The 144,179-nt window shown below is 37.6% G+C and overlaps 9 protein-coding genes across 9 annotated transcripts in view; 2 read left to right on the forward strand and 7 right to left on the reverse strand.

Annotated features, from left to right (window-relative positions):
• supv3l1 (SUV3-like helicase) overlaps positions 1-6,095 on the reverse strand; it is an 8,952-nt gene extending 2,857 nt beyond the window's left edge. The window contains exons 1-13 of the mRNA XM_079239872.1: positions 5,700-6,095; positions 5,467-5,544; positions 4,994-5,101; positions 4,783-4,897; positions 4,485-4,653; positions 3,770-3,881; positions 3,404-3,481; positions 2,887-2,978; positions 2,599-2,779; positions 1,159-1,252; positions 916-1,035; positions 688-787; positions 519-599 (exon numbers count right to left, since the gene is read on the reverse strand). Coding sequence (XP_079095998.1) covers positions 519-599; positions 688-787; positions 916-1,035; positions 1,159-1,252; positions 2,599-2,779; positions 2,887-2,978; positions 3,404-3,481; positions 3,770-3,881; positions 4,485-4,653; positions 4,783-4,897; positions 4,994-5,101; positions 5,467-5,544; positions 5,700-5,979 — 1,608 coding nt within the window. The 5' untranslated portion in view covers positions 5,980-6,095. The remainder of the gene's footprint in view (positions 1-518; positions 600-687; positions 788-915; positions 1,036-1,158; positions 1,253-2,598; positions 2,780-2,886; positions 2,979-3,403; positions 3,482-3,769; positions 3,882-4,484; positions 4,654-4,782; positions 4,898-4,993; positions 5,102-5,466; positions 5,545-5,699) is intronic.
• Positions 6,096-7,008: 913 nt separating this feature from the next.
• vps26a (VPS26, retromer complex component A) lies at positions 7,009-14,944 on the reverse strand. Its single transcript, XM_079238410.1, has 9 exons — positions 14,866-14,944; positions 12,617-12,766; positions 11,910-11,985; positions 11,385-11,541; positions 11,082-11,246; positions 10,871-10,977; positions 10,590-10,691; positions 10,315-10,424; positions 7,009-9,613 (listed from the first exon to the last, which is right to left on the reverse strand). The coding sequence occupies exons 1-9, from the start codon at positions 14,866-14,868 to the stop codon at positions 9,497-9,499; spliced, it is 987 nt and encodes a 328-aa protein (XP_079094536.1). The 5' UTR covers positions 14,869-14,944; the 3' UTR covers positions 7,009-9,496.
• Positions 14,945-16,149: 1,205 nt separating this feature from the next.
• srgn (serglycin) lies at positions 16,150-23,458 on the reverse strand. The gene is made up of 4 exons (XM_079241612.1): positions 23,250-23,458; positions 21,509-21,650; positions 17,072-17,286; positions 16,150-16,943 (listed from the first exon to the last, which is right to left on the reverse strand). The coding sequence occupies exons 1-4, from the start codon at positions 23,299-23,301 to the stop codon at positions 16,840-16,842; spliced, it is 513 nt and encodes a 170-aa protein (XP_079097738.1). The 5' UTR covers positions 23,302-23,458; the 3' UTR covers positions 16,150-16,839.
• A 5,060-nt stretch (positions 23,459-28,518) lies between these two features.
• On the reverse strand, positions 28,519-34,995 carry kifbp (kinesin family binding protein). Its single transcript, XM_079243730.1, has 13 exons — positions 34,540-34,995; positions 34,164-34,262; positions 33,652-33,731; positions 33,482-33,540; positions 33,214-33,338; positions 32,880-32,973; positions 32,588-32,700; positions 32,237-32,386; positions 31,028-31,102; positions 30,550-30,712; positions 30,218-30,392; positions 29,944-30,129; positions 28,519-29,757 (listed from the first exon to the last, which is right to left on the reverse strand). Exons 1-13 carry the CDS (start codon positions 34,990-34,992, stop codon positions 29,619-29,621), a joined length of 1,911 nt encoding a protein of 636 aa, XP_079099856.1. The 5' UTR covers positions 34,993-34,995; the 3' UTR covers positions 28,519-29,618.
• A 373-nt stretch (positions 34,996-35,368) lies between these two features.
• mpc1 (mitochondrial pyruvate carrier 1) lies at positions 35,369-38,996 on the reverse strand. The gene is made up of 4 exons (XM_079243028.1): positions 38,795-38,996; positions 37,577-37,673; positions 36,602-36,734; positions 35,369-36,254 (listed from the first exon to the last, which is right to left on the reverse strand). Exons 1-4 carry the CDS (start codon positions 38,867-38,869, stop codon positions 36,230-36,232), a joined length of 330 nt encoding a protein of 109 aa, XP_079099154.1. The 5' UTR covers positions 38,870-38,996; the 3' UTR covers positions 35,369-36,229.
• A 3,913-nt stretch (positions 38,997-42,909) lies between these two features.
• Positions 42,910-53,279, reverse strand: LOC306759032 (globoside alpha-1,3-N-acetylgalactosaminyltransferase 1-like). Its single transcript, XM_079244514.1, has 11 exons — positions 53,149-53,279; positions 50,342-50,383; positions 50,084-50,206; positions 48,957-48,989; positions 45,493-45,627; positions 45,237-45,345; positions 44,198-44,311; positions 43,790-43,906; positions 43,402-43,535; positions 43,194-43,271; positions 42,910-43,098 (listed from the first exon to the last, which is right to left on the reverse strand). Exons 1-11 carry the CDS (start codon positions 53,211-53,213, stop codon positions 42,951-42,953), a joined length of 1,098 nt encoding a protein of 365 aa, XP_079100640.1. The 5' UTR covers positions 53,214-53,279; the 3' UTR covers positions 42,910-42,950.
• A 7,643-nt stretch (positions 53,280-60,922) lies between these two features.
• ddx21 (DEAD (Asp-Glu-Ala-Asp) box helicase 21) lies at positions 60,923-72,295 on the forward strand. Its single transcript, XM_079246339.1, has 16 exons — positions 60,923-61,059; positions 61,856-62,074; positions 62,271-62,411; positions 62,915-62,990; positions 65,509-65,687; positions 65,782-65,899; positions 66,061-66,246; positions 67,193-67,338; positions 67,585-67,734; positions 67,960-68,121; positions 68,387-68,506; positions 68,729-68,802; positions 69,039-69,198; positions 70,804-70,938; positions 71,158-71,202; positions 71,311-72,295. Exons 1-16 carry the CDS (start codon positions 60,976-60,978, stop codon positions 71,584-71,586), a joined length of 2,271 nt encoding a protein of 756 aa, XP_079102465.1. The 5' UTR covers positions 60,923-60,975; the 3' UTR covers positions 71,587-72,295.
• A 180-nt stretch (positions 72,296-72,475) lies between these two features.
• Positions 72,476-96,567, reverse strand: chs1 (chitin synthase 1; the record flags this gene model as incomplete). The annotated part of the gene is made up of 34 exons (XM_079241370.1): positions 72,476-73,633; positions 76,368-76,434; positions 76,792-76,871; positions 77,029-77,166; positions 77,648-77,758; positions 77,978-78,082; positions 78,262-78,415; positions 78,771-78,852; positions 79,010-79,131; positions 79,330-79,562; positions 79,658-79,739; positions 80,473-80,590; positions 80,756-80,860; positions 80,948-81,127; positions 83,066-83,181; positions 83,709-83,877; positions 83,969-84,169; positions 84,887-84,945; positions 85,081-85,253; positions 85,389-85,454; positions 86,199-86,346; positions 86,442-86,606; positions 86,890-86,985; positions 87,567-87,688; positions 87,890-87,986; positions 88,176-88,272; positions 88,474-88,651; positions 88,910-89,031; positions 89,215-89,290; positions 89,464-89,624; positions 90,585-90,786; positions 90,983-91,168; positions 92,839-92,974; positions 96,521-96,567. 34 exons carry the CDS (start codon positions 96,565-96,567, stop codon positions 73,565-73,567), a joined length of 4,263 nt encoding a protein of 1,420 aa, XP_079097496.1. The 3' UTR covers positions 72,476-73,564.
• A 45,714-nt stretch (positions 96,568-142,281) lies between these two features.
• The window catches only part of LOC306760319 (CUB and sushi domain-containing protein 1-like), a gene marked incomplete at both ends in the record, with an annotated part of 457,273 nt that continues 455,375 nt past the window's right edge, over positions 142,282-144,179 (forward strand). The window contains one exon of the mRNA XM_079246123.1: positions 142,282-142,414. Within this exon, the coding sequence (XP_079102249.1) occupies positions 142,282-142,414 (133 nt within the window). The remainder of the gene's footprint in view (positions 142,415-144,179) is intronic.

Below are 144,179 nucleotides of genomic sequence, written 5' to 3' on the forward strand. Positions count from 1 at the left end.
GTGAAATAAGACATTTTATGCTGTGTTGTCAACCTAAAGATTCTTTAGAATTTAGTCAGACATAAACTAAGATGGACTCAAGTAAAAAAAAAAAAAAAACAACTTCCAATTAAATATCAGATTGTTGTGATAAACACAGCTAGATAGTGGATTTTGGTGTCTTTTATAAACAAATATAGTTAATACTTTTAACAAACTTTAAATAATAATCAATTGTTGTTGTTCCTAAGTGAATTCTAATGCGTTGCTGAAACCAACCCATATTGTGTGTTAGTTCGGGTGAGCTGCTCCACTTTTGCTCCACAAAACTATCTAATTATGACTGTAGTTATTTTTTTAGTTAATTTATTTTGAAAATATTGAAAATCTTACATACTCCACCTTTAAAGAATGTAAATTTTAGTTTACGATGGAAAAACAATTTGAAGGGAACTCATTACTACCTTGTTGCTTTTTACATCTTTATAAAAAAAGTTCTGTCCCACTATGCCGTGATAGAACAGGTAGCTTTCACTTACTACAAGGTTGGAGAGTGTAGCATCAGGCAGATGATAAGCAAACATCTCTATCTGCTCTGCAGTTGGATGGAGACCTGCAGTCTGACACAAACAATGAGGGAAATGATGTGCCGTGTTGGAGGAATCTGCACTTTTAGGTCTCATCTAAGATTCCTTGTGCTGTGATTACCTCTATGGGATCTACAGCGTGACTCAGGATTTCCTTGAGGACAGGCAGGTCATCACGGTACATGGTTGTGACCTCTCCCTCTTTAAATTTGGAGGAAAATCTGCAACAGAGAATGACGGTTTGAAACATCATTCTGGTTGATCCGAAAGTGTCTTGTCTGTACGGTCTCTTTTCTTCCACTATTCGTTTTTCAGTATCAGGAGAAACTGAAACACAAATGAGACTGACCTCCCAGCTCGACCTGCTATCTGTAGAGCCTGTGATGTGCTGATGGTGTCCATCTGCTTCTCCCCTTTTTCATTAACATTAGGCTTTACTAGAGTGTTGAAGATTATTCGTTTTATACTCCTGGAGAAGTGGGCAAGCACAGAAAGTCAAATTCATATATGAGTTAGGCCGAAGAAGACAACATTAGATAAACACAAACAAACTCTGACACAGATTCTTCACGATGGTCATGACAGTACTTACAGGTTTAGGCCCATGCCAATGGCATCTGTAGCGACCAGGATCTTACAGGGGTCATCAGGGTCATTAAACTTTTTGGCCTGTGACAGCTTAGTGCCTGTAAATCACATGAACAGGTAAGGACCCAAACATTTGCTTGAGACAGTAAACATGAATACTGGCATATCAAATATATTCAATGAGTTTAGAACAGGACTTGAATCTAAGTTTAACATTTTTTCTTAAAAGGAAACAACATCCTGCTAACATTTTGTCCAGCTGTGATTGCCTTCATGGTTGCAGTTTCATTAAATCTCTAGGGCTAGTTTCAGAGACAGGGCGTGAGGTTAAGCCCAGACTAAAAAGGGAACCTACCACTAAAATACAGGTACATCACAGAAAATTAAAATATTATGGAATAGTTCAATATTTTTTGTCACTAATTTCAAAATGTGAAACCTATATATTTTATGGATTCAGTACACATAGAGTGAAACATTTCAAATATTCAATCCTTGAAATTTTGATAATTGTGGCTTATAGATAATGAAAACCCAAAATATAAATGGTTTGTTTTGATTGATTTCTGCTTGAATATTTAAATTTTATTTTTTTAAATAATATAATGTCTACCAATATGATGTATCATAGTTGTCTTATAACTATTTATGTTCCACTTTGCAGCCAAATGTTCAAACTTTATTTTCAGTTCAATATTACTGAATCTGTCATGTCATCATAGAAATATGAGAAGTGGGGAACAGATATTTCTGACCAAATCAAAGTTGTTGTGGTTAAATTGTCACTTGTGTTGTATTTATGGAAAATGTAAAGCTTCTCAGTTGGCATTTTAAGGCTTGGCACAAGTTGTTTGAAGAACACATTTTTTTTTTAATTATTTTTTGATTGACTTATCTTTTTACTTCTGCCATTTATTTTGATTATTTTTATTTTATTTTATTTTTTGTTTGATTCTATTTTATGCCATTTTATTTTTAGGTTCACCCTAGTGAATCGTGTTTTAGACACCATTCTCAGTTTTTACTGTCACCAGGTTTACTTCACTTAACCTGGGACTATGTAGTCTCAGAATAACTTAAACAACCTTGAATTAAGATTGGGAAAGTGACTTAAAAGTGCCGGGTTAACAAGCACAGATTAAGGCCTACATTTTTATTCTAAACCCTGGGTTTGGGTACAACATTTATGGGCAACATATTAGCAGAATTCTTTATAACATCATACCAGCGTGTCCTCCTGCTATGTCACTTTACTACATTTCCACAGTTATTCAGGACCAACACGAAATCAGTCACTTCAAGCAGTTCTAAGCACTGTGTCTAAGATCTAAGTCCTCTGTAGAAGTCCTAACTCAAAATTACATTACAATTCAAACATTTCTGAACATATTTGGTGCTTTTACAAACCATGGATAAATCTGCCTGAAAACGTCAACACACTCACCTGGAGGTAAACTACCATAAATCACAGCACATTCTAGTCCTCGGACTTCAATCTGTCTGCTTATAGAGTAGATGTCATTTTTGCTGAAGCACACAATACAGTCTCCTGGTCTCAGGTTGTCTAAGGACTCCACAGCCTGATCCAGGACTGAGAATGGAGTCAAGCGCTGATAGGTGTGGACCTGAGGACAGAGGAGACTAAGTTAGGATATGCCATGGTGATTCAGACAGAAAGGTTAACGGCTTGATTTTTTTTTTTTTTTTGGGGGGTGGTTGCAGAATGCCTTACCTCCACTTCCTCTCCAGTGGTGTACATCAACTCTCTGATAAAGTCAATGGCTGCAGATTCCCCACATACATGGATCTCTTCGGCACACAGACCTGCACAACATAAAGGATGCTAATGAAAGGTTTTTAGGACAACAGTTTCAGATCTGGTAGAAGGAGGGGGCAGAGGAGAAGTGGACGTCAGACCACCAGTCAGAGGAAAAGTCATGATGGAGCTTCTCTGGCTGAAATACGAGCAGACTGATGATTATGAGTATTACTAGGCTTATTACTATCATTTTTATTTCACTTACGTTTTAATCTATTTATTTCTTGATTTTAGTCATTCATTTATTTATTTATTTTCTGATTTAGTTAGTATGAAAGTTTTTATGGGTGAATGAGCAGCCGGTGTTTACAATTTCCTTTGGGATTAATAAAGTCTGTCTGTCTATCTATCTTTAGATTAGCTTTAAGTGAGATTATTCAGTGTAAAAGTGAGCAACAAGTCTTTGCGAGTCTAAAAATGTAGTACAAACCTAGTATTGCTCGAGTCCATGCCCAGCCTCTGGAAAGATCTCTGATCATTTGAATCTCATCGATTACAGCCACCTCATCTACAGACACATGATTGGGATAAAAAAATTATTCAGTAAATAAAATAAAAAAAAAATAAATAAAAATAAAAATAGTTACATAATGTACAATCTTTTCCCTCTAGACCAAGCCTTCACTATGAAAAAAAATAACTTGATTACATCTGATAGACTTTAATTCCATTGATCAGATGTTTGTATTTGTTGTGTTTTTAGTAATTTCTTTGACACTAGATTAAGAAAATAGTAAAACAACACCACCACCACCACCAATCAATGTCAAACTCAGCTCATGTTAGATCTACTCACATGGTGTTGTGACACTACACATCTCAATAGTACATGCCACGTGCCCGGCTGGTCGACCCTCTGGATCTACAAAGGTCCTTTCCTCACCAGTAACCAAGTCACATGGTACACCCTGTGAGCATACATACAGACAAAGAAAACCAGTCATCAGCATCATAACAGAAACAAGGGACGACACATTGACAATACAGACACAGATAGGAGAGATAGCAAAAACACAGACAGAGATGTGATACAAACATTACCAAGAAAAAACAAGTACTTACAACAGGAGGAAAGGGGCAAATGGTTGGCTTTGCACTTCTACAATATTTGACTTGAACTTACAATATAAAGTTATAAAAAAAAACATCAAAACTGATAAATTCTTTGTCACCACAGTGACTTTTTTCATGTATGTGTTGAGCTGCTGTATCAATGTATCATCATGTTTAAATGGGTTTTTAGTCTGGATGCTATCAAAGTGATAACATGCTGATTTGGATCTAAAATCTCTATTAAATTTTCTTGGTTTTCCACTTCAGCAGTAATGCGTATATGATCCAGTTATCTTTAACCAGATTTGTTTTTCTTCAGTTTAATCCAGGAAAAAGCAGCAGTATTTTTCATTGTTCACAACTTGACTCTCAGATCTTTTATATTATTTTCCTCAGAATTTAATTTTCCAATCCCATGCTCTTTTGAGCAGCTAAAATGATTAAAAACAAGAACTCACAGCATTGTTGCTCTTCTCAAAGATCTCATGGGCCAACAGTTTCAGAGGGCCACAGTAGACTCCAGACTTTGCAGCCAGGTAGCGCTGGATAGCATGGTAGGTTTTCCCACTGTTAGTGGGCCCAGCATGGAAGATCACCTTCCGCTGGATTGCTCGAGCCTCAGGGTACCTGATACACAAATTCAAGGTATGCAAACACAAATGCGCATGCAGGTTAAGAAACATACAAAGATGGTGAAAGCTGCAAGGATTACACTTTATTTAAATATGGTACAAAGTTTGACCAAGGAAAAATTACCAGTTGGCAGGAACTCTAAGATCTGAAATCTTTCTTAGGTCATCCATACAGTCCAACATAGGAAAAATTAGTTTGGCATGACGCATAAAGTATGGGTAAATATCATCAATATGACCTAAAGTAAAAAAAAAAAAGACAATAATTAAAACGATTCCATTAATAAAAGTAAAGAAACTTCAGAGATTAATTCAGAAGTCATTGAGTGACACACCTGCACCACAGCATATGTCATTGAGGATGATATGCAGATCAGCAGGGAGGGACATCACCTCCAAGACATACTTCCTGAAGCTAACAAAAGCTTGATGGAACAGACGACCTGTTTACACACAGAAATAAAACACTGTTAAAGGCATTTATATAAAAACCAGTCAGCAGAGATCACTGTAGGAGGCAAGTCAGGAAGACTTCTAACAAACAAACCAACAACAGTATCATTTAACATGAGAAGTTTGCAGTTTTCAGATGTAGACCCTGAAATAGTTGTCTTTGTAGATATTAAAATTTCAAGACGAGATTGGAAAATAGTTATCTTTTTAATGGCAAATCCTATGTAATAACATGATGAACACCTTACAGCGCTACCGTTTGTCAGTGAGCACCAATCTGAAAATTACTATAAATTCAGTGACATTTTAGCATAAACTATAATTACGTGAATCTCATCAACAGCTCGTTTCTCACCATCCAGGCCGTGGTCTGCAGCCAGCTTCTGCATTTCCTTTCTTTTATAAAACCGGTTCAAAACTTTAAGCAGTTCATCTGAATTGCAAATACAAAGCAGATACAAAAGCATTAGATGGAACACACAATAAAATCACTTCAAAGTTGATATAACACTAATAAAAAGTTATTAGATGTTTCAAACCCTCACAACTACAGTGTTTGTCACTCAGAGGGTAAACTGAGGGACTCACTTTTATCAAGCGGCTGGGTCAGCTCGGCTCCCACACTCCCATCAGCCGGGGCGTCAGTCTTTAGGGAAACAGGGACAAATAGCGAGGTGTCTGGAAGCTTAGGGCTTGAACTTTTAGAAGAAGCATCTCTGCAATAAACTCCTGAATTACCCTGATGCTGTTTGAGCAACAAATTAGACCCAGAAGTCACACGGCAAGCACCAGCAGTGACGAGAGTAGCCCGGGTATTAATGTGGCGTTGAAGCCGAGAAAATACGTGCACGCAACGGTTTACAGACATTGCAGCGTGTTTTATAGTCCCAGTAATGGAACCTTATGTGGACATTGTGAAGAAATTATTATTTCCACTCGATATTGTTGATTAGATGAAAATATAAAGACTATACGCCACAAACTTCAGCAGAGGACGGTCAACAATTTTTTTTCCCTGCTGCAACAACGTGCCAAAGGACCGATCTGGCCAAAAATGTGCCTTCGTAAAAACAGAGAAAGAACTTAAATTTATCGACGTATATCGTAAAACTACACGATTAAACTCTCCATGTTTTGGAATTTTAATCGCTTTTATTGAATATACTCCTCTAATAAATGCTGCGTGACAAATGACGGAAATCTTTATACAGGCACAATTACGAACACCTACAACAAAGACTTCAAAGATCGTATGTTGAACAATCATGCATTCCTCTGAGTTTTCTTGCATTCCTTAAAACATGTGGACACGGCAACAACAAACTATCTTTGAAGTTTGCCTACATAAATAATGTATGAAGTTAAATTACGAACTCAAGAAAAGGAAATGATATATCAGTCATCCTTATTAAATTTTAGATTTATTTTAAATGTTAATAAAAATAACTTTTCCATTTTAAAAATCAATTTAAAATTAAGATTTTCATTTTTATGAACATTTGAAAATACATATATATATATATATCTATATCTATCTATATCTAGCTATCTATCTATATCTATCTCTATATATCTATATCTATCTCTATATATCTATATATCTATCTCATATATATATATATATATATATATATATATATATATATATATATATATATATAATATATATATATATATATACACACACACACACACATATATATGTATGTATGTTTTTTTTTTCACATTGACATTTTTTTAAATACCTTCCTATGTAAATATTAGCCTTCCGTAAGCCAACGATAAAGAATAGTCACAATGTTTAAACAGAACATTATTTATAAGCCAAATATAGAGAAAGTCTTTTTCAAAACAGGTTCAGTATAAATCTGCTTTATTCATGACTCATTTTCGCTATATATTTGGGTTTGGTGTATACAGTATATACACATTATCACTCACTCTCTCTCTCTCTCTCTCTCACACACACACACACACACAGTCACACAAACAGACAATGGCATGTGTAGACAAACATGCAATAGATAAGACAAGGCCAGAAAGTGTTGGCTTGAAAGTGTTTCTTTACAACTTATGACAGCACTTCAAGATAACCCAACAAATCTACCTGAAAAGTGTTCAGAAAAGACAAAATGCATGTTATGCAAAGGGAAATAAGAACAATTTGCAAATAAATTATATACCATTCAAATTATAGAAATCCAGTCTACAAGATCAAAACTAAAGTGAATGAAAAAAAAAATGAAATGCAGATCACCATGTTCAAATATGCCAGTAATGAAATGCAATAAGGGACAATCACTCACATACAAAAAAGACAAAAAGCATAAATATTGTACACTGAAGTTGAATCAAAATATGTAGTGATATAAACAACAGTATTATGTTCACTGCCAACTCAGAGCTCTGAGGTGAAGTTGTCCTTGAGTAATGTTCAGTTTCAGCATCCATGCTCCTTTAATACAAAGTTAAGCATTGGAGAGGAAAGTTCAAACTGGCCATAGATCAGAGCTGGAGGCAAAAAAAAAAAAATCCACACAGAACTGACAACAGTGTCTTAAAGCAGGACCTAAACTGCAGGTCTTAGCATCACAGTGGAACATTGTTGGATTTTACAGTATGTGGGAAGTGAGTCCCTTCCAGTGCTTACAAAGGAAGTCATGAACCATTTTTTACATCAGTATTCTGCATGTATGAAACCAGAACACTCAAAAAGCTATTACCCATTAAGAAAAAAGGAATTTGAAACTGACAAGAACTACAAATTCATAGTTAGATGATCTTTGCTGACAACTTCTTTTATAACTAGGATCTTCAGGTAAAGTTGGCTGCAAGATCCTTTCTTTTATTTTCCTTTTTAAAAAGCATTGAACTGCAGAAACTGGACAAAACTTTCTCAGAAATCAGCTGACAACCACTTACAGGTTCACAGCACTGATATTTTTTGTAATATGGGCAAACCAACCATTAAAACAGCAGCAGGTCAGATATAAGCAGACAGGATCAACAGCGTGCCTTTTTGCCAGAGCAGCTGCAGATTTAAGCACAGACATCACAGCTTTCAAATACATCTTGTAACCTCACGCACACCTGCTGTATCAAATATCATCTTAACAGTATGCTGAAATTTTATGTCTGTGCATGGCTTTTGGAACGACACTCACTCCTCAATTAATTGACCAGTTAACCAAAACAATACTAACTAGCTGACAATCTGATGATCAATCAACAAATTTTTAATTATCTTTAAAAAAACAGTACTAAGCATTGTTTTTGTCTTTTCCAGTCTAACTTTTTGCCGTTTCTCTCCAACATATAGTTGTATATTAAATATAGAAAGGTAGGCAGGAAGAGATCTGCATATGCCTAAGCTCTGACAATTAGTGATGGTCACATTTGTTTCCATTATTGACTTGGTGATAAATTGACAGTTATTGTTCGAAATTATATCAAATAATTTAAATGATCTTATGATATAAATGATGCTGAAATGTTTATGCCCATCTTGAATCAATTTTCCTGAATGAGATGAGTAGTGGATATTAGTTTTTAGCTGAATATTAACGGGTATTTGTAGGATTGTTTCTCTATAAAGATGGCTGCACTTTATTCCCTAATTAAAGCACAAATTTGTTCAGGAAGAGTCTGTAAACTGTTGTAACATACTTACAGTAATTAAAGTGGTTAACTAAAACTTGTGATTTCCCAGCTCAATGGAAGCACAACAGCCCAACGTCTGATGTTGTGGATAAATACAGAGCATGTGTGTTGCCTCCTTTGTTCAAGGTAATCCCTCTCATCCGGTAGCTCATCCAGACGCTATGAAGCTTCACTTGGTCGGGGTTGATGGAGGAAAGATGTGATATAAAGTCCATGATTGGTGCTATTCAGAAGGCAAACCACAGAAACTCCTTATGCAAAAGACAACTGATGTGGTGGTCTGTAACATTGTCCTTTTTCTTTTCGCCTTTGCTCCTATTTGATATGCATTTAGCAAACAAACTGTATGGCTTCACATGTGTGCTTGAGAGTGTGTTTAGTCCAAGGAGCCAGGATCAAATGGGCTGTCTCACTGCTTATTACTTGTTATGAGAGCTATTTTGCATTGTTTCCTGACATTTTAGCATTCAGCAGACTTGTATCATGACCCTTGGGTGCATCTGTATGCAGGTGTGTTTCAGTCCTTAGGGGAGGGTGATGGTGGGCAGCTCACATTCAAAGTTGTGAAATGGTGATGAGGACTTTTGAGGGTAAGTTATGTGTATTAATGTTTACAGACTTTTCTCAGTCCATGGAGACAGTGGTGCAGCCCTCACACCTCTGGCTGTTCAGCAGTGAAGAGCTGCAATGTGTTTGTGTGTATTTCTCAGTTCATAGCGTGGCCTTCACATCTCTGGCTGCTCTGCGTTTACTGGCTGGCTTCGGGGCTCAGGTGACTCATACCGCTGGTGGAAGTTTCTTTTCCTCAGCTTCTCTGGAGCTTTTCTCCACAAAACAATCTCCTAAAGAGAAGAATAACGAAAGCACAGTTATTCACAATATAGTGATAAGCACATTTAAAATATTTTAAATCTAGTTGACTATAAGGAATGCACAAAGTATCTGATAAGGTAACTGTATACAGGTTTTAGTACATGTATACTGCAACTTCTTCAGAAGAGGAAGTTCCAAAATGAAAGATTTCTGATATTGCTATTCTACTGGATGGTAGGTGTTACAGTCCCTGAGATCTCTCCTGCAAATTCAGGCAAATGTCATCAGCAAGAGCAACACCTCAATTTAACTAAAATTAGATTTCAACTATTTGTTGTTTGTAATTCAACATTTTCCACGATGATGATGATTTTTTGATCTTGAAAGGTCAAACCTATACAGCTGGTGCCGTACACTTTAAGCTTCAGTTAAAAGGTTTGCTTCATTTTGCGTACTTACCAAATGCAAACAAACCTTGGACTTATAAAAAACTATAACTTTCTGTTTAAATCAGAATGATAAAAAAGTGCTGTCTTGTGGCTTAAAAAAAATATTCACGTAAAACAAACAAAAACAAAATGAATGAATGAATGAATGAATGAAAAGAAACAAAAGCTAAAAAAAAATTAAAATATTTCACTTCACTGCAAACGTCAGCCTTTGGTCCTCATTTAAAACCTGCTCAAAACTTGGATTTAAGTAATTAGCTCTCTTATGCTGAGTGTTTTACCTGTTGTTTGAAGTATCTTCTGTCCTCCTCATCCACCAGCACCAGATTGAGAAAGTAGCGTACAGAAAACTTCTTGTTGACGTCCCTCATGGTAGGTGTCAAGTCATATCCTGTAAAAAATAAAACACAGGTTGGGGTAAGTTATTTTTCACAAGTCAAGACAGATTCTACTACTGAAATTATTAAAGAAAAAAACATTGTGATAATGTGAGGTCAAACTTTTGCAACCAGTGTGGACCATCTGTCCAAATGCTAAAGACACAACAAAGTCTCACCTGCTAGGAAGAGTCTTATTGGAATTGATTCTCCTTTTACAGGAGCACCATCCATGATCTCATACTTCGCGACAGTCTCTGTCTCTGTGGTAGTACTGGGGCCTAAAAGACAAGAAAAGTGGACAATAGTTTAATTACAGGGGTAGGATAAATATAAAGCACGATAAAGTGGATAGAGGCTTGAGAGCCCATAAATAGAAGTACACTGCAGCTACATACATACATACACACACACACACACACACATATATATAAAATATTGTATCATATCATAATCTTACCTATGCCTGTTATCTCCTTCTTGATAAGCTGTAGCTCCATGTGTTGGATCTTGATCCTGACCAGCAGGAAGTAAATCTTCCCAACAATTACATCCTTCAGGTGGTATCTGATAGACAGATCAACATCAGAAAAATGTCCAGGTCTTGCTTGGATTCAGGTTTTCAACACTGGTCACTCTAATTTAGATAAAGTAACTAATGTTTATCTTACTTGGATTTATTATATTCAAACTCAATATGAAGACAGTCTTCTATGCCGACCTCCATCTTGATTGAGTTGTTAACATCTGGGTAGGTGGCTAACTGGTGGACAATTAACTCATATTCTTTCACCAAGTCTGACAGACGGCGAACTATTGTCACTCTGAGGAAATATCTGAAAGAAGAGCAAACCATTGGTCCCACATCTACAAAAAAACAAGGCCACATCACAAATGGACACAATCTGTGTATCCAAGGCATGCAAACCAGCTGTTTGCTTTTTAATTTGCGTCAAAACATGTTGTTAGCGTACCTTAGCCTGACATTCGCTCCGGTGTAGGACTCATAAGGCTTCTCCACCTGCATGAACTCAAAGTCGTAGCTTCTGTTCTGGGTGAGTTCTCCTGGTAAAGCCAGCTCTTTCACCAAGTCCACAAACTCATGGGTGTTGCTCTTATCAGAGAACAGCTCTGAATAACAACACAGAGGATTTAGAGTGATTAGTGTTCTAAGTGGTGAAAACATTCAAGACAGTTTTACCACCAAACAAGGTTGAATATAAACATATTTTTTAACTCAATTTCAGACCATTGAACTCCATAACCTTTTTCTGTTGAAAATACTGCATGGGGAGGAGTTAGCACTACTGTGACAGACTGCAGATAGTGACCACATGCCTAATTAAACCTTTAAGCCACACGAGAAAGTAATGATATATCGTTGTGGCAAAGAAATAGTTCTGTAGCTACAAAAGCCAAGATGTAGCACTCTACAAACATTGTATATTTAGCAGGAAATCAGAGATTAAAGAAAAAAAAAAAGAAAAAAAAACACTCACCAATCTGTCCCACAAATTCAATGCGGATGCCCTGATGCTCCAGCCGCTTTCCTCCCTGCTTCACATTTAGATTTACCTGCAGAGGAAGCATTTGTTGCGACACCAACAAATGTAAAATCCAACAATACTGACAATTCAGTGGACTTTGATACTCTATCACCAGAAATTGAAGAACATATAAAAAAATCTTTCAGGTTAACCTGCCCTTCGTCAACATTCATTTATGTCTTTGCAAATTGATCACATTTATTTTCATGATCACACAAAGGGATTTTCTAAGAATCTCAAATAAACATGATAATCCACCTGAAGATAACATTTTCCATAACAACAGCTTGATTAATTTTAAAATGACAAAAGTCATTCACGCAAATAACATCTTAAAAACACAACTGAACAGATAATTATTTAATGACACAGATGTACTAAATGCTGCGTTTGTTGCACCTAAATATACAATCTTAACTCCTTCTGAAGCCAAATAAATCTTGCACTCTCCATTCAAAACAGTTTTAATTTCCCACCAGACTCAGTTAGGGAGACACACACCTAAGATGGACCTTTCTATAGCAGAGAAATACATTTTACCTTGGGTGAATGTTCACTGCTAATAAGATTAAGAACATATCAAAACATGCCGTGTGTACGATCTTTTACACTCAACTTTGTGGAGTTCTGCTTCATAACCAATGCAATTTGGAGTTTACCTTGCCAGACACAGATTCTCCATCATAGAAAAGGTAGTGTTTCTCAACTTTACCATCTTCTGTCTTCAGCTCAGCTGTCTTTCTGTTCTCTGCATCATTCAGCAGTATATCTATCTCACATACCGGCCCAAACAAACCACCCAGGAAACTCTGGAAAGACAGAAAACATCATAGAAAACAGTATGTCACTGACTTCGTCAGGGCCAGCATTAAGACCATATAAGATGTGCAAAACTGCTCATTAGTTTATCAAGTCAACATTCTTGAGACTCTTTCAGGTTAAGGTTCAATATTATGTCAGTTTGTAAATGACTGAAATAAAACTAAACATAACTAAACATGACTGGGCTGAACAATTGATGTCATAGCTTGGTCTGCATTGCTGGCAATAGGTCAGATTTGTTTCCAGAGAGGGTTGGACTCTAAAGTTGCCCTTCGACACTAATTCTGTTCATGACTTTTATGAACAGATTTTCTAGGCCCAGCTGAGGTGTTGAGGGGATCCAGTTTGGTGGCCTGAGGACTGGATCTCTGCTTTTTGCAGATGACGTGGTTGTGTTGTCTTCATCTGGTCGTGATCTCGCTTGATTATTTTGCAGCCGAATGTGAAGCGGCTGGGATGAGGATCGGCCCCTTCACATCCGAGACCATAGTCCTCGCCCAGAAAATGAGGTCCTGCCCCATGTGGAGGAGTTCAACTATCTTGGGGTCTCATTCATAAGTGAAGAAAGGATGTAGCGTGAGATTGACAGGCGGATCAATGCAGTGTCTGCAGTATGGCAGACTCTGCAGTGGCCTTTTGTGGTGAAGAAGGACCTGAGCCAGAAGGCGAAGCTCTTTATCAACCAGTCAATCTATGTTCCTGCCGTCACCTATGGTCACAAGATGTGAGTAGTGACCGTATCAACAAGATTGCAAATAAAAGCAACTGAAATGAGTTTCCTCTGCAGGGTGGCCGAGCTCTCCGTTAGAGACAGGGTGAGACACTCAGTCAGTTGGGAGAGCCTCAGAGTAGAGCCGCTGCACATCCACATTGAGAGGAGCCAGTTAAAGTGGCTTGGGCATCTGGTGAGGAAGCCTCCTGAACACCTGCTTGGTTTTCTCCTGCGAGAGGAGACCGAGGGAAAAACCAGGACAGGCTGGAGGAATTGTGCATCTCAAATGGGCTGGAAATACCAGCTGAGAAATCCACCACCACACCCTCCTTGAGCTGGTAAATGTGACTGGGAAGAGGGAGGCATGGCCGTAGGCTGCTTCCCTGTGACCTGCCCCCAGATTAGCAACAGAAAATGAATGGATGAATGGATGGTGTACTTTTTCCAGCCACAAAAGTTTGCACTTTGGGCAGACAAATTGTTTACACAGTAAATCCTGGGATTGCATGTGCACACAGTGGGGTGTGGTAAAAACAAACAAAAAAAAAAAACTAACAACCTGAGCTTCACAGTGAAGAAAAAAAAAAAATCTGTTTTGATGTGCACATAGCTAACATTCATGGGTGTCCTCTGACACAAAGCAGACCGAGCTGGAACCTATCAAATCTCCATGTTCAGGAAAAATGACAATGTTCCTCGTTTCCACAACCACCTAATTAATTACCCACAGCACGGCGACACATTTTTCCCCATTAGTTGGTATAAAGTAATTAATTCGTGTTTCAGCATGCAGGGGTGGAAAACATTGGAGGAATCAGCCCAGTCATCAAGATGTCAAAAGAAAATCAACTCAAGCAATCGGTGTGTTACATAAGAAATCCTTAACTAACAATACATTTATTGTTCGCTAACCCATACTATAGGCAAACTTATCCTTAAACCAATAAGCGAACAACGTCTTGATTTAAGGAGAGCTGCTGCTAGTTTTCACCGAGCATGTGACGGTACAACTTTGCATTTCATTCAGCTAACAAGCAACGCTAGCTAAAGTCAACTTCTTCATCATTTTAGCCCCCCTGAGGCTCCAATTGAGAATTAGATTGAATTAGCTTAGCTATTCATAATCACTAAAAACAGGCAGAACTGTTTAACAAAGCTGCTAGATTATCAGAAAGTCAAAACATCTGAGGAACACGGCCTCATGCTAACCCTCCCAACCCAGCTAGCTCATTTCTGTTCCATTTAAATATTAAATATCTGCTGCTACACAAAACTAGGCGCTGCTGTAAACGACGACTTTATAGGGGGGTTATGAATAAACGCTGCAACCACTTCTTTGTTGTCGGGGTATTTTGTGTATGCTTTTCCACTTACCATCTCGCCGTCTTGACAGTTAAAGCTAACAGCTAGCCTCGCTCTGTTCAGCCAGTCAGTCTAAACGGGGGGAGGGAACACAGCCCAGCGTCATGTGACTCGGGTCACGTGTGCACGTAGGACAGACGGGGCTGAAATCGCCCACAGCACTCATAGTAAAAGCAGAAATAAACCAGTCACATTTATTTATTTATTTATTTATTTATTTATGTTTCTAAAGTGAATGAAAAAGTCTGGATCTGCTTTAGTCCAATGCACCAATTTTAACTTAAAAGCCGACTTGATTTATTAACGACCTTAGTTGTTATGTAAACATTAAAGATTTTATGCAAATATTAACCAGATGATGATATTCGCACATGAATATGATGCAAATGTCTAAGGCAGTTCATCAGTGCTCCCTGCTGGACAACATCAGCAAGGGGAGGCAAATTTATTTTATTTCATGCTTACGGCAATCCAGTGCTGTACATCATCAAAAGAAACATTCAGATGGACGTAAACACACAGAGTTACATATTTAAAACACATGTATTGTACATATGTGAGAGAACAGATGTAAAAAGAAAAACTGTATTTCTATAAAACAGTGGCTATATCTAAAAATATATATAAAAATTAAAAAATTAAAATTAAAATTAAAAAATCAACTCTATATATAAAATTTGTACTCACACAAAGCCATTTTGAAGATATAAGAACCAGATGGATGCGTTCCCTGTCTTTGGTAGCAGCTTTCTGGATCAGTAGTAGTTGTTTTATCTATGATTTATAAATCAATGAATTCTAATTTTGGTATATAGTATTGTTCTTAGTATTTCAGTTTTGCAGCATGGTTGGATATCTTTAATAAACTAGAAATAGCCATAAAGTTTTTTTTAAATTGGTCCTCAGTGAGGTTGTTCTTGGTTGGATCTTGTGATACTTTCCCACGTGAGGGAGCATCCTCAAAAGGATTGCACCAACAACACAAAAATCCAACTGGGACGTGATGAAAAAGAGCCTAACAAAACATAGGTATAAATATTGACAACTTACTTATTTGTCCACTAATTTAGTTTTAATTTGACAGAAATACTGAGTCTGAAAGTCTAAAGGCTTTCATTAACCTTTAAAATCCCACTCTGCTTCAACCAACAAAAGAAATCGTCAAATACAAACTATTGCATAAAGAATTATTTGTGTGGGAGTGCTTTTATTTAACGACCAATCCATTCAGAAATCCTGCTAATTCAAAGATTAGTTATGATGAAATGCACAGTGAACACTTTATTGTTGTTATAAATCCTTTATTGATAAGTATTTCAAACACACATCAAGGCAATGAGGAGTAAATTAAAATCATATACAGTTTATGGTTGATGCATCTATATGTATTGTATATAATTTGTCTCATATTAATACAATGTGAACCCATTTCTAAAGGGGTTTTTTTTATTATCCGGTCTTGTAACCAGAATATGTTGCACTTTCCTGCTTAAGTGCAAAGTGTCAAACATATAATTTATATTATGTGATCAAATGTGAAAGAGGTTGATCAAATAACATAAACAGAATTTTGTGTAGTCTGTAAATAACTCCAAAAAATGGTTCGTGCTGCACAAAGTGAACAATGCATAGACAAAGGCATTATCTTATTGCACTGGTATTGCCATGATTTAAAGCATCTCTTATATAAATTACAAAGCATTAATTTTTAAACCTTGTTTTCCACAAGGAAGCACAATTTCTGGACATTGGCAGCATAGGCAAAAATTCATTTTAGGCTAACTAGTTATGTACTTCAGTATCTGATTTTACAGTGTCACCGGTGTAATTTGAAACCTGAAAAAAATCATTTCTGACAATCACATCAAAAATAAAAAATAATTTGACTCATTGTGACCATATGTTTCCACAAGGTGGTGATGTAATATCAGCTTTGTTATTTGACTAGATGGGGAGTGAAAATAGACGTTAGCCTTGCATATTTATCTACAGCTTTAGAAGGTGGTCTTCTTTGAGGTCCTGCTCTGTGGGTTTCGCCTCACCAGTGACAGAACTTGAGAGCCATTTCCTCATCCTTCTCAGCACATCATCTATAAACAAAAAAAAGGATAGCAAAAGATGAAATGGTATCAGGCAGAAAAAAAGGAAACAATGGAATTCATGCCAATATTTTGTTCACCAATACATTTGTATGAAACAGTGTCTGTCAAAGACTCACCAGAGCCTGCGTCACTTTCAGCTGTTTTAGCCTCATTTGCCCTGTACCAATCTTCTGTCCCAGAACCTTCGTATTCACCAGAGCCTTGCTCATTCTGGTACCTGTCAAGTGACAGGCCATCATCACTGGGTGTTTTCTTTTCATCCAGGTCTTCTTTTCCCTCGTCTTCTTCCCAGAGTGGACTCTCTTCCACATCTTCCACAGGTTCTGCCTCTCTGGAAAAAAAAAATTAAAGTCTGACATTAGATAATGGTATTGGGGTCGAGCTTTTGAGTTGCAAGGATTTGCTCTCCATTCTTTTCTCCAAAATTCTCCTTTGATAATTTTGTAATGCAAACCCAGTTTGAATTTACCTGCTGAGATGTGGCAAAATACATTAATTTAAACAATTTCAGATATATTTGATAAGTCTTTCATTAAAGTGTTAATTCTATCAACACAGTAATAATGAGCGTTGCAGAGAAAAGGGAATGGTGCTCGGCTGCAGTAAGCGTAACGACTGTGACGAAGGTTTTTTCAGACGTTTAGTTTATAGCAATGTTGACAGCTCACAAACCACACTGACTCCACTACTCTCACCCATGCTATTTCCTGTCCTCCCCTGCCTCCAGCCGCACCACCCAAGTGCATTTTTTGCCTTGATTGCACCACTTAAACTGTGTAGGGGTGTACAGACTGTGCTTGACTGGCATCTATCTGATTCTCCTGTTGGTTTGTGTTCTGCTCATGTTGTTTTGTAGAAATCTGGTGACCTCACATTGCTTCAATGAGTGGACGATTTAAAGGTTGCAATAAGGGCAAATATCTGTGTTCGTGGCAGATAAACAGAAAAAACCACGTACTATAAACAATAAAACTAGCTCCTCCTCATGACAGATTTTAAGTAAAACTAGAGCTTAAAAGGATATTACATCTGTATTTTTTTTTTAAAATAACTAATCTCCTTAAGTTTCAAGTAAATTTTAGGTTTTAAAAGACAGTGAAGATCTGCAGAATCACAGATTGACCAATGTGACACTTAATTTCATGGGTCACGGCCGAGTTATCATGCACAATAAATCTAGTTCTTGGAAATGTGTGTGATAAATTAGTTTTGTTTTGCTTTTAGCTTATACTTTAGTTCCTCTATATCAACTTTTGATGGTATCTTGTATGCTGCTTCCCATATTAGCTCAATATCAAAGTTAAACATCTACCACAAGGCACAGCAGGAAATATTGACACTCAGAGTAAATATTCTAAATCAGTGGATCACACATGGTGCCTTAAAGCAGATTAATTCTCTGATTCTTAATTATTCCTGATCATTTTCCTTAATCTAAAACTGAATATGAAGAAAATGAAAACATGTCAATGTTTGGGGGACCAACTCATCTTTGTCAATTCATCACTCATTAGACACAGTAAAACGAGGAGATGCAGCCACTTTATTTTTATCATATGTGGAATTGGCCAGCAGTCATTGCCTCAGATGATAAATCTAATATATATTACATCTCATTGACTATTAAATTAATTAACATTAGTATTAAATTGAATTAAAATAATATTTGATATGAATTAACTCATACAAATTCTTTAATAAATGTGTCTGATAATAAGAACAAATAGCACTGTAACTTAAATACATACTCTTGACTTGTCTTCTTGAAAATGGTCACATGCCATATATGAAATAAGTCATCTTTATCTAAAGTAAATCTCAAATACAAATGTTTGAACTTTACTGGAGTGAACCAGGTTGATTTTCCTGTCAACTTTGTTTCCGTATTAATCCAATCCCTTTTAAAATTCCAAAGGTTTTTCCTCAATTATTAGTGTCTGACCACCATTGCACATATGGAGACATAAAACAATAGACCAGAAGTAGCAGCCCACCAGGCATCACAGCCTACTTCCTATCAACACTTCCCCCTGACTTCCTGTTCAGAGCAGACTGAAAAAAGGGAGAGCTACTGCCGACACTCTGACGAGCTCTAATCATTATGGAGTCCTGAAAACTCACTCATTAAAACATTTACATTGTTGGCAACAAACTATTTCTTTCACCCATTTTTACTTCTGACTTTTCTTTGAGAATCTGTCATTTAAACAGTTATATACAAGTTATATATAAGATTCAAATTCGGACAAACTGTTGTAGTAAAACATGTTTTGGTTCATGTATTTGGGCCTTTGGAAACTATGGTTAAATCCATTCACTGTTTTATCAGTAAAATGTACTGTTGATGGACATGATAAGTTGAAATTGTTCTATTTTTTAAATTTTGACAGCTTTTCTTTCTCAGAACATAGCTAAAAAGATTGATGGTAAAGAGGAACTCTAAAAGAGGAAATTGAGGGTTAAGATCAAGATTGTAGTAGTATATTTTCCTTTTCTTTTTTTGCAGTAACAAAAATATGAATATAAATTATTTCACATTTATATTGTGAGCTAACCACAAACCCCCACACACACTTATAAAGTTCTATACTGCCTCATTACTTCCAGCTGACTCCATTTTTAAGTTTACCTGAGTTAAACTAAATGGAGCGATCTGGAGAGTATGAAGTAAAAGGATGGCTGAAATGTTCTCTTCAAACAAGGAAATGTAATCGCCTTACAAGTTTTTCCTCTAAAATAATTGGGGATTTTTCTATACAGTTGTGTGTGAGGAACAGATTTGTACACATCCTCTTAGAAAACAGTATAACCTTGGTGTAAGTTGTGAGCACAACAGTTACTGGCTGTATGATGGCACTGACCTAACTGCAAAGCCATATTTACAGAAATGCCAAAATGATTTAGCAGCCTTGTATTCATTTAGGCCCCCTTGTGCCACTGAAAAAGACCTGAATCTCTGGTACATGAATGTACGAGTATCCAGTGATTTCTGGGATGTGAAATTAAATATAAATACTTTGAGGCCTGTAGATTTAATGTACAGAGCCTCTGTAAATCTTCATCTGAATTTGTTAGTTTTTAAGATGCATAATGAAAGCTAAATTGGGAGAGTTTGGAGGCCCAAGCCTCACCGTGAACTGTGCAATGTTCCACGAACCACTACTGACGAGTATTAACTGATTGGTGTATGTTAAAATAAGGTCAGCTAAGTCAGTTTCTATGACTTCTGTAAATCTTCCCTTTAAAAATGTGCCCTCACATTACATCTGAATTATTAAATTGTTTTTAAAGTTCAAATCAACAGCAACCTTTTTATGAAATAAAATCTGCAATTCCCAACAAAAGCATATCAGAGTTTTGATAACTCGATGGCTTAATATTCAAAGCTTCCAACTGAGTTTAAGATTAGATACAATAATTGCAAAAGACCGACGCTATAGTCTATGTAGACCACAGACTATTTAGAAAATAAAATCTGCTTAATTATTTGTTGTTCGTAAAAAAGATTTCATGCAACTCAGTTGAAATGTGGTAATATTTAACCAATTAAAGCTAATCATTATATTAATTTCTCACAAGTCATCCTAGAGATTATATAACCTGAGCTGTGTACAAGTGTTATAATGTTCACCATGTAGAATGGAAAGAGGAAAAGCTGCAAATATGACAGAAACATAAAAGTAAGTCATGCAATGAGTAGACTTTCACCCACATCATTCTTGATATACTGTTCCAACAAAGGCTGACAAAACTTCCTCTGAGCTAGTTTTCATAGAAATAGCAGTCCAAAGCATTTTAGCAAAGCAGCCCCAACACCACCCACACTCACACACACATACACTTCTCTAACAATACAGCATATTTAAGTGTCTTGTTTGAGCTATTCTGGTGCCTGATAAACTATTTGACTAATAAAATATATAAACTTAATAACAAGGCAAATCAAACAATTTTTTTTTTTACAAATCTTTGGTTTAAGTTTAGATAATGTAAATTAAATAACTCTTCAGAGTAGAGAACAGAACAGAAACCCCCACATTCATCCAAGACAGATCAGGAAATGCCCCAGTTTGGTGCTTTGTGACACCTGGAAATGAACTGTAAGTTCTTATGGTATTTCTAACTGGAGCTTTACTGTCTTTGTCATTCTTTTTATTCTTCTTTTTGCCTCCACGCTGTTCTCTATTTTTGCCTCTCTTGGCCACCTACCTCACACTTAAATTCTCTCTCCTGCACACAACACATAAACATACAAAGGAATGGACACAAAAAGATAGCTGTTGCTGAAGGGTTGTGCTAACCAACGTAAAAGATCCAATGCAACATCAGCACTTCTTCATCTAACGGCTGTATTTGTCTCAGAGCTGCATTGTATGATGATGCAGTTTAGTTTTTCCAGGCTCATCTTTACACAGAGGTGAATCTTTCAAAATAGTCCTACTTCTGAGTAACTTTCAGGTCGAATAACTCTATGTGTCCCAAGTCTGAATAATCTTACAGCAACAGAACATATTTTATGGTTACAAGCAAGTGTGTAAGATTGGAATACTCACAGGTACTCTGCAGTAGAGGCAGGAAGTCTAGCCGGTAGATCTGGACTCCATGGCATCTCGGGACTTTGTTGGGTCACGCAGTTGGCCTGGTCACCTTCCGGGTTACATCTAACAAACTTATACACAGCCTTCCTTGGCGCCCCTTACGAGAGAAATAATTCACTGATGTTAAAAATTTTCTGTTTTTCCATTTGCAACGGTAAATACAATCATGCAGTTTTCAGTTTGATCAGAGCATTTTAAGGCAATGTCAATCAGATCTTTTCAGTTGACCTTTTTTTTCTTCTTCTATTTTTTTTTTTTTTTGGGTATTTCAACATTGTGGAGCAACGGAGTAAAAAGAAAAAACGCTGGTTTATTGGGTTGCTTTGTTTTCTTCACTGATGGTTTAGAACAAGGAAGTAGTGCCATTTTAGCCTTTTTTCTCAACACATTACCACACAGTGGTTACGGGGCTCATCTGCTGTTAAACACATGTCTGAAGTGTTTCTTCACAACTGTTTGCAAAATTGTTGTGTAAAATTTATGATCATGGCCCGATGGCTGGATGTTGAATCTTTGAAAGATCATTCTGCTGTATACACTGATGAAGATGTTAAAATTGTTCTAAAAAGATGAATTCCCATACAAAAATACTTCTACACCATATTGCTGCAGCCAAAGTTAATAATTGTGTAAATGAAACGTGTATGTACCATTGACCAATGTATGTAATATTGTTGCCTCTGGCCCAGGTTGTCATTGTGAATGAGAACTAGTTCTAAATCTATATATAGTGATAGTATTCCTGTGTAGTTTTTGGTTGTACATATTTAGAAACAATAAAATAAGGTGTAATTGTATCTCATAATTGTAATCATTCTGCTGAATAACACCTTAATTTAGTTTTCACATCAACCTTGTAACTGCTACAACAAATGAACATGGATAAACAATGAGGCATTAAATAAAAGATGATGTAATATGGTGTATTGTTCTACAAAATAGACATAGAAAATGTATGAACAGAAAATATATGTACATAAATACTTACATGAATGAATAGTCAATTAATAAATACTTTAAAGCAGATCCTTTCAATGGTCACGTTTTAATGCACACCATAAATTCGGAAAAAAAACTATGTAGTCATAGAGGTTTATAAATCTAAAAGTTTCCCACTTAGTTCCCATTTTGTGTATAAAAAACAAAACAGAGAATCTTTAAAGAAGAAAAAGTCCCCTAATATTAGCTCATCAGGCATTGCTGAATGTTGATTCAGAAACTGAAAAGCCGTTGCTCTTTGTTTAAATGTGAGAAGATCCACCAGTGGATCATAATTTTACCAGGACATCATGGTATTTCAGCAACATAGAAGAACTATGGTATTTAGTTTTAAAGAGTTTAAAAGTTTCTTTGTGTTTTTATCTTTTAAAACCTATCACAGATTTCTGTTTTAAAAAGATGGCCAATAATGGCTTATAGTAGGATCATCACATTATGCTGTCACAAAGTCAGTAAGCAGAACAGTGAAATAGTTGCTTGTTTTTGCTTTTCTAGACCATTTGTAACGTGGTCTCATGGACTCCACTGCACTGTGAGATGTTCCTAGTAGGCAATAACAAAGGCAATTGTAAAGAGCATAGTTCTTAACAAGTGAAATTTATTGCTTTGGTGTTTCTTAAATATAATTTTAGGCTACACTGCGATATCCCCACCACTGCATAAAGAGTCATAAAATTCATTTAAGTGGTCGACTTACCCATTCCGTTATGTAAGGCGAGGCAGGAGATAAGAAGCAGAATCAGTTTCATCCTGAAGTTGTTTTCTTCCTCTTTAGTTTTTAAACAGAATAACACAATGTAAAGGGACTTCTGTCCAAAATGATGCTTCTTCGCGTAATGAGGAGTAAGTGCAAACTGTCTCAGACAGTTAAATTCCCCTCAGAGGAGCTCAGCCCTTTCAGTGCGTCATAGTTTCCTGAGGTGTTGTGTAGAAAACGACTGAACATCCTCACTGGAAACTTATGCGTTTCTGCGCTGCTTCAGTATCAGATATCAAGCTGGAGTTTGCGCAACAGCTCACTTAAACTGAGGAAATAACGATAAAGTGCCAAGATTAAGGCTATGTTTTGGATGATAACGACAGAGGAAGCGATCAAGAAAGCAAAAAGCCCGGTTTAGACTAAGAGTTTTTACTTTCAGATAAACTCTGCCTGTTTTCGTCTGTTTCAGTTTTTACAAAAAAGCTATTTGGCGCCGTCTTCCTTTACTTTATTGCGATTTGTCCAGCTTGATGAAACTGTTTTTGTAGTTTAACAGGGCTTAATAAAAATTTAAAAAAAGTTGTAAGGAGAGTAAAGAAAGTGTTTCTGTATCTGTAATTCACCATGACATGATACGTTTGATTTAGGCAAAAACAGGAAAAAAGGGCACAGTTTGTAAATGATTCCTTTCAAAGCAGTCCACGTGCGCTTAAACTCCGCAGCATCGCCAGTTCTCTGTATGACTTTAACATATCTATCATGACCCCCCCCACCCAGACTTTTTGTGCCTTCAGGCCTGCCATGACTACAAAAACTGGTAAAACCATAAGTGGTTAAAAAAAAATCAAGTTACTCTCGTACTCAGCTAGTTTTGAAGTAAGATTTAGATCTATTTAGCTTGAATTAAATAACTACATTTTCTGTGAACCTTTAGGTCGTCCTGGGCAAAGAGCTAAACAATTTCAGTGTAGCATTTTCTATGAAATTACAAAGAGTTTGAAAGTTTAACAAACTGTGGTTCATAACATCAATAAAATAAATGAAGAATGTGGAGAAATGTCTGTATGTGAGGGACAAGATCCTACCTCATCTGGTCCAAACTAATTTCAGATTGACAAAGTTTGAGCACTTGTAATTAAGAAATTTCCTGAGTGACTGTGAATGAAGAGAACAGCTAAATTGTCTTCTATTTGTTTATTTATTTAATAAGAATCATTTCCCAATCATATCGTATCCATGGTAGTTTGCAGAGAGATGAAAAGTGCAGCGAGTATCTCTGAGTACCTCTGACTGAGTATCTCAGTTTTGTTCTGGTGCAAAAAGAAAACAATTTTTCTTCAAAATTACAAAGCAAAAAAGGTTTGACTGTTGTGTAAAACAGTAGCCTTGATAAAAAACAAATGCTGCAATTTGCAAATCTCATAAACCATTATATCAACAACATAATACAATAAACACTAAATGTTGAGAGTGAAAGATTTAGCTATTTCATTTGAAATAATTTAAAAATAATTTCATTAGAATAATTAATCATTAAATTTACACGTCTCAAAATGTTCCTGATCAGCATCAGATGCATTATTAACGGGCAGAATGTCCGTCATAAACTTGCTGCATGGCCTCAGGAATATTTCATTTTACCTGTTAACATAAATTACAGAAATATATTGTGATACCATCCACAAATAAAGGTATAAGCTCTATAATGCATAGACAAAACCGTGTGTGAACATAATCCACAGAGTCCAAAATCTTTTTCAAGACAAAGTTCATCTGTAAAGTACTAAGATGGAGTGAAACTGTTCTGTGGTCACATGAACCAAAATCACCAAACTGAAGGCAAAATTTAACATTTTTTGATTTCTTGATATTCTGACCCAAAATGTAGGGAGCATCTCGCTTGTTATTAGCACTCAGTTTGAAAGCAATCAAATTTATTTCTGACGTTATTGGGGTAGGTTACTGCTTATGGAACAAGGACATTCACATTTAGAAAAGGCTGCATTGATTCTGAAAGGTATATACTGCTTTGACATATTCAAGGAATGCATTACATGTGGAGGGAGTGATTTTGTTGGGGAAGAGAAAAATAAACAAAAAGAGACAAGAGTGGGGCAACATTCCTCTCCCAAACTGAAAGTCCAGACGCTGAATTCCTCAGTTTGCAAACGAATACAGAATATTACAGAAAGTGAGTCAACAAAGTGATAAATATGACCTTCCACCAGCTTTTAAAAAAAAAAAAAAAAAAAAATTGCAGCTGGCATTATATTAAGTATGGGCCATTTTACAGAAAATAAGTTCTAAACAACTGGGATGCTTGTGTTGAAATATATTCTTTGACTGACAATGATGACTTATCATGCTGGGCTGTTGGGAACTGGGAGAGGGAATGCTATGCAGCCTATACGGTTGTATCAAAGTTGTGTTTGGGACACCAAACAGAGGTGTGTGACACCACCATTTCATTGCTGAAACAAGGGAAGAAATTTGGCATGAATCTGTTTGCTGTCTGTGCATTTTAAATTATAAGAATTACAAATATTCAAGCATAGTTTTACAGATTAACCACACCATTTAGAGAAATCTTTTAATATTTCCCACAATTTTTGATAGCGGCTTGTTGATTTATTTTTAAATTATTGGATTTTTCCAAACTATATTTTTTAAAAACCTTAACTGTCTTAGTTTTACTTTACCCTAAAAATTGCATTCTTCCTCGCTCCACTTTTGCCTTCTCTTTCTCCTCTGTGGCTGCAACGCTTGTTTCTAGCCTGTATCAGACTAGAAGTGAAGAAGGCCCAGGAAGAGATGCTTTTTTTCTCAGCTGACACATCAGTGCGATGCTGAAGGAAGTGGTAACATCAGTCGCTATCATTTTCCTTCAGGAAATGACACACTAGCCTGCCCAGCCTCGCCTCTCTGCACAACCACACACTCATGCAGACACAAGACACAAATAGTGTAAGTGACGGATATAGGAGGCTCTTCAATGCACACAAGTTGTGCTTACTGTTTAGAGATGGTTCTTCTGTTTTACTTGATTTATATTTCAGCTTTTCTTTCATACAAAACTCAATACTTTATCTTTTATAAACACTGTGATGATAGCACTCTGCTACTGGATAAATTACATTTGAAATATATATGTTTTTCTTTTTTCTGCAGCAGCCAGCACGTCACTGTATCTATAAAAGTGATCTTTTATTGTCATCCTGGTTTCCATTCCCACCCCTGTCACATTATGTGGGATCAAGCCTATTGTCTGAGAAACCAGAGTTCATCACAGTACAGTTTTTTTTTCACAGAGAGGCACGATGAAAGCAAACGCAGCGGGGTCTTTTCACTTGTCTGCAGCCCAGAGGTATCTAAAAAAAACAAGGCTTGTTAAGATTCTGCAACCATTTAGAGGCAGAAATGGTCTGATAACTGCACAAAGCTCATCTCATCCATTCTTCTCACTCTCACCAAGTGTCATTACAGTTACTGTGACACAGTGTGTCCATCATCACAAACACCAATGATACTTTGCCTTTCACTCGACTTTCCACTGTTGTATCTTTCCTTTCTATTGTTCTTATGAGTGTGAGTAAAGGTCTACTTTTTTGGAAAGTTTCTAGTATTAGAGTGAGATAAAATAAAATACTGCGTTACTGAGATCAATATCTTCTCTGCCAAAATAGTAAGCAAAAGAAAATGTGTGAATACAGACATGTTTCAAAAGAAATCAGACAACTTAAGAAAAAATTACCTAAATAATACTTAAAAAAAAAAAAAAAATCAGAAAACAAAAACTTCACATCACTTTTATCTTTTAGAAATCTCCCTTGTCTGAGTTAACACTTCTAAACTGAGCTAATCTAACAATTTAAACATGAGTACAGTCCTAACCACAAGCTTTCAGGAATAATACGTGTGTGTTTTCAGGTTGCCTGCAGCAGCAGCAGAAAAACAAGCGGGTTTATCTAGGGCGAGTATGACTAAAATATTTTGATGCACGGAAATAGTTTCCATCCCATGACAGAAATGAAAACATTGCTTTCTTGCAACCCGTAATCTTCTTCGACGGTAAATATTTTGACATGTGTGTTGTTTATCATCTTCTTTTTCTTCTCATTTAAAGTCTATTAATCACCCTATAAACTCACAGATGACAATAGACTATCTTACGCGCTGAGTTGGCTTTTTCTTTTACAGCAACAGTAAAATAATCGTGTAGCTCCGCCAACAGCTCGTTTATAATCGATTCTGACAACATAAAGAAAACATACTTCCTGTATAACTACGGAAGCCTGACTGCAAAGTCAAAGTCTGGTCGGATAACTATTATTTACCTGGATATTATTTCAATCATCCATAACAAAAATTAAAATAATCCCAAAATTGGGACTTAAACGTGTTTGTAAGTGAAAGTGTTGGTCTTTACTGCTTTGTTATATAATTTGAGAATATTTATTGCCCTTCTCTGAAACTCTTGGAGTGAACATGCTCCAGTCCACAAACACTGTAGCAAAGCCTTCAGTTTGTCATGTTTTGTAGAAGTTACCTGAAAGCAGGATGTTCGTGGCCTCAGTTTAAACTAGGATGGATAATTTAACCTAGGATGTAAACATCAACACCACCATCTTAACATCATCTGACTGAGGGGTATCACATCTGTTGTGTTTTGTATTCTTACAAACATTACCAAATGATCACACTTTCAATTCCTAGGAAACCTCACAGAGTAAAGCTGCATGTTCTCATGACTGCCTGCAAATTAGTCATTGGTCAGCCCACATGTATGATCTCTTTTGCAATTAGGCTATTTCCCTTTACAAGACACATTATAGAATCTGAGCTTTCAGCAGTTTTTCCCATTTTGCAGACCCAACTAAATCTGGATTTAAAAATTTAGCAATCATTTGAAATGTCATTTCAGCCAGCTGCAGCTATAATGTCAACTCAGCTCTATAATAATGTTATGTAAAATTGTATCAATGTGTGCTGCTTTTATTTCCTCATCTTCTCATACAGGTGAGTTCCACTGAGATGTGATATTTTCTTCAAGATGATAGCATAAAACCAAATATCACAAAAAGTATATATGTCAATGGTTGTTAAACATGTTGTAATGAAAATAGTAATAGGATCACACTTCAGGTTTCTCAAGACAACAATGAGGCAAATTCATGACAGAGATAAACAGGAGAATGTAAACATGACAAAAAAGGATTAAAGTTGATATAAACTTTGATGAACACATCTCACGCTTGACTGTTTCAGACATAACATGTTTTAATAGCCACAGTTTTAGTAAGTAGTTTAGTAGTGCGTAGAAAAAAAAAGTCATTTGTCGCCACACTGAGATTAAGCCAATAATGGCCCTGAGGGTCATCAAACAATGCTATACTGCAGTTAGATGGGGATGTACCACAAAAATGACTTTAATCCCACTTTATACTTTGATTCTTATTTCACCTCTAACACATATTTGTATGACATATGTATTAAATACAGTATTTGAATTAAATCAGTGTGCACAATAAACTGTTGAGGCTGACGCAGTGAGTCTTCAGACTAGTAGAAAACACACAGGTAGAAGAGGATGGAGCTTGCATGATTCCAACTAAACAGACACCATTGTGGTCAAATTCATATAATGACTATTGACCTACTTATTTGCAGAAGCATCTAATTTTGGAGTGCTTTATGAAAAAGTAAGTCACATTAAATAAAGGCCAAGATGAGTTTCACGAGAAAACATATATTAATAAAACTACAGGAGACACTTGGTGAAACTAAATCACTATAATTGACCTAATTAAATGAAAATCGATTGAACATGCCACCTACAACGGTGCTGAGGCAAATTCATCTATGTTGTCTTGTAATAGCAACTTTGTAGTGACAAACCTTAAAACATTGGTACTTCAGAGAGGTTTTAATCAGTTTTTAGGAAGAACTGATCTGAAGAGGGGATCAGTCCTGGATCAGTCACTCTCCGTTTAAAGTGGTGAAAAAACATAATCAAGCTCTAACAATGCGTCCAAACATTCTCAATTTCTGTTTTTTTTGGTACAACAAGAAAGACATCAACATTAACTAGATATAGTATTAGGAGTGTAGCTTCTGAATTTGAATTAAAAGCAAAATTGAACACAAAATTTATTACATGTATGAGAGCACAAACAGTATGTACAGCCTGTAATGTGTCTGCCAGTCTTGTGAAAGCAGCATGCTGACTGAACAGAAAAAAATAAGCCATAATGAACAGAGTATATAGTAATGACAGGAGTTTGCTAATTTCTTCAACTGCTCAGTATCGTCCATGGTAGATAAGCACATTTAGACAAGTTAAACAAGATCCGTTTGTCAGTGCATCTTTCAGTTGTTTACCGCCATCCTCGCTTTGAGGCGATTGATCTTGAGAGGGAGGAGGCCAACCATTTCCTTGCTCAGCTCCAGTTCTGTCTCCACTGCGGCTGCTTCGTCAGGGTAGGCCTCACAATACTGCACCACGTACCTACAGAGCAGTTTCAAGATAAAAGATAAACAACATAAAAACTCTCAGACGAGACACAGTCACATATCCCGTTATCATAATTATTCTCCATGTTACTTTCTATTTGACCTGTGCCATCTCTTTAATTAATTCCCTATAGTCAATTCAACTCATTCATGAACTACTACAACAAATGCAGCACTATACTTGTAGTTTTCCAGAGCTCTATTGAGGTTTTCCAGTTGAACAGTTGGTGAAGAGCTGATAAGTTTGCTGTGAAGACGGGCAACTCTGAATCGAGCCACCAGAGCTGGCCTGAGCACCTCTTCCTCCAGGTGCTCAGGAAACTTCCCCTCAGGAGAACACATAGAGTCCAAGAACATCTGGTAGTATCTGGAGAGGAGAGGATTGCAAAACTGTTCAACATGAGTGGAAAGATGTACAGAGACTAAATGTTCTTCAAATGTAAATGAATGCTTACTTGGCAGAGGAAGAACAGAGATGGTTCAATTTCTTAATAGTGTGGTTATCTAGAGATTGTGTATCTGCTTGTTTGTTGGCCAGAGTCAGTTTCAAATCCATCATTTCATTGTAGGTCTCTGCCAACTCAAACATCAGCTGTCTGCGGATCAATAGGTAGTACTGGGCATTCAAGTCTACCGATGGAGTTAGAAAAACATAGAAAGGAAATAAAAAAAACTCATGTTACTCTGGTCATCTTCTCAGTGTGCCTCTATGACTAGAAAATATCAAAAGATAAAACTGAATTCAGAGGAAAATTTAAAATGTAATTGAAATTCCAGAGTTTAGTACCATTACAGATTGGCTCCAACATGTCCACTCTTCTTTTGTGCATTTTGCAGCGTCGCTCCAGGTCCTCCTCAAAGAAAGCCAGGGCCCGAAACAAATTACTGTGATCCTGCAAAATCTCTATGTGATCCGTCACATATCCATCCATCTGAAAGTACTCCTTCGCCTTGAAATTAGTGAAAATGACAAATTTGAACATGTGGATATGATGGGCTATTAGTGCCATGCTATACATGAATAACTTTCATGGAAAGGTACTAAGCCCACAGAAAATACTTTCATAAATATTTAAACTTTTACTTTCGACAACATCTTCCCGGCTTTTGCAGCATTAAGAAAAGCCACATTTGCAAAAAATAATAAAGCATCAGCTTTACAATATGCTTAAATGCAGAACTTTTCTACTTGAATTAGAGTTAATGCATTGAAAGTATTGTGCCATCATCCTAATACAGTGTCAGAGTGTCACTGTTGTGCATACCTGTGTGACATAGTTCTGCCCCACCAGAAAAACAGCTCTGGCCTCCATGAAGTCCAAAGGGAACAAACACAACACCTGTACAGCAGAATACCAGATGGCTTTCATGTCATCAACCAAGGTGAGTTGAGGCGAAACTTGGAGAATAGCGCCCTCTACTGTTCTGCTATCATTATTTCTGCACTGAACATTAAACTTAAACACATTCTCAGACATAAAGAAAAATAAAATCACATTTAAGCAAACATGGGAATCTTCTGTACTGCTTTCATTACCAAACAGCTGAAAACATGCTTGTGGACAACCCAGTGTTCAAGGAATCAATGTGATGTACATTATAATAATATATAAGGGTTGTTTTATGCCAAAAAATACAGACTTAAAATAAAAGCCTAAAAATTTTAACTTGAAAGGTCTAAATAAAACAGAATCAACAATACTTTTTGAGTTCGTCAAATGACAAAAAAGGGTGATCAGCTCTCAAAACTACATTTCAAAACTTTGTTCACAGTATGTAAAGTGTGTGAAAGGGAAGTTGGTAAATATAAACTATACCTGCATGTTGAACTAACGCTATGGCTAGGTCTTGGCTAATGGCTTCCCCCCTCCAGCTGAGTGGGTGAGTTATTGAGTGCTGGTGTGTTCAAGCCAGTTCCCTGCTACTGTTGACTGTTTAGCCTCATTAGGGGGAATGGTGGCCAACAGCTAGCGCTTGCTTATTTGGCCTGGGAAGTGGCTAGTGTCGACCTGGACAGGGCTGAGTGGGGACCAGCGGATGGCGGCTGGGAGACTGCCTAAATGTCATGGGTTGCAGTGTAGGATGACTGAGGTGAATGGCTAGTCCCGCTTGTTCATTCTTGGAAACAACTGCTGGCTGCTGTTGGCTCATGGCTGCCTTCATTTCATGGTTTGTGCTAATGTCATTTCATCCTGTCCTCACAACACATGGTAAATTAAATAAAACCTGGGAACTATGATATTATAGTGTTCAGCTTGCTGGAAAGTCTCCCAAACCAGTGTTTGGAACAAAATAAGCTGAGTTCCTTTCAGCATGAAAATACTAAAACATGTGTAACCTAATCTTTCTTTTGCCTTTGGCGATGTTTAAAGCAATAATACTGCAGATCATACAGTAAACATGGAAAACTATTACATGGGTCATTTAAACAATGGCATGGTTGATGGCAGCAGCATTGTACATAACATACACACCTTTTCTTCCACACTAGCGATAGAGTCAAAGGTGTCTTCAGAGCCAAACAATAGAGCACTTTTCCTTTCCTTCTCTTCCTCCTCCTCCTCTTGTCTTCTTGCTCTTTTCAGCTCATCTTGATGATCAGTATCCAGCTCACCAATGTTGTCCTGCATACACACCCGAGTTTATTTTAATATACAGCATGTAGTACTGAGGTACAGGACTCGCAGTAAAAACAATTGACTTAAAGCAGCTTAAAAAAGCCTTTAACCAGTTTACTTGTGCTTTCCATCAATGTTTCAGTAATGTACAAAACTAACAAGCCTACAGTTTTAAAAAACCCACATACATGTGCAGCCATGCAATACCTCTAGCAATTTCTTGGCATCCTGCAGTAGATTAAGACAGTATTTTATCCAACATCTTGCAATCTCTGCTCTCTTCTGTCGGAGATGTTCCCTACGCTCGCTTTCTGTCTCACCTGGGTCGAAGAGGAGAAGAAAGAGATGTTACGATGTGCCAGAAGACAAAATGCTAACTAGATTAAAGTTTGTTGGAAAAGGTGAAAATGTGGAGAACGAATTCAAAGACAAAGACTTTCTCTTGCTGACATACAGTATATTTACACTATTATGTTTAGGAATATGGAGAGGTACTTACTTTCTTGTGCTGCTGCCTCAGAGGGGACTTCTCCTGCCAAACCTGATATGACAGTAGCTGCTGAAAGGCAATGTCTGCCTTCCATGTAACGACCCTGAAAAAAAAAAAACATATCAACAATATAAAAGAATAAACCAGTAATAATTTATTTGAAAAAGAGAAAAACAATTTTAAAAGCAAAAGTAAACACTTAGGCCTAACTCCTAGCCTTCCCCCAAATAACTCCATAAGCAAACCTTATAAAGAAAAATGTAAACCAGATTTATGCAGGTCCATCAACTTTTGAGCCATGATTGAATTTTTTTCCCCAGTTTTCTATCTGTGTATCTCCTACCTTTGTGATGTAATATTGGGAAAGTGTAGCAGCATTCAGAGCCCACTCCATTGGGATAAACTGATTTAATTGTAACTGTCTCTGCAGGGTACTGTGGCAATATGTGGCAGCACGTTCAGTTTGACCTAAGAGATAAAACATTAGTTATCACAGCTATTATCAAATATTACATTTATTCAAAAATTAAACTGTATTAGCACAGAATTTAATTTTAATTAAACCCATGCCCCAAATAAAAATGACAATTCCGCCCTAATCACATACTCACCAAGGTTTTTATAAACTTGAGCAAGGTAGTACATGGTATGGGTATAAGCCAACTCAAACCTGGATGTGAGGGTGATAAATTTAGGAAAAAGATTGTGAATAAGTAAAAGAAAGGAAAAATAACGAAACTGCAGATGTATGCATTTGTGTATGTTGAAGCGTAAAAGTTACTTCTTGTTCCTTTCCTGATGGGTCAGCAAGTTCTCCTCAGCACAGAAGTACTCTGTCATATCAGTCGGGGGAGTTCCATCCTAGAAAAGATACAGAAATACATCACACATTGAAAAGGAGAATACTGCCACACGTAGTCACAACCATGTTGGCTCTTGCAGGCCGCCAGTCTGTCGAACCCTTTAATAGATTCTTGAAAAACTGCTTTTAATTTTTTATTTTTCATTCATGTGTAAAGTCTATTCCACTGCAGCACGCTGTAAGCTGTGCAGTATGCCTAAAACCTAAATCTATTATGGAACTAATTATCAAGGTGTTAGTACAAATGAGCTACTAAGTCATTGATGTTCCTACAATCATTTACAGAGATGAAGAAAGACGCTCAAATGGTATTGCAGGTATAACAAATGTATGGCACTGCAACTTTCATGAGTTGATAGATAAATACATAAACATAACTAGTCTTTGTGACTCAGGACCAAATGAAAAGCCTTTCATGAAACCAACCTCACCTCCTGCATGTAACGCTGGTAAATGGATTCTGCTGTTTCAAGGAAGCCTTGAGCAATCTCTGTCTCATCCCGACCTGCCCAAAGGATGCCCAGCTGGTTCTGAAAACACAAGGAGTCGACACATTAACATCAGTTTATCTATAATAAGGATGTTTTTAGATGAAAGACTGGTATTTGTACAAATGTAATAGTGTGATGGATGTGAACATTAAGCAGAAGCTGTCATGTTTAGCAGTAAGCATAGAAGGGGAGTAACACTAATGCCAATATGCTCTGCTTTTCGCAGTCTAGTGATGTTTTAATCAGGCTTATATAGTGTAAAATAGCTAAATGTGCTATAGCTATGACTGTGAATCCAAAGAATTGCCAACAGTACCCTGACATGAATGAACAGCGACACATTCTCTGGCGACACTCTACATTTCTCCAGTAGTTTTATGCAATTCATCAGATGCTCCTGCCCGGCTGACAGCTCCTCCGTGTCAACATGGTTGACCCCGAGGTAATACTCCACAGCCCCGAGTTGAGCTGCCCGCTGTCCAGCCGGGGAGTCGCCGCTGAAACCCCGACTGAACGCCTCCTCTGTCAGGCCGTCCACCGGCTGCTCTGGCGGGCGCTGGTCGCCGCTCTCCCCGGTGTCCCCCTCACCGTCGCCAGATTCCAAACTCTTCAGCGAACAGTAAATTTCTCGGAGAAGTTCCCTGGCTTTGTACTTTGAGCGGAACGGGTCGTTTTCTGGGTCTTTTCGTGATTCTATCTCGGTAAGATTTTGGGCGTTGGTGAATTTGTCGCAGATAGCTCTCCACTCATCACTGTTGATGGAAGCCATGTTTGTTTTCCTCTGCGTCACGTGACTGAGCTTGGTTTTCCTTCCCATTACTGTCCTCTGCTGGTAGAGCCAAGTCATACTTGGAATTTATACACTGCAAACATGTTTAGCATTTAACATGGAAATATATTAGCTTTTGTTGAGAAATTTCTAGCTGTGGCACTTATGAGATGCAAATAAAAAACATTCACGCTACATTACAAATGTGCCTTCGTCACAGTTGCCATGGAAAATTCATCCGACACCAAGTAGGTTCACACCGAACTCGTAGATTCAATGTTTCATGAGAAACAAAAACTGTCTTTGAGCACAAATAATTAGACTTCTATCCACTTTATTTAAACAAACCTACATAATCCACAAATTAATCAGAGAAAGTTAAATGAATCGCACAATGACCATAAATGAACGTGGATGGTACATTATTTAAAGCAATACAACATGTTTGGTCAACATATACTGAAGCAGCTTCTCCTACTCAGTCTTCTGGGTGAATAATCTAGTCCCAGCTTCCAGCCTGATTCAAGTGACATATGCAGTTGTTTGTTTCAATATGAATTTAAATATTTCATTTAATTTAAAAAAAAAAAAAAAAAAAAAAAAAATGATGGAACTGTCTGCCTCTCATACTGGCTAAAAATATACTAAACTGGAAATACAGTTGTACATCACACTAGGCATACAATTTATATCATATCTTCCCTTAGGGACCATCAGGAGAGGCTCCACTACGTGTTCTGTGCATTTAAAAGCTAAATTGATGAAAATCTACATGCTTAACCAGTATTACACTGACATAAAGTGGACATATTTGTACTGACTTCAGCCTCAATTCTCTGTGAATATCAGTCTCTTACTAGGATGAAATGTATTATTATTCAAAAAACATGATTGTTTGGGCATAACTCAATGGCCTGTGTGCAAGGCATACAACTGTCAGGCTGGTTAGCATGGTGTACATTCTTTCACATTAAAACTTGGTGTGTCATGATGAAGAAATAGAAAAAGAAATCACAGCAGTTGACCTTCTTTTTTTGCAAAATAAAATGCCTAATAATTTTATTTCATTGTAGTAAAGTGACAAATTTTGCAACAGTAGTTAATCTTGGTAACATCAGATTTAAAAAAATGGCATTAGTGCAGTAGTTTCACTGATCAGATAAGATGTTTAGATGAATAAGTTCTGATGAGTTGAAGCAGCATTCTGCAGTCGTCCTGTATTCGCTTCACTCTGCCACTAAGATCCAATCTTCTTCTCCATGCTAAAGCAACACAAAAAATAAACAAATTATGCTTTATTCTGTGACTGTAATAGCTCTCACCATAAATATAAAATAATTTGTAGAAGATTCATTATAGTTTCACTTTTCATTTCAGATAATCAGTGATGTGTGACTGGGTGATGCAGATCAATATTAGAGGACAATGACTTTTAGTACATAACATTCATGCCTAACAGATAGGTTTCTATGAACAGGTGACAATAACAACTACCCTGAATTTTAAGAGGAGCTTTGATGATAAACTATGGTTTTCGCACCAAATTCAGATTTATCTGCTGATATGTGTGTAGTGATAACACAATGCTGAATTAAAATGTTTGTCTCACTTGTATTTGATGAGACGTCCTCCCTGGATTAGTTGTGCTGTCTCGTTGGTCAAATGACAAGCAAACAGCAACCAGTTGCGTGGCTGCACCTTGTAAGCGAACCTCATAAAGAGCAGCGAATAACAACACAAAGCTGAGAGAAGGAAGAAAAATGCAAACATTAGTTTGTTAAAATACTGTAGAGACTTTATAATAAAGCTCTTACATGTGCTATTCATATTTCAACTAGCTTTACTAACACCGCTCCTAAATTCAGAAGTTGTTAAGGGTACCTAGTTTTAAAATCTAAAATAAAAATGTTGACATATTTTGTAAAATGCTGCGGTTTTACAATGCAACATAAGCTTCCATTGAAACTTCTTTCTCAGGAAAGACCATGTATAAATCATAAGCAAAAGCTAAACCACATATGGTAGAACAGTGCTGCTTCATAAAGAAGTATCTGAGTTCTGGACTAGCCTGCCAACAATCCAGATCTTTCACTATCTAAAAACATTTAACAGATTGAAAAATGTAAAATGAAACAATGAGGATCCAGGACAGTAGAACAGCTAGACTACTGTATCAGAGAGGAACAGAAAAATATCCTTACATCTGTTTTTAAAGCAGCAGATACCCTGCAAAGTAGTAAAAACAACTCTTTCCCAACTTTCAACTATGTTGTACTCATGAAATTCTATATTTTCTATATTTGCTGTTTGCTAAGTTCCATTATAAATCAAATTTAGTTTTATTTGATTTGAAGATAATTGCATCCTGTTTTTATGTAATGTTCACAGTATTTACAATTTTTGGTAATATGCTTTCAATAAATCGATATGCCATTTACCTTCTAATCAGGATAAATTACAACTGAGTAGATGCAAATATGAATTAACTGAGATTTTCAAACTAGCCCTTAGATAGGTGCTCATCAGCAATGTTAACAAGAATAAAACAAGCATGTTTACATCTGATTTTATTGCCATGTCTTACCAAAAGTCATCCTGCCACTGATAATTTCAGGGCTCTTCTTCATATCTGTGATGGCCGCTATAGGAAGACCCCAGTTTGCTACAGGACCCCAGAAATGCTGCAAAAGTTAAAAAGAAATGATCAGGCTTTCTGTACTGTAGATAGAACTGCTCAGTTAAAAAACATCAGCAGCGATTATAGCAGTGTTTCACATATTGGAAATCAATAAACCAATTAAATTAATATAAAGGATTAGGTCTTACCGTACTGTTTAATTTTTTCCCCCCATTTTTGTTCACACATACAAGAGAAGAAAACACAACAATGAAAATTCAGACATAATGCAAGTAAGTTCATGCAAGAGAAAAAAAACAGGTTCTCATCACTTGATCACATTACTAAATACTGGATGATAGAACTTTAGTCCCCAAATAAATGACTGGAGGTCACAACATGTACTGTACAAGCTGCACCACATTTTGATTGCAAAAACTATGTTACTGGTCTTTTAAGATGTCAAGGATAAATCTCTTCAAAAGACAGAGAAAAAACATGGTTGTATATGTGTGACAAATACAAACAAAGACAGTCTCTTGCGTCATGATGTCAAAATGTAACCTTTACCCCAAAATGTAGACATGTAGCTAACCTGAAGCTAGCAAGACAACAGTTTGTGCACAGTAGCAGATGTCGCAACAATGTGTCAAAGACGAAAGTTTCTGTCAATAAAATTTCTCGAAACTCACATTTGTGTATGGTCATTTTATTCTTTAAGAGCATGATCCACTTTACTACAGTTTAAGGATGCGGAGAATTTGCGTCGCCGGACAAGTTAAGACCCTTTTATGGGGAAATGGACTTTCAGGATTTTATAGTAACAAAAAAAATAAATAAATAAATAAATACACATATAACATAAATATAATATACCAATGCATTCAATTAAAAAAAAAAATCTCCCCATTTAAATGAATACAAACAGGAAAATCACGATGATGATGATGTCTAAGCAGAGAGAGCACAATCGTCCTTGAAAACCGGGAACCCAAAGCTTCTGAGACTATTTAGCGAAAACCAAACATAAAATATATCCACAAAGTCATGACTTTTTGTAGCATTTGTTAGATAAGGGCATTGAATTTGGATTTTGTTCTGCTTCAGGCAGGTTATTTACCTGGTAGCTTAACAGTGAACTAGCTGCGTTAGCATTCGTGCTAGCAGAGAAATAGCTTCTATTACATACCTCATCAGATAATCCCTGAACTCTTTGCTCTTGAGGTGGTCAATAGCTTTGCGTGCAATTGTCCCTGCCATGTTTTAACGTTGAGGTAATGTCTGCTTTACCCGAAAGGAATACTATTTCTAAACAGACTGAAGGACGACCGACGAGACCTGTCACCTCAGAGGACGAGTGGTCAAATTCCCAACCACAACATTGGTGGTACTTTACGGCACTGTCGTAAACAATCTAAATGGTAAATGGTCGCTCCAGCACAGTTTCATTATACTGCAACCTTATGGATTTTTACATGTATTTAAGGAAGGTCTATTTAAGAAGCGGGGCGACATGGATGTTTCACTCAGATGTGATTTTAAAGTAACCAATAAAACTGTCTTCTTTTTATTAACATGCCATGTTGAGTTTGTTGCTCATACACGATTTCACACCTCACAAAACCTCCATCTGAAGTAACAGCTTTGTATTAAAAATGGACAATCTTTCTTGTTTCAGCATTGGATGGATAAAGGCGTGTGGTCTGCAACATACTTAATGAATGAACAGGGATACTGGCTTCCTATTATCACTTAATGAACAAATATGGCATCCTGTGTTACCTCCCATGCAATCTAATCGAAACCCCATCATTCAATTATTTCCAACTGAAAAAGTTAATAAATGAAGAATGAAATGCTTAATTTACCCTGTATGTCCCAAGACAATAGAAGTTAATTAAAAAACCTAAACAATTTCATCTAATGAACTGCTTAGTCTGATTTAACATTGACCACAATGGCAGTTTCTGGGACACCAAGATTAAAACGGCTGAACACATATTTTCCCACTGTATTCATTCAAAGATATTGTGGGACGATTTACAGGAATGGTTATCACCCAGTATTACATCTCAGATCCCCATCAATGGAGATAACATTGTGTTTGGCGTTAGTATGCATGGTGTGCAACTTGGTATTGAATTCCCTAATACTCTTGGCCAAATTCTTCATCCCATCAGCTAAATGGAGGAAAATCAAACCTTATTTCTCTGTGTTTAAAAAAAAGCCCATGGACAAATATTTTAAATTTCTGAAATATTAAATTAGAAAACGGCTGCATTCCTGCTTATGTCTTTCAGAGATCTGAGCATTTTAAAGACTCTAGAAGTATTTAAGGCCAAAGATACACAAATGATTCTGTACTTTACAGGGCATAATTTTTTATATGTGTAATAAATTTCTTTCTTGTAGTTTTTTGTTTGTTCTTTCTGATTGTGTACCATATTTTAAGCATTGTATTCTCTTGATTTGCCAAATGGTCATATTATATATTTTATATATTATGTATAATATATAATATATTATGTATATTATATATATATATATATATATATATATATATAGAGAGAGAGAGAGAGAGAGAGAGAGCTAGTCAAAATTTGGACACACTCTCCCATTAAATCCAATGTGAAAGTGTGTCCAAAATTTTGAGTGGTAGTGTTTGTATATATATATATATATATACATATATATATTTGTATATATATATATATATATATATATATATATATAGAGAGAGAGAGAGAGAGAGAGAGAGAGAGAGAGAGAGAGATGTATAGCACTATGCCCAGATCTATCATATCTATCATACCAGGCAGAATCACATTCACAACTGGTATGTTTGATTTTAAGTCTAACAACTCTGGCAAAGGTTGAAATTTTGATGTTTTTGACATGTAAGTTTTAACAATCATTAATTCCCACACTCGATGACTTCAGCCCTCTCCAGCTGTCGTGGGGTTTGGATAAATAAAAATAGGTGTCTACTAATACAATTTACTTTTGAGCCCACCAGTGTATCAAACTAACAGGTTGCTTGCAGCCTGTGAGGTACTAAACTGCTAACGAGATAAGTAGCCTATCTCGTTATCTTCAGAAAACAAGATATAACGACATCAATTATCCCGTTTTCAGGAGTCAACAAAATATCGTTACCTCGTGATGACGACTGAAAAACATACATAGTAGACCACGAATTTCTCTGCTTCCGTAATTTTTCAGCATGCAACAGAGAAAAGCGTAGGTACAATCTGCACTTTCCATGTAATACCGCTTTGTTCCACTAGACTGTGCCGGGGTTGCACCTCTTGCCATTTTTAATATAAAAATGTCCCCAAATTTAGCCTTTGTGCAGATTGTTTCCATACATTTTCAAAGTAAATTTTTATTTGATTTTTTTTCTCTCACTCTTTAAAAAATTATTGTGTTCCATCCTAACATTTTGGCATGAACGGGTGGGCTATCACAGAGTCGCCGAAGTCTTCTTTATATTTCTGATCTTACAGACTTGACTGACCTGTTGAGGAATACTTTGAAATGAGTGTTTGGTTCCTCTGGTGTTTAGATGCAAGCCTGTCTAATATAAGGAAAGCTTTAGTAGAAACATTCTCCCAGACACAATAATTCCTCCATGTGTGAGAGGTGGTCTGTCTCTGTCCTGTTTTACCATGCTGCATTAGACCTCTTCAAATTTGACCTTTTTCATCAAACATATACAAACTGATATTATTCCCATTCTCCAAGGTGAAAAAAGTCAAATTTGAAGAGGTCTAATGCTGCATCTACATAACATTTTTTAGTCTTCCTGTGAATTTAGCTATTTATTTGTGTGTGTATATGTTCTTCTTACTTGGGCTCATTTTTTCCTTATATACTTATTTAATCTTTGATTTATTTCACCTTTGATGGCTGCTATATGCAACAAAGAAGTTTTTCACAGAAAAAATAGTTTCTTTTTTAAAAAAAAAAAAAAAAAAAAAAAAATCCTTTCATGGTTTGCATAAATGCATTTGTTTCTGTCTTGGAGACACTTTGTTTCCTGTACACCACAAATGAAAAGGAGCAAGACCAGCTGGTAGGCAGATCTTTTACAAGTTTAGATTTCAGGTTAGATTTCCATCATAGGTTGCCATAGTGATTCATGCCATTCAGGATCAACCAGCTTTGTGATACTGAAAACCCCAAACTGAAACCTCTACCTTAGTGAGACATTTGTCCTGCTTTTTAGTAGTCAATGACATACCACATTACTGATAATTCATTAATAAATACCCTGCAACACATCCAGTGTGTTTGTAGTAGTTAAAATGATATCAAGCAAAAGTGTTTCATTGTAGTGCCTCAATGTTTTCCTGCTTAACAAGATAACTTTTGTTAGTCAAGAATTTATCCCCCTATGACATTGATGAAAAAATATTTTTCATACTAGAGAAATTTGACATGATCTGAAGTATGTGCAAGTTAAACATCTAATGGCATATGATCAACAGTGCTTTAAAGATTATTTATATAATATGTCAAAACAAAAGTCCAGCATGCAATATTTCTCCATAGTTTTGGAAAGAAAAAAAATTTCCAGATCAGACCAACAAAGCATGATGTGATGCATTTGTATAACAAATAAGCTATTGAGTCACTAGACATTGTAAATGATATCATGCCTAGCTAGTCTGAAACCTTTACACAAATGCATTATCACCACTGTGATTATGATCTTTCCTCCTCTAGAAGGGTGGATACCAGTAATGGTGCTGATTTCCAAAGATAAGGCATCATATGGAAGCACGAATTATAGGAATACCATTCTGTAATCCATGCGATGCTTTCATTAAACATTTAGTCTCAACTCAGACTTTTTGAGTGCATGTAATTAAAACAGTGCGTCTACATGTGCACTGTCGCAGAATATAACCATCAATCAAATGCAAATAAAGCTCCAATAAAGAGGTGCTGTGTTTGTGGGAGAGGTAAAAGATACAGATTAAAACACGTGTTTTAGTGTGCGTGAATGTGTTTTGCATAATCAATTCAACATTAATTTCTGTAATAGGGGCAACGATCTGGGTACAAGAGTTTCTTGAAGTGTGATTTGTAGAGTCTTTGCAGTTACAAATTTGAGATGGAAGTGTTCCTGTTTCTCAGTGGTTTTATACAAAGAAATGCATATACACATCAGTTTAATTCTTTGTGCAATATGTGTTTCCAGTGAAAGTTTTTATTGGAATTTTTTTTTGTTTTTCCAGGAAGAATTTCTTTTAAAACCAAAATATACAAAGTATTTTAAACAGTTCAGTAAAAAAGTTACCAGGTTTTTATGGCTTGAATATCATTCAATGGAATATTATTGCCCACCATTAGGCCGCACTTCTTTATAGTTCTTGACCAACTGGGAGATCCTGACGACTCTAATGTCTGATGGTACTGTATCATAGTCGGACCACAGATATTCTGGAGACAGAACCTTGGCTGGTTTGTTGTATAACAGGTACCTGCATCACAGAAAGATAGATTTGGTTTCTGTTTACATATTTACTGGACATGAAGACTATGCTTCAAGTAATATGCAACTTATGAAATGCTGTACTTGTTGAGATGACTCTCCTCCTGCCATACAGCCTCAATGTTTTTCTTGGCATCTGCTTCTGACTGCTCATAGCAGTATCTGATGAAAGAAAAATGAGGAACACAAGTCAGTCGCTAAAGTCAGACTTCATTGGCCTTCAAAGTGCTATTATGTTTGAACATAACACAACACAGCGTTAATGGCACATTGTCAAAATTGTTCTGATTACTTGACAAGGTTGAACATGTCTTCCAGGTATCCGCCCCACACAGCTGCAGTGTAATAGTAGTCTCCTGCACCAGCAGGGATATAAGCTGTTGACTCTTGCCGTCGCTCATAGGGAAATTTATCCCTATGTGTGCTCTGAATGGAAAAAGGCTAAATAATTATTTAGAATAATTAGAAACTTAGATGTTCTTAATGGGGGGGGGGGGGGGTGGGGGGGGGGGGGGGGGGGGGGTGGGGGTGGGGGGTTTGGCAAGGAAAGACCAGCAATAAATACATAACCTGAAAAGTATAGACATTAAACAGCTTATTATATCATGACTTAGATACAATTTATATATAAAGACTTTAATTTACTCAAAGGGAACATGATGTAGGAAAAGGGGTGAAACCTTATAGTAGCCACGGTGAAGTACAGCAGATAGCCGACTGAGAGACTCTGCTCCAAAACGGTTGTGGAAAACACTGTCGATGTCCATCATAAAAAGATAATCTGCTTCATTACGGATCTGTAACCATGGCAGACATGAGATTAAATACAATGAAAGAGTCCTAATCAATGTTTCTAAAAGTTTCATGGCTCTGTGTTTTGTTAATTCTCTTCACTTAAAATATTGATGACATATCAGTTAACAGGGTCCAGCTTTTTATTTGTAATGCAGCTCAATATGTTGTATAAAAACTAGACTGAGGAGCTTTTAAAATGTATGTTTCTATAACTAGATGGGGAGAAAAGAACAAAACAAAAACAAACAAATCTGCAAGCAAAAGCTTTTATTTTGTTTAGTTCACTTTTTTACCTGTTTATCAATGGCGATTGTGGCCCATTTCATTCTGCCAAGTACGACTTCCTGCCAACGTTTGGCACTAGGGACATCGAGTACTGATATAGCACGGCCTTTACCAAGCTGAACCTGAATAATATAATAATTTGATTACAAATTACTTCCTCAAGATACACTCAGAAAAAGACTATGCATCGGAAAGTGTCAATTCTGAAAGCTCTCTCTCTTTCTCTATTTTTTTCTTTCTTTCTCTAATTCTTTCTGTTTTTCTTTCAGCTCCAGTTTAGTTTGTATTAGTTTAAATTCAAGACTGCTGCTGAGTTCGAAGCTTTCTGTGATTGCATGAATTTTGATCACATAACACAATCTGACAGTCTTTTGAGTTATTTTCTGATGCATAATTTGTGTCTGCAGAGTAAAAGTTTTTATAGTAAGATTTTAAAACAGCATTTTACAGCTTTAATGAATTCAGAAATGCACCACCAATGGCTTAAACTTCATACTGGATGAAGGAAAACTATTTAAAAATCTGTAAAAAGCATGTAGGTGTCACAACTTTTGCATGCCACAATATATTCTACAAAACACCAGTGACTATCATGTTTATCAGTACAGCATCACTTGTCCCTGATATTGTGTATGCTAGCCCACAGACCTGGGTAACATTTGTCTGATGAAGCTCCACCTCCACTCATCTCTAAATACTAAACACCTGGCGAAAAGGAAACCAAACCAAAAAAAATACCAAAAAACCTTACGAACAAAAGAGTCTTACTCGTTTGTTTGTTTGTTTGTTTTTTGGCACAATTTCTTTATATTTCCACTGTTTGGGTTGCTTCTTGAAAATCAAATATCTGCCCAGAAAAATACTGACAAGAGTATAAGTGAAACTTTAACTTATAAGAAAGTAAAGTACAGATTTAGTTGAGTTCATTTAAACTTTCTGTATTATATGCATTACTGCGAGCATTTTGTGTAGCATTTATTCTTAATCTGGTAAATGTTCACTTGTGCCAACCGACTACTGGAAAGCATTTTAATAAAAGCAACTGACCTTAGGGACTTCTTCTTTGTTGTCTGTAAAGATATAGTAAGTGACCCTGAATCCAACAAGGAAATACTTTTCCCCTGACTCAATGAAGCCCGGCAGAAATCGGGTGTATCTGCTCATATGAATAGAAACAAAGAGATTAATAGAAAATTATTTTGATCAGTTCACAAGAAACGCACAACAGCAGATAGATATACTGTACATGAAGCAATCAGAGACTCATATGAAATCCCTGCCTGCTAATATTAGTAGTACATACTTGCCAACAGCAAAAACGACCACAGCAACTCTTGGATCCATTTTTATGTAAATTTCATCGATTACTGCTGGATCAAAGGTTCCTTCCCAAACCAGAGGAGCATTCCAGTTAGTCACAGAGTTCACATCCGTGCGCCTGTAGATACGGGCAAATTCCAAAGAGGATCTTACAATGGTGTCGTTTTTCATAAACATGCTTTGGAATGTTCAGACTTAGTTCAGACTTTTTTTCTTTTTTTTTTTAAACTTAAATCATGCTGATTTGGCATGATCATTTTTAAAAAATCTTATATCAGCACATGTTAATATATTCATCAACATTAGTGCCTCTTGAGGCAACTTAATTCTACAAAATGAATAAACTGATAGTGAGGCCAGGCTTAGTGGAGCATATCGTTTGCCAGTTATGCTAATATAGCTAAGTCATATTTTAGAATTTTATGGGCAATGACACAGTAATGGATTTTAGATTTTGGATATCTACTTGGTTATCTTGACTTCATGCACTCATCATATCTGCTAAAAGGATGCAATGTCAGGCTCCATTCTGTCTGGATTTCTGTCCTTGAGGTGTCAAGGTGGCTCAACTTGTGGTTGTGGCCATGAATGGAGGCCAGATAGGGGGACGCTCAAATGCCTGTTTTCTGTAATGTTGATAATGTATCATATAAAAAGCAGTACGCCTTTTTGACCAATGGAACAGTTTCAAGACTGATGAGTGCTTTTTACTGACTGTTCTCCCTCTGTTTAGAATTGAAGACTCATCTTTTGAAACTTTTACTTTACTTCTCATTGTGCTTTTATTAAAACAATGACACTATAAGGCGAACAACATTGCTCAATAAAATGAACAACACCCCATCTTTCCATAAAACGTACACACAACATGATCATATCCTGAAGCCCCAATGGAAAGGCTGCAACCTATGATAATGTAGATTAGTTTTAATGATCACATTTCAATAAAACTAATATCTGGCTGTCAACTTATTAAGTTCGACAGTCTTCACACCACACAACACAACCACCTAAAAAAAAAACATCAACTACTATTAACAAAAAAATCACACAACATGGTCAGACAGCAGAACTGTGTGAAAACATGGACAAGCATTCCAAACAGTAGTGACCATAAGAAGTCAACAAATAAAAAAAAAGGATAATAAATCATTTAAAAAGAATTGTTACAAAAAGAAGCAAGAGTACGACTTTATGCTGTTCATTCATTCATTTTCTTAAGCTCTTAATCCACTTAAGGGTCGTGGGGAAGCTGGAGCCTATCCCAGCAAATATTTGGTAAGAGGCAGGGTACACCCTGGAATATTCACCAGTTCATCAAAGGGTAAATTAACTGCTTCCATTCTGATTAAGAAGGGATAAAAGAAGTTTGAATATTTGTTTTACATTATGGGGAAAGGTGGCACCTTCCAGAGGTCATAAGGTCAAACTCCAGTCAAGCAGAGTTTCCAGATATTTGTGAGAGTCTACAATCCCAGACTCCTTAATAAATTATACTGGAATTTCAATGGACAGAGTTCTTTCTTAAATCAACAATGATTTCTGTTGTTTTAGTAACATTTACATCCATATACTTATCAATGCACCACAGAAAAAATGTTGGCAAAGAGCCACAATGTGCCTCCTCTGTTCCATGAAGTAAAGTCAACAGAGGGATTTCATCATAGAATTTAATCAGTCTACTTCCTGTAGCAGAAGCCCTACAGCTGCCTGTGTACAAAATGAAAGTTGAGTACACAGCCGTGAGGAGATCCAGTATTTGAGATGATGTCATAGTCAAACTTGACAATAAACTATTTGTCTTTTGTCTTTTAGTAAAGCTTTTAATGTTTTATGTAAATCATGTTGAGTTATGTGGTATAGAAAATGTGCTATATAAATAAACTTGCCTTTCTTCTTAATCAAACATGAGCAGTGAAGGTGAGTATGTGAGCTGGGTCTGTCAGAGATTAAATCAGTACCTGTCTCAGATGAAGTTCTACACACTGTGCTTTGTATTTACAAGAACAGAATGAGAGCCAAGATGGGGCCGTCAGAACTCCCTGGATTATATTGACAAAACATAAATCTGTGCAAAAACCATGTTTACAAAGTTCAACTCAGAGTTGTCCGTATTTTTTCAGCTATTAACTCTTTGAGCCCTCTACAAGGTTTTAGGCCTCTGCTTGAAAATTGCACACCCATATTAAAATGAGTATGCTTCTGCAACAACAAGGTGCTTTTGAATACCTTTACAGCCATGGTAATAGAAATACTTATCTTAACCTATTACTGGTTAAGTATAAATAAAGATGGCAACTGACATTAACGAAAAAAGTTTCAGGCAAAAAAATAAAAAGCCTTTCACTATGACGATAATATCCCTTTATAATGACACAGATGAATCTTTAAGCCTTTACCAACCCATGATACAATAAATGGACATTATCTATGCATAGATAAAAGTGCAGCAGAACAAAATTACAGAGGTTTTACTACAGACTGTTCAGGCAAGGTCTCCAACATGGCCATTTTGGCACAGTTTAAAAAGCCAAATGAACTAAAATGGCTAATTCTGCACCCAAAACTTGTTTTTACTACTTATCTATAAAAAACCTTGAGTTATTCCATCTTCATAACTGTTCATCTGCAAGTAGGTTTACAGTGTTCATCCCACCTACCTACATACCTACCTATTATCTCTATCTCTGTCTCTATTTCTATCTCTATCTCTATCTCTATCTCTATCTCTATCTCTATCTCTGTCTCTGTCTCTATTTCTATCTCTATCTCTATCTCTGTCTCTGTCTCTATCTCTATCTCTCTAAAACAAATCTCCTTTAAAATTGTCATTAACCCTCTATGGCATGGTACTGCACTCAGGCAAAAAAACCAAAGTCTTGGGGGGGGTGGGGGACAGATTTTTTTGATATATTATAAAGACACCCCCCCACCAAGCTCCACAACTAGGGTGGAATACTTTGTTTCTCATAAAAAAAAATGTTCATGTCATAGAGGGTTAAAGAGCCTAACTGATAGGTTCAGCTATCATTCATTCATTTTCCGAACTGCTTAATTAAGGGTTGCGGAGAATCTGGAGCCTATCCCAGCAATCATTGGGTGAGAGGCAGGGTACACCCTACATAGTCCATCATACGGTCAATACAGAGAGACAAACAACCATTCACACTCACTTTAGGATAACCAATTAACCTAACACGCATGTCTTTGGACGGTGGGAGGAAGTCGGATTGCCCGTAAAGAACCCAAAAACATACAAACTCCATACAGACAGGCCAAAGTTGGGGCCCCACCCCAGTCAAGGATTTAACCAGCAACCTTCTAGCTGTGTGCATAGTGCGAACCACTATGCCACCATGCAGCTCAGCTATCAGTTTGAAAAATGTTACTTATCTGAAGTAACAAATTGTAACATTGCACAGCAGAAGATTTGTATTGATGGCTTACCCTTTCAGTGTGCTAGGCTGAGCATAACTGAGCCTGTAAAAGAAAAGCAGAGGTCAGATTTAACATAATATGGAAAAAAGAACATCATTTTGTTGCATATCCTATGCTCATGGCTATGAGAAGCAACACTATAGTAGTAGTTCAGAAAGACACACCACCATGTGACCAGAAAACAAACAACAACAAATCTGCTATGTTATGCGCTATGTCAAAATAATGAGCTTTTAAAATTACATCAGGAGAAATAAGACTTTTAAAAATCATTAATACATCTTGCTTCATGTCTTTCTTTCTTATGAATAGCAACACCTCTTAATTAAAAAGTTCTCAGAATCCTTAGGAACAAGTACAGCCAAAAATCACTCATTTTATTCCATACTTAAAGCTGGGGTAGGTAATCTTGCTCATATATATATATATATATATATATATATATATATATATATATATATATATATATATATATATATATATATATATATATATATATATATATATATGTACATATATATATATATATTTTTTTTTTTTTTTTAACTCTGGGTGAAGTGGTTCTACATCCTGATAGTAGTCCATACGTTTTGTCATCACGAACAATAAGAAATTTAGTTAGACCTGTAAAAACTGTAAATCTGTAAAAACTCTGACCAATCCAAACATTTGGACTGAAATGGAGTTGTTCATCTTTTATAAAAAAAGTCTTGGATCATGAATGGAGCAAAACCAGAGGGGGAGGAGCCAAGACAGGGATCCACTTTCAAATCTTGCTAGCTTCTAAACACTTCCTTACCCCAGCTTTAACATGTAGTTACATGAATCTATGGCAGTGACACTTCTTTCTACACAGGGTCAAGTAACTTCAAGCTGTTGCAAATGATTAAAATACAACAATAAATGAAAACCTGTGTGCAGGAAACTGAAAAATAGAAATAACAGTTCATCAAAATATTATCTATCTATATGGAAGTGTTTTATACATAATAATAAATAGTTTCAAGATGCATGATGCACATGCTGCCCATTTTTTGATCTGACATTTCTTAATTTACTTTGTGTAAAGTGGGAAAGTGGCATGAACTATACAAGTAACTGAGTGTTACATACTTAAGAGAAAAGCTGATTCTTACCCAGGCGCCATGGTTAGATCTCCAATGTACCAGTTGTCTTTCCTTGAGCATTCATTTATCTTTATTATTTTCTCCACTATTAACTTCTCATCTTGAACAGAGGCAGTGTGTGGCTTACAAAAGCTTAAAATAGAAGCACATTACACGACAATGCATGTGAATTAAAATAGCAGACAGCTTGATTTTAAAAGTCACCAATCAACTAAAAACTATCAATACATTCCAGCTCTGTGTAACATACAATTTAGCTTTACTTACCTTGAGAATGTGATGTAATTTTTTGAGTAAACATAGAGGAAGCTGTAAAGACAGACACCATTTTATTATTTCTGTGTTTTTTCTCAGTTAAACCTTTTAATAAAAATGTTGTTTTTTTTTGTTCAAGGAAAAGTTAAGGTCAGGATGAGACAAACTGTAGTCAGCAGTTTGTAGTAGGCCAGATCATAGCCACCAAAGTACACATTAAAAGGATTTTAATGTGTTGAATTGTAAAATTCAACAGGAGGGAGTGAACACTTTTATGAATCAAATAAGCATATGGTGACATTACAGAACATGTCATGGTTAACTTAGCAAGATGTAGCCAGTAGTCATGCTTACAAGAGCTAAAATTTATCCTCATAAATATATAACAAAAAATTTTTTTTTTGTGGTTAAACAATGACACTTGAGTTTTCAGGAAACAAAAAACTGAAAACTGAAAACTGAGCTGAACATGTATGAACAGGTATGAACAGGCTAAACAAGGTATGTGTATGTAAAAGAATTGCAAATGCAAAAGTATGGGTTGGTTTTTGTGCAATCTTTTTTTGTCCTGGCAGGTTGATGCTCATATGCGTGAATCACTAGAAATTGGACAGAGAATAACAAAAATAGCTTACATGATTTAAATAAGAAAAAAAAACTCAGCTGTTGTTCCTTTAATCTTACAAGTACATGCGTTACCAATTAACTTTGGTCTGGAGCATACTGGACGGTTTCCTATGAAACTTCACAACAGTGTGACTGTGAAACAAAATGACTGATTAAATACAGCATCCGAACAACTAAAGTAGCCAAATGCATTTCAACATCAGTTATTTATTATGGTATTTTTCACATCTGTCTGTTTTTACAGCCAAAAATGTAATCTAACAGAAAGCCATATCATAAATACAAGCTGTTGTTGTTTTCCCCCCTCTTTTGACTTTAGCTGTTATTCAGCTCTCTTCCTTCAGAAGCAATTACACTGACTACACTACACTACAATGACTTCTTCATAGGATGCTCCATGTCAACATAAAATTATGTACTGTATATTTATCTAAATTAAGGAAGTTAAAGTAAATCAAATGGAATGAAATCAAACTAATGTGAATTAATCTAATTTACATGTATTGATCGGTTAATCAAAAAGTAAAGTTTGATTCTTGTCTTGTCCTGTTTTGAATTCTATTGCAGGTGTGCCCAAGTCCAGTCCTCAAGATCTACATCCTGCAACTTGTAGATGCATCTCGTCTCCAACACACCTGAATTGAATGAGTGACTTGTTATTGTCTCTGAAGAGCTGAATGACATGCAGAGAAAAAAGTCAGCCATTTGAATCAGGTCATCTAAAAGTTGCAGGACAACAGATCGGATATGGGCTCCTCCAAGACTTGGATTAATCATTAAACAAATAAAACCATCTTGGCAGAGGCAGTGTATACTGTTTCACAAAGGATTTAAGGATCTGATAAATACTACAAATTACAAATGTTTAGTTTATACTCGAGCTTCGATGTTTGATAATAATCATGGCCCTTTCATTTTTGCCCAACACTGTGTATGTTACAAGCAGAATTGCCTAGCATGCCAATGCAAATTAAGATTTGAACAATGCAAATTCATTAAGAACACGTCCATGCAAACATTTGCGGTTTATACAACTGTCTGTACATCTCTAAAATCCTCCTAACTATTCTTGCACCCCTCTCACTCCCACCTATTTGCAACTGGGTCAGGTGAGAAAAACACACACCAGAAAATAGAAAAAGAAGAATACTGTCATGCTAAAAGGCAAGAGAAATGTACATAACATAAAGGCACACATTCTAGAAAAAAAGAGGCTGTGGTTAGTTTTCCAATTTTTTTTAAAACTCAATTAAAACAATGCACATCACTCCTGCAACATGCAGCTTTTTAAACTGCTAATAACTTTTATTATGTACTTTTATATTTTATCATATTTGCTATTATATTATATTATATTATATTATATTATATTATATTATATTATATTATATTATATTATATTATTTCTGGTTTTGTCAGTCACATAAAACTTTTACCTTGGTGATTGCCATATTTAGAATTTTATTTACATCAAGTTGCCTGATAAGTGGAGGTAAAAGCGTGCAAATGTTCAAGCAGTATCGATTTTCAGAGGAAACAAGACTCCTCTGGGAACCTAAAAGAAACATTACAACGAACCAGGAAGTTCCCTCAGCCAGTGCAAATCAACCACATTTCCTAGATTATACTATTAAAAATTATTTTAATGTCACATTTATGTGCAATAAATAACAGAATTATTGGAACACATCACGTTGATAAAATGCTGATATGTAATTCTAATATACACATGTCGCTTACATATCAAAACATTTGCACGTATTCAAATAAGCTAAAATTATATCTACACGAGCAGATTGTGTAAAAGATCTTGTCGTCGTCAATTTAACGTTTAGATAAAGCTTAGAAGCTGAAACAGTTGGTTCTATAACGGTCCAGGAAACGTTTAGGGCATCGCCCTATAAACTTCCGCGCAGCGCGAGGAGTGACGCTAGAATATGCAATGAAATACAAAGACTATTCCGGTCCCTAGCTTGGATTATTTGTAGTTAAAAGTGATCTAATAATAACAACAACAATAATAATGTTTATAAATAAATATTTCTACAGTATTCTATTCAATATGTGACTGTCGCTTTATAATTTCTCCATCAAATACCGCGTGTCTAGATGTTCCTCTTTCAATTCTTACAATAGATTAATTTTGTGATCTTATATGGTTTGGTCAACAACACAAAATGAAGTTTACTTACAAAAAAATGACGAGAAGAATCGCACAGCTGATGAAAATGTTGATTTTTGGGGAGGTTCGCAGCATTTTAAATCCGGTGGGTTTGCGACTACACTGAACTTAATCACCTCTGGTGAGGGTGACCTCAACATGGGAAACTGAAAGAGGAAGAACCTCCAAGCTGCGTAGCCTGACCCCAGTTTGGAGCAGCTGGTCTGTAATAAACAGGCGACCACCTTTCCTGAGGAGGAGGTGCCAGCTGTTATACTCGGATTCATTGTTGTTTTGTCTCGTTTATTGGATTAAATATTTGAAGTTTTTTTTAAACAGCATAAGGAAGAACCATACTGCCACCCTGCTGTGCGTGTGTGTCAGATCTGTATGTTTCTATTTTCATTTAGAAATACTCTATAAGATTGGGAAGACTTCTTTTTAAGGTCTCTCGGAAGATCGCTCGTCTTCAGAACTAAAATGTAGTGTGGGATTAAGAGTTTCCTTTTATTTGAATCTGAGTCTGTATAGGAAGTTGTCTAAAATATGCTTACTCTGGCATATGCCTACTTAGAAATACATCTATTGTGCAGTTTTGTGATAACGTCATTTGCTGCTTTAGGTGCAAAACATGATTACGGAAGAGTATTAGGGCCACTGAATGAAAAAAATAATAATTCTGAGAAAAAAAATCAGAATTCTGACTTTAATCTCAGAATTCTGACTTTGATCTCAGAATTCTGACTTTTTTCTCAGAATTATTATTATTTTTTATTCAGTGGCCCTAATACTCTTCCGTATAAGGCAATGCATGCTGGTTAGAAACATTTTCCAATTTATGCCAATTTTATTAATCTGGAAAGAAGAATGATGACACACACTCACAAATTTTTATGTATATATATATATATATATATATATATATATATATATATATATATATATATATATATATATATATATATATATACATACATACATAATTACATAATTATACATATATTATTTATTTATTACTACGGTACTTTATTTATTTAGGGACTTTTATTTTTTCAAAAACTTTATTGAACAATACAATAATTACAAAATCAAGTAGGAATCTCCATTTAATACAAAAACATAAATGTATTTGGCAAGGCACACACGCACACACACACACACAATATAAATAAATAAATACTAGGATGTTCACTGTCACGTTACTCAAAACATCCATATATAAATAAAACACAAAGTAAAAACAATATATACTTAAAATAATTATACAGGCCCACTTTTCTAATCTTGAGAAATTTTTTGCTGATTCCAACCAAGTGAAAGTGATGCTTTTGGACATAAGTTCAATAAGATGAGGGACATAGACAATTCATTCATTTAAAAGTATTTATTAATGTTTATTTACCTATTAATTTTTTATTTTAAAAAAGTTGTGACAACTTTAAGAACCGGCAGGAAGTGGAAGGCCCATGAGGCAGTCATTCAAGCTGAAGCACGACTGCAACACTGCGAGCTAATGGGAACAGTAGCATCCAGAAGGGCAGGTCTTGGGAGTATTCCTTGGCCTAAATAAAATCAGTCCCAAAGAAAAGAGAGACAAAAACTGATCCAAGAGGAGATCGGGCAGGAGTGGAGAAAGCCCACTGCTGTTGGATAGTTGGTATGCGGCTGCAGGGCACATGGACTCGATGGGAGGAGGTAGTGGACCGGAGAATATCTTGGTCAGAGCCTTCGGGATCTGAGCTACTCCGGATCAAGTTCCTCATCCATTCAGTGTATGATGTACTCCCAAGTCCATCCAATCTCTTTCGCTGGGGCTTGCCGAGTCCCCTTTGTGCATACTCTGCCAGAAACCTGGATTGCTGGAGCACATTTTGTGCTGTTGCCTGAGAGCACTTGGGGAGGGACGATACTGCTGGCGCCACGACCAAGTTCTGAGGGTCATATCAGAGGTCATCAATGAATGGAAACAGAAAACGCCAACACCCAACAAGGCAAGCCATCGCCTTTGTAAGGGCTCGGGAGAAGTCACAGCAGCACCGGAGCCAGGTGGTGGGGCTGTTGGCATCAGCTCAGGACTGGCAGCTGAAGGTCGACATCACAGAGACCACACTTAGGCCAGACATAGTTCTGGTGTCTGAAACATCAAAGCAAGTGGTCCTGCTGGTGCTGACTGTCCCCTGGGAAGACAAGATGAAAGGCCTTTGAGAGGAAGCGGGACAAGTATGAGGTGCTGGCAATGTAGGAGTAGAGAATGGAGGACCTGGTGTTAACCCATCGAGGTCGGGTGCAGAGGTTTTGCCAGCCAGTCCCTCAAGATGTTAGGAGTGAACGGGCTGCAGAAAAGAAAAGTCATCCAAAACATCACAGACGCAGCAGAGAAAGTGTCAAGATGGCTGTGGATCAAGCGGGGGAGTCAGTGGCTAAAGGCTACTTAGACACAAGCTGGGGCTTGATCAACCCTGGATGGGTCACCTAGGTGAGGGTTTCTGTTGTGAGACCCGAAACACCCAATGAACCTGGGATACAACACTGGCGATGTGTCTAAGTTGCACCAAGAGAGTAATATTATAGAGGGATAGAAGATTTTAAGTTAGTTTTTGAAACATGGTGCTGAAGGTCTTTGGTTTTTCCATTTACATGTATGGATATGGTATTTTCCCATCATTTTTATAATATTGATCGTGTCAGCTCTGTGTTTATCAATATAATTTTTGTATATTGGAATTTGGTTCATTTTCTTTTCCATTTTTAAGGGTTTTTGCTGAAGGGTAATAGCTATGGATAATTTTGAATTGTAATTCTTTTACTTTTGGTGGAATTGGCCATTTTAAATATTTTGAAAATTTGTCTATATTTAATAAATCATTTTTTGTTTTGCCATTCTTGTGTAGTCTTGAAAGGTTTTACATGTGAAAGCTTTTCCAGTGAATTGGTTGCATTTTTTTTTATCACTAATATGTAGTTGATTAATTTTTAATACTGGCATGAACGCGTGTAATCTTGTTTAAGAGATAGTATTTTTTATTAAATGTATTAGAGTTGGGGGGATTGCTTTACATATTTTGCAGAATTCTCTAAAGGAGAAATGAATGTGACATTTTTCTTTAAAGGTATTAAAATGTGCAAAGTTTCCATGTTCATCAACTAGCTTGGTCACAAAAATCACCTTTTTAATGAACCAGTTCTGTTTGAATATAGTTTTCCTGTTTATCATCATTGTTCTGTTATTCCATAAAGTAGAACTATGTTGGGTGAAATTTTGGGAGAATATTATCTTCCAAAAGTTCAGTACATGTTTATGAAACTCAGATAGCTTCACAGTCAGCTTTGTAGTTTCAAAATCCTATTTTAACACAAAGTCCAATCCTCCAATTTTCTTAAAGATATATTTTAGGGATGTAAAACCAAATTGATTCTGTTTGAGACATAAAGGCTTTTATCCAGTTTGTTTTAAAGACTCCTAACATTGATTCAAATTTCAGGGTTTTCAGACCTCCTTCTTTGTACTCTTTTACCAGTGTTTATTTTTTTTTAACATAGTGCGTTTTTATTTCTCCGGATAAAAGTTCTAAATTATAGAGTTTGCTTTTTTAATTTTTTTAGGAGACACGTACATCGAGAAACATGGATAAATTTTTTCTTCTTTTTTTTTTTTTTTTTTTTTTAAAAAATCTCTTTAATTAATTGGATACCAAGATAATTAACTTTAGATTTAACCTGGATGGACATTATTTGTGTGTTTGTACAAGGATATAGAGGTAATATTGCACATTTCTTAAGATTTACATTTAAGTCAGATGCTTTGGATAAAAGAGAATAAATGTTTATTACTTTACTGACCACTGATTTGTCCTTTAAGAAAAAAACTATCATCTGTGAATTGACTGATGTGGAACTCATAATCAAAAAATGTAATCCCTTTAAAATCCTGGTTATTTACTGTCAAATAAGCTAAAATCTGAGTACGTAGAATGAAGAGTTTCAGTGAAATTGGACAACCCTGTCTGATCCCTCGAGTTATCTCTAATCTAGGTGATATGCCTGGATAAAGAGAAGCATAACTGACAATATCTTTGTAAAACATTTCAATTACTTTCCAGAAACTTTCTCCGAATCTAATTTTTTTAGCGTTTCAAATCGGAAACGCTAAAAAAAGAATGTTCTTCATTAGTTTCATCTGTTCTCGTTAGTTCATTCATGTCACCTGGGTCTCGTTTTGTTCAGTGTATTTATACCCATAGTTTTCCGTTCTCCTGTGTGGGTTCATTGTGTTTTGGTACTCCCCTGTGTCACAAGTTTCCTGTGGCAAAGAATAAAAACTGGCTTGACTCTGCACCCCTGGCTTCGACTCTTCATTTGGGTCCACACCTACAGCACTCCCCACAATATTATGCTCTGAAACACAATGTTTCTCATATTCACTTTTCTGATTACCTGAGGTTAAGACCTTTGTCTTTTACATCCATTTTTTAAATTTTTTTCTTTTTTTCAAGGTTCAACGCATCCTTTCAGGAAAGTCTTCCTGCCTTTACACCTGGCCTATTCCACTTTCGGCCACAGCTTGGCTCTGGTCTCTCGGTCTTCTTTGAAAAGTATTCCCTGAAGTGGATTTTCAATTCTTTGCAGACTCTTGCATCTTTGGATTTCTTCCAGATGTCCTTCCTGGCCATCTGTGTTGCAAACTGGAGGATGATGGGCCTAGCGGTGTATGTTCATTCAAAAGTGTTACCTTGCTTGTATCCATGTCTTTTATTTCCTGAATGTCTTCTTTATCACATGCCTCTTTGAGTTCTGCTAAATTGTAGTCTTGTATGCCAGCTTGTTGTTCAGCCTTCTCCATACTGACAGTCCGAATACCTTCTTTTATTTTCCACTGCTGGTGTCCTAAAACTTGCTTTGCGGTGTTACTTCAATCTTTAGGTTCCGTTGGGTTGGTTATTTGAGTCTAGAATTACATTTCTTAGAACTAATTGACTTTCACTTTTAGCCCCTGCAAAAGATGCAGCTGTTTATTCCGCCATCTTGATTCCCTCAAATCCCCTAATCTGAGGCGGGAGAAACAAAAAACTCTCGGAAGCAACAGAAAGGCTGCAGTTGCTTAAAGGAAACAGCATACTATGACACAGCCATCATTGATACGTAGACGCCTCTTTGAGCGATGGTGAGTAAACCTGCTTCGCCGCCATATTGGATGGGTCTCCGCTTTCGAGTCTTGCTGCAGAGTCAACCTAGTTTCGTCACATAACTGTTGTCTGTTTTCTGTGGAACAACGCATATATATTACACACAAACAAAACACTTTTCTACATCAGTGTTAAAAATAAAGTTAACACAGTAAATAATATACTAAATGCAAATGATAATTTTTACTCATATGAAGTGTTTATGGAAATATATTATCTTGATGCCTCACAAAGAGAGTTTTACATGGTAACCTAAACCTCCACCAAGGAGGTTATGTTTTTACAGGATTTATCTGTTTGTGTTCAAGATAACTAAGTTATTGACGGATTTTCATGAAATTTTCAGGAATTGTTGGAAATGTGAAAAGGAAGAACTGATTTAATTTTGGTGGTGATCCAGATCACTGTTTCGATCCAGGAACTTTTTAAAGGCCTTGGCGGAGGTTTACGCGCTTCAAGTGTTTTTCTGGGTAACTTTTGAATTGCACAATTTTGATACAATACTTTATTTTCAGACTTTGTAAAACTGTATCTCGATATTGATAAATTAATAAATGTAAAAAAAGAAAGGGTCAACCGAATTCAAGAGAAAGTCAGCAACTATTCCCGTATTTTGTTCAGCATATGGTTGCAATAACTGGCGAAATATTGGAAGCAGATCGTGTGGAATTACATTTCACAAGGTTGAATAATTTTTTATTTGACCAGATAAAAATAGATAGATAAATACAAATGCACTGATAAACAATCAAACATGTTAGTATTAAATTCATTCAGACATGTATCTATTTTGTAGCTGTCTCGGTTAAATAGCATTATCAAAAAATTCTTTAGCATAAAAGCACCGTTTTTAATATTTTACAGTAACCTGTATCATAATAATATCTCTGCCCTTTGTAACAAACCAAACTGAAAAAAAAAAAGTAAAAATTCGTGACATTATTGTTGTGATTGGGACAACAACTTACAAATAAATGCATTGGAGGCGCATGGGAGACCCATCCAAGATGGCGGCGCTATGAGACGTCAGCTCGTAAGTCTATGAGCGTGATATGCGCATAGACTGTATATAAAAAGATTTGCTTTCACAGTACTGTATGCAAGCCAACAATTTATTTATACAGATATGTCTGGCTCTGGTCTTCAAGGGGCCACAATCCTGCAGATGTTTGATGTATCCCTGCTCAAACACACCTGACTCAAATTAATAAGTCATTGTGCTGACGTTTATAGGCTTTTATATTAATTTAATTTCATTCAGGTGTGTTGAAGCAGGAATACATTGAAAACCTGCAGGACCTTGAGGACTGACTTTGGACACCTAGTAGAGCTGCACCACTGTGTCCCATGTGTCCTGCAAAAATTGATTTAACAGATTTGTGAATCCACGGGTGTGATGTTCTATATGATGGTATAGATATTATGTATATATGATGTTCAATCTGACCCTGTTAAAGAATTTGAACAAACTGATTGAGAAAGATGGTTCTGTGTTGATAACTGTGAAGTCATAAGAAGTGGTTGTACAAAAATGAGTGCCGCAAAAGTAGAAGAGCATCATGGACAACACTTCAAACCCTCTATACAACGTCATTAACAACTAAGCTATTTCAGCCTCTTTAGTTCCAAGGAATACAGGAGAATAATGGTGCTAGAATAGGGCTAGAATAGGGCTCAATACTGATGCGGGAAAAAACTATATTTAGCTTTGAAAAAAACTTGAACTGTAGTTCAAAAAGGGTAGTTATTACATAATCATGAGAAATGAAAAATTATTTTGATGCTGAAAAAGTAATTCATTCATTTGCTCAACCGCTTATCCCAATTAAGGGTTGCAGGGAAGCTGGAGCCTATCCCAACATTCTGAAAAATCATTGAGGCTAAAAAAGTTGCACTATAAGATTAAAATAAAATGTTAAAATGAACATGTTAAAATGTAGAAATTTTAATAAAATAACTCAATGACAATCTTAGTGGGCTGCACGGTGGCGCAGTGGTTAGCACTGTGGCCTCACAGCAAGAAGGTCACTGGTTCAATCCTTGGCTGGTTTGGTCAGTGGCCTTTCTGTGTGGAGTTTGCATGTTCTCACCATGTATGCGTGGGTTCTCTCCAGGTACTCCAGCTTCCAAAGACATGCATGATAGGTTAATTGGTCACCCTCATTTGCCCATAGGAGTGAGCGTGAGTGTGGTTGTTTGTCTCTCTGTGTGTGGCCCTGTGATGGACTGGCAAGCTGTCCAGGGTGTACCCTGCCTGTCACCCAAAGCTAGCTGGGTTAGGCTCCAGCTTCCCTGCAACCCTGAATTGGAATAAGTGGTTTGGAAAATGAATGAATGACAATCTTAGTTGTCTCCAACACACCTTTGCCAAAACAATACTATATTATGTTCAAACAAAACACAACATATACTTTAGTACTACACACTAGCTAAAGTAATTGCTAGGAATTATTTTACCCTGATAAACAAATTTCCAAAAAGAAAAAATCCTAGAAAACCAATGACCAAATCGTGCAATGAAGCATTCAGACACGTCTGTAACCCCTATCTATGTACTTTATTTCTACATTTGTTTTTCTAGAACGTCACTTCGCAGCGACTTGCGCGTTCCTTTCCATCCACGTGCCCGTGGTTTAGCCCGTGTCCGCTACGAGGGTCTCCAACAGGGCAGACAAATGCCGACAAAAATCATATTTGAAAGTGAGGAAGAAGCCATCAGCGAAGCTATGGACACATCTGCGGAGGTTAAACCTGTAAAGGTGAGTCGAAAGGCTCGTATTGCCCTGAACAGGCTAAAATAAACAGCAAAGTTCGCGTCCGTGTGGCACGGCTCCTCCATGTTTGACAACATGTGGCCGTGCTTGCTAACACAAACCGTATCTCTTCGGACATAAATACAAAATAAAACATAAAACGGCAATGAGAATCAAAAGAAAGTTTAATAACTAAATAAGTGATTATATATTTTCTCATCCAAGTCACCCAGAAAGTGCTGTCGACGCCAGCATACATTTAGCATGTAGTTGGTTAGCTTAGCAAGAAGGCATATGCTTGCCTGTGTTAAAGGGCTTTAACCGGAAGATGAATCGATGACGTTCAAAACACGAAATTACTTCTGACATTTGCTGCAGATGTTCCCTTCTGCGCGCTGTTTAGTTGTCATGCATATAAACAGACTTTAGACACTAAAGTTCGCTTAATTTTAGCTGTCTTGGCTGTTAGGTTTGATTTGGGTCTTAATCAGTAATTGATTTATTTTTTTAAAGGACAACATGGATTTTTCTGTTAAAATTTGACAGTACTGTGGTTGACGTGTGCAACAAATCGTTTAAATGGACGCCCTTCATAACGAAATACTTTTTAATCAGATATGGGATTTGGCGTTTTTGATTTATTATTGAAATGAGTTTGTAATGAATCTATTTGCAGAGCTGACACATCTGCATATAGCAATAAATGAAAATATCGCAAATATAACAAGGGCAAAAGAAGGAATTATATATTGGTTTTAGAGTGTTAAAATGCATTTACGTTTTTGTCTTGAAAATGAACAAGATCAAGGAGAGCAAGAAGCTTAAGAAGAAACAGGAGCAGTTTGAGGAGCAGGAGGACCCAGAATGTGACCCTCCAGCACTAAAGAAGAAAAAGAAAAAAGATAAAACAGCCGTGGACCAAATGAATGGACACTTAGATGATGCCAGTGACATGAATGGCAACAGCAGTGGTGTTGTAACACCAAAGCTGAAGACCAAGAAGAACAAAGACGATGCACAGGTTCGTGCTGTGTTCTTATTGTGAATATTCAGATACCACATTTCCTTTAAGTTAAATGAACAAATTGTGTCCTGGGTATTAGAAAAAGGCTAATTTAGTATGTATTTAAGTGTCCCGCAAAAAGTGTGTGTGTATTTTCAGCCTCTTTCAAATTTATGTGGTCTATAATGCGATACACTTATTTTGATGGGTGTAGAGAAATGAGAAGAAGCAAAAGAAAGCAATTGCAGAGGGAGCAACCAATGGACATTCCACCCCAAGCACCCCTGTTCAGACTCCCATCCCAACACCATCCCAGTCAAGTGAGGACTCAGCCAGTGACAGTGAAAAAGAAGTGGTAAGATTGGGAGACTGTAAAGTTTTAAACATTGTGTACTGTTTTCCATTTTTCTGAAGATTTAAGATTTGAATTAATCCATATGGCTGCACTTTGTGTTAATTTAGAGATAAATGCCAGCAGAAATTGTGATATTTGATGCTGTTTCTCTGCTTGGTAGCTTCATAAATGCTTTCAGATGGTGTGGCTAGAATCTGCTGACTAGATTTTCATTAAATTGAATCTATGCATAATATCGCATAATCCATGTCATGTTTTTATGCCATTTTAACCCTTTTATGTTATTTTACCTGTTTTAACTTGTGTACAGACATTAATTTAAGCTGTATATTCAAGAAAATGCTGTCATGGAAAAAAATATTCGACCACCGTTGTTTTCCAAAGAAATGTACCTTTAAGTGAACAAGGTATTAATATTAACTTGGAATTTTGGAAAACAAGGGTGGACAAATACTTATTTCCATGGCTGTATACATTGATGTTTGTCTTTTTTTTATATTTAGGAAGAGACACCAGAGCAGAGTGAAGGGGCTTTTTCCAAATTCCGAATCTCCCAGGTCACTATTAATAAACTAAAAGGTAAACCATTTTCTTACTTTTTGTCTCAGAACAGTGTATCTGCACAGCTCATAAATAACTGCTTTCAAATGAATTATGACCTAAATGGTACTGATTGTTTTATTCGACGATGTCAGGAATAATTTTGCATAGAAAATGTGTTCCAACTTTAGCTGTCAGTCTAGGAAAATGTTTATTTGCATCATGTCCTGAGTTAACTTGCGATTAATTGCTTAAAAAAAAAATGCAGATTTTGTATCTGTCTTTTAATATACCATTACAGAATATTTATCGTTTTATTTTAATTGTCCTGTTTGATTTTGTGTATGTGCAGTTCTAGGCACTTTAGTTACTTGTGAAATTTGCTTAACTGATGCTGAATGACTTCATGCACGCTCACACGCACGCACGCACGCACACACACACACGTACATGTGCATGTGTGCACACAAAGCCCTTTTTGCAGACATTCTGGCATAGCACTTCTGACAACCTCACCATTGTTTGGAGAAAAAAAAAAAACCATATAAACAGGGTTAAATATCCTGCAGGGCTCCAGCACCGTTTCCAGCTTCTTCAGTTTATCCAGATCAGCTGCTGAAAGGTTTCTGCTTAAGGAATTATCAGGAAGTTTCTGCTGGAAGCCGCAATATTTGTTCTAACTACACTAATCAGAAGCTTTATTCTGAAATGTAAAACATTGGAAAAGGAAGCGCTTTTGTGCAAGTGTTGTAGCCCGAAGCAGAGACGTTGAGAATCATTTAATAAAAGTAACCCACCTGCTCTCCATCGAGGAATAAGTACAGTATATGCCAGAGTAAAAGCATATTTAAGGCAAATTCCTAAACAGACTCGGATTCAAATAAAAGGAAACTCTTTAATTGAGTATCTTTCCCTCTGCGGCAATAAGTTGAGAACATCGTGCACACTGTGGGAACATGCACCCCTCGAACAATCAGTGTATGAATTTCTTAGTTATATTACGGCTTAAAAGGCTTGTTGACGTCAACATGTATGAAATCTGAACTTGGAGAATATTTGCAGCAACCCTGAATAAATAGTTTCACCAGGACATTTATATAAATCACCTTTTTCTGTCCAGCATGGTATCCCCCCCCCCCCCCCCCCCCCCCACCCCACCATTTCAAAAATTTATGGAAAATTATTCAGTGATGAAGTTTGGAGTTGCGATCTGACTTTACAGCGAACCATCATATGAAGTTTAAATTACTTCCAGTACTTCCAGTATCATTAAAAAGTACAGATACCATGAAGCCGTAATCCTGGTGCTGACTTGGCACCAGGATTTTACCAGTGGTAACAAAAGCTGTCCATCATGCACTGTCTTTAGAGCAGGTCAGCCCACTGAATGATTAGCACAATACAGCAGGTGATTTGAGGCGCAACACATGTTACAAGGTAACTTAATAAACTTCAACATTAGTTTTAAAAAAAAAAAAAAAAAAAAAAAAAAAAGCCTTAGACTTTTCCAGAGCAGCAACTTTCAGAGCTTAACAGCTAAACTGTCCATGTAAAAGACCCATTCTGTGTCCGTTTCTGTCATAGAACCACAACCTTATTTCTGCATCTCTTCCTGAAACTATGCAGACGTCGCATGCATTAATCACACCTTAAAAATTTCCACTGATAAAAGGAGTTAAGGCTTTAATAATGCGTTAACTTTGACAGCCGTAGGATCAACATTTGAAGTTAAAATTTTGGATACATAATTTTAGACCATGTATTAAAAAGAATGACATGGACACTGTTATCTCACACAGGGACCAAAATTTGTTCGTAGGTTAAAATATTAAAAGCTTCAGTTCAGTCTTTTGGCCGTTGTTATTGTCTTACTTAAAGGTTTTGTGCGAGCGATCTCTCAACCAGTGGGTTACCCCTGATGCATTCTTTATGTGCGCAGTGTGGAGAATACCTTTTTCACATACATTTTTATGGAAGCTGTGATATTTTTGCAAACCCAAGAGCCCCCCCACCATCCAGTGCTTCAGATAGAATCCTGGTTGAAGGCTCGTTTTTGACAGGCCTCACTTTATTTTCAACACTATTATGACATTAATTTATTGATTTTTATTAGAAGTGTTAAAGCCTGGCTCAAAGACTGGAACCAAGAAGGGAGGCAGGCACAAAAGTGGGTGTTGCAAAGAAAAACTTTATGAAAGAAACATAAGCAGAAATAAAAACCTAACCCAAAAACCCTAGCCTGGGAGACACCCTGAGCTCAGGCTTGTCGAAGCTTTTAACTCGTGGCAGAGCACACCAGGCCCAGGTTTGGCTCATGCCACTGATTATAACAGCTCCTGCAAATGCTCAACAGACGGACAAACAATGAAACAAAGTCAAAATAAGGGTGGGGCTGTCACAGAAGTGACTGATTCTACAGTGGAAGTGTACTTCATTGGTAGCTGTTCATATACTGACAAACTTTTGAGATTTTCTAGTTGACACGTCGCTATTGATCGTCTGTTTTTCCTGTCATCTTTCCCACCTTCTCACTCTTGTCTCTTTGTTATAATTTCAGCTCGAGGAGTCTCATACCTGTTTGATATTCAGGTGAAGGCATTTAATCCTGTTTATGATGGAGAGGATGTGATTGCCCAAGCCCGAACCGGAACAGGAAAGACTTTTTCCTTTGCGATACCTTTGGTGGAAAAACTCCAGAGGGATTCGGGAGGGATGACCAGAGGCCGAGCTCCCAAGGTGCTCATCGATTACTGAAATATAGCATGTCTCAGACTCTGACTTGCTGTCTTCTGAGTGTGTTTGGGCTTGACTTTTTTTTTTTTTTTTGTAGGTCCTGGTTTTGACTCCGACTAGAGAACTGGCCATCCAGGTCGCCAAGGACTTCAAAGACATATCCAAGAAATTGGCTATCGCTTGTTTCTATGGAGGCAGCTCATACAACCCACAAAGTATGTGTTTCTCTTAAAATGTATTTATTTTATGTAGGTTTTAAATGATCAATATTGATTACAATTGAAATAGATAGAAGTGATTGATCTTATTAGTTTAGCATTGTTTTTATATATGGCAGTATATGTCTAATAGCGATTGTTATTCTCTTCCTGTCTAGTTGATGCCATCCGCAATGGCATTGATATTTTGGTTGGAACTCCTGGTCGCATCAAAGATCATCTTCAGAACAATAAACTCAATCTCTCTACCCTGAATCATGTTGTTCTCGATGAAGTGGACCAAATGTTGGACATGGGATTTGCAGACCAGGTTGAAGAAATTTTGGGTTCATCATATAAGAAAGGTAAATTTAATCTGTTTGTGAGGATGAGAATGTATAGTGTGTTTGTGCAAAGTACACATGCATGTCAGAATCTTGTGATGACAATAAATAATTGCGTAGGGTAGTGGTTCCCAAACTTTTTTTTTTTTAGCCAGGACCCCCAAGATGATGTACACTGGTGTTTGTGATGCAGTCTATCACATTCTGATGGCAATAATTGTAATTGTTAAAGTTGGAAAAGCTTTAATGTGAAAACGATTCCTTTCTCCCCATAGAGAAGAATCCTTCAAAAAAAACATTCCTGGATCTAGGCGGTGATGCTGATCCTGCCCAAAATGCCCACTGATCAGTTTCTGATTCCATTTCTGAGATTTTTGCTGAAAATCCATCAAAATCCTTCCATGAAATTCTTTTATTTATCTTATAAACAGACAGACTGAGAGATAAACCAACAGTCTTACCATATCTCTGCCTTGGTAAAGGTAATTTAGTGTGTTAATTTCACTGATTAATGTCTTCTCAGTAAAGAATTGATTTTGACAACCGTAAAAAAAAAATCTAAAATGCAGGTTTTATCGCCTCTCAGAACTCAAAGATTTGTAATGAAAACAAACCTTTGTTTAACCTAAAACAGACCTGGAAGTGGGCTCTTAATGAGGGTGCCACACACTGGATCTTTTTCTCACTGCAGCTCCCATTCCAAGTTATGATGTTGATAATAACAGAGCAGTTTCCTCCGTTTTGGCATGTAGTGAAAAAACAATGTTGAACAAACAAAGGATTGTTAAATGAATAATATAAATCAAGTGGGTACAGCTGGTTTATAAAATGGTGCTAAATGTGCTAAATTAGTAGCTATAAGGTTATTATCATTTTTTAAGTAAAAAGCTTTAGGAACATGGACTAATGCTTCGTGGGCATAAATCACAGGGGGTAATGCATAAAATAAAATATGTCTCCTTTTTAGATTGCGACACCAACCCACAAACTCTTCTGTTTTCGGCCACCTGCCCCCCCTGGGTATATGAAGTGGCCAAGAAGTACATGAGACCAGGATGCAAACATATTGACTTAATTGGCAAGAAAATGCAAAAAGCTGCAACAACTGTTGAGGTAAGTGTGTGTGCTTCTGAGTTCTGGGTGATATTTTGAGTAGTGAAAATAGCTGATTTATGTCTCCACCAGGCCTGACTAGCAGTTTGATTTACTTTTTAAATTGACTGTTCAACATTTCCAACAGTGGCAACAAATTAAACATAAATCTGCTTGCTACTTTAACACAAAGGCAACTTCTCATCCTCTGAGTTTTTCTTTACCTCTTTTACATTTGCTCATTTGTTGTTGTGTTCCTTTCTGCAGCATCTGGCCATAGCGTGCCACTGGTCTCAGCGAGCAGCAGTGATTGGGGATGTGATCCAAGTGTACAGTGGCAGCCATGGCAGAACTATTGTCTTCTGCGAGACAAAGAAAGAAGCTAATGAACTTTCCTTAAATGCCTCCATCAAACAGGTAGATGTGCTTGCATGTTTCTGAATAACCAGTTCATGCAGGAGCAGTAATTTAGACCCTTAATGAAATTATAATTGGCATAAATTGTGTTGCATAAGTGCACTACACTATTAATTTATTAAAGCCCTGGGAGTTGCTGCAGCTTTTTTTTCTTTTTAGCATAGCATTTGCTTTTCCGTTTTTGGTATGTTTCACTGTTTTTACATTTATTTTGGATGTTTTCAGAGTGCCCAGTCCCTCCATGGTGATATTCCACAGAAACAGAGAGAGACAACCTTAAAAGGTTTCAGAAACGGGTCTTTTGAGGTTCTAGTTGCCACAAATGTTGCCGCCCGTGGATTAGACATCCCCGAAGTGGATCTGGTGGTCCAGTGTTCTCCTCCCAAGGTGGGATGTGATGCCAGTATTATTGTTACTTATAATTTGTTATTTATAATGTTAAAGTTTAGATGTGCTAACTAAATGTTCTTGTCTCAAAGTGTATATATGCTGTAATACATGAAACCACATTCTGTGGTTTAGAACTTGATAGCAAATGAAACACTTTGTGTGCTGGCTTAGTGATTGACAGATTAACACTTATAGAACAGATGCATGTTTATTAAACAGTTTTGCATAAAAATTTTACAGTCTTTTGTCTTGTTGTTTTTAGGACGTAGAGTCCTACATCCATCGTTCGGGACGTACAGGCCGAGCAGGAAGGACCGGAATTTGTATCTGCTTCTATCAGAGGAAAGAAGAGAACCAGCTGCGTTTTGTGGAAAACAAAGCAGTAAGTTATTGCCTGCAGATAAACACACAGGACATCTACTTACATGTCATAAGGTGAATTCAGGTGGAATCTTATTTGTCACTTGTAGAATTTATTGGATGACTTGAGTCAGTGCTGGAAACGCCTCACATTTGTAACTCTCAACATTTGACTGGTAATGTGGCTTGTAGGTATGTTGGACATTTACAGTCAGTATTGACTGCTGATCTGATATTATTTCAGGGAATTACGTTCAAGCGAGTTGGTGTTCCAACTGCCAATGACATCATCAAGTCATCCAGCAAAGATGCAGTCAGGTAAGAAACCCTGGAAAGTAACGGTCAATAAAAAGTAAATACGTTTTGTTGCATGGAGCTTCTGTATCTGAGTTCCACAATAAATCAGAATACTTTGTTGCCATATGAAGGTTTCTGGTATTATGATGGTTCCACAGTTTTTTTTAACCATTGCTCCAAAATATATATATTACTGTGTCATTATATAGTCAGTTTTTAATTTTCCTCTACACACATTTTTTTCCCTGTAAATCCAGGTTTTTAGATTCTGTTCCAGTCGCAGCTGTTGAATATTTCAGAGCATCAGCTGAGAAGTTGATTGACGAGAGAGGCGCAGTAGATGCACTAGCTGCTGCCCTGGCCCATATCTCTGGAGCCACATCTCTGGAGCAGAGATCATTGCTCAACTCTGATGCAGTAAGTCTCACGTGCGCACACGCTATAAAGCTGTAACTGCCATGTTCATCCTGACAATTTCTTCTCTAGAAAGCTCGCTTTGTGTTTGCTCATGTTGAGATGAAATATTTTCCACTTATCTTTTTTTTTTTATTCTCAGCCGGAATATTTTTTTCCTTTTTGTTGTTTTTGGATTGTTTGGATTGTGACCAAATTCTGTACTATCTGCAGTGTGTTAAGGGATTTCTGATTACATCACGTTTCAAAAATAGCAGTCAAGCTGTGATCAACAAAATGATGTAAAATCACCACAGTATCTTAGATTAAAAAAAGATTCTAAGATGGTAAAAGAAATGACACGAGTTTTATGGCTGATGCTCAAAGTTCAGCTTGTTGAGTCAGAAACTGACTTCTTGCAGTTTCCATATGTGATTCACCAAATGTCCAGCAGATGGCAGAATTGCTTTGCATTTGCTGGCTTCAAATTAAGAGGACTTTAGTTTTTAGAGTTTAATTTTCCAGATGTTCTGTGTTTAACACAATCTAATCAGTTTGGTAAAGCAACCAACTTCCCATGTTGGTTGTCTGTAACGGGCAAGTATAGTTGTCTGGGCGGTGTGCGTTCCTACCTTTGTCTCTGGTCATGAGCTGTGTGTTATGATGGAAAGAACGAGATCATGGTTACAAGCAGCCAACATTAGTTTGGTCCCAGGGTGTCTGGGGTCTCCCTTAGAGATGGGGTGAGGAGCTTGCTCATTGGGGAGGATGTCTGACTAGACCCACTTCTCCACATGGAGAGGTGCGAAATGAGGCAGCTTTGGTTAGGGTACCACTTGGACCCTTGGGGTGTTGTAGGCATTTTCCACTGGAAAAAGGCCCTGGGGAAGGCAATGGTCTACTGGCTGACTTGGGAAAACCTCAGAATTCCCAAGGTTAAACTAAATGGTTGGTAGAGAGGTCTTTGCTGAAGCTGTTGGCCCTCTGATCTGACTTTGGATAAGCGGTTGAAGATAGATGGATGATGTACCTGCATCATAAGTATAACAGTGAAACATTGCATCATGTCTGAATGATGTGCCCCAGGGGAAGCATGTACAAAGGAAATAAAATTTGTCCCAAAACTGGCCCCCAGGGCACGCGAGGATCCATATTTCTTCTGTAATAGACAAATTGGGGTTTTTATGCTTTTGCCCTATAAATGCTCTAGAAATGTTTTATCCTTCCTCGTGCATTTGTCTTGACACAATTCAGCCTTGCAGGTATTTGAGCAATTGCTCTGATCTCATGGTTTAACTTTTATGCCATCAGGCACCAGATGTGCATGTGTCCTCTGAAATCCTCTAAATTCTGTTGGACACGTCAAGTTACAGAATAATTTAAGAGCTGTGCATGAAGCATGATTTACTTTCAGAACCCAGTTTTATTCCCCATGAACGCAGTGTATATACTGGGAGAGGGGTGGGTGGATGGATGGCTGGCATTGGGTAAATTGTACAGGACTGCAAAGTTGTTGTTTTTTTCTGCGCTGCAATTACTACACATCATTTATACACACGCGGAACTGTTTAGTCCTGGGAAAGTTAGCAGAAATGTAGCTCTAGTAACATTTTTTTCTTATTTTTGCAGGGTTTCACCACTATACAGCTGCTGTGCTCTCAGCAGATGCATAATCTGGGTTATGCCTGGGCAACAATCAAAGAACAGTTGGGAGAGCAGTGTGAGAACCACATTTACAGAATGACCTTCCTCAAAGGCAGAACAGTAAGTATACACAAACAAAGTGTTGCTGGTGTGGACACACTAGTAAAATATTCTTGTTGCACTTCTTTTTTATTTCTAGGTTGACAAATATCTTTAGTACTTTTGAATAATTTTACAATTTTGAGGCATTATAGGCATATTTAGTCACACAGTGAACACAGAGATGTTCATGTCAAAAGTGAAAATAATTCTTATGTGTCATCACTGTGTTTGTAACAGGGAGTTTGTTTTGATGTCCCAGCTGATAAAGTAAAAGAAATTCAGGTGAGAATGTAACTTTATGTGCATGATAAAGATGACTGTTGATTATGTCAAGATAAGTTTAAGTGACAGCAATTAAAACCCGTCTGATTTTACTCACTCGTTCAACAGGATAACTGGAAAGATGGTCGCCGCTGGCAACTGACTGTGGCCACAGAACTTCCAGAGCTGGAAGAGAAGCAGTTCAAAGACTACGGTGGTGACCGTGGTGGTAACCGTGGGGACAGAGGAGGGTTCAGAGGTGGAAGGGGGCGAAATTTTAGGGGAAACGGTGGCTTTAGCAACAACAGAGGCGGTGGCCGTAACTACAACCGAGGCGGCGGGGGTGGCCGTAACTACAGCAGTGGAGGACACAAACGCACCTTTAGCCAAGCTTTTGATAACTGAACTGCCATACCTGAACTGAAGGACATAGCCTCTCACTGAGACTTAGTCTCCATTATAAAACAGGGAAAGTTGGACTTGAATATACAAGTCATTCAGTGTCAGATACATTACAAAGAGTTGTAAGCAAGATGGTCAATTTCCAATTGGAAGTAAAAAAGGAAAAAAAGTTCTTATGAATGAAAGCAATTTTGTATTACTGCAATAGTTTTCAGTCATGCATTGGCAGAAACTTTTGGACTGACCCTTTGTTTAAAAAAAAAAAAATGCTAAGTTTATTTCTATTAAATTAGAATCACAACCATTGACTAATTATTCTGTAATAAGTTATGTGATGACATGGTATATAATTAAACCTGGGCTCTGCCCTCCAGTTGTTTAGTTTTTTAAGCACACATAACTGTATCAAGTGTTTGGGGAATAACAGCAGTAATCAGACTTGGGTCCTCTTCACCATTCTTCCCCAGCAATATGTAAACCTGACTTTTTTCTCTAATAGATTACAATATATTTACTCATATTTTTCTATACCATGTTATTTCAAGACTAGTGAAGTTAGGTGTGCCCACTAGCTGACTGCTATATTACCTTCATTTGTAACGTGTCGCCCCAAAAGTACGTTGGACGATTGCTTTGCAATTACTTCTATTTAATGACGGTCTACTGTTTCCATTCATTTGAATGAAAAGAGTGATTCATTAAAACAGAAAACAAAACCAGACTGTGTTTATTTATTGGATGTCTGTAAGTGATGAATTTAAAACGGGACAGTCCATATAACCACACTTCACGGGATAAATAAGTCACACTATGGCGCAGTTGAGACCTTATCCTTTAATGATTTGATCACACACTGATTTATGGCAGGTATACCATATTTCCCTGCATCAGAGTAAATATTTACAAAGTACATGTACAAATTCTTTGACAACAGACAATATTTTGTATAAGTAACTGATCAAACCATGCATATGAACCCATGGTTATGTGCAGACATTGTAAATTTAGATTAAATGCTGAAACTTGATTAATTTTTTAAATGCAGGAAACAAGACATTTTGTTTCTGTTGTGTATAATTTGATTCGCAAAGTTTGTTCAAATGTGACTTTACATCATAGTTATTTCAGGGGTTTTCCAAACATTTTAGTGTTTCTTAAAAATGTCTGTATTCTTATAGTGCACTTTTGTCATAGAGGCACAAATAGACCCATCATACTGTAATCTTGAAATGGCAACCGTATCCAAATGACGCTGAATAGTGAAATGTAGTTTTTTTTTTTTTTTTTTTTAAATCTCAATACTAAGAGTACATGTGATAGAGTGACTGATTCCTTGAAAAAAATTTGCTTTAAAAATGGTTCAAATACAGAAAACTAACTTAGAGTAAAGAAGTAAAGTAATGGTGTGTGTGTGTGGGGGGGGGGGAGGATGCAACCAGGTCATTGCATCTTTGCTTAAAATAGTTTTACACTGCAATGCAAATTTTTTGCAAAACCTTTTAGATAGACTCTGAGTTTGAATAAGAACATTCTCATAGTCTGCAAACATAATGCATTCGACCATACAAACAGAATAAATATAAATCTTTAAAGCAAACATTCACAAAAAAACTGATCATTTAAACACCTCTCTCCAGTTAAATTTTGTTGAAACCCACACTCGCAATCTCATTTTGCATCTGTTAAAACTGATTTCCTTTGTGTATTTTTGTCCCCCAAATGGATTTCAGTCTAATCTTCTGCTGGGAGACCAAACAGCTGCTGCAGAACAGATGAACTTCGTTATTTTTGTTTTGGCAAGTTTTAAGATGCGCCCCGTCTTCAAGATGATAATCTAAGCTAAAACTGAAATTTTAATACATTGTGAAAGCTGAAAGAAAACTTGAGTGGAGGAAACTGCCTTTTGCAGGAAAAACTGTAGCGACAGTGCCAGTGTGGGAGTTCTTTAGCATTTTCTGTGTACTAGTGACAACAAGACAGACTACAAGTCCTCAGTGGTCATAGAAATGGCATATTGGTTTGTTACGGTGAGGTCATCTTCATCCCGCTCCTAAAAAACAAAAAAAGACAGAAAATTAAAGCCTCATAAGCAACATCTTCAAAGAAATTGTTCTCCAATATCCGAGTTTCCACCATTGAACTGCTCTAACAGTGCGAGCTTTGAAAATAGCTCAATCTGTTGTCTTAACAGTTTCACAGTGCAGTTTAACTACAGGTTTAAGTGTTCAGTCAAACAAGGTGTGAATCTAAGAGATTTATCATACACTCTTATTCTTATTCTCTTGTTTCTATGTGAGCAGGAGCTGCCAGTGTGAATAATCATATTTATTCAGCTACTGTGTTTGAACTTCCTCTTGTATCTAAGATTAGGCGCAAGTTTACACAGAATCTGCAAAACCTTAAGGTTCGTTAGCAACTAATGAGTTGTTCCTGACAGTTTTTTTTTTTCCTGACTGATGAATCACAAATCTTTAAAAATGTAACTATAGAAAAGTTTTCACTCTTTTGCTTTTTATTCCACCTTTAATGTTTTTTCTGCAGTTGTTTTCAGTTGCTTTTGTTTTATTCTGACTTCAGGGTTTTTTTCCTTTCTCTGTGATATATTCAGCAGCACTCCTGGGAAATTGAATGCAATCAACTAAACAGCTGTGCTGTAAATCTTTAATATCAGTCAACATTTTTTGTTGTCTGAATATAGTGAAGAGGTTATATATCTATTCTTCCAGCAATATGTGGTTTCCAGGATATGTGTTTATTTTAAAGATAATCTAAATGATTCTTAAAGTGTATTCATTTAAAGATAGGAAGTTTTAAATAATTTTAAATAATTTAATCAGAAACCAGTGGATGAAAGGGCACTCTGTGAAATCAATAGAACTATACTTAGTTACTTAAATTTCAAGAGCTTTGAAAAAAAAAAAGAAATTAAAATGTATTTAGGCCTATATGATTTCTATTTACTGTCACAACTAATCTACAAACAGAATTGATTTAATTTCTAATGCTTCTTTTAGTTAGATTATATTTGATGTGTCTGCTGTGTTTCCTCAGGGTTTAGATATTTTTGTTAATAAAACCATAATATTTAAGACTACAGACCCTTATGATAAAAACAACCATGGGCACAAAATGTTCCCTTGCTCGGACACGGGTCACCAGGGCCCCCCTCTTGAGCCAGGCCTGGGGGCCCGGAGGGTGTGTTCCAGTTACAGGGGAATCACAGTCCTCAGCCTCCCCAGTAAGGTCTATTCAGGGGTCCTGGAGAGGAGGGTCCATCGGAGAGACGAAGCTTGGATTGAGGAGGAGCACTGTGGTTTTTGTCCTGGTCGCAGACCAGTGGACCAGCTCTATACCCTCTTTGGGGTCCTGGAGGGGGCATGGGAGTTTGCCCAACCAGTCTACAACCAGTCTACTGTGCTTTGTGGACCTGGAGAAGGCATTCGACAATGTACCCCGAGGACTCCTGTGGGGGTTACTCCGGGAGTATGGGGTACCGGACCCCCTTGTACGAGCTGTCCGGTCCCTGTACGACAGGTGTCAGAGCTTGGTCCGCATTTCCGGCAATAAGTTGGATTCGTTTCCGGTGAGGGTTGGACTCCGCCAAGGCTGCCCTTTATCACCGATTCTGTTCATAACTTATATGGACAGAATTTCTAGGTGCAGCTGAGATGTTGAAGGGATCCGGTTGGTGGCTTCAGGATTGGGTCTCTGTTTTTTGCGTATGGCGTGGTTCTGTTGGCTTCATCTGGCTGTGATCTCCAGCTCTCACTTGAGCGATTTGCAGCTGAGTGTGAAGCGGCTGGGATGAGAATCAGCACCTCCAAATCTGAGACCATGGTCCTCATCCGGAATAGGGTGGTTTGCCCTCTCCGGGTCGGGGGTCAGGTCCTGCCTCAAGTGGAGGAGTTTAAATATCTTGGGGTCTTGTTCACGAGTGAGGGAAGGATGGAGCGTGAGATTGACAGAGGGATCGGTGCGGCGTCTGCAGTAATGCCAACTCTGTACCAATCTGAAAAAGGAGTCCATCTATGTTCTGACCCTCACCTATGGTCATGAGCTGTGGGTCATGACCGAAAGAACGAGATTTCATATTCAGGCGGCTGAAATGAAATGAGTTCCCTACGCAGGGTTGCCGGGCTCTCAGAGAGATGTTGAGGAGCTTGGTCATCCGGGAGGGGCTCAGAGTAGAGCCGTTGCTCCTCCGCATCGAGAGGAACCAGTTGAGGTGGTTCGGGCATCTGGTCAGGATGCCTCCTGGATGCTTCCCTGGTGGGGTGTTCTGGCCGTGTCCCTCCGAGAGGAGACCCTGGAGGAGACCCAGGACATGCTGGAGGTATTATGTCTCTCAGCTGGCCTGGGAACGCCTTGGGATTCCCCCTGCAGAGTTGGCAAATTTGACTGGGGAGAGGGAAAGCTGGGCTTCTCTGTGTAGGCTGCTGCCCCTGTGACCCGACCCCAGACATGCGGTAGAAGATGGATGGATGTTTAAGACTACATCTACTCAACATCTAAATATCAACCCTATTTAGAAAACTTTCAAACCAGTATAAAAACTGCTTTAATTTTTCCTGTGATAATGTTTGGGCATCTGGTTGATCTCATGTTTTATTGTTTGATCATGCCTTTAGTGTGCAGGGTTATGCTATACTTTGATTCATAGTTATAAATCCATTGACAGTTTTTATTCTGTCTTTAATATGGTTATGTTGGGGGGCTCAGCTGCCTTGACTGAATATAATCAAGCCAATCTGACTGAGTGTGTGGGTTTGAGTGTTGTTACTTACGTCATCTCTCTCTACGTAATCTTTCTCTGTGCTGCGATAGGACACTACGTGGATCAGAGTGTAGACTCTGCAAACAGACAGGCACAAAGATGAGACAATTGTCAGAAAGATGCAACTCAAAATTCTGCTTTATTCCAGGACGAATGAAAGATTTCACTCTAATCATCCATAAAACTGTTGATTGTGAATTCTCTGCTAAGGTGGAAGGGAAAAGTCATAAAAGTTTAGATGATAATATATATTAAATTTAGATATTCAATGTTCCTAGATATTAAATTTCTTTGTAGAACCTGTCGAATCTGAAACAAGAAATTCTCTAACATGGTCAGTAAATTTTGATAGTTTTAGTCAAATATAGTTTGATTTTACTGCTGTAGAATCATATAAATTGATTTAAAGTTGTGTGAAAGTTGTATTTGTGTACCTGTGATAAAGCATGGCCAGAAATTGGACAAGGAGAAGAACAGCAAAGGACAACAAGAACATCAAACTGAGGGGCTCCACCTGTCAGAACAAAAACACAGCAGTGGTCATTCCTTTAAGTGGCCATTATATGCTTAGACCTCTAAAAAATATTTAAATGGATGTGACAATCTTTCTTTAACAGTTCAGTCTTTGCAGAAGATGTGTCTTGAATAGTGACTCTGTTACGTGTCCTAACCTTGAGGTACTCTCCAGTTTTATTCCCTGATGATGTATATTTTGGGATCTTGATGCTGATAACATCATTCCCAATGGCCTGCAGGAAGAAAGTCGCCACCACCCAAAGCACGTTGATGATGAAATACAGGAAGACTGACTGTGGGGAGAAATACCATTTCTTTACGTCATCCTTAAGTCTTAATTGTTCAACAGCCATTTCAGATACATACAGTTCTGTCTTTCCACCTGACCTGAAGAGATCTCTGATCTCATGAAATAAAAATGAAATTTTTCTAGAATTTAGGAAACCTCATACATGATAAATGGCTTTTTAGAATAAAAAGAAAAAAGTATCAAAAGTTTAAATAGTCAAAAATGGTTTGAAGTGAATAGTTCATCGAAGATATCCTTTGTTAAATAGACTCGTTGTTCATATGACATATGCACTTCTGAAAGATTGTTTTCACTTTAAACAGTGTTCAAACAAAAAATATCAATACATTTAAAACTTTTGAATTGTCTGTGAGTTCTGTCTCTTTCTTCAATTATCAACTTTGAACATCTAGACAATAAAGGAAGAGATTTGACAATTCATGCTGCAAACACAGTCAGTGGACACGTGTTGGATGATCATTTACCTTGTTGCGCAGTGACTTCAGTTCTCTGGTGACTTCCTTTTTGTGGTCTTCTGATTCAGTGATAGGTGCCAAGTAGCGGTCGATTAATTTGTTCCAGAAGTCATTCTCCCCCTAAGCACACAGATATACACACATTCTTCCTTGTAGGATTATCTAAATATGGAAAAGTTTCATGGCTTCGGTTTACATTTGCCTGAAGTTGTTGAAATCATCATAACATAACATAACATAACATAACATAACATAACATAACATAACATAACATAACATAACATAACATAACATAACATAATTTTCTTTCCAAAGAATTGAATCAAATGGGTCACTTACCTCATCCAGTTTTTGCACAAGTGGGGCTGTCAGAGTTTTCTCAATGGCTCTTTTCACTCTTTTTTCTAATTTCATCATTCGACTGGTTTTCAGGATTTGACGAGCCTGAAGTATAAGATATGTTACAGTCTGTCAACAGTGACTATTACTGTTCATAAAATAAAAAGTAAAAGATCAATAACTCAACAGTTGAAGCTGAATCATCTGAAGTATTTCAACCAAGAAAATCACATTTTGTTTTAATTTCTATGTTATAATGTGTTAACAAGGTCAGTTATTGTCACCTGCTTAGTCAGGGCGTATTGCAACTCCTCAAGCTTAACTTGTGGCAAAATATCCTCAGGCCCCACTCCATTGAGCTCTACATTAAGTGTGTCTGTTAACATTAGGACCAAGTCCTCACACACTTCATCGTGATTTTTGTTGCGGAGTGTGTATCTGAGAAGAGAAGAGCACAATACATAAAATAACTCTAACTAAAGACCTTTATATCTATAATGAAGAAACACAAGAGTACTCAGTTTTAGAACCTACCAAAGGCACAATTAAAGGAAAAACACACATTTACATTTGCTAAATGCACACCTGAATCATACTTCCATAAAATCTAGCATTGATTTATGACATGATTAAAACTATGGATAGATGGTTTTCATTTTTATCCATAAGACAAAGACGCTAACTTGCAAATCTTTTTTTTCAGAAACGGTATGCTGTGCATCAGCTATTTAACTTTTTATGTGGATGTTGGTTCAAAAGCCTAAAGATTAAGAACAGAAAAGTCCATATTTGCCTTATTTGTTCCTGTAGATTTCTCTTCATGTTGGCATAAGTCAGCTTCTTCAAAAACTCTTTCTGTACAGGCGTCACCCAGTCTGCACACACAAACACACACACACACACACACACATAGATTAGGAAAATTATGATAGCATGTTATATATTATGCATACTGTGTTCTACATGGAAAAGTGTATGAATTATTAGAGTGGAAAGTATTCAAGGCAAGTCAACATTTGAAGTGTTACTTACCTTTGACAGGCTGCTCTTCCATTTCCTCCAAATTGACATTCATGTTGTCATCATCGTCATCTTCATCATCACTGTCTTCATCGGATGAGCTTAATAAGCTCTTTTTCTCAATGCTGCCATCACTGTACATAAGCACAAGCATATCTGTCAGGGCTTGGCAATACAAATGATGTGATTCTTTTTCTAAATGCAGTGAACAATTGTGTTTTTGTCCTATCATGCTGCAGCGCGAAAACTCTCATGGACCCACTACATATCGGCTCTATTAAAAATCCATAAAAGTCCAACACCCAAAAAAGAGAATGTTGAAAACTGAATACCTGTGAGTGGTGGCAAGGTCGCTGCTTTTTGACACGCTTCCTTTGTGGGCCTCAGCTGCAGAATGTTTGAGTTGTTGTTCTTCAGTAATCATATCAAGATCGTTTTGAGGCTCCAGTTTTGAGGCTGGTGGTGAAGGTAGCTCTTGGTATTTGTTGGTTGTAAGGGCAAGGGCTTGTTGCATAGTCTGAGATGTGATCTGGTGAAGCATCATATTCTCTGTTTCTTGAGTTACCTGCACAAAAAAAAAAAAGTAAAAAAAACCAAAAAACATTAATCCATTTTATCTGACCAGAAAAAGGGTTGATTCTAACTGTCTGGTAACAGTACCTGTATCTTCATGTCCCAGCAGCAGAGTGTGCAGTTTCTGTTACACAGAACATTGTGGTGTTTCTTTACCTCTCCTCCACCCCTAAAGACAGAGAATTAACATGATGGATGTTCAGATAACAAAAACGGACATTTCAAGAGATTATTGAGATGATGATTGGTATGATTAGAAGATAAATTGATTCTGTGGTTTTTAACCAATTACCACTTCTTGATGGTAAGCCTCTGACAAGAAGCAGGAAATACATGAATTCATTGATATTTTCAGCTAAAAATTACATTGCTGGACTTTATATTATTGCGTTTTATAATTTACAATTATACCCTGCGATGGACTGGCGAGCTGTCCAGGGAGTACCCCGCCTTTTACCCAAAGACTGCTAGGATAGACTCCAGCTTCCCAGCGACCCTTAATCGGACTAAGTGGTTAGGAAAATGAATGAATAGATAAATTTACAATTACAATTTGTTTGATTATGTAACACATATCAATATGTAAATAATAAAAGATATGAACATGTCTTCTTTCATACAATCCCATATTACATTCCCTCATCACAGAGCATTTTGTCAGCACAATTCCTTAACTAACTTAACAGTACACACTATGAAAGATAAATCAAGGGGTCTCTTGATCTGTTATTAGCCAATTTTCATTTTAATAGATTGTTGTAATAATATTCAGTTTTCAGGAAAAAAATCCTTTGCTTAATATAATAAATTAAACATGCAGTGATTAATATTTCAATCAATAGTGAAAATTTTTGTTTGCAGCCTGAACCACAGAAATTATTTCTGATGGCTTCAGTCATTACTTGTTGGATTCTCTTGTGCCCCAAGACACAATGTGCATGTTAACCAGCGAGTAGATGGTCAGTAGAAGGTATCCACTGGGGATACAGATGAAATACATCAGACCATAGACTATCATCCCTGAGGGAGAAATGTACATAATATGACAGAATATAAATAAATCATAGCATAGCACAATATAACATAACATAACATAACATAACATAACATAACATAACATAACATAACATAACATGATATGTATGTATGTATGTCTATTACATAGCATATATGTAACACACATACCAAACTCTTGTGGATGTAGTATAGCTGTCACAAAGTACATGATTGTCATAGAAACCAGAAATACACCGGTAGGGGTCAAGAAGGTGCCTTGCATCACCATGTCACCTAAAAAAGCATGTGGTACATGTGTAAATCTGTTTCGTTACTTTGTGTTAGTACACAGTTGTGAAGACAAAATAAAATGATACCCACCAATAATGGAAAACAGGGATGCAGTCATCAGGAAGGCATAAAGAACACTCATAATGCCAGCAATTGTGATTTGGGTGTTGGATTTGGTTACAAAACAGATGATGATGTAAAACACTGGAGGAACGCTTGCAATGATGATAGAAGTTGTTCCAGCAAGTTTGAAGATGAACTGAAAAGCACCTAGCAGAAAACGACATGGAAAGAGAGAATGGCTGTTAGATGCTGTTAGATGGCTATTAGTACATGAAAATCAGTAATGTTGAACCAAAAGCTGAAGCAGGATCCTGTTTTGTCACCATTTCAGACAATTGTAAAATTTATCTCAGCTGAAACTGAGCTATGTCTCTTGATGGTGTTGCCTTTTTTGATGCCTCAAAAATGGACTTAATATTCTGTGATGCATGTTGTTTTCATCTTCCAATATTTGACATCGACATTACTTTTTATTTTTATTACCTTTTTCTCTGAATTTTATTTAGCTTGTTTCGTGAGAAGATAACATGTTCTGATTCTGGGGAAAACAAATGTTTTATTAAACCATCTGAGAAGTACCACATAACTTTTAATTGTAAAATGTCACTTTACACTTGATTAGAAAAAACAGCATAACATGACACGTGGTCATGGAAATGAGGTGACCCTTTCTCCTTCTGTGTTTTGAAAATGTAGTTTATGTATGTTAACATGTATTTTTAAAATGTATTTTAACATTAACAACATAAACTGGGACCACAGCACTGGATCGTAAGTTCAAAGTGAATGAGGAGAAAGTTGTGATCAAAGTGTGAGTTAACAGAAACTTTGCATTATTTGTGAGGAAATCAATCCCAACCCCCCTTTTTTATTGTTGCAGGGTCAAAGGTAATCAGACAAACAGACTGATAAGCACTGTCATAACCAGGTGTGGTCAGTTTCCTTGTTGATTCAAAACAATTTATTGGGGTAAAAGGTAGCTCTAAGGTGAAATACTGTATTTGTTAGCTGTTCCTGGGAACTCTTAATGTGATGCTGGCAAAGGTTAAGGAAAAATGCATGTTTCATAGATGTTTCAGAAAGATCAAAAAGAGCAGCACAACAACATTTCTTTGACAGTTAAGATCTAAATGAACATAATTAGAAATGTAAATAGTTGGAAAACTTGTAGGAGCAGTGTGATGAAGTGGGCCTGCATGTCTGCTAATGAATGTGTTTGGTTTTACTTAGCAAGACTGCTAAAACAAAACAGAATTCCCAAATTTACATTGCTATATATTTGACATCGCTACCTAGGACATATGGTTAAGACCCGTGGCATACAGTGAAAGCATTTGAGGAGCTTATGAAAGTGAAGATGTGGAATGTGACTTGAATTTTACTGAAGACAGAACTAAAGACACAGAAAACAGCAGCAAGCTACGATTCTGTGTAGCATGTATGCATGTATGCATACCATGGGGAGTATGCATACATTTTTCTATTGTATCAGAACCCCTTGTACTCCAATAGAGATGCAAATTATTTTATTGCAGTAAAACCCCAGCCACAACCATATCAGAAGGTGAGAGCAAACATGCCAACATCCTGATATGCCCACTAGAAATCCAAGTCCTGAGATCTTAACATGAGTTCAGAAGCAGTATTCACAAGTATTTTTTTTTAAAACTTTTTTCAGTTCATGCTTTTTAAAATCTAGATTTTTTTTTTTTTTTAAATTATGCTGCTTACTTATATTTTACCATCAAACCTACATGATGTTTCGGAAGGAAGGAAGCTTCCCTTTAAATATTCAGCTTTCCAACATTAATCTATCACACTGGATAAATCTCTGGTGCACATTTGACTATGTTTACTCAGTAAACTGAAACCTGATGTTTTATTTCAAGTTGACTTCAAGGTGTTTCAGCAAAACAACAGGATGACAAAATATAAAACTGTATTACTACTCATATATTTAATGATCAGACAATAAGTCACATTTATGTTAGGAAATATAAAAAAGAATCCTGCCTGAAAAACAATTGTCTGGTTAACATATTCAGCCTTTATTATGTTGCAACATTACATAAAAAAGTTAAAGGGGTTTACAGAAATGCTTGCTTAATAAAATAGGAAAAAGTCAATTTTAAGTTGTAAACTTACCTGCTACCATCAGCGTCACAGAGGCTGGTCCCAGGATAGAAGATCCAACAGTGAACATCTGGTAGAAGATATAAAGCCTGGAGATGGACGAGTTTCGCTTCACCGTCTCTGCACCACTGTGTTCAAGGAAGAACTACACAGTTAGCATTGATATAGATATGTCACAATAACAAATATTTGATGAAAGAAATAAAACTTGTTCATTTAACTGGTGATCCTAACTATTTACTGTCAGTCAATTCTCAACAGGATTGCTGGTGGACTGAAGCCTATAGCTGCTATCTGCTGAGAGGGACTGAACACAAAGCCGACACACAGATATATGAGACAAAGACTCACTTGTAGGGTCAATCTAGAATCACATAACAGGCATATTTTTGGACTGTGGGCAGAAGGTGGCTCTCTTGGAGAGAACCCACACATGCACAAGAAGAACACACAGCTCCTGCTGAGGTTCAGACCAAGAACCTGCTGTGAGGTGGCGGTGCTAAATGCCATGTCACAGTGCAGCCCTTTATTCTCTATAATACCATAGCCCTTGAGATCAGTATCCAGTTTTATTTCCAATTCAATTTAAGGAGTTGATTAGAAAAGTGACTGGGGCAGATTGAAAAACCAACTATTCTTCTCAAAGATTGCTAACCTGTGCAAAAGGTCCAGTGTATTGGCAAGTGTAGAAGGTCCCCAACGTCTCCTTTGGTTGTAAAACTCTTTGAACTCCTGTGGTGAGTTGGTGTATGCATCAGATGCAGCGTTGTATTCGACACGCCATCCTTGTTGCAATAACAATGTACACAGCCAACGATCCTCCCCTGGATAAAGCAAGACAGGTAAACGATATACAATCAAACAAAAAAAAAGCTCATGCCTGTGAACCAACACTGACAGGTTGTGTGCACTTACCTTGGTCATACTGCACATATTCTGCAGCTCTTGTTGCAGTTGTTGTGTACCTCTTCAAAACATTGTCATCCATTATGGCAGACCCCCTGAACAGACTGAAACATCCCGGGCTACACAACACAGAGCCAAATACATGTTCGGCTGTCTTCTGAAGCCAGTGGCCTACTGCATATTCAAACTTCTGGTACCACACCATGGGTCCTGGAGGGGTTGTGAAGAAAGATTTAAAAAGAGAGAAAAAAGGCGTAAAACAATAAAAATATATAAAAACACAAAAGCAAACATCCAGAAATTCTCATTGGAGGATACACTACATCCACCAAAAGATGCCCACTTTCAATAAATAACCACACAAAGGGCTAACCAAGCCACCTTTGCATGAATTAGTTGTAATATTTGTGAGGGATGAAGGAAAAATAACTCAAGATATGATACAGTATTTACCGTTTAGTGCAGTGTTTCTCAACCCTTTTTGAGCCAAGGTACACCTTTTTCATTGAAAACTCACAAGGCACACCATAAACCAAATTTTTTTTTTTTTTAAAGGCCATATTATTAATATAAAGTTATCTTGTCAAAGTGTCTTGAATAGAAAGACGATAAAGACAAGAAAAAGGAATTTTATTATCTTTCACCTGGGCCTCTTTGGATGAATACTTTGCTGCTTTTTAGACTTATCAGGTGAAATTTGATAATTTCTCAGGACACACCTGATGATCTCTCACGACACACTAGTGTTCCACGGCACAGTGGTTGAAAAACACTGGTTTAGTGCATTCAGTCTTACACAATCCATTGAGTTATAATCATCTTTTTGTCTAAATTTACTAGAATGATCTGTTTGGGCCTATTTATGTAAATGTGCCAGAGCAAAAACACACAAAGTAGGGAAAGGTGATGGAATATGTGACAGCTTACCCATGCCAGTAGGATGGATTCTGCCACATGCTGCACCCACATTGTCATACATTCTCAACCTGTTGATATATAGACAGCTCAATGACAGACCAATAAGCAAAATGCAAGTATTCCCTGTCAGTGTTTCCTGTTGCAAAATGATGAGATCTTGTTTCTTGGATACAATAGAATAAATCAGTTTGTCTCTTGCCAACCTGTCTACAAGCAGAATCACTGCTTTAGGATGGAAGTCTGTGTCTCCGTCCAGAGCCAGGATGTATGTGTTGTCATCTGAAATCAATTTTCTCTTGCTGTCATTGTCGAACTGAGGATTTAAGAAAATCTCGCCATCCATAGAGACCAAACTGTCTCGAGTGTTGTTCTGCCTCTGAATAGATAGATAGATAGATAGATAGATAGATAGATAGATAGATAGATAGATAGATACGATTTGTCATAATCAAATAGTCTATACACGCCATACAAATTGTGAAAAGATAAATGAATGAATAAATCAACTTACTGGGATCTTTTGGGGGTTCTTGGAAATATATCCCTTCCAGCCAAGCAGATAATACATGTACATTATCTGAAATTCAAGGACATTGTAATGTTAAAATCCAAGGCATTACTGACAGAGCTAATCTCTTTGTGCAGTCACACTATCATTCTGCTTGCTATGATGATGGACAGGACAAGCTAGGAAGAAAATTAAATGGAAAAATAAAATAAAATAAAAAAATCTCTTTGTTGCACAAAGATCTTTAACAAGAGTGATGTGTTGTATTTAGGCTAGTTCCCTTGATTAACTTGTGGAAATAAGTCATAGAACAGGATTTAAGTGAATCATACTGCAGGTAAGACAAAATAATTATCATTTTTATGAAAATATATATCTCAAATCATAGCTAAACAATTTCTAAGAAATTAGTTTCTGCAGCGCAATGTCATTTTTTCACTGATCTTTTTCACTTGTTAAAAATATCAGTCTTCATAATCAGATAAGATCGTGTAATAAAACACATCCATTTCTTTGTTTTGCAACAGAAAGTGGAGCCCAACGGTCAGAGAAAGTCTCGTTAGATTTAAGAACCAAAATGACTTTTTACTAAATGGAAAAAAATCCTGTTTAAATTAGAATATACTCTGTAAACAGTCTCCATGCCATTTCCATGCCTTTGTGAGACAACGGAACATTGACACAATTTTCTAGTGGTCCAGTGAGTTTACTCCATTTGGCATGATTTGGTATGTAGATTTGGTTCATGACATAATGTAGGCATAAAAAATACAGAGAAAGATAAACATGCAAAACAGCATTTCTTTTCAGTACCTGGGACCATCTTTTTTTGTTTCGGATGTGGCTTTTGTCTTTTAGGTGAACATAGAGCATGTTGCCTTCTGGCAAGACAAACACCAGCCTTCCACCGTAGGGAGTCTCAATGATTGACACTTCATCTGGCTCTTTGTTGGTAAACACCCTGAATGAGAAAATTAGAGATGATTTGTTAGGTCGAGAAGTTCACAGGAACACTGGTGTCAGTATATATTTATATAAACAGATGGAAAACCTCACCTATAAACCTCTATTACTACATGGATCAAATCATTGACATAGGAATTGACCAGCCTCTTTCCTGTGCCTTCTTCGGTCATAAAGGCATCGTCCACATAAATGTGATTCTCAAAGTCAAAACTGTCCTTATGGTCCTCCTTTGGATCACCTCGATAACGGTCCAATCTGAAAAGACAGGAACAGACTTATTGTAGCAATACTGCAAATTTATTATCTTTTGGTCCTTTTTCTGTTGTTCTGGCAAACCGAGCATGAGCAGAAAAACTAATAGTGTCTGCTCTCTTGCAAATTCAAGCAGACGAGACGTTTATGACAAGTGTTGAGTGTTTGTGCGATGACATGTGAAAACAGTTGATGTTTGTCAAATTAACATTTTCACATGTTGTAAATCACTAGTTAAACAAGCAACAAGCCCATGTTGTGTACATGACTGTGTTGTGTTCCTAACCTGAACATGGATGTGAGAATCTTCAGCATTTCATCATAGGTCTCATGCCACATGGTAGCACAAAGATAGATCACAGTTTTCTGGAGCTCATCTTGGCTGTGGAGTGGAAAGATTGAAGTCGTTAGGCTTTTAGTAGTTCTCATACATTTCATTCTATGGACATGCACATCAATGAAACATTACATGCAAAGAGTCTAAGTTGTTGTAAACCCCAACAATCCCATGTGCAGACTTTATAATAGAAAACAATGATTTTTTTCTAATTATCACATTTTCATATTTCATCATGACAGCAGTGTCTGTGAACAGTGTTATGAAGAGACATGGTGTTTGATATATACACATATCCAGACTTGACTTCAAAAGTTTATCTTCTTCCTTTAAGTCATTTGTATGCAGTGCTATCCAATGATAGGTTTTGCATCAAATGTCACTTTTTAGCTTCTTTCACTTTTTTCTCCTGATCTGATGATATCGCCAATATTGCACATCGGACAAATATCACACAGTAACCCATCATTCACTATCTGAAGAATTCAGTAATCTTGCCTATTCCATGTCTGTAAAGGGTTTTAATTTTGTTTTTTCCCATTTAACATAATAGAATTAAGTTAAACTATGTCAAATAAAATGAAGAATAAATGAAAAAGGGACTTCTGATGTCTGACTCCTCTTACTTCTCATAGTTTTGTGCTTTTGGTAGCTTCATCTTGGTGTTGAGCAGAAGAGACAGGTCGATGAAAGCAGATTCATAGAGTCGACGAACAAAAAGCTGAGAGGTCCTTTCGATGCGCTGGACCTAATGTGTGATGACAGACAGATGCATTAAGGTGTATGTCTTTTTGGCTAATCTGAAGATAAAAAGCATGCACTTGGAATTGACATGACTTCTGTGAGGACACAATTTATATATACTTCTTTCTTATAACAATTTGAGTGAACCAAGCTTTCAGGAGCTCATTTAAAATAGGGCATAGTGTATGTGTATTTATATTGATACCTTTATCTTCCATACGTAGTAGGTACATGCAACAAAGCCTAACCACATACAGACTCCCTCCAGTGCCAGCATTGAGAAAGGCCACTGCAAGTAGTAGCTGTAAATCAAACAGTGCATGAATATTTTGAACAAAATTTCCAGATTATAGATATTCTATATGTCCGTGCATGCATTACTCAGGACATTGCACAATATTTACACACACAAATACATACAGAACATGAATCTGATACAAGCTAAAATTGTGAAAATAACATATTCTATGTATGTCAACAGAGTAACTTACCTGTTAAGTGAAGTTCGACAGATGCTGTTGGTAACCTCAAGTAAGGCCATAAGAGTTGTGTTCTTGTCCTTAAGGTAGATCAAGCTTGCGCAAAACTCTGCCATGATGAATAAATAGGATGAATACAATAATACTATTTTCTTCTGTCATATATATATATTTATATATATATACACATATATATATATATATATATATATATATAGTGTAACCCCAGAGAAGCTAGGCAACAACAGAAGCTCAAACAACTCCCAATAGCAAGTGCATAAGAGCTGAGCAAATAAACAAAAACCCTCACCTGTGAGGCTCCCTTCATCTGCACCAGCCAGTGTTCGTGCCTGGGTGATGAAAAGTATCAGTCCCAACAGCAGCACTGACGGTCCAGTGCAGCATACTGGTAGTGCAAAACTCATCCTGACAGCATGGATCTTGCAGGCCACTACACCAAACCAGTGGCAGGCAGCTGAGCAGAAAGCCTGCAACAGAAGACAAAGAGAATAATTGTTAAACCTACAGAGGTATAGAATAAAATGTTTTGTAGTTCAGGATGAACTCAGAACAGCAATAGTGACTTTTTTACAATGACATGATCACAAACTAAAATTGACTGTCAATTTGTATTGACAATTTGGTACATTAAAATAGAAATGGCTTAAGTTTAAAAGGTTGTTTTAGCTCATGTAACACACTGTATATTTCAAGATGCAACAAATCACATACGTCTTTTAACTCACCTGTAAGAAAAACAACACCAGTCCTGTTTGCAGGAGTTCCCATTCATCTGATTGTAGGTTAAAGTCTTCCCACTTGATGGGCTCATCAATGATGAGTGCATAATAGATCAGGTATACTGCACCTAGATAAAAATAGGTAATTTGTTATAGAGTACAATGATGCAATATTAATATAACAAAAATAAAATGACTGAAACAAATACAAAGGAATGTTCACGGGAAATAGTAAAACAAGTCACAAGGGCATGTGTAATTTCTCACTGCAAAACAGTTTCCCACAACCGAGATCAGTGGTAGATAAATACCTATCACCAGTATCCTCAGAATGCTGCTGATGACAAAGACAAAATCCCGAAAACCGTCCAGTTCTGACAGAGTTTCCTGCAGGGTCAAATGTGAAAAATTTGTTTTACATATTTATTGTTTTACATATATTTGTCATTATAAATGCACAGACAATGAGTAATTAATTATCTGGCTAAAAACATTTTTCTATTAAAACAAACAAAACAAAACAAAACAAAAAAAAACAAAACAAAACAAAAAAAACATACCTGCATGCTGTTTGAAGCCTGCAATGGATTTTCCCACCAACACAGGGAGATCAGTAAGGAACAGAAAATTCCGATTGCCACATAAATGAAGCATTCACTACTTTGATTTTCCACATAAGACGTCACGCGGACATAGTAGTCGATTCCAAGGAGGCAGTAACCTGTTAATTAGTTAGATTAGTTTATTAGTTAAGCAACTTGTAAGTTAATACTGTGTTATTTATTTTTTCCTGTCGTTATTTGGACCATATTAAGGAATAATAAAACCACATGGCTTTGTTTTGCATTTTGAGAGCAAATTCAATTTTTCCTCAAAAAATACAGATCCTGTCATCCATCAAATAAACAGAAGAATACAACTTTAAGTTTTCTCCTCAATATATGCACAATCCTGAGTATAATTTCTTCAAGCCTTAAAGAGGAACAAACTCCAAAGCGAAGTACTGTCATCAGTTCATTTACACAAGGCAAATGCTAGAAAGGCCAAATGTAGAATCACTGGTACTTTCTTTCAGTTTTGACTTAATTCCTGGAATTACATCTTTATGTTTTGCCAGGAACATTGTGTTTGTACAAAGAGTGCATATTTCATTCATTTACAAAAGACTTCCACTATACGCTGATGTTTGGATGCGGACTACTGGGTTAATGACAGAGAAACATTATCGGCTGAGAGAGTCACTAACAAACTAGTTTTGTTTCTCTGATTTTGTCAACTTAATTGAGGCTGTAGTCCAGTTTCAAGGAAGTTCATGTTGCCTTTCACAAATACAATTCACAGAAATCATTATTATTTTGTTTCACATGAACGTAGACATGAAAGTACCAGAGCTTCAGATGTACGAACCCCATGACCACAGCAATAAACGATGACAAAAGGTACAAACTTCCCGTTAAGTACAAACTTAATGGGAAAGGTGCAAAAAGTCTGCAATGTTTCAAGATTTTCTGTGGAGATTTTGGAGGAGAAGTTACAGACACTACAGCCATCCAAGGAATTCAATATTATGTGTGAATGCAGAATGAAATATTACAACATACAATGCAAGTCCATCTTTAGTAGTATTACAAAAATGAGAGAGGCATTATTCTTGAAATAACAATTGAATAAAGTTACTTACCAGCAACTGTGAGAGTGAGGGAGCAGATTGGAAACACAATTTTCCAGGTTTCTCTTTGTAGTCTGAATACTATCTGCAGAATGGCAGAGATGATACAGACTCCCCCACTGATGAAGAGGTTAGTTAGTACGTCAAACTGAGGCATGACAATGAGAACCAGGACTGAAGTACCGAGAGACACCAGACATTCAATTAGACAAATCTGCAACAAAACAGAACAAAACACAAGAACATCATCAATACTATCATTTATTTTTACTCTTGTAAAGCTTTAGTTATTTTATACAGTACAACTACTTCCAAGGGTCACTAATATTCATGTAAGAAATGAAAATGGACTTTCTTTGCACAATTGCACACCAGTGCAGTCCATGTGACGAAAGTTTAAAGAAACGTACAAATGACATGGTCCTCATGTTGGGCTGCACAAAGCTCTTGAATGCACATCGCCATAGTGATTTAATAAAAACCAGGAAGTTGGGGCAGACCAGGCAGAAGACCAGCATCAGCATGTAGAACTGTTTTTCCTCTGGTTTGCGCATAGAATATGGACTTGCCAGTGTTGTCAGCACCAAGAGGGAGCCCTGAATGAAGAAACAACCAAAATATTTTAAAGAACAAGTTTAGAAACAAGAACTAAAATTTATTTTAAAAAATGCTGTAGACAGTTTATTTTTCTTATGTTTAGATCAATATTTCAGAGCCTGCCAGCTCCTTTAGGACTGGGAGTTACACGTCTTTCTGCCTCCTGAAACTGCATCATACCTAGTTCACTGCAAACTACTGAGTGAGTTCCTCATATTGAACATTAATGTGGTTTGTTTAAAAGACTGTACATGAGTTATGTTGATACTGAAGAGTTGTAAATATACCTACAAGTCATTATGAATAAATCATTAGATTGCAAAATATGGGACCTCTAGTTGTTATGAGAGCGACTGCAGGTGAAGAGTAAAAATGACGTTCATGGCAGCAGTGTTTTGAAAAGAATCCATTTTAGCTTTAACTGTGATCATTTTCTAACTCTACCCAAGTAGGTTTGATTAATCCTCCTAACTAAGAGATAAGAGACAGACTATGGCCAACCAATAAGCAATAATGTTTTATTGGTGGTAGAAGGTTTGTAGAAGTGTTTTAGCCCAAACCATGTGGTTTTCATAACCTTACTGAAGCAATGCTATTGTCTAATCTTAACCACAAAGAAGGGAAAATATTATCTTGTTATCAATGAAACATAATGTGTTTTCAATTTCACATCACTTAAAGGCTTCTGGGAGAACATGTTTCACTTAACTGCACCACCATCTTCTTCCTTGGGGCTTTGCGGCTTGTTTATTAAACAGCTTGACATTTCCAAGTAGAAAAGGCTTATGAGATGCATTTCCTTTCTACTGCAGGTAGGAGTGCTACTTCACAGGGTGCCTTTATAATATGTATCTAAGGGTGTCACTGACATGACTGTTAGGTAAGGTTTGCCTGTGAGCACATGCTATACCAAGAATTTCTTTCAAGTTATCTTGAATAAAATCAGCTAAATTAATCACCATTGCTTATGATCAAATAACACAGCCTTGGATGTGTGGAACCTTTTGTTTTAAGAAAAAAAACCCTACATTTCCTAAGTGAGGTTATGAGCTGACAGGTTTCAGCTGATGCACCAAGGGAAGCTTTGCCATCACAAAAGTAGATCAAGTACTGCTAGTTTGTTTGGTTTTTTTCTTTTACTGTTTTTTGGTTCTTGTTACACAACTATTTTAACACAAACAACCTTAAAGCTCAGTTGCCGGCAGAGAAACTGTGCATTTGTGAATACATTCGCATCCAACACTTCTATGCAAAGCAAATTTAATTCTGAAACTTGCTGTGAAACAAATTGCAATTTAAAATTTGTGTATATGTAGCATAAAACACCATAACGATACATAAGAAAGATAAAACAGTAATGTTCACTGCACCAGTATTTAAATCAGTCATAGTTGTTTGTGGAGTCCTGACAGTGGTAAAAAAAAAAAACTAGAATACAAATGAGACTGAGATCAGAAATGAAAATACTTAAGTAGCTAAACGCAAGAAGAGAGACGCTAACCAACAGGTACTTCTACTCCAGCTGAGAATTAAAGCCTGCCTAAATTTCTATGTTAAACATTTAAATCCAATGATAGGAACTTTATTTTGATGCTTCGTTCTCTGAAGACCAATGATAGATTAATTTATAACCTCATTTGTAGTTTAATGGACAGTCAGAGAATCTTACCTTAGCAACAACAGCACTGACCAACACGGCTAAGCCCACAATCAGAGCCACCGTGTACTGCGCCACCAGAAGACAGTGTTGCTTCTTCTCCTTCTCTGCTCCTATAGGATTTAACTGGAAAGGATCCCATGTATCTCTGAAACACACATTTCAACATTTGTGAGTCACAAATATTCACTGAAAACAACAACAACAACAACAAAAAAACAAAACAAAACAAAACAAAAAAAACGCTCCTATCATAAAAAGAAACTTGTAGCAGTGAAGTTTAAGAACTTCTCACAGAGGAACCAACATGTCCGTTAACAGGTGATCATGCAGACCCTCCATAAAGCAGCTCATTTCTATCTTTTTAAGAATCTCTGTGCCTGCATTTCTTTCCAGATTTCCTCAAAAAATTTGATGGGATCTAAGTGAGACCAAGACTTATTTAGAAAAAATAAATCACAAAAATCGGCCTAATAGTTTTTATAAAAGTTGCTTACAGACAGATAAATGCAGGCAAAAACCTCCTTGGCAGAGGCAATAATAAAAACTGTAACAGGCATTACATTGCATCAGCGGTCAGGATACAAACTTCTTAAAACTATCCTGTATAAACAGTAAACTGCACACAATTCTGCTAACTTACATCATTTTTCTCTGGCTTGCATTTTTTCTCAGTGGCTTGAAGCAAGGTGAAACAACTTTTTACATGACAGACAGTGAATGATTGGTGATGTGGGAACCCAGGCCAGAGTCTGATAGTGGACTTCTTGAAAAAGAAGGTGGCATCTGGATGAACTGTACAGTGTTACGTGAAATGTCTTTAGGTGATTCAGCCTGTAGAATACCTCTGACTGTTTAACACCTCTGCTAACATTCAGGTTACTCAAGTTTAGCTATCAGTATCTGTGTCATCCTCATTGCTGGCAGATTGCTGCGTATACAGAATAATGAACAGGGTGGGGTTTTTTCTATACTGAATTGATAAGAGTGTAATGTTTGACTTTGCCATAGAAACTATCAAAGCTATAGCTAAGTTCAGGTCCAGAATGACCATAGCCATGCTGGCAGTATTTGTTTAGGTGCACGTATGTGACTTGCTCTTTTCCTAAATGATCCATGGGAATTTTAAACGATCATTACATAAATGATTTTAGAAGAACTTCAACACTCATGTGTGTGTCTTTGTAAAATCCCAGGCCAAACTGAAGCTTTTTTAATGGCTTTAACAAACACAATCACACATTTGGAAAACATTAGTTATGGTGTCTGCTTGAGAACAACTGAGACAAAGTAGGATTGTATCACTGAATCTTTTCTAAGAAAGCATTTGAAGTACACAAGTGTATATATTTGGGATAATATTTTACTACAAAGGTAACATGTTCATGAGCTATAAAATGTTTGTTAAACTTCCTGACATTTAGATAATAAAGAACAATACTTTCTGTGTTTTTCTTCTTCCTTTACTTCATTATGGATTTATGTGCATATAAAAAAGGTGTGCAAAGTTGCATATACCAAAGTCCAACCTTAAGAGAGTCATGTTGTCTCACAGAAACTATTGCACTTGAACTGTAAAACAAACTTGGTTCATAGTCAAGTTTTTTTTTTTCCCTTTTGCTTTGCTTTCATGACAACAAGTTATAACAAGAGTACAAACTATACAGCTAAGTTATGCTTAGTGGATGTGTTACCACGATTTAATGAAATGATTATTGCACAATGTATCATGAAAATTGGTATGCATTATGTAATTGTTGGACATTTCAGAGATTAACCCTTAATAACGTTATTTCACTGATACTACATGTATCCATCTGGTAGGTATTTATATGGTCTTCACAAAAATAAATAAGAAGATAAATAGATGAGAGGTATCAATATATGGTGTCTGTAGGGAGACATAAACATTATATGAATTACTGGGAAAATATATGAATTAATGGTTAAAAAACAACAAGCCCATTTTTTCAGTTTAATGGGTTGACTGTTCTATTTCCTTTGAACTAAAAAGAAACAATTTGCCTCTGATATGTAAATAAATATATGCCATTTATGAATGAAGGAATTATCTTTTGAGTGACTTCACATTATTTTAAACAATAGTTAGTTCCTCTTAATCACAATATAATCAAAGTCATAAAACTGGGATGTATTTGGGACATATTTACATAAATCCACTGTAAACTGACACTTGGGTCATGGTACGCAACAAGAATTAAAATGATTAAATCATTATGAGTCATGCATGAACAAAGAGTTACTTAACATGTGCTATATATTTCTATTGTAAATCTTTTCTGATGTCACATTGAAAGACATACAAACATTGTCGGGGGTGTTACAGTTCTGTTTTATCTTTAATAGGGTAACAAAGCTCTTTGAAGGCTTTTACTTCCCATTTTCTTCTTTCTTTCTGAAATTACCTATATGCTCGTCTCCCACCTTGATGGCATTGTGTGTGACATCTGGTTATCTTTCATTGTCCACATGAGCACTTTAAAAAAAGTTATTCTATTCTATTTAATAATTTTAGGTAGAATAGGTCAATTTACATTTAATTCCATTTCAATGTATTTGTTGTTCTGTTAACAGGTCATAAAGCTTGGCTATGCTGTAGTTGGAAGTTTATTCAGTATCAGTTTTTCTTTCTTTTATCATATCCATTGTACAGTTAGCTTCCTCCAGGATTTGGCAGTATCATAAAGACAAGCTTAACTTTACAGAGGAAAGACAACAAACTCCAAAGATCCATCTTGACTGTCACAAAGGACCTATTTAGATCTGTATAGGAGAGAGAGAGAGAGCTTAACAGCTGTCCAGTAATGAATGCATTTCTGTTTTCTGACACTAACAATCAACTTGCACTGTTTAAATATAGACCGTTTGCACCATAAAGTCAAAAATAGAAAGAAAGAAAGAAATAAAATAGTCGTCTTTCTTTCTTTTTTAAAATCTTTAGTATTTTACGTCTGTGTCTCCGAGATCCTAATGTCCAGAAGGTGATTAAAGCTGTAGTGTGTATTTAACATTTTAAATATCGCCTCTAACAGCAGGGAGTATCAGTGGGGATGATATCAGCCACTGCAATAAAGAGAAGCAAAGCAGTGCACAGGGGAAATTAAGTGTTTTCTCAAACTGTAAATTATATTTAATTGAAACCTGGTAACACAAGCGAACAGTTTTTAATTTTTCCCTGTACTAATTTCTATCTCCCTAACAATTAACCTCATAGCAATGATGAAGAGGTTAATAAAGCTTGATTATGTGCCTTTGGACAGGAAGAGAAATAGAAGCGTAGTTTATAGTTGTTGTCTGACTTCAATTTATTTTTGTACCACTCCCAGAGCAGCAAACGAGAAAACACCTTTACATGTAATTGCTTGATACTTTAATAATTTTAAGGAAAATTTGTCCAGTCACCCAAAAGCTATATACATACATATTTTATGTATATATATATATATATATATATATATATATATATATATATATATATATATATATATATATATATATATATATATATATATATATATATATATATATATATATATGTATATATAATTAAATTAAATTAAGTGAATCAGTTTGAAGTAATATCATATCTCATATCAGCCTAAGAATATGACAGAATTCACCACATTAGATAAAATAGAAAATAAAACAACAAATTTTGTGAGTTCATGTTTACCTGTGCCTTCCGTCCCTTTTCTTTCCTCTGTATCTTATGTCCTCCATGGTTCTTGTCTACCCCACCGCCTCAGCGGGGACCTGGAATGAAGAGTTGTTGTTCCTACATTACAAGGTGCACTCAAGATAAAGAATGGAATTTATTGAAATTTGGCAAAAGTTATAGTCTAACTTTTTAATAAAGTCACAAATATAAATATATATAAATATAAAAAAAAGAGAGAAATATTACCTTGGTATCTTGAGACTTCTTCTATCGATAGGACCTTTTCTTCAAGTCTACAGTGATTTGATTGGGTCTCTCTTCAAATAAGTGACCTCAATTCACCAACAAATTTTCTGGCATTCACAAATACCAACATAGGCTTAAAGAGAGGAACTTCATGCATCCAGTGTAGAATGAAATGACGAGAAATGGAAAAGACCGAGTGATAATGTGCTGTAAACCCTCTGCGTCACTCTTTAAATCCTGTTCAGTAGTTTGTCCTTTGTTCATCTGTTTTTCAGGCTTATCACTAGCTTATAAAATCGACACCCATGTATACAGTCAGGTTGAGCCCTCTGACATGGGTGCGTGTTCATATTATCAAAGTTTATGAAAGATAAGCATACCAGGAAGTATGTATGTGGAGACAGGTAACCATAAGGCTAAGTTACTGTAGCCACCTAAGGTGTGCACACACCTTATTCATATAATCAAAGTGAGTGTGCATATGAGTGTGTGTGGTGTGGGTGTGTGTGTGTGAGGGAGAGAGAGAAAGAGAGACAGAGAGAAAATCAAAGCTTGCCAGTTGGAAAAAATCTAGATATCTGCACAGTGTTTATGAGGGGCAATTAGATGGTACAAGGGTTATTTGAACTAACGCACACACACATAATATGGACTCCAACCACAGAGACACTGCTTTACAAAACTACTCCGGCCTCTTTTTTTAAAATTGAGTTAGGTCAAGATGTTTCTTAGAGTTCTTTAGTTTATTCATGGGAAACGTAAGTTTATTGATGTAGCACAATTCAACAACAGGGGGATTCAAAGTGCTCATAGGGAATGAAAATACTCTATGTTATGCATGTCATTTAAGCCCTTTAATAGCCATTATTTTGTTATAATGAAATCTTACTTAGAGCTGAAGTTGCTAGTTTGGTGTTTAAATACATTTTTCAGTTCTTTTTTTTTTTTTTTTTTTTTTTTTTTTTTTTAACAGTGTTCAAATATGTTTAAAATCCCTTTGAATGTTTATCATAATTATAGTTGCAAATCGGCCCCTTTTGGCCAGTTTGCATTTGCCTGTCACCACTGGGTGTCACTAAAGTGCTTTGACTTTGGTCTCTGCTTTTCTTTGAGGAATTTTTTACATTTATCATCAGTGTATGAGCAAAGCGATGGACGGCACAGATGTATCTCTGTATGTAGATTGTTTGTCAGTATCATTTGTTTGCTTTATCTATGCTATTGGTCTCCTTGCTAACATGTTTTTATGTGTGCACATCTGCATCTGAGTATATGAGTTGTGTGAAATCAGAAGAATGTCTGACAGTTTCTGGGAGTCTCATTAAGATGCTTTGCCAGCGAATAATAAGCTGGCCATATGGTCAGCATGGCAGTGACTCCTCCCCCCACCTTCAGGTGGAGGAGTCTGACAGCAGTCCCACAATATTAACCCACACCAAATAGAGAGCAAAGAACAGAATTGATGGCTTTAATATTGTTAAACACTTTGATTTGCAACCAAAAGCATTAAAAAGCAATATGTATGAGTTCATAAAAAGGAGATGGGCAAAATGTAACAAGTTATTGTGGACATTAATTTGATGTCTGTCTTTCCCCTTCAGGGATGATCTCAGCTCAACTGTCCTCCTGCTCTGTGATCTGTGAAATGTGGTTCACATCACTGTGGTGATGTTACAGAGGGCATTGTTTCTGCCACGCCAGCTGATGCTGCTGCCTTTTACAGAAAGGTCTGTAACGGGGTGACCTTTCTTGACTCTGATATGGTCTCATGAAAATTCTTCAGTGCCAAAGTATAATTAGTGACCATATGGGCTCTGTATTGAAAACAGCTACCTGCTGCACAAACACATGCAGAGTCTGTGTTGTCACTATCTATTGGCTGTTCGCAGAATGTAAAACAGCAAGGGAGGAATAGAGTCTTGACCAAAAATTTTAATTTAGCTCCCTTCATTGCTTCCTTAAAAAATACCTATTTAGAAATATGTCTCTATTTTCATTCCCTTAAAAACGCTGTAAATAGATAAAACTAATTAGTATTCAACAGAGAGTTTGGCACTGGGGTACATTGGTCAATACTGTTGCCTCAAAGCAAAAAAAGGCTCCTAGTTTGAATCTTGCCTGCATGTGTGCAGCTCCCTTGTTTTCATTATGTTTGCAGTGGTTTCCTCTGGGGTTCCAGTTCAGCCCAAAGCCTGGAGACATGGACATTTGTTGCTTGATAGTGCAGTCTGACTGTAAAGTAGCTAAGGGTTGTCTGTGATGGACTGATGTCCTGTCTAGAAATCTAAGATGATCAGAAGCAAGATAAGGGCTTATGTTCCATGTGAGCCTTCACAGAAACACTTCTTATGTGGGTAAGTTTCTGCAGCTGTAACTACAAAGCACTAAACTATTTGAACCGGTGTGTATAGTCAAGTCACCCTTGCATAAACCTGTGAGGAGCTTCTTTGAGCTATCAAGCTCGCAGTAGCTGATTTCACACTATCTGTTCACAATTAAATGGTAGCGAGCTGCAGTAAATACAAGGCTTGCGAGAAAAAAAGTTATACAACCCGGCAGGGGACAAAGACCGTTTCTAAGAAGTCAACAGACCAAATCAAGGCTGAGAACTCCAGCCTATACTGCTGTTTTTTTGTTTGATGTTTTCAGCAAACAATGGCTATAATCTGTTATACTGAGACTGATTTTCTCTGATTGTTATTGATTATATTTAATAATCAGCTTTGGTAAAGCACAGACACAATTCATTGGATTTCTTCCCTCCAACTAAAGCTGCTTGTGATTGAAACCAATCCTCTTCCTTCAGATCTGTTCATTCCTATTCAAACACAGTCTTCAATTAAAAATGCAGTAGCTACAATACAAAACAATATGTAGTGCAGAAAAAAGTGCAGAAAAAAAGCTGCAAAGCACATATACATAGGCATATTACTGCAGAACACAAATAAATAAAAGAGAGAGCTGTTGGGATAAAGTTTGTCAAAGCATTTTAGAAAGGCATCTAGCAAATATGATTATATGCAGTCTGATACAGAAAGAAGACCAGGAAAGTGCCTTTAGAAATGAAATGCTTTATATCTATTTTTCATCTCTCTAGTCCAGGGGTCTCCAACTCCGGTCCTCGAGAGCTACCATCCTCCAGGTTTTGTTTCCCTTCTGCAACACTTCTGACCCAAATCAATGGCTCATTTAATAGCCAGGTACTGAAGATGACAACAAGTTGTTTGGAGAACCTTCTCATTTGAATCAAATGGGTTTTGCCAGGGAAACAGTAAAACCTGCAGGATGGCAGCTATTGAGAATCAGAGTTGGAGACCCCTGCTATAGTCACTCGAAAAGCTTCAGACCTGCTCAAAACTATTAAACATGAAATTATTTTAAGACCTTAAATTACTTAATTATTGATTTTTTACTTAAAAAAAAAAAAAAACATGAAATATGTTCTATTAAATAAATATCACAGAGATGATGTGTTGGTGGTGATCAGCAACAAAACTAAATTGATGTGATTAGTATTTTTCATGTTGTATCAGATACGTCCTCTAGTGACCTAAAGCTGCCCCCAGACTTCAATAAAAACTGCACATCATCATCTTACTGCCATTAGAGTTTAATGCTATTCATTCTTTAATGTCAGCATTTCATTTGGAGGAGAATTTGTGGTATTTGGCATTTTCACTTGATTCCAACAGATTCAACTGGTTTTCCATTCGATGCAGATGGAGGAAAGCCTTGTATTTCTGCAGTGATATTATGGGATTGTGCTGAAAGTGATTTCTTTGCACTAAAGCATCCTCCAACTCCTGGACAGTCTGTGGTGCAACTTGGCGTTGGTGGATGGAGCGAGACATGATGTGCCAGATGTGCTCAATTAGATTCAGGTCTGGGGAACGGGCAGGCCAGTCCATAACATCAATGCCTTTGTGTTGCAGGAACTGCTGACACACTCCAGCCACATGAGGTCTAGCATTGTCTTTCATTAGGAGGAACCCAGGGCCAACCGCACCAGAATATGGTCCCACAAGGGGTCTGAGGATCTCATCTTGGTACCTGATGGCAGTCAGGCTACCTCTGGCGAGCACATGGAGGGCTGTGCGACTCTCCAAAGAAATGCCACCCCACACCATAACTGACCCATTGCCAAACTAGTCATGCTGGAGGATGTTGCAGGCAGCAGAACGTTCTCCACAGCATCTCCAGACTCTGTCACATCTGTCACATGTGCTCAGTATGAACCTGCTTTCATCTGTGAAGAGCACAAGGTGCAAATTTGCAAATCTTGGTGCTCACTGGCAAATGCCAAACATCCTGCATGGTGTTGGGCTGTAAGCACAACCCTGACCTGTGGACGTCGGGCCTTCATACCACCCTCATGGAGTCTGTTTCTGACTGTTTAAGCAGACACATGCACATTTGTGGCCTGCTGGAGCTCATTTTGCAGGGCTCTGGCAGTGCTCCTCCTGTTCCTCCTTGCACAAAGAAGGAGGTAGCGGTCCTGCTGCTGGGTTGTTGCCCTCCCAGGGCCTCCTCCACGTTTCCTGATGTACTGGCCTGTCTCCTGGTAGCGTCTCCATGCTCTGGACACTACGCTGATAGACACAGCAAACATTCTTGCCACAGCTCGCATTGATGTGCCATCCTGGATGAGCTGCACTACCTGAGCCACTTGTGTGGTTTGTAGACTCTGTCTCATGCTACCACTAGAGTGAAAGCATCGCCAGCATTCAAAAATGACCAAAACATCAGCCAGAAAGCATCGGAACTGAGAAGTGGTCTGTGGGCACCAAAGGAGTGGTTCTTGGGCAGAACCACTCCTTTACTGGGTGCCTATAATTTCCACCTGTTGTCTATTCCATTTGCACAATAGCATGTGGAATTGACTGTCAATCAGTGTTGCTTCCTAAGTGGACAGTTCCATTTCACAATGATGTTTTTGACTTGGAGTTACATTGTGTTGTTTAAGTGTTCCCTTTATTTTTATTGAGCAGTACATATGTGTGTGTGTATATATATATATATATATATATATATATATATATATATATATATATATATATATATATATATATATATATATATATATATATATATATATATATATGTATAGTTTCAATTCCTGAATGTAACCAAATACTGGTAGTTTACAATGAATAAAACATTAAAAACAAATTACTGAAAACAACAAAACACATCAGCGCAATCCAAATATGACATTTTAAAGGAAAGTTACAATAAAATGTAAGGTTACAGTTAAGCTTGTTTCTTGGACTTGACAGGTGTGTCTGCCACTTTGACATTCAGTCCTTTTTTACTTCAAAATTTTTACTTTCCGTACTGTTAAATATGATCCATCAACCAATTCCATATATTAGGCTGACAGCAAATTCCTCTGCAGTCTTTTCCCAGTGCTGTAGTAGGGGAAAAACCTATGTAGCCCATGTCTGTTGATGCAAATCTCTAGATTAAGTCTTCGTGACAATTTCACCTTTGCTGTAAGATTGTGTTGATAACTGATGGACATTTGCCACAGTCATGAAATTGTACAGTAAATCTAATGAGGTATGTCAGTCATGGAGTCACATTTTTTCATGTAATTTTATATTGCTGCTAAAATTTATAGTTATGTGCAAAGTACACAATGGTCATGCAAAGCATAGTGGCAGTTGATGGAAGCACTGTTCTAGCTTAGGGCTATTAAACAGTTATGCTCCCGAGGGTTCATTAGCAGTACAGCCGCCATGTGAACGTTACTTTGAGAATGACTTCACTTGAGAACACTCTCTCCTCTGTCACTACTAATAGCCAGATGACAGGTTGCAGTATCACATAAACTCCAGTCTTTATAGAGTCACACTTTTTAAATAATATTTTGAGATAAAATATCATATAAAGCTAAAATAAAAAGCCTTTTCTTAAACTTCACACAAAACTAAATTATTAATCCATCTAAATTTCTGCTAAAATTTAATAGAGTTGGAAATTATTTTTATTTTCAACTCATGCCACAAACGCATCATGAGGTTGTAGTCATGTTACTCCAACAATATCTTGATAGAACAAATGTTTGTCCTTGAGAAGTAGAAGAAGGGAAAACATCATATTTCGCAAAGCACCGTCATGGACAACTTTTCATAATTGTTTTACCTGTCATTCAAATCACATGATAAGCAATTCATTACTATAGTAGTTGTGGGGGTCTGTGCTATTCACCCTACAGGGGATAAAACATATTGCTTCCCTTCTGTCAAGTGAGGTGGCAGGAAATTGTCTCACTGGCATTTACAGAAAATTTAGTCTGACATAATTTTATAAAAACACAGAGGGGAATGTTAACCTATAGGAACCCTTCATGACATACATGATTTCTGAAACATATGATACAAACTTTGCTCAAAATCCTGTCGAACACAATATGATTTTTGTCTTCTGCCCCTTGTTGGACATCAGAAAGCAGAAGATTACACTATAAAAATTTTGACATATCAGATAGTAATAAATTGTACATGTTTGAAAAAATGTAGGTGCTTTTTAAATGTACATTTTGTGAAGGGGACAAATTAAGACCTCATATAAAAAAATTTTGACAAATCTGATCAATTTTTTATGGGTTGGGTCTTTTTAGGTGAAGGCAGACTGGTTATGCAGGATTTATACAACCCAAAATTTTAATTGGTAATTAGAGCCACAAAATTTTTCAGTTTTTCTGATCAAAATATAGTAGAATCACTCAATTTGTGGTCCTCAGTATAACCATGATAGTCATCTTTGTCTAATTATGACAAAGTGTTCTGGTCACCCTTTTCTGAGGACTGGAGTCTGTGGAAATGAATGAAATATGACTGAAAGATTAGCTTACTGATGGGACAAGGTAGAGCACAAATCATCATCAATTGCCAGCCATATATCAGGCAACATCTAGCAACAGAGAAAAAAAAAAACGTGCCATGGATGGAGAAAGAAAGAGATTCAGTTGCTAGGGGACAGAATTATGAGAAAGAATGAGAATGAAAAGAAAACCTATGAGAGAGTAAGAGACTGGGTGGCCTATTGCAGGAAATATATATGGATCTTAATGAAAAGAACCTCCTCCAGTGAAGGTTTACATGCTTCAAATTTCAAATAAAGTTTCACTATAGCCTTTCACTGCTCCTTAAGCTTCCTGGCAAGACTTCAGCTAGCAACCCAGCAGAGATGTACATGGCCACATTAATAGCTCTGCAAGGCACTATGAAAGACAGCTGTGTACCTCAGTTTAAAATGGCTATGGTTTTATTTTAAGGAACTAAGAATGTTTCAGCCCTGAGTCTTGAGTTTGTCAAACAATGTCTAGAATAGTGCACATTTGGTTAACTAAGAGTTGAAGTGGAAAATATTTCTGTATGATAAGTGTTACGCTGCCATTTGCAGTATGGTGTGTTATGTGGGCATAATGTAGACCAATGAGTGATGAAGACATGGGGAAAAAGTCAAAAGGAGTTGCATCAGATTTCTTAACTGAACAGAAAGTGTGTAAAATCAGTCATTCAAAAATTAAAATGGTAAAATACAACTAATGATGAACTTCTAGCCGTAGACCAAACATCAGCAGTTCCAGTCAGCTAATAAGTAAAAACTCATTTGTGACTTAGACTTAGACTTAGACAAGACTTTACAGATCCCTTTGGGATTACTCCCTCAGGGAAATTAAAATTTCCAGCAGCAAAAAAATGAAAAGTAGTATGCACATAAAAACATAAATAATAAATAAAAAAAAACCCCAATGATAATAAATTAAATAAACAATAAGAAAATAAGAGAATGCACAAACAACTGACTGGGGGTGTCCTCAGCTCCCTCCCCATCCCCAGTTTTTACTGCACCTATGTCCTCTATGTCATCTTCCCTCCAATTCAGGAGTTGTAGAGTGCAATGGCATGATGGACAAAGGAGTTTTTAAGCATGTTGGTCCTACACTTTGGAAGCAGCAGTCTACCACTGACCAGGCTCCTCTGGTTGCTGATGACAGTGTGCAGAGGGTGGCTGGCATTGTCCTTAATATTCAGCAGTTTGTCCAGAGTCTTCTGCTCTGCCACCTTTAACATAGAGTCCAGCTTCATGCTGACCACAGAGCCGGCCCGCCTGATCAGTTTATCATTGGTATTTGTGTTTATAACTGGTATTTGTGATTGCTTTTAAAGAATCAGTGGAGTCATGTGATTGTGAAAAAACCTGTCATTCACAGCTTTTGATTATATTGAAAGCTTTACTTCAATTGCTCTTGTCACTCACAGGAACAGCTGCTGTCTACATCTTTTAATTAAGATGGCGAGTAAAGTTTAACGGTCATTAGAATTTGTTTGTCCACCTCCCTGGTGTCCAGTGAGTATAGTATGAAGCTGAGTAGTTGGGTTTAGTGCAACTTAGTTTGGTATTTCTTCAAGTCATTTTTAGAACTGGTACTTACCAGAGCAAAAACTGTGAGGGTTTAATCGCGTGGATCAGTGTGCAACTATCTTCACACTCTTTGGTCCAGTCATAGTTGTCTTCAGGCGAGGTGGGGGTGTTGGACTGTAAATAATGTGGTTGTCTAAATGCTCTGGCACCCTTTTGCTATGGTTGAACTTTCAGATATATTTGTAGAAGAGATAAAGAGACACATGGAAAATATGAGTATAATTTGCAGTTGAGTTACTGTATCTATTTCAGGGTGAAGATGGGCCGGTGGACATCTACAGTTACATGCCAGTTTTTTGTCTGCTTAACATCTTTATCAGATATGGTGTATTCCTAAATGCCACTGAGTTGCAGGCTCCCTGTTATAATAAGGATACGTTTTAAAAATCTTCTCTTAACTTATAAAGCTTTCCATGACCATGTTCCATTGCATATCAAAGATCTCATAGTTCCATATATTCCCAAAAGAGCATTTTGCTCTTAGACTGCAGGTTTACTTGTGATTGTCAGAGTCTCTTTAAGAACAGAATGGCAGGCAGAAACTTTGGCTATCAGACCCATCTCTTATGGAACCAGCTCCCTGTTTGTGTTCAGGAGGCAGACTCCCTCTCTACCTTCAAGATAAGGTTTAAAACCTTCATTTTTTAAAAATAAATCTTATAGGTAAAGGTGATTAGCTATCCCTTAGTTATGCAGCCGTAGGCTCAGACCACTGAAGAATCTCCCATGATACACTGAGCACTTCCTTCCCTTTTCATCGATCTGCTTTTTTCCCCTATGTGTAAACTTATGACAGTATTGGCATCATAAACTTGTACTTGTCCTCTTTCAGCAGGTATTCCTGGCTAAAACTTGCATTGCCTGTTGGTCTCATTTTCCTACCACCCAACCCATCAAGGCAGATGGCCGTCCTTCCTGAGCCAAGTTTTGCTGGAGATTTTTCTTTCCTGTTTACATCAGTTTTAATTTTTCACTGTTGTCTCCTGCCTTATTCATGTTCAGAATAGGGGACTGAATCAAAGTCAAAATTCAATACAATCTGTTGGTTTTCCTGAGTTAGGCTATTATTTATTCTGAATTGTCTTGTATGAATATTGATTGGATGACAATAGATTTGGTCAAACTGATTTGTCTGTTGCATGCCCTGAGGTAATGTTGTTGTCAACTTGCCTTATACCCAAAGTTGAATTGAATAGTCTGCAATAATCAACACAATTTCAGGTGTTTGTACCAGATCTATCATCCAAAGGCAGCTAAAGATTGTTATGTAAACTTGATGTGAAGAAGTGCAGGGTTGGTGGTAGTTCCTGGTGCTGTGGATATCAACAGACTTGTGATACATCAATTAATGAGGAATAACTTGGCTCCTTGTGATTATTAAACCTCTGCAGATGATCCAGAATGCCGCAGCACGTCTGGTTTTCAACCAACCCAAACAAGCTCATTCCTCTCCGCTGCTAATCGTACTTCACTGGCTTCCAGTCGCAGCACGCATCAAATTTAAAGCTTTGCTTCTGGCTTACAAAACAATAACTCGAATGGCTCCCGTCTACCTTCACTCCCTAATCCCGGCCTACACTCCCTCTCGACAGACACCTCGTGTTACCACCAATATGTGGGACTAAATCACTAGCCAGACTCTTTTCCTCTGTTGTGCCACAATGGTGGAATGATCTCCCAAACTCTGTCCGCTCTGCAGAGTCCTTCTCTACTTTTAAGAGCAAGCTGAAGACTCAGCTCTTCAAGGAGCACTTCTACACTTAGTATATTGGAAAGTTGGAGAACTTAGCCCAGTTCTTTGCAACAAACATTATGGTATTAATTCTTTATATTATAACATAGGTGATATTATGGAGTGGGAAGGGAGTAAACAAAACAAAGCACCCCCCCCCTAAAAAAAAAAAAAAAGAAAGCCTGTAGCACTGCATCCAACTGGACAGTCCACTAGCCTTCCTACGGTGTCCTCTACTGTTTAATATTGTGCTTGTGTTGTTTTCACTCATATGTAAGTCACTTTGGATAAAAGCATCTGCTAAATGACTGTAGAATAGAATACAATAAATAAGTGTTGAAATTGTTGAATAAAATTAGTTGAAGTGTGTCTCTTTTGAAACCTTTATATAATTTTGAAATGAACTAACAGCAATGTTTATACTATGGGTGAAAGGTGAGTCAGTATGTACCAGAGCCAATGGCATCTTCACTGTGTCACTTCTGGGACTTAAGGTAGGCTTGATCAGGGCTCCCTCAGGGCTCCCTCAGGGCTGGACACCAGACCTTTTGACCTGGAAAAACCCTTGAACCAGACAGGTTTACCCTTGTTTGGTGTAGAATAAAATGCAGTAGGTTTTTTCAACTCAGAAACATTTTCAGAGTGCGCCAGTTCCTCTCTCAGGCCAATGTGGAGACACTGATCCATGCTTTTATCACCTGATTATTTCAATGTTCTTCTTTCTGGTCTCTGTAAAAAGACTATAAATAAATTACAGCTTCTGCAAAACTCAGCTGCTCATCTACTGATGAAGACTAGAAAGATAGCTCACATTACTCCAGTGCTAAAATCTCTGTGTTGGCTTCCTGTGTGTTTCTGAGATGATTTTTAAATACTCTTATTAGTTTATAAAGCTCTTAAAGGTCTTAGCCTGAGGTATTTATTTATATTGTTTTTAGGTTGTCAGGGATCTCAGGTTGTTGGGGGCTTGTCTCATGTTTATCCCTAGGGCGAGGACTGGGACATATGAAGAAGCATCTTTTAGTGTTTATGGTCCTTGCCTGTGCAGCAGCCTTCCTGAGGACCTGAGATCATCTGGCACTGTTGATATCCACTTCACGCCTGCACTACAGCAGTGCACAGGTATACTGCTCATCTGAAGAAACTGGGTTCCTGATGAATATCTGGGCAAAAGACAAAGTTTAGTAAACATATTGGCAATATTTAGATAATAAGGGGATCATTGAGTACCTAACTGAAGAGGACAAAGGTTTACACGTGACTTCTGAACTGTCACGTTTTCCTTTTGATTTTCAGTAATGTAGTTTTTCTTATTTGTTTCAATAAATTATTAAGGTTTTTTTTTCAATTATATGCATTTCTTCAGCAGAAAAAAACATTAAACTTAAAATCCAATTTTAAATTCCATGATACAAGCTGGAATTTGCAGTTGCATTTTCTTGAGATTGCTTCCTATTTTAAGATGGATATCTGCATTAACTGTACAGCATCATGAAAGGCTACTTTTAGTTTTTGGAATAAACAGGATTTATATGGATATACATGTTAGGTGGTGTTTATGATGCATTATATTGTATGCAGGTTTAAGGGAAATACCACCAGGCTAGCTGCAGAACTTGGATTGAAAAGAGGTTTTAAAACTTGGAGCTTCAAGCCCTGGGCTACAAGCAAGTGCTGAAAGATTGCTACAGCCTGTAGGGGCCAAATAGTGCAGAAATAGTTTATATTATGATTTGATTCGACAGAATGTGAACGATAAATAAAAGAAAAAACATGTTTTTTGTTACCAGTTGACTCAAAACAAGAAATGTATAGGTAAAGAAATGAGCATTAAAATGTTTTTGTTTACTTTACTTTGAGAGGACTGAAGATGGGAAATTTATAATTTCCTTCTTGTCTTGATCAGCACTTTCATGCTGAATTAGTTAAAGGTTACAAATAAAGCTTTTGAGCATAACTGATGGGCTCACCAGCGTTTCTTCACCAAGGTATCCTAAAAGAGTATTTTTGTCAAAATGAACAGGGAATATGAGCTGTGTATTTTATTACAAAGGTCATGCAAATGTCAGATGATGCTGTGCACGCTGTCTGATCAAGTCATGAACACAGTCTGAATGGAACCTCAACGTATTTCCATCTACTCTCACTGTCATTTTAAATTCTATTAAATCCCAAACTGACATATTCCACTTTCTGCTCGTCTCAGGACGGAATTACATTAAAATAAAGTTTGAGTTTCTCGCAGTGAGATATTCTGGAGATGGCGTGTGCTCAGAGCGTGTGCTTGTCTCTGTGTGTGTCTACACATATGAAAACTCTGTAATGGACAACACAGCAGATGGTGTCAAATTCTTTGTTCTGCTTTGTTCTCCTAGTCACTCACTTCTGTTTTCTGTTTGTCATTCCTGTTTCCCTCTGTCTTATTGTTTGGATTGAGGGATTTGTTGTTCCTTTCTTATAGTGAAATTAGGTTGCATGTTCTTTTTGAAGCATTTCTGTGAATATCCTTTTTTGTTCCTCTTCATGAGCTTGCCTCTTTTGTTTGTTTTTTTGGAATCTGCTTAAAATACTATTTTTATTTTGCTCTTACCATTCTTTCTTTTTTATAACTAAACATTATAGTGGATTCTGGAAACATAATTCACCATATAGTAATATTGCCTTGTGTTCCTGCACGCATCCACTGTTTATTATTCATGATAAAAATCCATTAATCTTTTCATCCATCCATCATCCCTCCATCAATCTTGAGAGGGTCTTAAGAATAAGGCGGGGCTGGACATTGGATGGGGTTGGACGTCCAACCCCACCCAATGTTGGATCAACCCCAACCCTAACTCTAACCTTAACCCCACGCCCATTTGACATCCAACCCCGCCCATTTGACACCCAATCACTGGACGTCCAACCCCGCCCAAAATCCAGCCCCTACGCATTCTCCAGACTGCAGCTGGGGGTTATTGGGGGTTATTGTCAATCTCTGCTTATACAGAATTGGCTGCAGAGGGCGCTGCCAGAGCTTTGGAGGAATTCAACCTTCACTGGAATTGAATCTGACTTGCTAAAACTTACTAGACCTAAATATGTTCTATGTTACTCAGCAACCTTAAGTGTTGTAAAGACACTGTTATTTTAAGCTCATTACGTCTCCTTTGTTTACACTTTGGGCTGCTCTATGTTTCACACAGTTTTGGGAGACTGAAAAAATGACACACGGTTGGGAAATTGCCTTAAGGCTGTCAAGATCCACTGTACTACTACTTATGACGCACAGGCTAATGGTTTATGTGAACGTTTTCACTGCTCAATAGAGGCCCCTCTACATGACAGCATAAAGGTCAATGGCGCTTCTGACAGGCTCCCACACACAGGTGGCAGATGATTTGTTTCCTTTCTTGTTCCCGTGGTTGGTCCATGGCCCACCAATGGAACAACCTTCATTGTAAAGCGAGGCTTTCCAAACTTGTTCCTACCTATGTGTTCTTACCTTTTATGTTCATCTGTGGTTGGCAGAATACATCTTCATTCACCACAATGCCAACCGGGGGCCACTGTCGCAACCGTATGATGGCTCTTTCTGTGTTTTTAAGGCAGTGAACAAGCCCTTTGTTGTTGACATTGGTGGTAAAGCAGAAGACATCTCTGTGGACCAACTCAAGCTGGACCGCCTGGATTTGGACAGACCTTTGTGGTTGGCACAGTGTAGCGATTACCTCAGGTAAGTACAACTGTACAAATGTTAGATCAGTATCAGGAACCTCTAGGTACGACTACAGAACCTGAAAGAATAATGTTAGCAGAGAACAAAACACAATGCCTGAGGTGGTAGTTGAATTCAAAATGGTATTATTCACAATTAATAACAGAAATTTACAATCCCTGCCTGTCTAAGCCGACTTCCTCGGATGCACAGACGCATATCAAAGGAGCTCAAGCAAATAAAAATAAAACAAAAAATAGTGTCCCCATTGAAGTCTTTTAAAATAAAGTAAAGAGGGGGGAGTGTGTTTCCCAGATTGTAGTTATTCCTTCAGGAAAGGAGGTGAGAATTCCTTGTGTGTGTGTGTGTGTATGTTTACTTTTCTTCTAAAAGTGTCTTTGTTCACAGTGTCAGATACTACCCGGGTAGCTGTAGAGTATCAGTCTTATCTATGTCATTAATGATGGGATGAGTTGATGGTACTGCTTTCTGAGGATGGATATTACGGTTGGCCACACCGTGATGTTGGTCCCTCCACAGTCAAATTTTCTGGGTTGGCTCGCCACTGAACCCTCAATGTTCAGATCTTGAATAATCTGGTCCTGGTCAAAAACCAATTGGAGCTCTTTATGAGAAAGCCTGCTAAAAGATGTGGCTCCTCACTCAACTGTTACATAGAACCAAGACTGAGAATTCCAGCAAAGTTAATCCTGGTCTTTCAGACAATGTCTTCGTTTGAAAAGACCGTAGAAGAAGAAAGGATGGGAAATCCCTATGGTGTAGGCGCTACCTGGTGGCGGTGCAGGGAATTACAGCACCATATACACAAGGTTGGTAGTCCCATATCTCAGGTGGGCTACAACAGCCTTTGCACATGGCACATTTGGGGCAAAGCCCGGAACCTCTGGTGGGCTACTGGGGTCTTCCCACACCACGCCTGGCTGTCCCTTGTTAATATCTCTGGTGCAAGTCCAACTAGAACTTTTGCCCTCACTACAATTCGAAAGAGTCATGGATCAGTGTGCAAGTTGATTGTTTCAGTTTCTTCATTTTCCTGTTTCTTTCTTCCACAGTGAATTCTGGTGAGACGTGTGTTGTGGATTCTAGGAACATAATTCACCATGCAGTAATTTCCTTGGGTTTGTGTACTTTTGTATATGACTACGATAAGTATGTTCTGTTACTCAGCAACCTTAAGTTTTGTATGGACACTGTCCCTTTAAACGTGTTGCTTGTTATTCGTCTTGTCTTTAGGCTCCAGCATGTTTCACACAGTTTTGGAAGCTTGAATAAGTGGCGTATGGTTGCATTGTCAACATGAGACATTTGCAGTGGCTGGGAAGTGCAAAAAAGTTCAAAAGTAAAAAGACACATTTCAAAATTTGAAACAAAATTACATTCTGAAAAGCGATTCACAATAAAACAAAAAACAAAAAACAAAAACAAATTCACATTTTGTTTTTTAAAACAGTTCATTGTTTGTTAGGAATAGTTGAGAAGACATATTTTTATGTCTAGTTTAACTTGGAATAAATGTGCATGTGGTTTATGAAAGCTATTTTGCATTTGTTTTGAAATTTTAAAATTTTATTGTTTTTTTATTGTAACACTTACAGTCCGTTAGCCACCCTCTAATATGTTGTATTAAACGCTTTTCAAACTTTCATAAAGCTGTCCTACCCTTGTGACTGTCATTTATTAATTCAGCATGGCGCTCTAATTTCCATGAGCAAAAAGTAAAACTCTAACCTTCATTGCTGCACCAGTTAACTACCACGGTCATGATAGAACCTATTTAGGTAATATTTCTTTCAGTACAATCAAGTTTGACTTTTTTCCTGTGGCATTTTTTTCTTTGGGAAACATAGCATTTTGAGCATTTTCCTTAAACAATTTTTTAAAGCTGTTTTGCTGTGCTCAAATTCTTCTAAACTCTATGATGCATACATGACAGATCAGTGTGAAATCTTTCATAAACATGTTTATTTAAATTCAGTGCATGCGCAAACAACTATGATAGCAAATGGAAAAAAAAGAACTGCTCTTATTCTTATTTTTGCAATGTTAACACAAAAGTGTGCTGATTACAAGACTATTTCATGCAGAAAAATACATGGCCAGAGAAAGCCATTTTGATATTCAGTGAAAAAAACACCCCAGAGTAGTCATGATGTGACAGATTCTGACAGTTTCTCACTGTGGTTAGGATGCATTCTGCTCCAGACACTTGCATGTCTATGTACAGACTTGCATAAAAGAGCAGGTGTGAAAATGGCACACATGAGATTCACAGTGTCCATCTTCATCTGCGGCTGCACGGTGGCGCAGTGGTTAGCACTGTGGCCTCACAGCAAGAAGGTCGCTGGTTCGATCCTTGTGTTGGTTTGGTCAGTGGCCTTTCTGTGTGGAGTTTGCATGTTCTCCCCGTGTATGCGTGGGTTCTCTCCAGGTACTCCAGCTTCCTCCCACCATCCAAAAACATGCATGTTAGGTTAATTGGTCACTCTAAATTGCCCCTAGGAGTGAGCATGAGTGTGGTTGTTCATCTCTCTGTGTGGCCCTGCAATGGACTGGCCTGCCTGTCACCCAAAGCCAGCTGGGATAGGCTCCAGCTTCCCCACGACCCTGAATTGGAATAAGCGGTTCGGAAAATGAATGAACGAATCTTCATCTGCGACATTCAGAGCTGGTAGGCATCCTGCTGATTCTGCCACTCAGTGGGTTGTTTTAAGAGTTGTTTAAGACCTAAAATCAGGCAAATCATGCAGAAGTCTTGTACATTACTGTTTTCCTTGTTTCATGGAGTGCTGTCCTAGCTCATTACTACAAACTAAAAAAAAAAAAAGATCAGACCAATATAGAGAAAAAGCTGTATAATGAAATGCACTCCAATCAAACAGGCACAAAAAATCTTAAAATCTAACCTTAATATATGCATGTTATTTAATGTTATGTAATTTTTTTGCAATGCTGCCTTTTTTAAGGTTATTTCATACTTGCACATATTAATGTTTCTCTATCTCTATGTGCATAAACATGGGTGATGAAGAAACTTTAATCTCATTATAAAGTTATTCCATTTTAAAATATATGTACACATTGATTGCCCTGCGATGGACTGGCGAGCTGTCCAGGGTGTAGCCCCGCCTTTCGCCCAAAGACTGCTGGGATAAGCTCCAGTTTAACCGTGACCCTTAATCGGACTAAGTGGTGAGGATGATGAATGAATGAATTTACACATTGATTGCATTTAAATGGAACCGAATGTCCATGCAGGGGACTTGCATGAATGCATACACTTACAGAACTTTGATTCATCGATCCATCCTTTCATCCATTCATTCATGTTTAGTAAAGGCAGAACCCAATTCAAGCAGACTCTGGCAAAGTTGCGGGGGACTGGTCATCATGGTGTGATGAATAGACAATAGCCATTTCTTATATCCGACAATATGCATTGTTTCCGACTGTGAGAAATCTATTTTATTACATGCAACTCCATTGAGAAACCTACATGGCCATTGTTTCAATGAGGTGAAAGTAATAATTACTGAGTCACGGTGCTGCCTGGAACTAATGTTGGAATAAGAAGAAAAAAAAAGTTTTCCCTACTTTGAAAGTTTCTCTCAGAATTTGTTTTATTTTAAAAAAGAGCCAAACTTTCCCTGCATAGAATTAACAAAGAAGTGAACAAATGGATGTCTGGGTGACAGTGTGATGATGTTCACAAAGTAAACTCAGACAGGTGAGTGGACAAAGGAAGGAGGGGAGGGAGATAGACTGACAGATGAGGAGAGCAGAAAGATAATGAGGAAAAGGGAGAGAGATGAATGAGGGGAGTTGTACTAGCAAACACAGAAAATCAAATGGGGAAAATTAAAAAGGGAACCCGGAGTTGAAAGGATGAAGGGAGAGAAGGAGGAATTAAGGCCAGGTGATAAGAAATGGACAAGAGGACTAATTGAAAGCAAGTGAGGGAGAAAAGAATGAACTGGGGTTTGTGGAAAATGTGTTTGAGAGACAAAGAGTATGTGAGAAAGAGATAGGTTGGCAAAGTAAATTAAGAGAGCAGGGCAAGAAGGAATGGTTTGCGAAAGGAGTGATGGAATGAGAGCGTGAAATCAGATGGAAAGGTTTCTTTTGTTCATCCGAGCTGAAAGTTGAATCACAGTTTAGAAGCTTCTGGCTTAGGACATGCAAGATTTTGTGTGTTCATTGGATGCAGATACAAGCAGAGAGGCATCGTACCATATGACATGATATGGTGAAGCGCAAGATGAAACAACATTAACATATGGCATATGTTAATGTTGTTTCATCTTGCGCTTCACCAGAGTGTATAGAAATCCACATTTATTGGCCTGCATTTTGAAGTATGTTTTTACATTTTCAGTCAGAAGTTTGTTCAGAGCCTAGTTTTTTTATTTATTTTATTTTATTTTATTTTGACTGGGGTTAAACTTTGTTTTCTGTTGCAGAGAAAAAGAGATGTTTAAGTGGGTTTACTAACTCTAAACTTACTCACCAGAAGACGATCTTCAATAAACTGTAAAACCTAAGGCAGCTGATGCGTGACTTATGGTTGTTTATTCATTCTGGGTTCTTAGTGGCAAAAGCTTGCTAAGACCAGTAGCACTACCAATCCCAATGAAAAAATGAAAGTAAAACATTGCAAGGTTGTTGTGTGTCCCTGAGCAGCCTCACACAACACTCACAAATATGAGACTAACGACAAAACAGCTCTTACTACCTACTGAACATTGTCCTAGCTCAAAGTAATAAAATGTTCTACTATAAATGTGCATCTGTCTGGGTTAAAAAATTGTTTTTTGCTGCCTTTTATCAAAATAACCATTACTTCCCCACATTGTAATGCTTATATAATTTCTTTCTTTCTTTTTATTCAATTTCTTAAATTTTTTTTCTTAAAATAATTGTTAATGCTTCCTATACCCCACTATAAAGCTTTTAAAGTTTTTATGTAAAGCACTTTGAATTGTCCTGTATATGAAATGTGCTACACTAAAAGACTTGCCTTGCCTTAATTTTCTGACATTAAGGTAACACTCATTATTGTCATCAAACAATATATGCCTGCAGTTATGCCTAAACTCAGCAGTGTATGTAGGAAATTTTAATGGGATGACCAAGACACGGCATAAGACACAAAGTAGTGTGTGATGACCAATCCTTTCATTTACTGCAATCTCTGCAGGGTTGCTGTTAACTTTGGCTACAATAGTATCAGAAATACAGGGATTCTTGGTTGTGTGGAAATCCTTTAAAAAACAGTTTGAGTCCTTTTTAATGTAAAAATAGAAAAAAAAAAAACCTTCTTTTTACAGATTTTGAAGATTATGCAAGACGTGAATTTTGAAGAATAATTGGTATTACAAAAACAAAAGGTATTTCTTACTGAGGAAAGAAAAGCTTTAAATATCACTCAAATTGCAGAGTAAGCAAATGGAAAGAAAAATGATCGAACAATTGATACAAGTTCACTTCATGAAAACAGTATTACTCACCAAACCCTCAAATCCCACCACCCCAGTCCCACGTCTGGCCATATTTCACACACTTTTTAACAAAATGTATTGGATCTATGTCACAAAGCACATTTTATAACCTTATGTCATAAATTTAGAAAATACAGATTTAGTTAATGTGTTTTTCTATTTCTAATTTATATAGGACTTTATTCAATGCATTAAAGCTCCCCAAAGAACTTTAGAGAACAATTAAACAAGCAAATAGTCATTGAAACAACTGAAAAAAATAATGAAGATGAAAAGTCATTTGCAAATAATACTAAACATAAATATTGATTGCAATAAAAGCAAGAATATAGGCATTTACCATGTTTTCAACATTTATAAAATTGTGAATGAGAACTGGGGTTGCCACTGAAATTTCAATGAGTTGGATTATTTTTGTGTAACGTTTCATCATCAGCTGTATAAATGGCATACTTACATACTTTTAAATCACTTTTGTTTTAATTGTGGTGTACGTATGATGATCTCTGTTAATCTGAACAATACCAAACAATATATAACTATGTGTGTGTGTGTGTGTGTGTATTCAGGTCATTGCCTGACCAGTTTCCTTGCTGTTTAGGTCCACACATTGACATGATTCAGCAGCGCCAGTATTATGCCTCACAGCAATAAGGTTGCTGGTTCCAGCTCCAGCTGGGAAACAGTTCAAACAGGTGTCTTTTGGAGTTTGCAAGTTCTCCCTGTGTATTGTGGGTTTTCCCAAGGTACTCTGGCTTCCTACCTCCATAAAAAGACATGCATGTTAGGTTAAACGGTCACTCTTAATTCTCCCTGGGAGTGAATGCGAGTGTGAATGGTTGTTTTGTCTCTCTGTGTTGGCCCTGCCATGGACTGCCTACTTGTCCAGGGTCTACCCTGCCTCTCGCCTGCTAATTGCTGGGACAGGCTCCAGCTTTCACATAACCCTGAGTTGGACTAAAAAGTATAGAAAATGTATGAATGAGTGATGAATGTGTATTATGTGAACACAATATACACATGCTTCTTTCAGGGATCTCTCTGGCTAAATGTTGTGGTGCATGTTGGTCTCTTTTTCCTATAGTCTTCATCCCAACTGGTAAAGGCAGATGGAAGTATGGAGTTAATATCATTGTTTTTATCCTGCAATACTTCAAATTCATGTAAATATGTCCATGCTTTATGCATAGTTTAAATAAAATACCAATACCACTGCCTCTAGAAAAAGAAAAAGCACTGCAACTCACTGTAAAAAGAATAGTAATAAAGAAATGGACAGCAAACATAAAAAATCCTGGATTATTATGAAGATGGTTGAGGGATGAAGCATGGCTTTAGGAAATGCAGTTCAAGGTCGTCTATATGGAATTATTTTGGGAGGTGTTGGTACAAGTGGAAAGTGCAGTCAGCTATAGAGATCACACAGGGCATGTTTTTCCTGTCTGGTACTTCTGAGAACAGAGCCATGTGGTTCACCTGTAATGTTGTTAGAAAGTTGGATATTGAGGAATAACTTTATCATCACTTTACTGTGAGGACAAGCAAATAACACGCTGACCCATGACCTCTGACCTCTTTTAAAAGCAGTGCACTTCGTTCCATGCAGAAACAACTTACTCCTTTTTCACGAGTGTTTTAGTTTTCTCTCCAAGTCTGAATTGCTAACCTTCTGCACTTTAGAGAAGGTCCTGAGTAGAAATGGTCATGATTACTGAAAAAAGGCAACTGACCCAAGTGTGGGACTTTGATATGTGAGGCAAGTGAACATCACAGAGGCTTACAACTGACAAAAGGTGCTGCAAGGCAGAAACTGAACTTACAAACCTAACACGAGTGCAAACACAAGAACAAAGAATGGACTCATTGACTGAAACTGAAGAATACAGAGACAACATAACACTAAAGTATACTGAAACACATTGCTATTTTCTGCAGAAAAGGAAATAATAAAAAAATCCAGTCAAGTTTAACTGTGTCATGCAAACAAAAAAAAAAAGAAAAGAAAGAAATAATATGCACAGTGTTACACAAAATGATGGAGCTGAGTTTTGTGCAGTTTTTCAACAAGCTTTAAGTCTGACTATAAGTCAGATCTGTTTTGCAATAACTGATTGAATTATAAATACTAAGAAGAAAAAAGCAATAAATTACTGACATGAGGGAAAAAATGCATAATTATTTTGAGATTATCACATGACATTATCATTCTACAACATGTAGACAAGCATTTGCAAAGCTATTCAAAGAGTGTTCGAAGAATTCTAATTTCTTAAAAGTATGATTGTTTAGATGCGGCCCCTTCTGTTTGCAAAGGAAATCACAACGTACACCTGCAAATTTAAAATGTATTAATAAAGAAAAAGAAGTATATTATAATGTCTAAAATATAACTAAATAATGTATCATATTTCTTAGTACTCAAAAAAGAAAAAAAATTGTAATTATGCACTTGATGAAAAGACCAGGCTTTTTACATCACTAAAGCTTGTGCATTGTTTCACACTTGTATTTTCCATTGTTTAAAACATCATAATTTAGATAAATGTACAGGGATTAAAAACTAAAGTTTCATTATCTGAAGTATTACTGTGAAACTCTAATTTCTTTCCTATTTGGTCCCTGTAGGTAACATTGCCTGATATAAGATAAAATAATTGTCTTATAAAATCAGTTTCAGGGTGTAATCCAATCTGTGTGCCACATAATTAAAGAAATAAGTAAAATGATAAAAGAAAGAGCTGACTGCACTGTGGGAATTGTTAACAATTATAATTCAACCCCTGTAAACACTATCTCATAGGGCTGTGACGATATGCTTTTTTCCCGATTCGATTTGATTCCGATTTTTTGGGTGCCGATTCGATTTAAATTGCGATTCTCACAATTCTTCGATATTGCTAATTTTTGCAGATTAAAAGCAAAAAAAAAAAAAAAAAAAAAAATTGTATAAAACTTGTTTTTTTGCTCGTCAAACAGTAGCCAGACCATCATTCTGCTGCTATAATGCCCAAGATGACAAGTTAAAAGATCAATAAAAACAATAAAAATGACAACATTTTGTCATGGATTATATTAATTTATTTGAAAAAAAAATCGAAGCAAAAAATCCCGATTTTCGATTTTTCGATTAGATTTTCCCACCCCTATCTCATATGCATACATACATACACACACACACACACACACACACACACACACTATATATATATATATATATATATATATATATATATATATATATATATATATATATATATATATATATATATATATATATATATATATATATATATATATATATATATAAAGAAAATCGTGAACTACTAAATCCATTTTCTCATAATAATCAAATGGGCCAGCTGATGAAAGCAATGAGGATAAATGTAACACTTGTTTTTAGAGTATGTGATTATAGTGGGTTTTTAAAATTGTTTTTTTTTTTTTTTTTTTTTTTTACTTCTTTGATGGGGGGCCTGCCTACACTGTTCGTCGTCTACTCTGCTCCCGGCGGCGGGGCCGTGGGTTGCAGTACCTGGTTGACTGGGAGGGTTATGGGCCGGAGGAGCGCTCTTGGGTTCCTGCTCGTTTTATTTTGGATGGGTCCCTTGTTCGGGATTTTCATCTCCACCATCCTGACATGCCTGGTGGTCCGTCTGGTGCCGGACCTTGAGGGGGGGGTACTGTCATGTTTTTGCCACCCTGATCCCCTGGCGCTCATCATTGATTACTTGATCCACCTGCTGGCTTCCTAATTGCCTCTGCTACCTCATTCAGTTCACCTGGTTTCCTTTTCTCTCACTGCCTACTTAAGCTCCCTCCAATCCCTCCTTCTCTGCCAGATAATAATCAGACCTATGTCTAGTTTTGTTCCAGCGGTCTACGGATTGATCCTCAGTTGCCGACCTTCTGCTTTATGCCCCTGGATTACCCTCCTTGCCTTGCCCTCGACGGACACCGCAACTTTTAGGATCTTCTGGTTACCGACCCTGCCTGTCTTTGGTTCTCTGAGCCTTGTCGTTGCCTGGACGAGTATTTTGCCATCCTGTTTACCTCCCAGCTGTTGCCTGGTTTCTTCTGCAGACCATTCCCCCGGACTGATCTTCTGTTCATACTCCTCCACCAATAAACTGGTCATTTGTCCAGAACTCCGTGTGTGGCTGTATTAAGGATCCTCAGGGTAACTCATTACAGTATTATCTGGCCAACATGGATCCATCGTCCACACAGGATTGGCGCTCATGTGTTGAGAAGTCCATCACCAAATTGGAATCAAGCATGCAGGACATGATGACTATGCTCTCTAACCTCTCCTCAGTTACAGCTCCACTGGAAGGTGCCTCTGTCCAAGCTACTGGATCATCGTCTCTTTGCCAAGTCTCACCTTGCCATGAACCACGTCTGACTCCTCCAGAGGTATTTTCAGGTGAGCAGAGTCAGTGTCGGCCCTTCATAACCCAGTGTGAGATCCATTTTGAATTGCAGCCCTCTTCCTTCCCGTCAGAACGGGCTAGGATTGCCTATATGATTTCACTTTTTTCAGGGAAAGCCAAGCTGTGGGGAACGGCCGAATGGCAGAGAGACTCGCTCATCTGCTATGATTACAAGGACTTCACAAGGGAGCTCATCAGAGTCTTTGACCCAGTCCCACCTGAGAGAGAAGCTGCCCGGGGTCTGTTAGCTCTAAAGCAAGGCAAGAGACGGGTTACTGACTATATAATAGATTTTCATACTCTCTCAGCAGAAAGCCGCTGGAATGATGAGGCGTTATGTGACGCTTTCTATCAAGGACTTAATGAGGAGATTAAGGACGAACTGGCTACCCGGGAAGCTCCGAGATGTCTGAACCAGCTGGAGACTCTCTCCTCCAGGATCGATCAGAGGCTTCACGAACGCAGAGTGGAGAGGAGCCGAACCTCTAACAGCCTTCGCACTGAACCAAGGCCCGTGTCACAATGTAATCCCCTGGCACAATCTCCTGTATTTCCAGCTCCAGTAGGGGACCCTGTGGTTCCCATGCAGATTGGACGGACCCGCTTGACACCACAAGAGAGGGCACGACGTTCAAAGGAGGGATTGTGCTTCTATTGCGGAGAGAGCGGTCACCTGGTTCACCGGTGTCCATTAAAAGACCAGGCTCAGTAGGAGAAAGGAGGTTCCTACTGAGTCAGAGGTTGGTGAAATCCTCTTTAGTTTCGTTACAGGCACAACTCCTCATAAATGGTCTTCCTAAGCAGGTTATGGCATGTATCGATTCTGGGGCTGATACGGAATTCATTGATGCAGGCTTGGCAAGATCTCTTAACATTCCATTACTACCCACCTCTAAAAAGCAGAAAGTATTTGCACTTGATGGTCATGTGTTGCACCAGATCACGGAAGAGACTGCGCCTCTCAAGTTCATTGTAGGAGGAAATCACCAGGAGATGGTATCCATCCTTGTCATCCATTCCCCTGAGCTACCCATTATTCTTGGTGCTTCATGGCTGCTTCACCACAATCCGCACATTGATTGGAGGACAAGTGAGGTCCTGAGCTGGTCATCCTCTTGTTATTCCACATGTCTTCTAACGGCTAATTCACTCTCCGCTGAACCAGTTTGTCAAGAGACCTTGTCAGGACCTGAGACTCATGCCATGAAGGAGTACATTGAAGGGGCACTTAAGACTGGAATAATACGCCCCTCTTCATCTCCTGCTGCTGCAGGGGTTTTTTTTGTAGGAAAGAAGGATGGAACTCTAAGACCATGCATTGACTACAGAGGACTAAAGAGGACTAAATGACATAACTATAAAGAACCGTTATCCTCTTCCCCTTATGAACACTGCGTTTGATCTCATTCAGGGTGCCACCATCTTCACCAAGCTGGATCTCAGGAATGCCTATCACCTCATCCGCATCAAAGAGGGAGATGAGTGGAAGACGGCATTCAATACACCCACAGGGCACTACGAGTACCTTGTCATGCCTTTTGGCCTAACCAATGCCCCTGCAGTTTTTCAGTCCCTAATTAATGATGTTCTCAGAGATATGGTTGGACTATATGTTTTTGTTTATCTTGATGACATTTTGATTTTTTCCAAAGACCTCCCCACGCACCAGAGCCATGTCCGCACTGTCCTTCTCCGTCTCTTACAGAATAACCTTTTTGTAAAAGCAGAGAAGTGTGAGTTCCACCGAAGTTCTATATCGTTTCTGGGCTATGTCATCTCGCCCAACAGAATGTCCATGGATCTCAGCAAAGTTTCAGCGGTGAAGGAATGGCCGGTTCCCCAGTCTCGCAAGCAACTTCAGAGATTCCTCGGCTTTGCCAATTTCTATCGCAGGTTCATAAGAAATTACAGTTCCATCGCCTCACCTTTGCATGCTCTTACTTCATCTAAGAACAGGTTTATTTGGAACACAGCGGCGGACCGTGCCTTCTCTCGCCTAAAGGACTTGTTCACCTCGGCACCTGTCCTCCATGCACCGGATTCTGATCGGCAGTTTATTGTTGAAGTGGATGCCTCTGACTCAGGAGTGGGTGCTATTCTAAGTCAAAGGTTTTCTGATGGCAAGACTCATCCATGTGCCTTCTTTTCAAGAGGTCTCTCCACAACCGAGAGGAATTATGATGTGGGAGATCGCGAGCTCCTGGCGGTTAAACTGGCACTCGAGGAGTGGAGGCACTGGCTGGAGGGGGCTAAGCACCCATTCATTGTGTGGACGGATCATAAGAACCTTGAGTACCTACAATCTGCTAAGAGACTCAATCCCAGACAGGCTAGATGGTCCCTGTTCTTCAGCAGATTTAACTTCTCCCTATCCTACAGACCAGGAACTAAGAACACCAAGCCGGATTCTCTCTCAAGGCTTCACGAGGTTCCGGAGGAGGGACAGTCCGATGGTCAGAATGACTACATCCTTCCCCATTCTGTCCGGCCGGGGGTCGTCAGACTCGGTTTGGAGAGAGAGATAAGGGAGGCCCAACAACACCAGATTCCTGAGAACTGTCCCCAGGGTCGCCTCTTTGTTCCAGTGCACCTTGTCCCAGATGTACTGTCATTTTGTCATTGTTCTCGTTTATTTTGTCACCCAGGTGTGACCAAGACTCTGTCAGTGGTACAGAGTCGCTTCTGGTGGGAGACCTTGGTCCAGGACGTCAAGGAATTTATCGCTGCTTGCCGTGTCTGTTCCCAAGCTAAGTCTTCTCATCGACCGCCAGCTGGTTTTCTGTGTCCGCTCCCAATTCCACGTCGTCCTTGGTCTCATTTGTCAATGGATTTCATCACAGGTCTGCCCAATTCCAAGAATCATTCAGTACTACTTACCATAGTTGACCGTTTCTCCAAAATGACTCATTTGATTCCTCTTGCCAAGTTGCCGTCTTCTAAGGAATTAGGGGAGATCCTTGCCAGGGAGGTATTTCGTTTACATGGACTTCCGGATGACATCGTCTCTGACAGAGGTCCCCAATTTGTGTCTCGATTTTGGAAGGAGTTTTGTAACCTTCTTGGGATCCAAGTGAGCCTCTCCTCTGGGTATCATCCACAGACGGACAGACGGAGCGGGTCAACCAGGAGGTGGAGACTAAGCTACGTATGTTGTGTGAACGGGATCCCTCCATGTGGTCACAGAACATTCCTTGGGTGGAATATTCCCTTAACTCGCTCCACAGGGCTCTCTCCGTTCTACACTGTTTATGGATACCAGCCGCCAGTCTTTGATTTACAGGAGCTTGCCATCACAGTCCCCTCGGCTCACTCAGCAGCACTGAGATGTCAGCGTGTATGGCGGATGGCTCGTTGTGCCCTGTTGAAGACGTCTGCAGTGTATTCACGGGCTGCTAATCGTCGGCGGATTGCTGCACCGGAGTATCAAGTGGGGCAGGAGGTGTGGTTGTCAACCAAGGACCTTCCCCTTCGGGTTGAGAATCGCAAGTTGGCCCCTCACTTCATTGGCCCTTTCCCTATAACCAGGGTGGTTAACCCCATGGCTGTACGTCTTCGACTGCCTAGGACCCTGCGGGTTTGCCCCACTTTCCATGTCTCCCGTATCAAACCTGTGTTCTCTTCCCAGTTTGCACCCCCCTCCGGGCCCCCTCCTCCCGCCCGGTTCATTGATGGGGGGCCTGCCTACACTGTTCGTCGTCTACTCTGCTCCCGGCGGCGGGGCCGTGGGTTGCAGTACCTGGTTGACTGGGAGGGTTATGGGCCGGAGGAGCGCTCTTGGGTTCCTGCTCGTTTTATTTTGGATGGGTCCCTTGTTCGGGATTTTCATCTCCACCATCCTGACATGCCTGGTGGTCCGTCTGGTGCCGGACCTTGAGGGGGGGGTACTGTCATGTTTTTGCCACCCTGATCCCCTGGCGCTCATCATTGATTACTTGATCCACCTGCTGGCTTCCTAATTGCCTCTGCTACCTCATTCAGTTCACCTGGTTTCCTTTTCTCTCACTGCCTACTTAAGCTCCCTCCAATCCCTCCTTCTCTGCCAGATAATAATCAGACCTATGTCTAGTTTTGTTCCAGCGGTCTACGGATTGATCCTCAGTTGCCGACCTTCTGCTTTATGCCCCTGGATTACCCTCCTTGCCTTGCCCTCGACGGACACCGCAACTTTTAGGATCTTCTGGTTACCGACCCTGCCTGTCTTTGGATCTCTGAGCCTTGTCGTTGCCTGGACGAGTATTTTGCCATCCTGTTTACCTCCCAGCTGTTGCCTGGTTTCTTCTGCAGACCATTCCCCCGGACTGATCTTCTGTTCATACTCCTCCACCAATAAACTGGTCATTTGTCCAGAACTCCCTGTGTGTGGCTGTATTAAGGATCCTCAGGGTAACTCATTACAGACTGACTGTAACAAGGTACTGAGACACAATGAAGAAAGTGGAAATAAGTTCGAAGCATTGTCCATATTTAGGCCCGGAGACAAAAATAGATTTGTCCATCACTGAGCAGGTTCCTGAACAGTTGCCCCTATAAGATAAAGAACTAATTAGCCACCTGTTGAACCTGAGGTGGCTGTGGGCGGGAAAGGAGCTTGCTACCATAGTTTCCTTTCCACTGCCAGCTGTGAGCCATTGGCTCTCTACTGTATGGAGTAGACTTTTTTTTTTTTTTGGTTTTTCTTCCAGTTCTGTGGCCTGGTTAGCTCCAGTATCCGGATACGCAAGACCTGAGTCTAAAACCCCATTGGCTGTGGCGAGAATAACGCGAGAGTCCAAAATGCGCTCCTCTACCAGGATCTGTGAGTCCGATATTTGTTTTGTATGACTTATAGATGTGTTGCAGTCAGCTGGAGAGGTGAGCCCAGGCATATTTGACTCTGATGTTCGCATTGTTAATGACTTATACACAGCACAGGTAGCTTCCACTTAGCTAGTTACTCAGTAGTATTGCCTTCTCAAAGACTCGAGCTTACAGGTACACTTGCAGACTTTCATACTGAAATGGTTTTTCAAACTAATGGAACACAGTTTTCTGTCATGGTTTGGATGAAGATGATGGAGAAGGTTTCACGCTGCAGAATGAATCGTAGTCCAAAGGTTTTATTAACAAAAACAAGCAGGAGTAATCAGATACGACGACAGACTGGTGATTGCTGTGGAGGAATGAGCTGCTGGTTTTAAAGGAGGTGGTGGTAATTGTGGACAGGTGTGTGTTTATTTACATGATCAGGCGCAGCTGTGGCTGGAGAGGGAGGGATAAGCTGAGGGCAAGGCAGGGCATGACATTTTCATGTGTATAAGTCTTTTAAAGTCTATGTCAGATATAAAATGTATGAAGTTCTGTTTTCCTAAGTAATCCATTAATGCCATGTAATGGCTAAATGTGACTTTCTTGGTCTCATTTAGTATATGGGGATTATAAATATGCAAATTAGCTGAATTCCTGCTCCTGCCTGCAGCCTTACCCACTCTCCTTTTGCATTTACATAAAGCTCAGCCAGGCCTAGTCAGTCATTCTCTGACAGGCTTGAGGACATAACATGTCAACACTGCATAAATATGTAACTTTTCAAACAAAATAGAAAAAAAAATCTATTACTAAAGTTGTAAATAAGGGTTCTCTTAAGGTGGATCAATGCCAGTTGGGGCATTTTTATTACAAATTCCATTTAATAGCATTTCATTTAGTGCATCTTCTCATCAGTGTTGCATCAATGCAAAATTTAAATCAGCTCAAGTAACAAATTTTGACCTAACCTCTTCATGGTTTCCTCTCATCTCTTTACTACATGTCTGTTAAGCTTAACTAAGTGAAAGATGTAGGCTGAGCATGTCTCATGGCTCTATTAGTGGCTTGGAGAAAATGACACCTTGAGTGCAGTCAAGCAGGGGAGAAAAAGCATAAAGCTTGCAGTTTATTCAAGCACAGCTGAATTCCCTTTGGTTTGTTACGTAAAATGAAATTATGTTTGCTTGAATCCATGAGTTTGAGACCTCATTCATGTCCTGCAATTCAGAAGTGGAAATGCTCCACTGTGGAGTACATGCTTATTTCTCTAGTTATATCTAGCATAGAACATATCATGGGGATGTGTAAGGTGATTATGGCTCATGTAGGAAAGCAGATTTATTTTTAAGGTTGGTGAAGTCCTGCCACCAGCTCATCATGTGAAAGTAACATTTGGGAACACACTGAGCTAGCATTGCCCAGGTGTGTTCATCCATTATGTATGATAATATTCAGTGAAAATTTACAAACAAGGGGCTGCATGGTGGCATAGTGGTTAGCACTGTGGCCTCACAGCAAGAAGGCCGCTGGCTTGATCCTCAGCTAGGGCTAGGTTTGGACAGTGGCCTTTCTGTGTGGAGTTTGCATGTTTTCCACGTGTATGCGTGAGTTCTCTCCGGGTACTCTAATTTCCTCCCACCCTCCAAAGACATGCATGTTAGGTTGACTGGTTAGTCTAAAATTGACCCTAGGAATGAGTGTGAGCAGGAATGGTTGTTTGTCTGCGTGTGGCCCTGCGATGGACTGGCAAGCTGTCCAGGGTGTACCCTGCCTTTCACCTGCTGGGTTCGGCTCCAGTTTCCCTGCGACCCCTTACTGGACTAAATGGTTAGGACAATAAATGAATGAATTTACAGACAGACATTGTGTTCTTTTAAGACATTCAGGCAACTGAGGATTTTTGCAAAGAGAAATATCAAAAGTTCATTGTATGAACAATCTTTGGAATTCTGCTCTTTGGATTTTAAGTCCTTTTGTTTTGTGGAAAACTCATTCGGCCTTTCTCTGAATATCAAATGTTCTACATCAGGGGTCACCAACTCCAGTCCTCGAGGGCTACCATCCTGCAGGTTTTAGTGTTTCCCTTGTACAACACATTTGATCCAAGTGAAAAAGTTCTCCAAGAACTTGTTGTCATCTTCTGCACCTGTCTGTTAATGAGCCATTGGTTTGGGTCAGTTGTGTTGTACCTGGAAAACAATAAAACCTGCAGGATGGTAGCCCTTCAGGACCGGAGTTGGTGACCCCTGTTCTACATGTTTCCAGCCTGATACTTACCTGGCAACTTCAACCTCATTAAAAACTTCATACTACCTAAGTAACAAGTCCCCAACATGCTTTTATTTCAGTAACATTTTTAAATGTATTATTTATTTACTGATTTTAGTAAAATCGTTTTATTCTCTATATTTATTTTGTGTCTGCTGGTACTGATTGAACAATGAAGACCTGCAAGACAATCTTAAAACGTTCCATAAATCCCTTATTTTAAACTGTTTATGTAAGTTTTTTTTATTTTTTTATTTTTTTATTTTAATAATCAAAACTAATATCCTTAAATATTAAATATGAAATTGAACAAAATAAAAAATCAATTATTTGATCTTAAATTTGATGTACTATGTAGTTCCAGACCTTTTAGATGCCTGAAGGTACTTTCACTTGTATATTTCAACACTGGCTATTTTACCTGACACAGTTAATAAACTAAAGTAAAAAGTCAGAGGTGGACACAATGTTAACAACTGTTTTTATTTATAGTTATGCTCAGTTGCTTTGGTGCTTTTCTCACAACAGAATTAACATTATTGTAACTATTAGTTCAAACTCTACAACAGTTTGTACTGTCTGCACATCATAATAGCATTTCTCATTACATTGATAAATTTTCAAATGCTTTAGCACATGTAGCATTTGCTTTCATATAATTCTCTGTGCTTTCACTTTTAACAATTTCATTTGGTCATATCAGTCAAAGTTAACTATACTTAGAACTGCAGAATAACCAATACCCATAAAACTTTAGCCCCAGTTTGAGTCATTACATACAAAAGATTTAAACTAGTTATCAAAATGTCCTGCAGAGGTCGATTCGCTAAACAAGGAGATACTGTCCTTGCTGCATCACAAGGGTTGATACCAGATGTGATGCAGATGTATCAGGCCAGACAGACAAGAATGTCTTGATGCACAGGAGTGATACATTCAATACAGTAACATGTATATACTGGTACAGCAGAATATTGTTTATAGTTGTGATACTGGATTGATACTTCAAGTTTGTTAAAGTGACTAAAGTGTTTTTTTTTTTTGGATAATACTGTGAGAAAATTACTATAAGATAGCAAAGAGCGTATGAAGTAAAATACGCATCAAATGTATGTCAAGTATTTGGTTACTTTACTACAAACAGTAATGTGCAACTTTACTGTAGTTTTCAAATGGCTGGACATCTCGTATGTAGGGCTGTCTCGGGCATTCTAGGTAGTGTCTCAAAGATCTGTTTTGTGTTAAAAAATGCTTACAGATCAGACTGTCACAATGAAACATGACTAAGTCTGTGCCGTATCAAGTGAAAAAACATTGTGTCTTATAGTGAGCTTAAAAACGGTTCTTTCAGGCAAGATTTCATACCTTTCCCTTAGAGCTTTGTGTAACTGAAAAGCTGAATTCTGGATATTTTTCTTGTAAAAAAAAAAACTCAGTATTTTGAGTTATTTCAATGTGCATTCCGACTGTTATTAGTTTTATTTATTTTAAAAAAAAAAATCCTGTAAGCCTGTATTTATTTTAGATTTATTATTGTTTGTACTTGGAATAGTCTAATTATTATTTTCTACATGCTATGAAATATTCCTTTTCAGTGTCTTTTTACAAACATTTTTACATATGAACTCTTCAGGAATTTTTATGCATAAATATGACATGAACTTCATAATTTAATGAGAAACAGTTAAAAAAAAAAAAGTTCCTAGCTCATCCTGCGCTTTAATGATGCACAACTAAATCAAACCTTTTCTCAAATTTAGTGTCCAACCCTATTAACAAATTGTTAGACTAACTAACTTAAAAATTATAATCCTCCAAGAATTTGTTTTGATTAAAAAGCAGGGATTTATTTTTCAAATTTAATGAGAGAAATTGCAGCATTATCAATGAAGACAGAGACACTGGTAATTATTCCATCAGTCCTGGTAAATTATGGTATTAGGATAAAAAGTTTTCTTGCAATTGTATCAGTTTTGTTTACAAGTTTCAGCATCTCATCAACAAGTCATTTAAAGGGTCAGTAGCATATTGCCGTTTCTATGTGTGTGTTAATCATTCATACATGTATGCACAGACGTGCACGCACTGACACAAGCACGTGAAACTTTGTCTTTCTCTATCATTCAAAAAAAATCTTGCGAGTTATTATTAATTTTTTAAAATGACTTCAAACGACTGACGTGTGTTTAGTCGTAACATTTCATTCCACATTCAGATGTTTCATTTGAGGTTTCTTTATGAAGTCTGTATTCATTAAAGCTACCTATCCCTGTTATGCAGTCTCTGTCAGTGTCTTTTTCTGTAAACATTAGTTTCTCTTTTGAAGACTTACAAGAGCCAAAGAAAAATGAAGGCAGTGTAAATAAACCGAGACACAATGCAAATCTAAAAATGATCAATAGCAAATATATTTAGTAGGAAGATCACTGTCCTTTTTAAGTGACAATGAATGTAGGTAAAAGCTGAATTCTGCTGAGAAATATGACATCCAAGGCATTTCCACAGCATAAAAAGTCCTGCAGCACCAGCTCTTCTCCAAATGGTATGCCAAAGAGAATAAAGCCCAGAATTTCTCACACCTAGGTTAATAAATTCCTCCTATTATGAAAAATAATTCTGCATGTGATGCATACACAAATTACCATACTTACATAGACCTATTGCACAGACAGTTGGATAGACGCCCAAATATGCCCTGTTTTTTACAAATTGATAATATGTGCCAACTCTGAAGAGGGTCAATAGCTCTTTGTGGAGTGGAGATTAACTTCATCTAATGAGATGCATATGTGGGTGTAGGTGTGGGAGTTTGGAGTGTTCAGGTACTGGAGTTAGTTGAAACACAGACAGGTGAAAGGGAAGGCTCCCAGTTAGACAAACACAGGCAGAAAGGATAGATAAAGGGAGATGGAGAGAGACCTCAACATGCAGTTACAAGTAGAGGCGATGAAGAGAACAGTGAGATGGGCACAAGGGCAAAAAAAGGGAATAATGAAAGGTAGAATAAAACAGGGAAAGACAGAAAGGAAGATGGAAACCAAGACAAGAAGGGAGCGACAGAGATCAATAGTGAGAAGTGGGCAGCATAGAAAAAAGAGTGGGAGAGACTGACGAGATGAAAAGCTGTCTGCTGATTTGTTCCCTAACTGGGGAATTGTAATTGATCTTGGAAAGGTGTGTGGTGGTGCCAAAGGCTGTCAAGTGTGTGTATACAAGCATAAAAGGTGGCTACATGGTTGTGTGTGAACTATATGAAGACATGCCACATGAAGCTTATGTGGTGTGTGTTCATGCAGGCATATCAGAGAAGAGAGGCTTTCGGTGATCGGCTAAAACCAGCAGACACAAAACAACACGCTCATCTGGACTTTGGTCAGATACTACTTAACAAGGGTCAAATATTTTCAATTGCCTATTACTGCTGGGTCACATAGTATTTGATTGGGTTTCATATACTTAAACTGCAGGGTCAAAGATTTTAACTCTGGCTGAACTTCTTTTCCTGCCTTCAAAGGGAAGAAAAAGACCTTGATCTGTGTTGTCACCCATATGCTGAAATCTAACCTCTCTCTTTATCTTGTTAAAGACTTGGTTTTATTAAAGCTGTCTGTAAAGATGAATGTCTACTGCAAAAAAAACCACAATAGTCATTATAAATCAAATTCCAAAGCCTTGATTGTATGCAGGGTTTATAGTTCATTCTATATGAATGCAGATGTCTGAACATAAAAGAAACCAGTGAATGAAGCATTTGGAAACACACCGGATATTAATTACACTGCTCTTCGAAATGTGGGAGTTCCTGTGTTTAAAATGAATAAACACTTATGGAGGCAGATACAGGTCTAAGTGCTTCATCCCAAAAACCACAGACTCAGAAAGACCTAAATGTTTTCAGAATAGTTTACAGGGATTATCAGATAGTTTGCATTGGAGAAGGGATCTGAGGCTTTAAGGCTTGGATGCAAGAGGCAACAGGTTTGAAGAGACAGATCTATGTCCAGAATTTGATCAAGAACAAAGTCTACTCAGTATTGGCTTGTACCACCAGACTAACAGATAAAACTGAGTCTAGAATCTGGCAGCATATGGATGCAGGAGACTTGCATTAGTAGCAGAGCTAATTGTGTATGGCTTGGAGGTGGAATCCATCACTTGCAACCTGGCTTGCATCTGAAACTCAAACAGAAGGGGAAAAGGAGGAAATGATTGTTAGCGAAAGAGTCAGAGGAAATGGCAAGTTCTTCGGATGAGCTTCAAGGAAAAATTTTTTTCTTTTTCTAAAACAACAACAAAACCAATTGCAGCATAGCTTAGGTTTGCAAAGTTGTATCTGACCAAAATCTTCTCAAACAACTTGGTCAGACTGCACAGCACATATTCAGAAAAAACCCTTTTTTACACACACTACACACTGCAGCAGTGGGGTGATGATTTTGTTTTTTTTAGCCACGCAGCCATGGTATCATGTGATCCTTGAGCCAACCATGAACTCCTTAAGTAATCTTGAGTCAAATGTGTAGTCAGCTGCTCGACAACTAAAGCTTAGCAGAAACTGGACCGTTTAACAAGACACAGCAACAAATCTACAACAGTATGGCTGGAAAGTTAGGAGAAAAACAAAGGTGTAGCAATGGACAATTCAAGACAAACCTCACCGGGATATAAACCATAAATTTAAATGAACTGATGCATGGTTGTAAAGAAGGTTTTTCTAAAGGCGATTCTAAATTGAATCATGTTGTGCTTTTCACACAGTTTCTGCTCTTTATCTTCGTCTGTGTTACATAAGTATTGTTAATCTGAAATCATATTTACCTAATTTTAAGACCTGGTGAAGAATAGATTACTTTTTATTAAGTACTGACAGCAAACAGCATACCTCATCAAATCTTTAATATAAAAAAAGGCTTGTTAAAGAAATTTATTTTTCATGTTTGAAGGTTCTAGTTTAACAATCATATTTGTTGTGTAAGCGTATGATTTCTTTGCTTATTATTTGTATTTTGACTTTTTTTTCTGCACTAGAGAACCACAGCCAGAAGCAATATATTTTACAGATTTCTGTGAGTGCATCCCTCTGCCACCCTTCTGTTTATGCAATATTTATTGAATTTCTTCAAATTCTACGTAGCTTTCTGGCCTGGCGGTTTTAGTGAAAATGCATGAAAGCAGTTATATAAATAGCACGGACAGAAGAAAAGAGCGATTACACACAATGAAAAACCAATTAGATTTAGCTGGTCAAAGGTTACGATTACAGTGGCCCTGTATTGTCTGTGCTTGTAGGGAATTGCATTCCTGTGTGAAAACCTTTCCACTTAGACTCTGGGATGAACTGATTACAATGTGGTCGTAAAACGTCATGGTCATTTTGTAGACTTTTACTTTTCTTTAACTATGAGGTCCACAGGAGATCAAAATCTCTTTAAAAGAGGAACCTAGTCAAGGTAGCACCTATTAGGCTGTATCAAACTGTATGACACAAAACATTATATCCCAGAGGCCCCTCTGTGGAACCCACACAATGGTCCAAGGCCAGTTGGATCTTTTGGATTCTGACTCCATGGCCTGAAGCGCCATGAGGAAAAGTCACAGACTTTTTTTAAAAATGTTTTGGTTATTTGGTGTAAACTACAACTTGACTAGTAATGAAATCAATATATGTTGGGAATTCTAGTCTTCTTTATGTTAATTAAGATGAAATCTATTCCATTAATAAGCTGTACAGGCAATCCAGTGAGTATCTGGAATAAGTACAGGATACAGTTACACCGTTTGCCCTAATGGGTTATCGATAATTTCCAGCTATGTTTTAATCATGACCTGATAAATGGTTACTGTTGGCTAATTTGTCTAAAACTTAACTGGTTAACTGAAAGAGTAGTGGATAATGTGACGTTTTCCTTTGACATGTATAATCTCCATATAAATTGATCTAAACTTTGTTAGCAAACTGTCGATGAAGATCAACAAGATATGGCACCGACATTTTACTGTGTGTGGTTCATGGACTTCATTAGTTGTCCCCTTAACATCTTCTCATTTGTCACCACATGTTTGGTGTTAAGTAACATTTTGCAAAAGTTATTTCATTAGTTTCCATTGAAAAAGGTGCAGACGTGTACTCACAATACCTGTATGTTTATGTTTATAGTGTGTTTGTTGTTTACTGTACTGGGATTGTACATGGACATGGGCAAATTTCCCTTCAGGACAGTAAATTTGGCTCTCTTTAGTACTTTTATTTTACAGAATATATCCTGACTTGTTGTAATTCCAGCTCTGTTGTAGCAGGCTCACATTTTCGAGTTAGAGAACATTATTCTAACTCAGCGCAGCATTTCACAATGCCATCACAGGGAATATGCAATTAACAGAGAAAGCCTTCAGTCAATATCCTGTTTTGTGTACACTTCATACACTTTGTCCACCCTCTACCTTTTCCTCCCTCTTTCTTTTATCCTCTAACTCTTTCCCTCCAGTCCTCCAGTGTTTTCTCTCTACTTCAGTACCCTCCATTCTCCTCCAAGTTTAAAGATAGATCATTACAAAAAGAATTCCTTGCAAATCATTTCATATTTAATCCCATGTCCCATTGTCCCATGTCATCACCATTACACCCCCCTCCCCGCCCCCGCATCTCCATCCTCCTTCTACTATCTCTATCCCTCCCACCAGCCCTGAAGCTCATCACACAGCTTTCATCATTATTATCATAACCTCATTACAGTTTGTTTACTCTCTCAAACCCCCCACTCCCTTTACACCTTATTCCACCTTAACTCAGTGGCATTCTAATTCAAAAGTTTCTCTCACCTTCTTTTTTATTTTTTATTTTAGTTATCCTCCCATTTAACCCTTTAATTGCTGATTAAATGCCAGTGAAGGCAGTCTTCTATCAGCAACATTGGTTGAGTTTGTCATTTAAAGGCAAGTCCTATTTATGCTCCCTTATGCATGTAATAAACATGTCCATTTCAAGCCTAGTTGTTACTGTTTATTTCCAAATGTCTTTTATGTTGATATGGATTTTAAGTCAGGTCATCCACTAGTGGGCAGTGCTTTTTGCCTCCAGCTATGACGCGATCTCCCTACATGTATAATGTAATATGTTACTTTGCAGTTATGCTGAACATTTTTTTTTGCTTTATTAATTTCTACAGCTCAACCTATGTCTAAATCTCATGCTTGGCCATCACTCTCTGTCAGTTGAAGCTAACATGCTTCTCATTACAGTCCTCAAACCAATAATCATTAATAACCCTCATGCAAATGAACTTGTAAAGCAACAGTAATTTGATGGTTATTAGATGTATATCAGGACATTTAACTGGTATAGTTGTTCTTTTTTTTTTTATCTAAGTTTAAGATTTTATGTTTGATTTAAAATCAGCAAGTGTCTCCATGGCTCATATGCCACAAATGACTAATTTTATTGCTGCAAGGAAGTAAAGTAAGTAGCTGAGATGGAGAGGTAAAATTTTAATCAGGAAGCCAGATGTTTTTTTTGTTGAGAACTTTTCACAATCAACTGGGGCTTTTTTCTATCCTTCTCATCTTTGCATATCTATCTCCACTTCTTTCTTGTCTCTGTTGTCCTCTTGCCTTTCTATTTTAATTGCTTCCCCAATCCTGTGCCATATTTTCTTTTTCTTTCCATCTACACTCATTTCTATGTCTCATTTATCTCTGTCATAACCCACCTCTAGTCTCTATAGTTCCCTTTCTTGTCAAAGTATGACGTCCTACTTAATCTTTGTCTTAAATTCTGTCTCTATCTCTTATTTTCCTGACTTTTCTGTTTCTTTACCTTTCTGTCTTTTATATTCTCTCCTCCCTTCTGTCACTTTCTCTAAAAGGCCTCATGTTTGGATTAGAGCTCTCACAGGAGAACAGGTGTGTTCTTTATTAACTCACAATAAGAAATACCGAGTTGAATACACACCACAGAGCAAACAATTTGCCACCATACTGAAGGTGTTGTGTTTGGGAAGACACATGAATGTATGGTAACTTGGTTTTTGTCCAGCACTGCAGAGCGATCAACATACATGTATGAATAGGAAGTTGTAAAATGTTTTCCGTGAAGTTGAATAAATATAGTGGCTCACCTTGAACTTGCACTCATTAAGATGTGTTGGTTATTGTTGCCTGTTGGGATTCAGCTTGAGTCACCCTACCTCAGTAAGGCTGAGGTTACTGAGATATGACTACTCTCTTGGTGATTATAATAAAACAGCAAAAGTTTTTCCTTTTTTCATCTTTTTAACCTGTTCACTGGCAATATGCTGCATTGCTTTTGCTGCAGCACATGTCTTTACAGCATGTTCTATATAATTGGGTGTAGAAAAAAACACATCAACCTTTGCTTCTGTAGATTAAAAAAGTGCCTCTTCAGTCACACTTATGTTTTTAGACAAAATGAAATGCCATGAAAACCGCTATGAAGTGCTAATAATGTATAACGTTCCATATTTAAGCTTAAACCAAAATATCAATCCACGTTGACTGGTTCCAGCTTTTCTGTGTTGTGTAAAAATTCTCTTATTCTTTTCTATTACATTGTTGTAAAACGGAATGTCTCTGGGCTAATCAAGAAAGTAATCAGCAGACTTATTGAAAATTTGCAGTTGCAGTGATTGTTTTAACTGTTATGTGGGTAACAGCAATTTTGTTCTGGCAAGCACCAAGCATGTTGAAAGCCTCTGTATTAGTAGGCAGTCTTCTGCTGAATTTTAGAAGTAAGCACTAGTTAAAAAAAAATTTTTTTTTATTTAAATCAATCAAGCATACTCAATCACTGCCCCTTTACAACTGCAGAAATTATTACATGTTTTTCAATCAGATGTGCAAATTCAGTTTTTGTCAGAAAACACTGAACTTGTACTTGTAGAGAAAATAAACAAGATTTAGTACAAACATAGTTGTTTGGCTTGATTAGTCTACACCAGGGGTGCCCAAGTCCAGTCATCGAGATCTACCATCCTGCAACCTTTAGATGCAACCCCTGTCCAGCACAGCTGAGTCAAATAGCTGAATTCCTCTTCTGCATGTCATTCAGCTCTGCAGTGGCCTGCTAACGAGCCACTTGTTTGAGTCAGGTGTGCTGGAGAAGGGTTGCACCTAAAAACAGCAGGATGGTAGATCTCGAGGACTGGACTTGGGCACCCCTGGTCTACACAGATGTTTTACTTGGATTAAAACCACTAGTTGAGAAGAAATCAGAGAGAAAACTGTTACTATTACATGCAATTAAAAGCTGGAGTGGCTTAGTGGTTAGCACTGTGGCCTCACAGCAAGAAAGTCGCTGGTTCGATCCTCCACACAACTTTGTGTGAAGTTTGCATGGAGAACCAGCGTGTGTGTGTGTGTGTGTGTGTGTGTGTGTGTGTGTTCGTTCTCTCTTGGTACTTCCTCCCACTGTCCAAAAACATGCACATTAGGTCAATTAGTTACTCTAAACTGCCCATAGGAGTGAATGGGTGTCTGTCTCTATGTGGCCCTGCAATGGACTGCCAAGCTGCCTTTCACCCAATGACTGCTGGGATGGGCTCCAGCTTCCTCGCAACCCTTAATTGGACCAAGCGGTTAGGATAGTTAATGAATATAAGCTGGAGTTGACAGAAATCTGGAATCTGTTTTAGAGGATTACATAATATGTTTATTTAAAAGAAAAGTCATGCAAATACAGCAAGAGTTTGATTTTTAATGTGCATTTTCAACTTGAAAAATAATATCAGAATTGTTGATATATCTGGCCACATGCGAAGGACTCGCTCTCAACAAAGGTAAGAAAAAGAAAAAACCGTGATAAACTTACAGATTTGACTGAAACAGATTATGAGGCAGATTCTGATTGTTGCTCCTGTGATAAGACAGAATATTTGAGGCAGTACCTTAATTTCTTGCAAAGATTTCTTCAGAAGAAATTCTGAGTCGGTAGAAGAAACAACAGTCATTGTTTACCACTGAAGAGAAGAGAATGCAGTGGTCTCCAGTGGACATGTAGCTTTTGTGCCTCAGGAAACCTTTAAGAAAATGAATAAAAATGATGTTTTTGCTGATATTTTTGATTGATTATGGGCAGCTTTTAACTTGCATGCTCAAATCCATCACGTAAGTGCTATTATTTTAATGACACGCCCGATCTGTAGTAGGGTATTTTTACCTCTGTGTGAGGTTGAGTGAAGCTACTACTTTTTATATTAAATGTGTTTTTAGCTTTTAGAATAGGAAATTAAATAAGCACATTTTTTTAAATAGCTTATTTTTATGAGAGTAATGTAGGGATGAGAAAGTAAAAAATAAGAGAGTAAGAAACGCCTACAGTAATAAGTGTTTTCCCATAATTTTCAGTTAATGCTGCCAGAGATATCTGCTCAAAATCTATTTTCATTCAACATTCACTCAATTCCTTGCAGCTAAAAAAAAGTGAAAAGTGAATAACAGCCTTTTTTTCTTTATGTGTTCATAATAAAACACTGGACTAGCTGATTTTATTTATTTCAAGGAAAGTGCTTATTTAGTGACACTTTTTATGACTACTGACTTTATAACAGCGAAGGTGTAAAATTAGTCTGAAATAAGTGCACAGCCAGTCAGTCTTCACTGCTTTTATTCAGCAGTCATGCTTTTTAAGAAGGTTTTCTTTCAAGCCTAGTTCTAACCTGCAGTATAAACCTAAAGCTGTCTTTTTACACCTACACAAATAATTCAAGCATTGATGCCTTTGGACAAAAACTTCTGGATGCATCACATGTCATTGTGACTCATTCTGCACAGTCAAGATTAAGATTATATGTAGACTGACAGTGAACTTGGGTGTCTGATCTGATGGTACTGGGAGTGCAGTTGAGAAGCTTTCTTCACCCTTTTTTTTAAGAAAAAAAAAAACAAAACAACAACATTCCTTGCTATGTAAAACAACCCAGAAGTGTTTAGCAGTCTTGATAAGTTTTTGTTTGAATTCTCTGAAAAAGGAATTGCATTTCAGTGCTTCCTTTATTGTCTCCTTTAGTACAGGAAACACTGTACTTTTCTTCATGAAAAAGGGGATAGTTCCATCCTGTTCTTGCTTGAGGTTACAGCTTCAAAAGTAATGCTTGATTACTGTTTATCCAGATGGATTTAATGTGATTTGTGTGGCAAAATATGAGTACAGGAGGGGGAGTCTGAACACCATATCTTTAACTTATGTGCCCATTGTTGCAATCAGCAACCTTGATGACAGTCAGTTTTTATATCAAATAAAACATTTTGTGTTATATTTTAGTGTTGCTTTCTATTAGTTATAGTTATTCTAATATGTATGATAACTTTGTGTAATACTATAATATAGAAATAGATGCAGACGCTAAAGAACAAATCTACATTATTGATTAATTATTAAAACAATTATTAATTATGGTCAGATTCTACCATTGTCCTGTTTTCCTACCTCGTATATTTCTTTCAGCATCTTCCTGTTTTTACTATTCAATCGTACCATTTCTATTTCATTTTCATTCTTCTTCCAAGTTGTCTTTGTTCTGCAGTCTATCTTTCACCAGCAGATGGCAGCCTCACTACACTGCGTTGTGACAAGGCGCTCTCTATGGTGCTGAATTCTGCGTGTTGCAGCTTATGCTATCTATCTATCTATCTATCTATCTATCTATCTATCTATCTATCTATCTATCTATCTTCATTGTGGTTTTAAAAAAGTTTCACACACACACACACACACACACACACACACACACACACACACACACACACACACACACACACACACACACACATATATATATATATATATATATATATATATATATATATATATATATATATATATATATATATATATATATATATATATATATGTACACTGGACTAAAGTAGTCCAGTGTACAGAGAGCTACCAGCTTGATGGATGACTCACAGTAATGCTGTGAAATGGCTCAACCCACACACACAGCCACTCACTAAGACACAGACATACACTAACACATAACAGCTGTTGAGCACACATAAACCCATGTGGGAACCACACACTCTGGCATGTACAAGTACAAGACGTGATAGAAAAGTTAATATGGTTAACTATCTGAACAAGACATGTGCTTATGTGGATTAACAAGATGAGAGATTAGTGACAAATCTATTGTGGCAAATACTTATGAAAATAAATAAATTAATAAATCAAAGGATAAATGCTAAAACAATACCAAGCTGTTGGAGCTGGCAAAGCCTGTGGCATGCGGTCAAAGGACCCAAGGGGTTTGTTTGGAGGTTTAAAGCAAAAAATCTGATTAGTTTAAATTTAGTAGTCTTTCCTTTTTCTTTTAGAGGTATCAGTGAAGGTGCTGTTGGTTATTTTGATTAACACAGGGAAACATAATGAATGACTAAAAATACACACAAATATTCCTGACTGCATTAGATTATGACTTGTTTTAGCCTTAGAATTTATACACGATCTGTGACTTTTAAGACCCATCCACCATACCCACCAATAAAACATAAACACACTCTTTTTTTTTATTTATTTATTTTTTTTTTAACAAAATATTCCATAAAACAATTGTAATTATAAATTAAAACTATTTAAGTTCATCATAAATGTATGGATGGTGCATTTGGCTTCATCACAAAAAGTCATGAATCCTTTTCTAAACTCATAAGCAACTATGGCTGATGCTGTGAAGTTGCAGTGAATAGTGAAGCGTCCCATGAGCAACTCTTCCTTTGCATTGTTAAAATCTTGTGTTGCTTCAGCAGAACAAACTTGAAGCAGCTGGTGTAAATCTGCCTTTGCCACAAAATGACGCTGCTGTTGGTCATCTCTGTAGCTCAGCAGGCAAAGTCTTCATGATGCATTTGTAGTGTTGTAATCTTGTTAGCATGATCCTCCGTATATGACATGAGGGACCGTGGATCAATAGTAACTAACATGTAACTTTATTTGGGAAGCAAAGACTTTGTGATCTTATGTAAGTATATCAAAGTAAATTTTATATATATATATATATATATATATATATATATATATATATATATATATATATATATATATATATATATATATATATATATATATATATATACATGTGTATGTATGTATGGGTGTGTGAGTTTGTATGACAGCAATGCCATTGTTCTTGGGGTCTTTTTCTTTTTGCGCTTTCTTTAGTTAACTCTGTCGTTGTAGATCAGTTCATTGCTTTTTCCATTTTCCCCTCGTCCCTCCCACTATTCCATCTTTCTGTCTGTCCCTTTTCTTTTTCTTTTTCTCAAGTTGTCATTTTGTCCTTTCCTTTTCTCTTTTAATCTGTCTTTACCTCCAACTTTGTTCATTTCTTTTTCCCTCCTTTTAATCCCATGCTTCTGTGCACACCCCCCACTCAGACTTTGCTCCAATATTAAACCCTGGCCCCGTCTCATTCTGTTTTCCTTTTCTTTCTCTTCCATAACTGTAAATCCCTCATCCTTTCTCTTTTTTCCTTTTGTCAACTCTTGAGTGTGGTTGTTCATCTCTCTGTGTGGCCCTGCGATGGACTGGCGAGCTGTCCAGGGTGTACCCTGCCTGTCGCCCAAAGCCAGCTGGGATAGGCTCCAGCTTCCCCGCGACCCTGAATTGGAATAAGCGGTTCGGAAAATGAATGAATGAATGCCTCTTTTCTCCATCTCTCCGACATTCCATTTTTCTTTCCTTAAGCTCCTTTCTCCATCTTCTCTATCACCCACTCTCGTTCTCCACTCTTCGTCTTTCCTCTCTTTCCTTCGTCTCATCCTTATTTTTTGATTTGATAACTTTTCTTATCTCCCCCTTTTTCCTTCATGTCAGTTTATCAACCCCGACATCTCACTAATTCCATTTCTTCTTTCCTTCCTTTAAAATGTTGACATTTCCTCCCACCCCTTTGCCACACGTCCCTCTCTACTCTGATCACTCTCTTCGTTTTCTCGCCTCTTTCATTTCTTCAGGCTCAATATCTTTTCCTTCTTCCCCACGTTTTCATACATCCTACCTTCCTGTCATTCCTCTTTTTTCTTCCCCCACTTTCTCAGTCCTCCACCTTTCCCCTCTACGGTTTTTTCCTTCCCCTCTCACCTGCCTCCCCCCCCCCCTCTGACCCCTCCTGTCCACTTTTCCTTTCTTTCACTCTCTTTTTCTTCTGTCCTTCCTCTCCTCTTCCGGCTATCTTTACCTCCCAGACTAACCTCTGCCTCTCTATTTGCGTCTGTCTCTCTCTCCCCTGCTCAAGCGCTCTCTCTCCTCCCCCCCGCCTCCCCCAAAACCTCAGTCGTTGCTCGCGCGCCGTGCTGTGCGGACCTACCGACCATCTCTCTCTTCTCCTTCACTAAATCTTTCTCTCCCCGTGTCTCTGTCCCGGTCCTCCACTCTCTGCTATGACAGCTCACACCAGCGGCGTGTTGTCCGATCAGAGACCGTCAACCTGTCTCCGGTTGTCTTGTCCAAACATTACCATGGACATGCGTGTGGCGGATAATCGTGATTGATCTTCGGGTGTTTTTTTTTATTTGGCATAAAAACGAAAGAAAAAGGAGGAGGGGGGGCTGCCGTCCTCTTTTACCCCCCTCCGCTTCCTTCAGCCAAGCAGAGCGGCAAGGTGGGGAGAGGGCTTAAAAATTAAGCCAGCTTGGATCTATTTCATAGCAAAATGACGGATTTGGGAGCGCCGGAGACGCAGCTGATGGGGAGGTTGAACGTGAAGAAAACAGGAGGGCTGAGACGCGACCTCCTGCTTCTCCTCCTGCTGGGGCTTCTCATCGGGGAATTCTCCACGTCCACGGGTGAGTTTCGGAGGTTTCCAGCTTGCCTGCATGTTGCTGTAACCTACGTACAAGCCGAGATATGCGAGCGCGTGTGCGGGAGGATGTCACACTGTTTGCAGGTTGGACAGTTGGGTATGCGCGTGCACGCCAGAGTGAAGGAAAAGGTGATGCGTGGCGCTTCGTTATTGCAGACAGCTTTGGGGTGTGCGTGTGTGTGTGTGTGTGTGTGCGTGCGTGTGTGTGTAGGCGTTTGAGAGTGATTAAGAGTTCCATGTCCACGCACCAGCTCACATCTCCTGGTGTTTGCCCTCACGTGCGTGTTAGAGTCACAGAACCTTTACGCACGCTCAACTATGCGTCTGCTGGCGTGAGTGGAAGCGGGAGTGCAGTGGCCAAGTTTGGCTCAATGTTTGGCTGCATGCAGTGTTGGCATGCTCTTTCCACAGGCCTCCACACTGTGCTGTTATCCCCAACAAAACACATGAACCATGTTCAGAATAAATCACAGACCAGTTAAATAAACTCCACATCGGAAACAGCTGGAATTTATCTTCTGTACGAGGGGACGACTTTGCAACCAGTTAATGAGCAGCGCGCGCAGACATGTTCAGGTGGAGGAAATTCCGTGTTCACAGTTAAACGTGACTTTGTGGAGGCACAGAGAAGCAGTTGTCTCGGAGGCTGATGGTGGACAAGGGGCTGATGCTGTGTGTCAGCAGTCCAGCAGGTCTGTGCTGATGTGGATGTTGCGACCACAGAGGCTTTACAGAGAGAAGGAAGCAGAAAGTGTTAAAATTCCCCTGGTTTGGTGGGATAGCTGTCAACTCTGCTTATCAATAGCTTCTCTGTGCTCTTCTCTTCCCTCTGTGTGTCCCTCTGTATGTCTGTCACACACACACTGATGAGGCCAACACATCTTTTCCCTTGAGATGAAGAAAATTCAGTTTTTTTACGATTCTCAACAAATGTATAAGTCGGTGACATGAGATGCATTTTCATAATAAACTTTAAACTCTTGATCACATACTGTGTGGCGATATCTTCATCTGTTTTCCACTGACATAACATGTAGGCTATCAGCCCAGATTTGAGTACAAGTGGGATTGAGGGAGAATCGTGTGTGCTGATGAATATGATAGAGGTGCTTTTAAGCCGTTTGTCTCTGATGCAACTGCTTCTTATCACCTTCGATTTATCTTTAAATCCAATCTTTGTGTGTCTGGGAAGAGTTTTATCGCACCTTTAAAATCTACATATTTCACAGAGATAACAATTTTACTGTATATATTGTAGTCAAAAAGTGCAATAAATTCAATTTACCTTTTAAATACATCACTAATAAGACCACGGTGGTAGCTCCAAATAAAGCCTTTCTTTTTCAGTGGAGGTAATTACATAGACAAGTATGTGAAAGTAAAGGCCATCGAGACATCTGGAGAGACAGAAGGGAGGATGGCAATAATTCATTTAGTAAAATCTCAAAGCCCAGATGGTTGCAAGCCTTTTAGATGTGACACAGTCCTGAACACAACTAATCATGGATGGTCCTCAAATGTTACTTTAAGTTGTCAGAAAAAGCCAGTTTTAGCATTCTTTTCATAACATGGAATTTCAATTAAAAGTGAAAATAGCTATTTATAAATACATGTTAATAAGCCAATGCACACACAAATATACTAAATATGGAAAAAGGTTTCTAACATCATACCAGTTGTAAGCTGGCTATAATAAAAAGCACATTTTTGTGGCCTGTTTTACTTTTCTGATCAGTAACCTGTCCAGC

This window comes from Telmatherina bonti, assembly GCF_933228915.1.
Source record: "Telmatherina bonti genome assembly, chromosome: 1".
NCBI lineage: Eukaryota > Metazoa > Chordata > Actinopteri > Atheriniformes > Telmatherinidae > Telmatherina > Telmatherina bonti.

What these genes read in the sequence shown, in the direction of transcription:
- vps26a (XM_079238410.1), bottom strand. An exon ending in GAAGGAGATAACAGGCATAG is followed by an intron (nt 10,692 to 10,870) that starts GTAAGATTATGA and finishes CTTGTCTTTTAG; the next exon opens with GCCCCAGTACTACCACAGAG. An exon ending in GAAGATACTTCAAACAACAG is followed by an intron (nt 9,614 to 10,314) that starts GTAAAACACTCA and finishes TCTTCTCTTTAG; the next exon opens with GAGATTGTTTTGTGGAGAAA.
- srgn (XM_079241612.1), bottom strand. Translation starts at nt 23,301, where the DNA reads ATGAAACTGATTCTGCTTCTTATCTCCTGCCTCGCCTTACATAACGGA. An exon ending in CGCCTTACATAACGGAATGG is followed by an intron (nt 21,651 to 23,249) that starts GTAAGTCGACCA and finishes TTCTCTCGTAAG; the next exon opens with GGGCGCCAAGGAAGGCTGTG. An exon ending in TGAAAGTGACGCAGGCTCTG is followed by an intron (nt 16,944 to 17,071) that starts GTGAGTCTTTGA and finishes TTTTGTTTATAG; the next exon opens with ATGATGTGCTGAGAAGGATG.
- kifbp (XM_079243730.1), bottom strand. Translation starts at nt 34,992, where the DNA reads ATGGCTTCCATCAACAGTGATGAGTGGAGAGCTATCTGCGACAAATTC. An exon ending in CATCAGGAAAGGAACAAGAA is followed by an intron (nt 33,541 to 33,651) that starts GTAACTTTTACG and finishes CCTCACATCCAG; the next exon opens with GTTTGAGTTGGCTTATACCC. An exon ending in GTTGGAGCCAATCTGTAATG is followed by an intron (nt 30,393 to 30,549) that starts GTACTAAACTCT and finishes CTCCATCGGTAG; the next exon opens with ACTTGAATGCCCAGTACTAC.
- mpc1 (XM_079243028.1), bottom strand. Translation starts at nt 38,869, where the DNA reads ATGGCAGGGACAATTGCACGCAAAGCTATTGACCACCTCAAGAGCAAA. An exon ending in CAGTGGCAGGATGACTTTTG is followed by an intron (nt 36,735 to 37,576) that starts GTAAGACATGGC and finishes TCCTTCTCTCAG; the next exon opens with CTTTGTGTTGTTATTCGCTG. An exon ending in GGACGTCTCATCAAATACAA is followed by an intron (nt 36,255 to 36,601) that starts GTGAGACAAACA and finishes GTGTTGCTTTAG; the next exon opens with CATGGAGAAGAAGATTGGAT.
- LOC306759032 (XM_079244514.1), bottom strand. Translation starts at nt 53,213, where the DNA reads ATGCTGCGAACCTCCCCAAAAATCAACATTTTCATCAGCTGTGCGATT. An exon ending in ATTCTTCTCGTCATTTTTTT is followed by an intron (nt 50,384 to 53,148) that starts GTAAGTAAACTT and finishes CTGTCTTTACAG; the next exon opens with CTTCCTCTATGTTTACTCAA. An exon ending in AATTACATCACATTCTCAAG is followed by an intron (nt 50,207 to 50,341) that starts GTAAGTAAAGCT and finishes TTCTATTTTAAG; the next exon opens with CTTTTGTAAGCCACACACTG.
- ddx21 (XM_079246339.1), top strand. Translation starts at nt 60,976, where the DNA reads ATGCCGACAAAAATCATATTTGAAAGTGAGGAAGAAGCCATCAGCGAA. An exon ending in CACTATTAATAAACTAAAAG is followed by an intron (nt 62,991 to 65,508) that starts GTAAACCATTTT and finishes TTATAATTTCAG; the next exon opens with CTCGAGGAGTCTCATACCTG. An exon ending in GTTTTGTGGAAAACAAAGCA is followed by an intron (nt 68,507 to 68,728) that starts GTAAGTTATTGC and finishes ATATTATTTCAG; the next exon opens with GGAATTACGTTCAAGCGAGT.